The 128,079-nt window shown below is 40.8% G+C and overlaps 3 protein-coding genes and 1 long non-coding RNA gene across 5 annotated transcripts; 3 read left to right on the top strand and 1 right to left on the bottom strand.

Moving 5' to 3' along the window:
* Positions 1–458: 458 nt before the first annotated feature.
* On the top strand, positions 459–46,282 carry kcng2 (potassium voltage-gated channel, subfamily G, member 2). Its single transcript, XM_085446183.1, has 3 exons — positions 459–959; positions 14,154–15,051; positions 44,999–46,282. The coding sequence occupies exons 2-3, from the start codon at positions 14,266–14,268 to the stop codon at positions 45,824–45,826; spliced, it is 1,614 nt and encodes a 537-aa protein (XP_085302309.1). The 5' UTR covers positions 459–959; positions 14,154–14,265; the 3' UTR covers positions 45,827–46,282.
* Positions 46,283–54,148: 7,866 nt separating this feature from the next.
* On the top strand, positions 54,149–55,619 carry LOC146683639 (uncharacterized). The gene is made up of 3 exons (XR_014917502.1): positions 54,149–54,274; positions 54,869–54,998; positions 55,449–55,619. It is a non-coding gene; the product is annotated as an uncharacterized LOC146683639 (long non-coding RNA).
* A 7-nt stretch (positions 55,620–55,626) lies between these two features.
* On the bottom strand, positions 55,627–91,860 carry slc66a2 (solute carrier family 66 member 2). Of its 2 annotated transcripts, XM_085446082.1 has the most exons (5): positions 91,137–91,860; positions 89,267–89,400; positions 86,221–86,271; positions 75,126–75,342; positions 55,627–59,806 (listed from the first exon to the last, which is right to left on the bottom strand). In XM_085446082.1, the coding sequence occupies exons 1-5, from the start codon at positions 91,337–91,339 to the stop codon at positions 59,596–59,598; spliced, it is 816 nt and encodes a 271-aa protein (XP_085302208.1). In that variant the 5' UTR covers positions 91,340–91,860; the 3' UTR covers positions 55,627–59,595. The 2 variants fall into 2 exon arrangements, with proteins under 2 accessions (XP_085302208.1, XP_085302209.1); XM_085446083.1 differs by lacking the exon at positions 86,221–86,271.
* A 3,638-nt stretch (positions 91,861–95,498) lies between these two features.
* On the top strand, positions 95,499–101,103 carry hsbp1l1 (heat shock factor binding protein 1 like 1). Its single transcript, XM_085446604.1, has 3 exons — positions 95,499–95,564; positions 95,663–95,729; positions 98,939–101,103. The coding sequence occupies exons 1-3, from the start codon at positions 95,520–95,522 to the stop codon at positions 99,031–99,033; spliced, it is 207 nt and encodes a 68-aa protein (XP_085302730.1). The 5' UTR covers positions 95,499–95,519; the 3' UTR covers positions 99,034–101,103.
* Positions 101,104–128,079: the final 26,976 nt, after the last annotated feature.

Genomic DNA, 128,079 nt, shown 5'->3' on the forward strand with positions numbered 1-128,079 from the left:
GCACTCAGCTGTTGACAGAACGTACTGGTGTTGTTAAAGGCTGTCTTTCAGCTCCGCAAAGCCACACCCACTGAATCAGCTGGGTGCGTCTGCCTCTCGAAGGGCCAAAGCGCAAAGACGTTGAACTTTATTCACTTTATTGGCTACTTCTTTCAGTTTTCCGCTGCATTGGGAAGCTTTTTTAATTCATATCAGACAACAAAGATGAGAATCAGAGGTCCTAAAATACATAAATAAATAAATACATTTTGATCAATACCTAAATGTTAAAGAAAAGATTCTAAATTAAGGCATTAGATGTGCTGGGATCCTAAAAACAAACCAAAGAAAATTGAATTCTTATTTCAAATGTAAACTAAAACATTCCCATGGAAAGAAAAGAAATGATGAGAGTTTAATCTTATCACAAGCGAAGGGGAAGGGGAAAAGATACCAAACACTCCCCCCTGACGCTGTGAGAAGCGGTCCTGCTCTCCCAGACGCGCAGTTAGTCAGAGCGCACCGCGGAGCGCGCAGATCCGGACGCACCTGAGCAGACGGAGCGCAGCGGCGTGGCCATCGGAGAGCTGCACACAGCTCTTCACCTGTTCTGAGCCACACGCACACAAACACACACACGCACACGCTTCTCCGCAACATCTGCCACGTCGCCTCTGATGATGAAGAGACGGGGACAGCCCGGACAGAGTCTTCGCGGGTGTGGAGCATTTCTGCGTCCCCTGGCGTCTCCGCTGGACCACATGATTGAATTTTAACGCAGATCGTTTTCGATCGTTCAAACCGGTGACTTTGAGAAGCCTTGAAACGCCGGTGCGGGCTGTGTGTGAAGCTCGGTGCTTCGTTCTCACTACAATGTCCCAGACCATCTGCGTGGGAAACTTACAGGCATGCTGCACGCGGAGGGGCGCGTACGTGCGAGCGGGCTGAAACAGATGGACGCAAGCCCAGCGACACACCGGGTAAGTCTGACAACTGCAAAACATCACATTACAGGTTGTTTTTTTGTTTTGTTTTTATTTGTTGCCTCGGTAGAGACAGCATAGTCAGTCTTAGACATGCAAGCGCTCAAATATTGACTGAAGAATAAGAGAGGCACTGCCGGCTTTTCCTCTTTTAAACTCACAAATATGACAAACTTCCTCCATTTCACTGGACTATCCCATTAATTATTCTATAGCGAGCAGTAAAGTGGCTACAGAGGATACTAGGTCCAACGAATACATTCATAATATCCTCCAATTTTTTTTCTCCATTAGATTATAATTTCTGTAATGTTCCTGAAGGGACTTCCAGAAGTGTCGTTAAGGTGCTTAGTTGCATCTCTTCCTGTTATGCTATTATTAGGTAATTCCTTTAGGCAGCACGAGGAGTACTACGGCCTGCTTTCTTTAATTTAAATATGTTTTCATGCATATTAAATAGTCACCTTGCCTTTAAGGAGCCTCTTCCCAGCAGCCTCCTGCTTTAAATGTGCTCTAGAGCAGAGTTAACGAGCACCAAACCTTGACCTGTCATCTCAAGAGGAAGACTATTTGATTTTTCTGTCAATATTTGAGCAATGGAGTTGCACCGTGACTAGAAGAGAAGCTTCAAAAAAAGAGGCACCCCCATTCTTTTTTTTCTTGTTTTTCCTGTGTGGATTGCCTGTATAAACATGCCAGCACCTCCTCCTGCTGGGATCATTAACCTGCTATAAAGGGATGCAAATGTTTCTTTCCCCTGAAATGTAAATCTGTGTTAAAGCACGCCCCACCCTTCCTGTGCGGTGGGGAACATGGCTATTGTCTTGCCTATTAAAAATATGTTGGTTTATCAAGTTCACCCTGAAAGCAAACAGTTCCACCAACTTATTTCCCTCATTAGCCTTCCTCCTCCTCCTCCTCCAGCTGAAGGTTGAGCTAACAGAAGGAGCAGAGAAGCCTGCAGATTCTTGGGACATGATAGATGGAAGGTAGAAAGCTGCTGCTCTGCTTGTGTTCTTTGTTAAGGAACATAATGGGAATATTCATTATGTGGAACTAGGCAGCTTCTTCTCCCCCCCCCCGATGTTTGTTCCCTAAACTCCATCTCCATCCTAACTGGCCCCACCATCAAATAGATACTTTCCATTGCAGCAATTTATTCAACCCATTATCTTCCCCTCCCTATCTCATGCTTTGAGAAATCCAGTCCTTTGAATTAGCTGATTGACACGGAGTGTTGGGCTCAAAGGGAAGGTTTCATTTTCAAATTGAAACGGTCACGTACTTATTAAACTTCTATAAAAAGTAGTAATGATGTAAAATTTGAGAGGATTTGGACGGACTTGTATGAAAGCAACTGGAGCAACTTTTTTTAAAAGAGAAAAACAGGCCCATGATTGATTCCATTATAAATAACGCATAAGTAAAAAGCACAGAGCAAAACACGCTGCTCAAAAAAGACACTTTTAAGTCTGCTGTGTTGCTATTAGATGCCTCCTGACAGAGAATACACAGAATAAAGCTAAAAGTTAGATCCAAAACCTCAGCACTGATACAGTGTGGCTAACACTCTACAGATGCACAAAAGACAACACAATCAAAATGTTGCATGAAAAGGAGAATTTACTGCATCACAGTTTGTTTCAGCTGTTGGCCCTGCAGCCTGAAATCTTGACCACCACTTGTTTGGTGTTCAGTTGCCCCAGTGTGTGAGCGTTTGTCATTTTTTACATGAAAAAGATTAAAAATAAATAAATAAAAGAGCTCCCTAAAATTTGGCTGTGCAGGTGGTTCATCAATTACTAATAATTTGAGCAGAAGAATGGAAGGCTGCTGGCTGTAGCAAGCAGCTAGGCTGACCACATTGTGTGCTTGTGAGTCAAAATAATTGAGTGCAGTCAATGGACACAACTGTGTTTTTTTCCCCTCTTAAGCTGCTGAGGTGTAAGTGTCCCTAATCTAAACTCTGTGCCTGCACATACGCAATTTCTGGCTTCTGAAAATTGTTTTTCCAAGTCATGGCAATCAAAAGATCCAAAATAATTACAAGGTAATGATTTAATGTGCATGAAAGCATCTCTAAATGAAAGAATGCACCCTGTAGTACTGCCACTAAGCACCTCAAGGACACTTATAGAAGCCCCCTCAGGAACATCACAGGAATGATGATGCAATGAGCTGAAAAAATACTGGCGGCCAGAGATACCCCTCAGTCTCCCAGTCTCCACCTATAATATGAATTTCAAAATTCTCAAGTGATCACATTCACGAGATTTTCAGAAAACTTGACCTCTGACCCGAGGTCAAAGTTGACATGACATGTTTACTGTATGTTGACAATCGCACCACACTTGTAAGGCTAACAATATAAAACTTTTTGTCAGTTTTCAACAAATAAATCATGAATCATGTTGACCTTGAAGACCTTGATGTAAGGCAACTTTTTATGGACTGTGAACATGACCCCACAAAGTTTTATTGGTATTCAAAACCTTTTAACCTATCGTGTTTACAGGTAGAACAACAGCCACACAAACACTGCCAAATAATTGATTAATTGTTGTTGAAGTTGGACAGCTCCGTACATTCATCTTTGAGCTCTAGTAGTAGAGCTCAAAGAGTAGCTTTGCACTATTCTCAGTTTAAATGTAACCCTTTTTAAGCCATACTGGGCTTTGATGCTACCCTTTGGGTTCTTCCATTGCCAGAAAAAATCATTTTAGTTTCCTTCCCTCTCACTTTAAACCAGCTTTCTTCTGATTGGCTGGATCTGGCAACAGAGAGTTCTACATAAATCCAAGGAGCTGAAATGGAGCGTCTAGAATTGTCAGCAGCCTGAGCTTCTGGCTCACAGGGGTTTCTTTTGCATACATATACCTCATTATTTGACGCTTTTCCCATGTTTAATATGATCCTGTGCCACTGTAACAGTATAAAGAAGAGTATTATAGATTCAGTTGAATCACAATCATCAGTTGCTGCAGCCTTAGTGTTTTTCTTTTAGCTACAAAATGTACTTTGATCAAACTTACAGTGAGTGCAGTGTAGGTGGGTCAGTGCTGCAAGGCTCATTTCTGCCTTTGCATCTCTTTCCCGGTCTGATCTGCAAAGCTGGATCTCCAAAATATTCCGGTTCAAAATGAACAGTCGCGCAAGTGCATTTTTTAAGCTTTCAAAGCAGTGTACATAAATAATAGGCTTTGGGTTACGGAAAGCCAACCCATTTAGCCCATTTATAATTCACAGTGTGGAAAGCATCCCATACTGGTTTGCCAGTTTCAATTATGAACATTAGGTATTGAATCCATAACAAAGGATCTGTTATTAAGTGAGACAAAACCTGGCTGGACAAAACCATCAGCTTCCATGAGTCATAATCTAATAGGTACTCTGTGCTGCTTCCCCTGAGTGGTACATATGTGATTATGCCGTGAGAAGCACTCTTTCTGTGATTATTGCAGTTTGCGTCATTCTAGATTATGAAATAATTTTCTCAGAGATGATTGCTGCACCTATACTGCTGGCAAGAAACTCAACGGTGCTCATAATTTCGAGCAGGGCTTTCAGCGGCCAAAAAGTCATCCAGAGGGTAACCATCAGTGATTTAGCAGCCGGTCAGGTGAAGGTTCGGTGTCAGTCAAAACAGACGTCTGCTTCAGGCCTTTAACAAAGACGGAGGCTGAGTGGATGTGGGAAGGCAAATGCATCAGTGATGCGAGGATGGCATATTTATGCAAAGACTCATGTAAATTGTATTTTCATGAGCAGTTGGAGGTAAAAGAGCAATTCACATTTCAAGAGTTCTCTGTCTTCTTCACTTATTATTTCTGAAGAGGGACAGAGAGAAAGGTGACTCTTTTACTTTTGATTGCACAGATCCAATATTTGGGGTTGAAGGTCACCTGGTGTGACAAAAGCCTTTTTTTATTAAAAATAAAAGGCTGTAACTGTAACTTGAGCTGTGATACCTCAACCTATTGGGGATGTTGGATGTCCTGTTTTATTAAATTAGAATTGCTCTGGAATTGAGAACTACTGGATCAATGTGCTAAAGCCAGAGCATCCTCATCCCATCCCATAACATACCGACGATTTATCACGTCCCGACGCGCCTCACAGTAACGCTCGCGGCGGTAACACATGCTACAGCCATCTATTCCAGCCCTAACCCTAACCATGACCCTATCAGATGGTGTTTTCCAAAGTGATTTATGATCAGCGCATAAAACACATTAACATGTATAGATTCAGTCCAAATGGCTCTCATGCCTCCGAATGTGCAACATACCGGCGGTATGTGACGACCTGGGATGAGAACGAGTTGGCTAAAGTTAAAAATTAGACTAAGTGTCCAAAATCATTCATTTCACTACCTCCTGCCCCGTATACATGTTTAGGGTGTTCTGTGTGGTGGATTATAGGGAGCACATCTGATAAATTTAAAACCACTTAGATCCATAGATAATGTATAAAAGATAAAAGAAAATGGAGCCTGTGTTTTCTCTAATGGTCAACAGGGGCCAGCTCCTCTGGATCCACAGAGAGTAAAAGGCAGCTTGGCTTTCTTGATCCATTCCCTAAATCAGCACTATCCTGATGAGTTTTCTGTCCTAAATCAATGGTTTCTAGTCTTACTGAATACAAGATGATATGCATTTTAGAAATGCTAGCCCTATTAGTGTTGAAAGGATGATTTAAAAAAAAGGATTCACTTAAGTCTGGAGCAAACTTTTCGCCAGTGCACGATTGAGTATGCAGAGTCCATACATCTGTTTTCAAAAAGCTGAGATGACAGCGGCCAAATGCTCTGTTCAAAGTTTAACATCCATATTATGCTACATCCATTTTAAATGGCCAAGTACGTTAATATCAACATGCAGCGAATATATATTTACTGCATGGTTTGTTATGTCCATCTGGGATGTTTCTACGATGACGGTGTACATCGATAATGCAGCGGCCGTTATGTTTAGTGTGGTATTGTGAGCACTGCCATAAGAATGATGGTGCCAAAAAACAAAGTGAGGCTTATAATAAAAACCCCTAAATTAAATAAAGATAGCTATAAGGAGATATTTTGTTTTAGATATGAACCTCTGCTCTGGCTTGGGGAAATGCCAGGAGGGCCATCAGTATCCACATGAGTGTACGAACAAAAAGTCACAGCATACAAGGAAAAAATAAATAAATAAATAAATAAATACATTAATTAATTAAAAAAAAAAAATATATATATATACAGGACTCACTACACTATATACGTTTTAATCGATATTAATGTTCTTTTTCCAATAAAGGAATGAATAACTTCCTCATCTAGTTTTTTCTCAAACATCTAAAGCTACAAGACTTTAAACAGATGTTTTGAGTTTTGAAGATCCTACACCTTAAAAAGAAACAGGTTTTATTTGTGTCTTTTTGTGTCTAATTAGAATTGGGACTGAACTAACTCTTGTTGAGTTTTATTGGAAGGACTAGTTACAGCTTTTCATTTTTAAGGGGATAAAGAGACTGAAAAACTAAGCTGGATGTGTACAGGGTCGTTCTAAAAGAACAACTAAGCTTAGCAGAGTACCCCGCAATGCTCGGCAAGCTTGCTTTTCTACATTCATAGCTGATCACAAGAACAACCCACACACTTTTCTCTACTATCAGCTGCCTTCTTACCCTAAAGCTAAACCTATTTAACCTCACTTCAAGATGTGAGGGCTCTGCAGTCTCTTTCAGAGATATCATGAATACCATCAGACAGGATATTTGAACAAAAATGTTTTTGTGTACATGATACGAGAAGACGCTCTGCCCTTCTTCTCAGCGATGAAATATAATTGAAACTGTCAACAAAGCTCTGCTTGGAGATGTGGGCGGTGAGCGATCTTAAAACATGTGATCTTGACCCCAAGTTTGTGGCTGTCTTGAGTATGTTGAGCTAAAAACTGAAAAATCAGTCTTTGCTCACAGGCAGCTGCTTTACCTGCAGCTCTTTAACCCTGCCGTTATTAAACAGCTGCAAAAGGAAACTGATGTGAACCCTTTGAGTTTTCTGTGGTCTATGAGACAGACTTTACATTACACGAGTGTCCAGTGTTTATTTGAGAAATTCGAGTCTGTTCTGATTGCAGTAAAACTAGAGCTTAATGGACAGAGGATTTTTAAGACTGATACCAGTACTGATATTTGGTGAAATTGGCCATTATTTTTTTTCCTCAGAAACACTAAATTTAAATATTTGATATATTTAGATATTTCTGAGTCCTTACTAAGATAATATGCCACTACCATTTAAAATATTAAGATGTTGGTTTATTTTAATACCAATACTGTATTTCGGCAGATAGACAAAAACTAATATGTATGCAGGACTGATATAATAGGCAGAGAAGCTTAACTTTATTTGGGAGGGGGTTATTATGATAATTATGATCACTGCTCATGCAGTTGTGCTCATAAGTTTACATACCCTGGCAGAATTTATGACGTCTCAACCATTTTTCAGAGAATATGAATCATAACACAAAAACTTTAATGTCACTCATGGTTAGTGGTTGGCTCAAGCCATTTATTGTCAAACAACTGTGTTTACTCGTTTTAAATAGTAATCACTACACAAACTACCCAAATGACCCTGATCAATGGTTACACAGCCTGGTGATTTGGTCTAATAACATGCACACGACTTGAAACAAAAAGGTAAGAATGGCTATTAAAGATAAACATCTTCACCTGTGATCTGTTTGCTTGTAATTGGTGGGTGTGTATAAAAGGTCAGTGACTTTCTGGACTCCTGACAGACTCCAGTGCTGCTGTACTGATGTTTTTTGGATTCAAAGTCGTGGGTAAAGCAAATGAATTGTCAAAGAATCTGCGGGAAAAGGTAGCTGAACTCTATAGAACAGGAAAGGGGTATAAGAAAATGTCAAAACAATCAGCAGTGTTCAAACTCTAATTGCAAAGTAGAAAATTAGGGGTTCTGTTGAAACCAATGCATGGTCAGGTGGACCAACTAAAATTTCAGCCACAACTGTCAGAAAAACTGTTCAGGATACAAAGAAAAACCCAGAAATAACTTCAGGTGAAATACAGGACTCTCTGAAAAAAATGTGGTGTGGCTGTTTCAAGAAGAAAGAAAGTGTACTTTATTGGTCCCCGTGGGGAAAATCCCTCTCTGCATTTAACCCATTCACTCAGTGAAGCAGTGGGCAGCCATTGGAGCAGTGTGTAGGGACGGTACCTTGCTCAGGGGTACCTCAGGGTAGCTGTTCAGGGGAATCGAACCCCTGACCTTCCAATCATGGGGCCACCACTCTACCTACTGAGCTATCCCTGCCCTTGATGCACAATAAACACAATAAACAACATTTTGTAAGTGTTCCACTTACAAAATGCCAAACAGCACAGAGACGAGCATCAAACCTTCTGGAACAAAGTCATTTGGAGTGATGAGACGAAAATGGAACTTTTTGGCCAAAACCATAAACACTACATTTGGAGAGGATTTAACAAGGCCTGTAATGAAAGGTACACCACTCCTACTGTGAAACTTGTTGGTGGATCACTAATGTTTCAGGGATGTGTGAGCTACATAGGCACAGGGAATTTGGTCAGAAGTGATGGCGATATGAGTGCAGTAAGTTATCAAAAAAAATAAATACTGGAGAAAAATTTGCACTCATCAGCTCGGAAGCTGTGCATTGCAACATGTGAATGATCCAAAACAGAAGGCCAAGTCGACCTCTGATTGGCTACAGCAAAATGAAGCGAATGTTCTGGAGTGGCCATCTCATTATCACTGAACCAATCTGAGTTCATGCAAGACAGCCCAAGAATTTATAGGAACTGGAAGCTTTTTACCAGGAAGAATGGGAAGCTTTACCATCTGAGAAGATAAAAAAGCAGCATTCACAACTACCAGAAAAGACTTAAAGATGTGATTGATGTTAAAGGGGGCAAAACACAGTATTAAGAACTGAGGTATGTAAGCTTTTGATCAGAGTCATTTGGGTAGTTTGTGTAGTGATTATGATTTAAAAAGAGTAAACACAGTTATTTGACAATAAATGGCTTCAGCCAACAACTAACCATGAGTGAAATTAAAGTTTTTTTCGTTGTTATGATTTATATGCTCTGAAAAATGGTTAAGAAATCATGAATTCTGGCAGTGTATGTAAACTTATGAGCAAAATATTATATTTAGAATTTTTAGATAATCGGGGAGGGGCCTCATCAGATTCAGCAAAACAGTGAACATCAAAAAACATCGTTAATGAAGACTACACATCAGCAAATGCAGTCTGGTGGCCAAACTCTTGCTGCAAATGCTTTAATGTTTCATTTACTTGGCTAGAAATGTCGGATTTTCACGACTAAATAAATCCTTATTTGACATGTTATTCGTTCGTGGTTTGCCATCTTCCTATATAGCTTGAATTTATTCTCTCTGTACTTTTTTAGCCACCCTGGGGTGCAGTGTCATGCTCAATAAACTGCTCCTGTCAGAACCACTTTTTTGAGTTGCTGTAGAGGTGACGCTCTCTGAACCCCACCCCGGGAGAAAACGACCTGTTTCAGACTGATTGGCCCCACAAATAGAAGAGGAAACTGAGGATAGCTGGAGGGGTCCAACTCTTAATTTGTTGTGACGATATTCCGAGTCTCTCTACATCAGCTCCACTGCCTTGGGTCCAGTCCAGTCATTCTCAGCAAACAGGATCACAGGCCTTTGCTATACATATCTGGTTTATGTGTGCAAATACCCATGTTACGTAAATCAAAGGGTTATGAACTGAACACAAATCAAATCAAATCACTTTTTATTGTCACATCACATGTGCAGGCACACTGGCACAGCACATGCGAGTGAAATTCTTGTGTGCGAGCCCCACAAGCAACAGAGATGTGCAAACACAACAACACAAACGAGCAAAATACAAGAATGGCCAACCTGAAACTAATAAATATATGTACAATATATAATAGTGTATGCATTTCTGGATGTGTATACTAAATATTTTCCTACGTGTGTGTGTGTGTGTGTGTGTGTGTGTGTGTGTGTGTGTGTGTGTGTGTGTGTGTGTGTGTGTGTGTGTGTGTGTGTGTGTATACACATTTTTACAAATTAAATAGTAAAAAAAAAAAAAAATAATAATAATAATAAAATATATAAAATATACAGAGTTGAATATGTGCAAAACAAGTGGCATTTATATACAGTGTGGAGTGCATAATGTTGAAGTTCCAGTAGTGAAGCTGAGGTGTCTATGAAGTGTTCAGCAGTCTGATGGCCTGATGGAAAAAGCTGTCTCTCAGTCTGCTGGTACGGGACCGGATGCTGCAGAACCTCCTTCCTGATGGAAGCAGTCTGAACAGTTTATGGCTGGGGTGACTGGAGTCCTTGATGATCCTCCCCGCTTTCCTCAGGCACCGCTTCCTGTAGATGTCTTGGAGGGAGGGAAGCTCACCTCCAATTATCCGTTCAGAGCACCGCACTACTCGCTGGAGAGCTTTGCAGTTGTAGGCGGTGCTGTTGCCATACCAGGTGGTGATGCATCCAGTGAGGATGCTCTCAATGGCACAGCGATAGAAGGTCCTGAGGATGCGGGGGCTCATGCCGAATCTTTTCAGTCTCCTGAGAAAGAAGAGGCGCTGCTGCGCCTTCTTCACTGTTTTGTTTGTGTGTACTGACAAATATGTAATTAGAGTCAAAGAGTTTCTGAAGATGAGAAAAGATGTGCAAAGAAGCAACGAAGAAGCAACACGTTTGTCTGTGTGATCAGCGAGTGATGACACAAGTCTGATTCAGCAACAACAGCAGGCATTCAGGCATCACTGCAAAACTCAATCAGAAATGTGAAAAAGCAAGACTTCTTGCTTCAACAGCACTGATTTGTAGGTAGATTGTTTTTACAAACAAACAAACAATTTTGCTGTTATTTTCAGAAGATGATCTTTGGAGAGATACTGAACCCCAAGTAGTCCTATCAAGAATTCATCCCAGTGTGAATGTTACATAGAAAGCACTTAGGCATAGAAAAAAGTGTTTGTTTGAATAGGTCTGAGTAGGTGAATGAGGCATGCTTATAAATGCTTCGAGTGCTCCAGTAGTGTAGAAAAACACACAGTTCATTTGCCATTTATAAGAAAAAAGGTAATGCTTCCTCATCAAATGTGCTTGGACAGTAGAAAAACTAATTGTTATCAATATGTGGTATCGCTGTTATGTTAAACATGGCTCTGGAACTGGCATTAAATGCATCTGAAGGAAATCAGCTTAGCTCAGTGCCAACTCAGCTGATACCTTTCTGTACAATACTCACATTAGGATTTACCAAGGATCTGCAATCCCCTTTGCTACCCACCTTCCCCCCTGCTCATCCTTTGCTGTTTCTGATGTCACTGATCTCTGTTCTGGGTCTTGATGACACTCCCACCATGCATGGCTTTCCATGAAAGGACACAGAACTGTTAGAATGGAGCCTTGCCACCATGTGTGACAATGGAAATGAGATATTTCTTTTGACTACAGGAGTCCTGCCTGAAGTAACCATTCCTATATGACTTGTCTCTGGGACCTTTCTTAAGTTAATCTTTTAGGATAGTAGAGACCCTCGGCAAACGTATAATACTTACAATGACTGTTTTCATCTTTAGTGATTACAGTTGGAGAAAAAGAAATTGCCATCCATCCGCTACTGCTTATCCTTTTCAGGGTCGCCTATCCCAGCTGTCTTATGGGGAGAGGCAGGGTACACCCTGGACAGGTTGCGAATCTGTCACAGGGCTAACACATGGACAAAGACAACCAATCACACTCACACCTATGGGCAATTCAGTGTTTCCAATTAACCTATCCCCACTAACTGCATGTCTTTAGGCTGTGGGAGGAAGCTGGAGTACCTGGAGTGAACACACAAACACGGGGAGAACATGCAAACTCCAGACAGAAAGACCTTGGCCTGTTGGGTGTAATTGAACTCAGGACCTTCTTCCTGTGAGGCACTGTGCCACTGTGCTGCCTAGAATGAATGGAGAGACAAAATACCAATCAAAAGTCCTGCATATCCTTGAGTGAAATAAGCATTTGATCCCCTATAACCCAGCCTGAATTCTGGCTCCCAAAGATCGGCTATGCGGCCATGAGTCATGCAGATTACAAACAATCAGCATATCATAATTACAGATACGCCTGATCGAATTTCATTATGTGGATAAATCAAACGTGTCCACAGAATCAATTCCTTCCATTCCAACCTCTCCAGCACCATGGGCAAGAACAAAGAGCTGTCAAAGAATGCCAGGGACAAGACTGTAGAACTTCACACGACTGTAATGGGCTACAAGAACATCAGCAAGAGGCTTAGTGAGAAGGTGACAAAGGTTGATGTGATTAATCTGAAATAGAAGAAATATAAAATGAGCATCAATTGCCCTCGGTCTGGAACCATGCAATGTGGTCGAATGAAACCGAAATCAAATAAACTGGCATCAATTTGACCTGCCATGTTTAGAGGAAGACAAATGGTAAGTATGAGCCAAAGACTACTATCCCCGCTGTCAAGCACAGCTTTGCAGCTGTTTTTCTGCTGAGGCTACATGGTAACATTCATTCATTCATGGAGGTACCAGTGGATGGAGCCATGCCCTGTAAAGTCTTGGAGGAGAACCTCTTTCCCTCAGCCAGAACACTGAAGATGGGCCTTACATGGGCCTTCTAGCGTGACAGTGACCCAAAACATACCCTCAAGCCAACAAAATGGCTAAAAAATAAGCACATTAAAGTCATGGAGCCAGTCTCCCGATCTCAGTCCTACAGGAAATCTGTGGAGGGAGCTGAAACTGATATGTGCAAACCTGGCGATCAACTACGAGAAACGCTTCCATCGAGGGTTTCTCCAACAAATTCTAAGAAATATTTTGTTTAAGGATCAAAGACTTATTTCACTCACATGGAAATCAATTCATTAATTTGAGGTAAAACAGTAAAAAAAAAACACTTTGATGAAGATAAAATATTGAACAGTATTTTAATGTCATGTGTTGTAGGTAGATCCTCTCCTGTGTTCATGTTCGTCTCAGCGTGCTGCGATTGGACCTGTGTGATGTTCTACATTTCCTACAGGATAATAAAGCGAACTTTTCACAGCCTGCTGATGCAGTGAATAGAAAAACATTATTCATTTATCTGCTTTGATTTCAAACCTCAGCATGAACTCTAGTTGCTTTTCTCTGAGCTTACGCTGCTGTTTGACTCCACATCATTTTATACAGCTATGGAAAAAATCTGACTCTTGACTGAGGTGTTTTTTTTCTTAAAAACTTTTCATCTATGTGTTCCATCTTCAGGCCAGCCAGAAAAGGAGTTAAAAGCCATGATTGCAGCTATTACTTGGTTTACTCTTGCAGCTTAAAATATACTTGGCTAGCCTGATGATATAAGTCACAAGTACAGAGAGGTCAGCTTGAAGAAAGTGAGTTACCAGTTTCATAATGCCAGGAAGTTTTCCAAAGACTGGGAACTTTCTGAAGCACTAATAGTTCCCCAGACACATTAGTTTCCACTACTGCTCAGTGGGTAGGTCTGGATCTCCTGTGTGGAGTTTGCATGTTCTCTTTATGCCTGTTTCCTTTTGAAAAACATACTCATTCATGCCACTTCTCTAGGCCTCTCCCAGGATTTCATAAAAGCCCCTTAAATAGGTAAATTAGTTTGCTGATGCTTCTAAGTGGGTCATCTGTTTTTACATAATTTTTGTGTAGGATAGTGGAAAACGGGTAGACATGCGAGACAACGAAAAAAAAAACCACTTCCCGTACACACATGCATCTACCAGCATTTCTGTGCAATCAAATGCAATAAGTAATGTCAGTCACTTCTGTAATCCTCTGTCTTCCTCTTTTACATAATTCAAAGCAGAGTACTCTCTGAGCACCTAGCACCACCTAATAGGCTTCATTAGCTTCCTCCATCTTTGAATCTACAGCTTCTCATTCACCTTTGAGTAAATCTACTAATTGCTGCTGTTACGTTCAGATGAACTGATACATTTTAGTGCTGTGTGCAAATAAAAAGTGATGACGGTGCGAAGAATGAAATCAAAGTTGCTGTCTGACCTTCACAAACCTGTCTAACTGCTCTGCATTGGCCACGAGCATGTACCTGATGTCACTTAGATATTTGTCTTTTCTGTCATATAGAGACGCGCTGTGCTGCTGAATGGGTGACGAGCTGCGACTCACGTCACCAGCCCTGTGAAACCACCTCCCATCGCATCGTGCGGGATAGGATTCCCCCAGCAGAGCTGCAGGGATGTACCAGGAGGTGGCCTTCCTGGCAGGGAGCACTGATCACCAGTTCACCACATTCCAGTTTAAACGCTTGGAGAACCCACAAGAGGTCACATCCAAGAAGGGGTTGTTCTATAAGCGCGCTCAGCTCCTGCTTCAGCCTCAGTCTCACCGAGAGGATGGAGGTGAGATTGACCTGGCGGATGGGGCAGCCATCATCAATGTGGGTGGCATTAAGTACCACATACCCTGGTCCACGCTGGATGAGTTCCCTCTGACGCGACTGGGGAAGCTACGGGCTTGTAGCAACGAAGCAGAGATCATGGACGTGTGCGATGATTACGACGGCAGCTGCAACGAGTACTTTTTCGACCGAAACCCGTCAGCTTTCCGCATCATCGTGACTTTCCTGGCAGCGGGAAAACTGAGGCTCCTGAGGGAGATGTGTGCATTGTCCTTCCAGGAGGAGCTGCTGTACTGGGGGGTGGAGGAGAACAACCTGGACTGGTGCTGCCTCAGGAAGCTGCGATTAAGGCAGGAGGAGTACAAAGAGCAGCAGAGGCTGGAGGAGGAGGAGGGGGCCGAGCTCAACTCACCGCAGTCCTGCGAGGAGACCCAGCAGCCTGTGGAAGGACCAGAGGAGACCTTTTCAGGAGGCTGCATGCGGAGGCTGAGGGACATGGTGGAGAACCCCCACTCGGGCCTTCCAGGGAAGATCTTCGCCTGCCTCTCGGTCTTATTTGTAGCCATCACTGCTGTGACCCTGTGTGTCAGCACCATGCCCGACCTCAGAGAGGAGGAGGAGAGAGTGAGTTCTCTTCAGAAATAACTTTTTTTTTCAAAATACAGTGAGGTCAATAAGTATTGTGTGATTTTGCAAGTTATCTTACTTAGAGATCATGGAGGGGTCTACAATTTTCAGCAGAGGTGCATTTCCACTGTGAGAGACAGAATCTAAAAAGAAAAATCCGGAAATCACATTGTATGATTTTTGAACAATTAATTTGTGAATTACTGTGTCAAATAAGTAGTTGATCACTTGTTTATTGGCCAGATTTCTGACCCTCAAAGATCTGTTATTTTGCTTTCAAATAGTCCAGCTACACTCTGCTCATGATTCTAAATTTGTAGCACCTGTTTGAGATCGTTAGCTGTCATAAAGACACCTGTGCACCCCACATTCAGCCAAAGTCTAAGTAGCAACATGGGCAAAACCAAAGAGCTGTCAAAAGACACAAGAAACAAAATTGTAGACCTTCACAAAGCTGGAAAGGGCTACAATTGCCAAGCAGCTTGGTGAAAAAAGAACAACTGTTGGAGCAACTGCCAGAAAATGGAAGAGGCTAATGATGACTGTCAATGTCCCTCGGACTGGGGCCCCACGGAAGATCTCTCCTCGTGGGGTTTCAATGATGCTAAGAATGGTGAAGAATCAGCCCAGAACTACACGGGAGGAGCTGGTCAATGCCGTGAAGACAGCTGGGACCATCGTTTCCAAGGCTACTGTCAGTAATACACTAAGACGTCATGGTTTAAAATTGCATTGCATGGAAGGTTCCCCTGCTTAAGTCAGCCCATGCCCAGGTCCGTCTGAAGTTTGCCAGGGACCATCTGGATGATCCAGAGGAGTCATGGGAGAAAGTCCTATGGTCAGATGAGACCAAAGTAGAACATTTTGGTCTTAACTCCATTCGCCATTTTGGAGGAAGAAGAATGATGAGTATCATCCCAATAATACCATACCTACTGTGAAGCATGGGGCTGGAAGCATCATGCTCTGGGGGTGTTTTCCTGCTCAGGGGACAGGACGACCGCACTGTATTAAGGAGAGAATGAATGGGGCCATGTATTGTGACATATTGGGGAAAAAACTCCTTCCCTCAGTCAGAGCATTAAAGATGGGTCGTGGCTGGGTCTTCCAACATGACAATGACCCAAAGCACGCAGCCAGGAAAACCAAGGAGTGGCTCCTAAGAAGCATATCAAGGTTCTGGAGTGGCCTAGCCAGTCTCTAGACCTAAATCCAATAGAAAATCTTTGGAGGGAGCTGAAACTCCATGTTGCTCAGCGACAGCCCCGAAACCTAACAGATCTAGAGAAGATCTGTATGGAGGAGTGGGACAAAATCCCTCCCTGAACTACAGGAACCGTTTGACCTCTGTAATTGTTAACAAAGGCTTCTGTATCAATATCTAACATTTTTTGACTTAAGTGATCAAATATTTATTTGACACAGTAATTCACAAATAAATTGTTCAAAAATCATACAATGTGATTTCTGGATTTTTCTTTTTAGATTCTGTGTCTCACAGTGGAAATGTACCTCTGCTGAAAATATTAGACCCCTCCATGATTTCTAAGTAAGAGAACTTGCAAATCTTTCCAGATCCACAGATTTTAATTGAAATTATTCAAAAATTCCTAACTGGTTTCCAGAATGAAGCCTTTTTGAGTTACTGCTTTGCTTTTATTCAGTAAAAACTGCAGCGCTGGGCACCAGAATATCTATTATTAGAAATCATGACTAAATCCAAAGGTGGCATCTCTGAACTTTAGAAGATAAGACAGGATTTCCTCACTAAGTTTAGACAAACAGATAGCAGTCATGGATTCTGGCTCCCACTCAGCGCTGATCCAGTATAGCAGCAGATTCTTTATAAGGAACACCACAGTTATGGCTTTACACACAAAAACAATCTTTAAGTCTGATGGGAAGGGAACCCTGTCCTAGGAATTCTCTTTGTTTCAGTATAGCCTCAGGCTGTATGTGCTGTACAGCTGCTTCAGTAAAATTCAGATTATGTTGATGTAGCAGCCCACATACTGAGGCGAAGGCTCAGGCGCAACAGCTCAGGCTTCGTCTCCCCTCACTCGAATACCAGATTATTGAGAGACTCCCTTCACATATGTTGCATATGTTATTACACAGCAACACATGATATATGTTCTCTCCTATATGGAATAAGTGACAGCAAGCGCCTTACAAGGACGATAACGAGGCTCTGTATTCATCTTTAAAAGAATAAATGGATTTTAATTTTTCATTAGCAGAATCCCACTGAATGTCTCTCCATGTGGCTGATTTTATTTGACCTGCTTCAAAAAATGAATATGAATTAAGCTCATTATTGTTATATAACACCGTGACATGCTAATCTGTACAGTTAGCAGCTGTATACTTTAAACCACGGATTGCCCCGTGCGTGGGGCTGCACGGCGTCAACGTGTTAGCGCGGTTAGCTTGTTACCGCATTAGCACCGTGCAGCCCCACGCACGGGGCAATCCGCGTTAACTAGCTAACAGAGATTTGCCGCATTAATGCGGTTATGCATTAACATCATTTTAACGAGATTAACGCTGACAGCACTAATATTAATATTATGAAACATTCTAATAAATTAGAGAAAACTGCTCACTTCTAAGTACTCAGTGATACTTTACATTGTAAGGAAAATAAATTAGAGAAATCTGGCAATTTCTCTTCTGCCAGCACTTCTTGACTGTCACAGTAACTCATTCTTCAGCATGACTTTTATCCATCTTTGTAAAAAATCTAAAGAAGCATGTGCACTATTTTAGAACAGGATATCAAAATGTCTGCAATTTGAACAAATATTCGCAACAGAATAGTTTGCAAGCACAGAAAAAGATGCTGAAGAAACTGCAGCAGCAGGGAAACTTACATCATCACCTCAGTTTCTCTGACATCCATAAATGTTGCCATAACTTAGCACTGACATGTGTGAGCTACTGCAGCGCTTTGCTTAGTACTTTTAATAGCTGGTAAAAGTACCCTAAGTGAATATACTTTAACGACTTTTAACTTTTTATATATATTTTTTAAACTGATCTACATTTCAGCCTTACTCTTGGAATTGCTGATCTCGATTTGGGCGGTTTGTGTTTCCAGCTGGCACTCAGGCCTCACTTCACTGTGTTGTATGTTCAGTCAACCGATCACTAAATATGCAGCGTTCCCTTGCAGTGAATCACAGCTACAGCAGCACTTCAGTCTGTACTTTCCTCCCGTATGGGCAAGGCAAACATTTTAAGGATGTGTTTACATCTGTTAGCACGATGTTTGCGTAACTTGGAGTGTGTGGGCTACCGTGTGAGGAATTAGGCCATTAATTATCTTTTGCTACATATAATTAGTGTGGAGAAAAGAATGGCCTCAAAATGTCCTTTGAAAGAATGGCAACTCTAACTCCATCCACTCCATCCAACCACAACAATCAAAACCTTTTTTATGGTTCTGTTTGTGTATATCTTTCACTAAAAGGGGTTCACTACTAGTCAAAAAAAGAGCCTTGGAAATCTTGGAAGCCCAATTCTGTAATGAGCCTTGGTTTTTGTCAACATGGTGAACCTTGAACTTCAGTTTGTTTTCTTTTTGTTTTTGGAGAAAAAGACGCGCCCTGGCTTTAAACAGAATTGACCCTTGGGCATGAATTCATAATTCACAACCTCATGAGTGTCAAAGAAAATGATGAGCTTGGTCTTGGTTTTGCTGCTGACCCTCTTCAGTCTTGCCAACTGCTCTTTAACTATGAAGACTGATGTGAAGTCTGGTTATCGGGTCATAGCTGCACATCCAACCACACACCTCTGGTAATTCTGGACCTGAAGGTCCAGAGAGGCTTTCCCTAGGATCCCGTAGGATGACCTGACCTTCAGGAGATGCAACAAAATCCATTGTGGCCCCCCCACACCCTCTAGCAGATTATTACATGAAGGAACCTTTTAAAAAACAAAAAACAAGCGCGTCCATGCTCACAGGTGTACACACGGGTGATCACACCCACAAACTACACCCTTTTTGGCTCCTACCTCAAAGCACACTGTGTTCTGTTGATCTTATGTGCTGCACAATAATGTTTAACATTTAGTATTTACTGTCATAAACCCATATATCATTGTGATGTTGTTTATTCTATTACTCTTGTTCTCTTCTGCTTGCTTTCTTTTTTCTTTCTCAGCAGGTGATCCAGGTGATTGATATATGCATTTTTTTTTCTCTGCCCGTTCTGTTGGTTTTTGTCTTTTGCCCTTCTCCCCCGTCCCTCTTCTCAGCTGTTTCTCTTTCCCTCTTTCTTTCTCCCCTTCTTTCCCCCAGTCAAGTCTGTCCCGTATTCAGTAAGTGAAAATAAAATAAACAATAAAAGGTGAATCAAATGGACCATTACGGCAAGGCTGGGATGGTCAGTTTGGTAAAGTAAATCCGTTGGGCATCTTTCTTTGCCTTTAGACAACAATTCTGATGGCAAAAGAGCCAAACGGGACAGGCAAAAAAACAAAAAAACAAAAAAACAAAATCCATTTTCAAAATTGATTTCCTGAACTAGGGCGAGAATGTTAGCAGTTTCCCTGATGGTTATCCTCACTGCTTCACTTTCATGGGCTTTGGGGAGGATTTCAAAAGTCGCGGTTGCGGTCGATTCTCCAGATTTCAAAGAGAATTTGATGTCTGCTTTCTGCCAGAGTTTGAGATCAGCACTAAAACTGTAAATCTGCACCTGCAAAAGGTCACAAAAATGGAAATACTAGATGTCCAAATGTGAAATCACAACATCATGATGTATAAAGGAGGTCATGAGAGAGGTACAGGAGAGAGTGTCTGGTTTGGAGTTGCATTTCGGTCAGTGGTGTTGATAGAATTATGAACACAGAAAAGGACCATCAGAGACAGTACAATATGGAAAGCATCTGACAGGCAACAGTTTCATTGTCAACATGACAATCATCACACACAAATAAACACACTGCCAATGCAATGAAAGCATACCTGGATAGAAAAACACAAGAACACACAACAGAACACATGCAGAGCCCGAATTTCAACACTATAGAAGCAGTGTGGGATCCTCTTGACAGAGAACAGATCAAAAGGCAGCCAACATCCAAAGAAGAGCTTTAAATGTCCTCCAGAAAGCCTGGAGAACTATTCCTGAAGACTGCTTAGACAATCTTCCTTGTAATGTTTTTAACAGAGTTCAGGCTGCGTTTGAAAAAAAAAAAAAAAAAAGGTGGTCATACCAAATATTGACTTACAAGCTTGTTAGAATTGTGCAAACTCCCTTTTTATCTTACATACTCTTTCTTTGCGTGTTTGCACATTTCAATAAATTGCTGCACCTAGTTCCTGTTTTTCTATCAAGATGTAAAGAAATGAGACTTTTTCACAGTACTTTAGTTCCTACTCACAGCTGACTAATTGTGCTTTTTCTTATTTTGTTCAATTATAATGGTGGTTGTTTATGTTAAATATGTCCAAACTTCTGAATAAGAAGGTAAATGTATGTACAAAAATTCCTTGTGAGTAATAAAGCTTCGGCTTGCAGCATCTGAGATAGATTTTTCCACTCTTGGCTCGATATGTTATCAGTGTAGAGCTAATAATTCTAATGTGGTCATCTCAGGCACACAACTGTGAGCATAGAGGTGCAAAGAAAACACCAGGATTCTCAAAAAAACAAGTATTTTACAACAATCCTGATATATATATATACAGTGGGGCAAAAAAGTATTTAGTCAGCCACCGATTGTGCAAGTTCCCCCACTTAAAATGATGACAGAGGTCAGTAATTTGCACCAGAGGTACACTTCAACTGTGAGAGGCAGAATGTGAAAAATAAATCCATGAATCCACATGGTAGGATTTGTAAAGAATTTATTCGTAAATTAGGGTGGAAAATAAGTATTTGGTCAATAACAAAAATACAACTCAATACTTTGTAACATAACCTTTGTTGGCAATAACAGAGGTCAAACTTTTACTATAGGTCTTTACCAGGTTTGCACACACAGTAGCTGGTATTTTGGCCCATTCCTCCATGCAGATCTTCTCGAGACCAGTGATGTTTTGGGGCTGTCGCCGAGCAACATGGACTTTCAACTCCCGCCACAGATTTTCTATGGGGTTGAGGTCTGGAGACTGGCTAGGCCACTCCAGGACTTTCAAATGCTTCTTACGGAGCCGCTCCTTTGTTGCCCGGGCGGTGTGTTTTGGATCATTGTCATGTTGGAAGACCCAGCCTCGTTTCATCTTCAAAGTTCTCACTGATGGAAGGAGGTTTTGGCTCAAAATCTCACGATACATGGCCCCATTCATTCTGTCCTTAACACGGATCAGTCGTCCTGTCCCCTTGGCAGAAAAACAGCCCCATAGCATGATGTTTCCACCCCCATGCTTTACAGTAGGTATGGTGTTCTTGGGATGCAACTCAGTATTCTTCTTCCTCCAAACACGACGAGTTGAGTTTATACCAAAAAGTTCTACTTTGGTTTCATCTGACCACATGACATTCTCCCAATCCTCTGCTGTATCATCCATGTGCTCTCTGGCAAACTTCAGACGGGCCTGGACATGCACTGGCTTCAGCAGCGGAACACGTCTGGCACTGCGGGATTTGATTCCCTGCCGTTGTAGTGTGTTACTGATGGTGACCTTTGTTACTTTGGTCCCAGCTCTCTGCAGGTCATTCACCAGGTCCCCCCGTGTGGTTCTGGGATCTTTGCTCACCGTTCTCATGATCATTTTGACCCCACGGGATGAGATCTTGCATGGAGCCCCAGATCGAGGGAGATTATCAGTGGTCTTGTATGTCTTCCATTTTCTGATGATTGCTCCCACAGTTGATTTTTTCACACCAAGCTGCTTGCCTATTGTAGATTCACTCTTCCCAGTCTGGTGCAGGTCTACAATACTTTTCCTGGTGTCCTTCGAAAGCTCTTTGGTCTTGGCCATGGCGGAGTTTGGAGTCTGACTGTTTGAGGCTGTGGACAGGTGTCTTTTATACAGATGATGAGTTCAAACAGGTGCCATTCATACAGGTAACGAGTGGGGGACAGAAAAGCTTCTTACAGAAGACGTTACAGGTCTGTGAGAGCCAGAGATTTTTCATGTTTGAGGTGACCAAATACTTATTTTCCACCCTAATTTACGAATAAATTCTTTACAAATCCTACCATGTGAATTCATGGATTTTTTTTTCACATTCTGTCTCTCACAGTTGAAGTGTACCTCTGGTGCAAATTACTGACCTCTGTCATCATTTTAAGTGGGGGAACTTGCACAATCGGTGGCTGACTAAATACTTTTTTGCCCCACTGTACAATAACTTTAGCAAAATAATTTTTTCCACTAAAGTGATCACAGATTTAAAAAAAAATGCAGAAACACTCCTTAACTAAGTGAAAGAAAAAATCCTCAAATGAATCATTCTAAGAATTTATAATGATCCCGAAAACAATTTAAAAATAGTTTTTCATTCAAGCCTTCAGGGCTTTCAGTGTGTAGTGCATGAATACACTTCCCTTGTAGCAAAGCTCTTTGTCAGTCAGCTCATCTTTTAGGAGGAGGCCTTGGAAATGAAGGAATTGGTATGATGGCCACTGAGCACACAAATAATATAATAAAGAATCCCAAAGATCATGACGTTTAGTCCTCTTTTAATTTAACCTAAGTATGCCAGCCCACAGGGACAGGTCAACAAATGGACCCCAAATTTGGTTTTACAAGAAATCCTGATTTTGGTTTTAAACTTCCTGCCAGTGTGGCGGTGCAAGAAATGACACTCTTTGATCATAACACAGTTTAGATGTGGGAAATGGCCACACAGTAAACTGGATACGGAAGATGAGGAAGGCTGAGGAGATTCACGCCAATCAGTCTAATGGGCACATTTGTTTGCAAAAAAATAGATATTCATACAGAAGTAAACTATGGAGGGGTCAAAAGATAAAACATGCCAGTGTTTACTAATAATACTTAAGACCACCACCTGTCGCAAGAGGGAGACATCATAGCAGCCACTACCAAATACCAAATGCAAAAAATAGACAAAGGAGGGGAGATTATGGTGTCTGGTTGTTTTCCACGAGTTGGGCTTGGCCCCTAAGTTCCAGTGAAAAGGAACTCTTAGTGCTTCAGAACACCAAGACATTTTGGAAATTTCACGCTCCCAATATTGTGGGAACATTTTGTGCACACCAGTACACAAAGCAAGGTCCATAAAGACATGGATGAGCGAGTTTGCTGTGGAGGAACTTGACTGGCCTACACAGTCCTGACCTCAGCCTGACAGAACATCTTTGGGATGAATTAGAGCGAAAACTGTGAGCCAGATTTTATCATCCAACCTCAGTGTCCGACCTGACAAAAGTACTTCTCAAACATTGGTCAGAAATTCCCATAAACACTCCTAAACCTCGTTTAAAGCCTTTCCAGAATGTTTGAAGGTGTTATAGCTGCAAAGGGTGGGCTGGGATTTTACTCAAGTCCATACGTGTGTGAGAAGGCAGACATGTAAATACATTTGACAATATAATTTATCTATACTGCATTTTCTTTTCACTCTTAATGCTTCATGGAAGACCCTTTATCAAACTCGGACGATGGTAACTGCTGTTGGTTTGTTGGTCTGTTCCAGTCTGTTTTCTATAAATGCATGCATCAAAGTTGGCCTAAGAGGAGATAATTCACACAATAGCTGATTTCAGACCTAGTATCAGATAAATGAGGATTATTTTAAACTATTGATTCTAATAGTCTAGTAGAGTTCAAGAATAAAAAATATAAAGTTGTTTGGTAGAAACCTCGCGATCATATGTGTATCCCAGATCATAGACCTAGCCCTTTAATGGCAGTATACCCTAGAGAAGATGTATGATTATTACAAACTGAGAGGAAATGCTGTACGTTCAAAACAATACAAAGCTTGAACCTGTAAAATTGTGAAATAACGCGATGATGCTCATAACTTGCAGTCTCTGAGCTCTAATTAGGTCTAAAAGTGCAAGGAGATTGGATTCACTTGTTGCTGCATTTAGCTTTCATCTTGCAGGAAGAAAAGCACTGCCACCCCAGGCCTTTTCTTTCCCCCCAGCTAACTAGACATGTTGTCACAGTCAATGACAAGTGGAGCAAAAAAGCATATTAAAGCTGCCGATGTCTCCCTCTGGTTCCTTTTCATGTTCGCCTTTGCGTGAGAGACTTTGAGATCAGGCTGAGGAGAGTGTTTGTGTCACACTAATTCACCTTTTGAATGATGTCAAAAGACCTCAGTGTGATTATAAAGGGGCCATATGGCAGTTTTCCTTTTCTTAAAAGATCCATCTTCATCAACACAGCCGGGTGTGTTTGCATGTACGTAAGCTTGAACGGGAAAATCAGCCAGAAACAGAAAACAAGGTGAACGCTGACTGAAGACATCTGTCATTCTAAATCAAATTATTTAATTATCCAAGTCAGAAGCGGACTGATCAAGAAAACAGTATGTCTTTGGACAGCTGAAAATTGTGTCATTGTGGCACTAATTAAACAACCGGGGCTTCCCTGGAATGTCTTGCAGATGGTGGTTCATTAGGACCGGGAAGCTGATTTGAAGCAGCTATAGGAGGCAACCCCCAAACCCAGAATTTTACGGTATAATGAGACAGCTGTGTCATTCTTGACAAACCTACCATGTTAAACTGAGACAAACCACAGTGTGCCACTCCCCCCAACGTATTTTTAAGTATCAGAAGTTAGAGACAGAGAATAAAATAAAAGAGTCACTTTTGTTTACAGCTTCTGGTAAGAAATGTTAATTGGGCAATGTGCACATGCTCATAAATGAAAAATGAGATGAAGAAAAGTTTCTCTCTCAGTGGTGCATAAAAAAATATAGGTGTGATCGAGCTGTTATGTTCCCAACAGTCGTGGTGTACACCATGCTGTCGGAGTAATTGGCAGAAGAGAGTCTCCTTTCCTCCGTCAGTGTTTGTAGAAGAGTTTGGTCTGGAGAACTGATCAGCCACAACATTAGAACTGCAGACAGGTGAAACGATTAACGCTGATCATGCATCATTAAATGCACTGCTCTGCTCAGGTGCTGGCATTTGTGTGGGTAGTATTATCACATGGGATGTGGTGACACCAAACCATCTTAATGAGCAGTTGAGCTGTTTAATGCTTCACCGGAACAAATGGACCAAAGTAAAACAGCATTTCAGGACTTTGTGTTGCTTTTCTCTGCTGACACTCTCTAGCATCTGGTTGTATTCTGCCCAGACTGTCGTGGACACTTCGTACCTTGCTGTCTGAGGAAGTGTTTCTTCTTCCTCTTTTTTTTTTATTATTATTATTATTATTATTATTATTATTATTATTATTATTATTATTATTATTATTATTATTATTATTAATAATGGAAACTGGCACTAAGTGTTTAAAATGTGCATTATAGATGAAGAATATCCCTCCATGTTCTTCTAACTATCTAATTCGGGGTTGTGGTGGGCGGTGAAATCTAATTGCAGGTTCAATGAAATGGGAAGCAGGTTACACCCTGGATAGGTTGCAGTACTAATACATAAAGACAGACAACCATTCACACTCACATTTAGGCTAATTTAGAATCACCAGTTAACCTAACCCTCTGCGTGTCTTTGGACTGCTGGGGGAAGCCAGTATTTTTGGAGAGAACTCCACACTGAAAGGTCCCAGGCTGGACCCAAACCCTGAAGCTTCTCGCAACAGTGCCACCCACCTCTCTAAAACTTTGGCTTTTTAGGAGCTTATAAAAACAAACTAACATCATGGTTAATAAAAAGTGGATGAAAAAAAATCCTAATTTCCAGGTCTGATCAGTCCTCAGGGTGGGGAACTCCAGGCCTCACGGGCCGGTGTCCTGCAGGTTTTAGATCTCACCCTGGGTCTACACACCTTAATCAAATGACTAGTTCATTACCAGGCCTCTGGAGAACTGTTGAGACATGTTGAGGAGGTAATTTATCCATTTAAATCAGCTGTGTTGGATCAAGGACACATCTAAAACCTGCAGAACACCGGCCCTTGAGGCCTGGAGCAACCTCAGTCCACAGAAGAATAAGCCAACGTATCTGGTCTTGGCATTTTCAGCAGCATAGCACACCTTCTTATGTACAGGTCAGAGTTTCTGGTGACATGAGAGGAATCCCTTCAGTGCTAGTCTGTTGGGTTTAATGTTTTGGCTCAGAAGTGAATCAGTTCTATGTGTAGACCCCTTCGTAGCACTAATGTCAGCATTTACCCAGCTAAACACTTTTCTTAGAATCTTCCAGTTGAATCTGCCCACTAACCCTCCTTCTCTATTACACTGCATCCTAATGGCTTTAATAGCCTGCCATTTAGATCTCAACAAATGTTCTGTACAAATTACACTAATGAAATGAAATGGCTTCTTAAATAGACAGGCTACCCAATTCAAGATTGTAATAATATATTGCAAAATTATTAGATAGAATGTTTATGATGCTTATGATGTGGCCCCAGTGTTGGCAATATAATTGATACTCTGCTTTATAAAACTAAACTTGGAATAACTTGTTGGCTGGTATATGATGCCACAATGTATCGTTTGATCAGCGCTGCTCCTTGAATAGAATTTTACTGACGTAAATGAAATGTACACTCTTCATTTAAAAGTGATACTGTGGCCACACGGGTCAAAGGTATGCTCTAAACACAACACGGACAAACTGATTTTGATTCCACAAGGTTGTAATGTACATTCAGTAAAGAGAGTTATTATAGGATTGGATTTAAAGGTCAAAACTAGATACAAACTGTTAGTCAGCTGTTTTGCTTTTAAATGCTGCACTGTGTCACTGGACACTTGCTAACTTGGAATAAAGTGGGCTTGCTCCAGGGTTTGACAACACGCTAAGAGTGGAAGAAGTGTCAGGAAACAATTACATAAATCAACATGATCATTTATTTGATCAGCTCAGCTGGCAACTGGCAAATCTGACATAGGGATATTTAAGCTACTTTAGCCTTCCCACAGTTGCTGCACTTCTTCATATCGCTTTCCATCACACTGACACCTCACTCTTCATTTAGTGTTGTATCTGACTTCATTAGTCTCACATCTGTTGACACTGATGAAAGCTCTGTTATGCGTTGGATCTTCTTGGCGCTCTCTCTGCTTCTGACGTGTGTGGGGAGGTGCCCGAATGTTGTATTTACTGTACTTAAACTACCGTACTATTCAAGTCTCATACCACCCCTCATTTCTTTATCGTTTACTTCCAAGGAGTCAGACCTGTAATTTAAAGTGGTTTCAAGCAGTACTGTTGTAGCTACATTAACAGAGAACCAGTTTAAAACTGTATCTTTAGGCATTTTGTTACTACCAGCCTGACACATTAGACATCATTTGTTTTCATTTCTGTAGATGAATCTTAGAAAAATCTCAAAGATGACAGTGTGACACACGAAGGTATTCCCAAATACAAACAAACAAACAAACAAACACAGGACCTGAGAGAGGAAAAACCTGCTCATACCAGGTACTTGTTAGATGGACAGAGAGGAGCAGCAGCTGGCACACATATTCAAATGCAGTTCTAGTTTGCCAGTAAATTAAATGACATTTCACTGTTAACCAAGGGAGCGTTGCAACCTAAGCCCAGGAAGCCACAATGCACTCAATCTCTTTAGCCGGAGGAAAGAGTTTGGCTGAAACCGGAAGTTTTTAAGGCGTCGTCTTAGATGGAAAGCACTTAGCCTGTCTGTCTAATCTAATGTGGCTCTTAGAGAAGCATTCAGTGGCTCTCGCCTTTTTCTCTCTCTCACACAAGCAATCTCCTCAGTGACTCTGCCCAATGCCTCACTGGCCCATACACTCCACTGTGATGTAAATGCCAGCCACTTTAAAGTATAGCCCTGCCACAGTCATATATCCTCACAGGGCAACAGGAGAGCAAGAGCTCAGACTGTGATCGCAAGGAAGAAAGATGTGCGCAAAAGCTTTAGGAAAGCCAGTAATTTTGTCTTAGTGTGTGCTGATGATTGGTGGTGATGATCCGCTTCATCATTTTTCTCAGTGGTGATGATTTGCTGCTCACTCTGAGTTTTGGTGAATAATTCTAGTTGAATTGTGATTCTCTTTGACTTTACAACAGTGGGAATATTGTTCATGTTTTATGCAAGAACTTTAGCAGACCTTCTCTACAATCAGTTTCAAAGTGTAATGTTCAGAGACATGATGAGCACTATTGTGTTTATATGGAAATATATCCACCCTTCCAGTTTCGTCCATTATCCAGAGTTGGGTCCTACAGCTTGTCTGGGGGAATGCCAAAGCATTCCCAGACCAGCCAAGAAATATAACCTCTCCAGTGTGTCCTGGGCCTGCCCCAGGGCCTCCGCCCAGTGGGACATGCCTGGACCATCTCAACCAGAAGTCACCCAGAAGGCATCCTTGTCAGATACCTGAACCACCTCAACTGGCTCCTTTTGAAGTGGAATAGTACTTTGAGCCCCTTCCGAACGGCCAAACTCCTCACCCTATCTTGAAGGGAGAGGCCCGCCACCCTCATTTCAAAGCTCATTTCTGCCACTTATATCAACAATCTTGTTCTTTCAGTCACTACCCAAAGCTCGTGACCTTAGGTGATTGCGGGGACGTAGACTGACCGGTAAATCGAGAGCTTCGCTTTTATGTTCAGCTCTCTTTTCACCACGATGCACCAATACAGCGTCTGCATCACCGCAGCTGCAGCATCAATCCGTCTGTTGATCTTCTGCTCCCCTCACCCAAGAACAAGACCCTGAGATACTTAAACTCCTCGTGCCACTGACCACTACGCCACCTCCTGCAGGTGGTGGGCCTATAGGAGGGTAGACCTAGGTCCCCTCTTCAGCTGTGCCCATGGACTGGGGCATGGTCTATTGGGCCGTGCCCTAGTTCAATACTTATATTTACTCGGGAATTTTTATTTATGATTAGTTCTTCCGAGTTGTGCTTCTGAGTTTATTCTTGGCTTTATGTATCAGGACATAAATAGAAATAATCTGGTCCTTTGCAGGTTTTAAAATTAGGAACGTACAACTTCAGATAAATAACAAAACATGACCTATTACTAGGGATGGGTACCGGTGTCCGGTGCCATGATGGCACCGGTTCTGACATAAACGGTAGTAATCAGACCGAAAAGCAGCGCACATTTCGGTGCTTTATTTCGGTGCTTTTTTTTTCCTGAGCTGTGATACACTTTTAGCCAATCGTTTTATGTTTCTGAGGATAGTAGGCGGGGCCAGGTACGTACGTTCTGTTAGCGCAGAGCTACAGATTAAAAATGTCCAAGGCGAAGCGGTTAAAAGTCTGGCTGTACTTCACAGCAAAATATGCAAACTCAGCAGCAACAAGTGCTTTAAGCTGATACTGTGATACTGTCAAAGGAGGTAACACCTCGAATCTCATGAAACACCTGGCGACGCATAGCGTTTTTTTAAAAGCCGAGAAATGCGCCGTATTTGATGGCAGCAGCAGCCGTTCTTCTCTGCGTGAGTAGCTTAATGTTGTTCTTGTGTGATTTACGTTGAGTAGGCTAACCACGTTATTACATTAATGCATGTAAGGTGAACTAGCAAACATCATCATAGCTACATGCGGCTGTCTTCTTGTTTGATGGCAGATACTCCCTTCACCCTGGCCAAAAAGGCTAAAATGACCAAAGAAAAAGTGGAAAACAGTTAAACATGAGAGGTTTTTGGACAAAGTTTGTGTTTTTTCCATTGTTTAAGCACTGCTTCCAGCCAAGAGTGATACCATATATGCCCCATAGCTGCAGAAAAGGCTAACATTGTTATCTTTTTACAAAAAAACAGCTGAACATGAGAGGTTTTTGGACCAATTTTGTGTTCTCCATTCTTTAAGCACCGGTTTGAGCACCGTTTGAGCACCGGCACCGTTTCAAAAGTACCGATTTGGCACCGGTATCGGATAAAACCTAAACGATACCCATCCCTACCTATTACACTGTGCCATTATTTATTTAACAACAATTAAACCAAGATTCAGAAACAGTGTGTGAAAATATAAGTACACCCTTATTCTACCATATGAATTAAGAGGGAAAGGTGGTGCTAATCAGATTAACTTGATTAACTGATCGTCAGCAGGTTTTGGCCGTTTGCTGGTTTGGAGCATTTAGTTTTGCCAATGAGGAATGATAACAGCATTGGTTCTATTATCTTGGAAGGGTTATAAAGCTGTTTCCAAACAAGTTGAAGTCCATCATTCTGCAGTAAGAAGAGTTACTCATAAGAAGATGGTCAACAAGACAGTTGCCAGTCTTACCTGAAGTGCACATCCTAGCAAACCCCAAAGTCTGACTGTGCACAACTCAGAGAGGCTGCAAAAGTCCTGAGAGTGACATCTCAGATTCTGCAGGTTTCAGTGTTAAATTTTAATGTTAAAAGTACAATTATAAAAAGACTGAACAAGTATGGCTTGTTTGGAAGGGTTGTCCTGAGACAACCTCTTTTCTTTAAAAAGAACATGGAAACACAGGCTAGGTTTGGAAAGTTGCATCTGAACAAACCACAAGATTTCTAAAATAATGTCCTCGAAGATAAAAAAAATTAAGATATTTGGCATCATTTGTTGAAAACTAAACACATCATATAAGCTGTCAAACATGGTAGTGGAAGGGTGATTGGGCGTGTTCTTGCAGCCACAGGACATGGGCACAATGACTGAACTCCTCTGTATACATGAAGTTTCTAGAGCCAGATGTGAGGCCACGTGTCCAACAGCCAAAGCTTTGCTGAAACTGGGTCATGCAACTGAACAGTAATCTTAAACACACCAGCAAATACACCACAACAGAATGGTAGGAAAAGAAAAGAATCAAGGTATTGCGATGGCCAGTCAAACTCCAAATGACTGATTACTGTGGTTGGAGAGCTATCCACAAACAAATGCCTGAAAGCCTCAATGAACAGAAGAAATGTTGTAGAGTGGGCCAAAATTCTTCCACAATGACCTGAGCGGCTGAACGAGTCATACAGAAAGCAGTTACTTTAAGTTATTGCTTCTGAATCTGGCTCTACAAGCTGGTGAATCATGGGCTGTACTGAGTTTTTCATATACTGCTTCTGCATTTAGGCTCAAGTTTTGTTAACGTGCTATGTTGCTCTTCATCTGAGGTTGTATTTACCTCATTTTAATATCTGATAAATACTACTTTTTATTGCCTTCATATATAAAACCTTAGAATTAATTTTTATTTGTTTATTTATTTTATCATGATTGATTTCAGCGCCAATTGTTTGTCTTTCAGAAAGATTCATTTACAAATCAGGACACTCCTAAGTTCCAAACATCAAAACAACAGCTATGGAAATTAAAGCCATTATTTCCACAGGTAGCTTACCTGCCCCATATAGTTACCCAGCTGGAATGTAGTCATTTGGATTCAGAATTAATTGAAAACAAACAAAAACTAAAAGGAAAGGAGGATAAGCAATGCACTTGTTTTACCTTTTGGTTGCTAAATGTAACAGAAAAGCTCCAACTGTGCTGGCTGTAATTTCCTCTCCCTGTGGAGCTGCAAGCACACCCAGCTGAACAACTTCTCCGCACATAAAGAAGGAACATCACTGGCTTTAGCGAGAAGCATTTGCATTAGCAAACATTTCCAGCCAGAGGAGTCTTATCTGCCAGCAACATTAATGGTCACCAGTGAATCCAAGTATGTTGAAAATATATTTTCCCAGTGTGACCACAAAAGAAGAACTCTACTGTGTGGAAAAGATGAGGAATATTGACTTATTCAGTGATAACTCTCAGGGGATATGAGGGTACAATTGTTCCAAAACCTAAAGAAAAATCTAATACAACATGGAAAGGATTTTCAGTGCCAGACGACGAGCTTTCAACTCGTCTAAATGTGCTGCTGAATGCAATGTCAGTCAGACAGAAATGTTTTTCTTTAAGGCAATCATTGTCAGCCCAATTGAAGTGCATTAGCCCTGCTCATAAATGTTAATGCAAATGAACCAGATCTGTGATGGGCTGAAAAAGTGCTGTTAGCGAAAAGTGAAAATCCTCCGTACCTGCTTCTAGATATAAAGAAACCCGTTTACCCGGTCACGTTGACTTATTTCACCGAGCTATCTTTGTTTTCACGATTTCCTGTTCATGAGTAATAGAGGTACATTTGACCATAGAAGTTAGATAGAGTGAGGGCATACACTTGTTAGGCAACAGCCATCAATACCGCTGCTACTTGAGGTAAGATTAGAGCAGATGAAACCATAATGGCCCCCATGGGGAATATGGCTTGTCACAGCAGAGAACAGGATATAAATAACAGTGTAAAGACACAGCCTTCTTTTTGTTACAAGTTAAAGTGGATGTAGAGGTGGAAAAATACATTCACGTGTCATAAAGTGCAAATACACACTAGCAGTGCGACTGCTGGTAACACTAGTGCGTAAATATTGATTAATGGCTTTTTCAAAGAGGAAAAAGTACGTATGAGTAAATTTATGTGGCTCTCAGACCGCACAAGCCACAAATCAACATGATTAAAATACTTCTGCGCAGCAAACACAAAACTTTTCTCCTTCCATCCCCAAACAGCCGAGTGTAATAAATGTGAACCCATGAGGTACAAAACTGCTTGGGTCGGTGTGGCGCGTGCGTGAGTTACAGCAGTGTTTTCACATTATTGAAAAAGAAATGTATTTCAGATGATTCAATAAATTTGATCAAGCTCAGCAGCGATGGTGGGTTAGAGATTTTCTCCCAGGCAGAGTCAGTGAATATGATTATTATTGTTTAAGTTCCTGGCAAAGTCATCATGATTATACCATTACTGACTCTTGGTTTGAGCTGAATAATTTACCTCCTAATTAAGATTCAACTCAGTAATTATACACAAACACAGAAGAACCGGGGAAATTAGTTAAACCATAAGCTATAACTGCCTGGTTTATGAGGAGAAGGCATGTGATTGATAAGGTATTAGTGTTTGGTTATTATGATAAATTATGACACACGCAGAAGGTCACCATTGGAATATTGGTCTATTTATAACAATTTGTGTAAAATACTTCTCTCTGCTCTGCCTGGTTTCTTTGTATCAGTGAGCACTTTCTGTATCCACTTTCTCAAGCATCCTGGTTACTTACAGTAATCTCAAAACCAGCTTTCAGTTTCACAGATTGCTGTTTGAAGCTTTCAGGAGACAAATCCAGATGAGTATTAAAAAAACAAAACAACAAAAATACTTGAGTGACAGCGTTTTGTATTAAAGGTGACAACCATGAAGCCTGGAGTTACTGGTGAAATGAAACAGGTTAAATCAGCACTAATGGTTATTAAATACTTCATTAAGTGAGTGCGGGTGGGGGCAGGTTGTTGTTTTTCCACAGTTAAAAATAGTTGTATGAATGCATTCACTGCCATGGGCTGTTTAGTTTCCAGTTCACCTAATCTGTACCCAGCTCACAAACGTTTTTAAATTTAGTTTTAGTCGTAGTCAGAAGATCAGAAGATTATAGCAGACTAAACCTAAAGTTGATTAAGTTAACTAAAATGTAAGGTGGAAAAATTTGTTGTGGTTTTACTCGTGAGAGCTGCTCCGCATGTTTCACAAAGCATCATATCTTTATTGACATCAAATGCTAAATGTGTCCGTATGTCACAGGCACAAAGGAGATTACTTCTGACTTGATTACTCCCAAATTCGTCCCAACTCAGTTGTGATTGAATCAGGTCTCTCCAGAATATTTTTGTTTGTTGACAAAAGTGTCAGTCAGTGTCAGTGTCACTGTCTATCATAGTTTTTGACCTTTAGTTTTTATTTAGTTATCGTCTTTGTTATTGCCAGACAAAAAAAAAGCTGGTTGATGAAAACTGACAATAATGATTAATGCTTACATGGAAACTCCAGAAAGGAGACCACTGTTACACTTCCATCAGTGAATGTAAATGCTAGTTTTTTAGCTATACTAGGTTCCAAAGTATTCAATTCAATTCAATTCAGTTGTATTTATACAGCACCAAATCACAACAACAGTTGCCTCAAGGCACTTTATACAGGGAGTGCAGAATTATTAGGCAAATGAGTATTTTGTCCACATCATCCTCTTCATGCATGTTGTCTTACTCCAAGCTGTATAGGCTCGAAAGCCTACTACCAATTAAGCATATTAGGTGATGTGCATCTCTGTAATGAGAAGGGGTGTGGTCTAATGACATCAACACCCTATATCAGGTGTGCATAATTATTAGGCAACGTCCTTTCCTTTGGCAAAATGGGTCAAAAGAAGGACTTGACAGGCTCAGAAAAGTCAAAAATAGTGAGATATCTTGCAGAGGGATGCAGCAGTCTCAAAATTGCAAAGCTTCTGAAGCGTGATCATCGAACAATCAAGCGTTTCATTCAAAATAGTCAACAGGGTCGCAAGAAGCGTGTGGAAAAACCAAGGCGCAAAATAACTGCCCATGAACTGAGAAAAGTCAAGCGTGCAGCTGCCAAGATGCCACTTGCCACCAGTTTGGCCATATTTCAGAGCTGCAACATCACTGGAGTGCCCAAAAGCACAAGGTGTGCAATACTCAGAGACATGGCCAAGGTAAGAAAGGCTGAAAGACGACCACCACTGAACAAGACACACAAGCTGAAACGTCAAGACTGGGCCAAGAAATATCTCAAGACTGGTTTTTCTAAGGTTTTATGGACTGATGAAATGAGAGTGAGTCTTGATGGGCCAGATGGATGGGCCCGTGGCTGGATTGGTAAAGGGCAGAGAGCTCCAGTCCGACTCAGACACCAGCAAGGTGGAGGTGGAGTACTGGTTTGGGCTGGTATCATCAAAGATGAGCTTGTGGGGCCTTTTCGGGTTGAGGATGGAGTCAAGCTCAACTCCCAGTCCTATTGCCAGTTTATGGAAGACACCTTCTTCAAGCAGTGGTACAGGAAGAAGTCTGCATCCTTCAAGAAAAACATGATTTTCATGCAGGACAATGCTCCATCACACGCGTCCAAGTACTCCACAGCGTGGCTGGCAAGAAAGGGTATAAAAGAAGAAAAACTAATGACATGGCCTCCTTGTTCACCTGATCTGAACCCCATTGAGAACCTGTGGTCCATCATCAAATGTGAGATTTACAAGGAGGGAAAACAGTACACCTCTCTGAACAGTGTCTGGGAGGCTGTGGTTGCTGCTGCACGCAATGTTGATGGTGAACAGATCAAAACACTGACAGAATCCATGGATGGCAGGCTTTTGAGTGTCCTTGCAAAGAAAGGTGGCTATATTGGTCGCTGATTTGTTTTTGTTTTGTTTTTGAATGTCAGAAATGTACATTTGTGAATGTGGAGATATTACACTCAACAAAAATATAAACGCAACACCTTTGTTACTGCTCCCATTCCCCATGGGATGGACGTAGAGACCTAAAATTCATTCCAGATACACAATATAACCATCCCTCCCAAACAGTGGTCACAAATCAGTCCAAATGTGTGGTAGTGGGCACATCTGCTATATTGAGATAATCCATCCCACCTCACAGGTGTGCCACATCAGGATGCTGATCTGACATCATGAGTAGTGCACAGGTGTACCTCAGACTGCCCACAACAAAAGGCCACCCTGGAATGTGCAGTTTTGTCTCACAGCAAAATGCCACAGATGCCACAAGCAATGAGGGAGCGTGCAATTGGCATGCTGACAGCAGGAATGTCAACCAGATCTGTCGCCCGTGCATTGAATGTTCATTTCTCAACCAGAGAATATGGCAGCACATCCAACCGGCCTCACAACCACAGACCTCGTGTAACCACACCAGCCCAGGACCTCCACATCCAGCAGGTTCACCTCCAAGATCGTCTGAGACCAGCCACCCAGACAGCTGCTGGAACAATTGGTTTGCACAACCAAACAATTTCTGCACAAACTGTCAGAAACAGTCTCAGGGACGCTCAACTGCATGCCCGTCGTCCTCATCGGGGTCTTGACCTGACTCCAGCTCGTCGCCGTAACAGACTTGTGTGGGCAAATGCTCACATTCGATGGCGTCTGGCACGTTGGAGAGGTGTGCGCTTCACGGATGAATCATGGTTCACATTGTTCAGGGCAGATGGCAGCTGAGAATGTCCCAGTTCTTGCATGGCCAGCATACTCACCGGACATGTCACCCATTGAGCATGTTCGGGATGTGCTTGACCGGCGTATACGACAGCGTGTACCAGTTCCCACGAATATCCAACAACCTCGCACAGCCATTGAAGTGGAGTGGACCAACATTCCACAGGCCACAATTGACAATCTGATAGACTCCATGCGACGATGTGTTGCACTGCATGAGGCAAATGGTGGTCACACCAGATACTGACCGGTTCTGGGTCCCCAGACCCCCAATAGCGCAAAAAACTGCACATTCCAGGGTGGCCTTTTGTTGTGGGCAGTCTGAGGTACACCTGTGCACTACTCATGATGTCAGATCAGCATCCTGATGTGGCACACCTGTGAGGTGGGATGGATTATCTCAATATAGCAGATGTGCCCACTACCACACATTTGGACTGATTTGTGACCACTGTTTGGGAGGGATGGTTATATTGTGTATCTGGAATGAATTTTAGGTCTCTACGTCCATCCCATGGGGAATGGGAGCAGTAACAAAGGTGTTGCGTTTATATTTTTGTTGAGTGTATATTGGTTTCACTAGTAAAAATAAATAATTGAAATGGGTATATATTTGTTTTTTGTTAAGTTGCCTAATAATTATGCACAGTAATAGTCACCTGCACACACAGATATCCCCCTAAAATAGCTAAAACTAAAAACAAACTAAAAACTACTTCCAAAAACATTCAGCTTTGATATTAATGAGTTTTTTTGGGTTCATTGAGAACATGGTTGTTGTCCGTCAATAATTCTGCACTCCCTGTATTGTAAGGTAGACCCAACAATAATACATACAGAGGAAAAACCCAACAATCATATGACCCCCTATGAGCAAGGACTTTGGCGACAGTGGGGAGGAAAAAAGTGTGATTCAATGCAGAGAGGTCTATTAATACATAATGAGTGAGAAAGGTGACTGAAGAAGAAATACTCGGTGCATCATGGGAATCCCCCGGCAGCCTACGTCTATTGCAGCATAACTAAGAGAGGATTCAGGGTCACCTGGTCCAGCCCTAACTATATGCTTTAGCAAAAAGGAAAGTCTTAAGCCTAATCTTAAAAGTAGAGATAGTGTCTGTGTCCCGAATCCAAACTGGAAGCCTGAAAACTGAAGGCTCTAAAACATAGGTGTCAAACTCTGGCCAATGACCTATTAACTGTTGGACCAGTTCTTAAATGAAGTTTCAGCATTTGCCTTACACATAACCACTTGACTAAGGTTGATGAACTTTGGTTCAGTAGTTTTTGTGTTACTGACATGATCACATGTCAGTTTTACCTTGATGGAGGCATAACCTAAAAACTCTAAATGAAAATGAATTATATTATTCTTGGACCTTGAGGATAACCTCATTCTCCTCAGTTCCAACGATTCTTTCAGTTTGGTGCAAATGTGTCACTTTAAATTAAAAACATATAGTAAAAGACTAACAGCTGTATGGTCGACAGAGGCTGTGGATTGTGAATGAAATTCAGTAGTTTGAAGACAAGAGAGGCGCTAACTGTTTTCAGTTACCTCAGCTAAATCAAGCAATGGCAGCAACTACCAGTGGGAATCAAATATACCACTGAGGTGCACTGGAGCAGTGGCACCAAGCACCACCAAACTGTGAGGTGTAACTTGTAGAAGTAGACAGAGTAGTAAAACTGGGGCATATTGTTTTGAAATTGCAGGTTTTCTTTAAATGACTCTGGTGGTTGATTGTCTCTTTGCAAATCATCACTCATTAAATTAGAAAAATAATAATCAAGAAATCATAGCTTCTGTGGTGTCAGATTTGTAAGGGAGTAGGGTTAATTGAGCCTTTCACTTGAACTTTTATTTGCAGCTTTTTTGCATTTTCTTGAACCTAAAGAAAGGAAACCTTTTGGAGGCATGTTGTTTTACGCAGTGGTTTTATATAATCTGGCCCAATTAAGCTCCAGTTGAGTCTGACACCCTTACACTAGAGGGCAACTGACACAAAGTCCATTATAGCAATCAACCATCAGCAAAGGGATTGCTTTGTAGCTGATGGAGTATAAATAGGATGGAAACCTCCTAAAATAAAGCTGGTGATTGCCTTTTAATTTTTTCACAGCTTGCAAACAGCTGTGGTGACCAACCGGTCCCCCAGACACTGAGCATTCAAGACCATTAACCTCTGGGTGACCACTTTCGACTGTGATTACACAGGTTGTCTGGTGGTGGACAGCCAGACAGTTTACTCGCTCTCTGCTGACTGGATCACTCTCAGGCAGTTTTTGCATTAGCGAACTCGAATCAACTGGTTGGCAACTGGCTGTATTCTGATTTTATTCCTGTATAAAAGCAAGGCTCTGAATGTAAGTAGTCAATGTGAACTTCGTCATCTTTATCAGACAGAAACAGATTTGTGATTTCCATTGATTTATGACAGTTAATTACTGTATTATCACAGACAGATTGCATGTAGTTGTAAAATGGACTCATTCAGTTGCAAGCTGATAGCAGACTGACTCCATCTTATTTCCATTTTATCATCATCTTGATACACCAAAGTCACTCTGAACGTGGTAACTGACAGTGCCACTCACTGCAGCCTTGTCCCTGTCTTTAAAACAGTTTATTCATTTTTTCACATGGTTGCAATAACTTTGGCACCGCAGTCTCCAATCATTATTTTTCCTAGTGCAACTGTAGCATTAAATATATCTAACCAATGCAATGAGTTTTCATAAATTTAGTGTTTTATTTATTTTTTGTTAGCCCAGGTCAGACCCTAACCCTGTGATGGGATAGACAAGACTAAAATAAGCTCTGACTTCCTTGAATTTCCACTCCCTGTTTCGTATCTACAGTGTGTTAGACAGCCCCAGACTCTTTCCACTAATATTTGCAGGGAAACAGCTGTGCACTATTTCCTGACCAAACTGTTTGTTCTCATCCTTGAAGCTCTTTTTTTTTCAATAGAAACAAACCTTGCAGTTCAAAGACACTTCTGACAGAGCACAGCCATACAAGAGAGATCTCTCTTGTATGGCTGTGTGAGATGGTCTTATTGCTGCTCCTTGTCGATGATGCGGTGGGTGATGGGGGGACGACGACGCAGTAGAGCACTTCTGAACAATTCAATCTACTCACTGGCCACAGAGTGCAGCAAAAGACCAACAAGAATGAGGCAAAGACGATGCAGCACAAGGCAACTGTCAGCATGCTCAGTGTTTTCCACACGACAGCTCCTCTGTGTTAGTGTTTGTGATTTGTGTAACAGTTATTGTGTACATCTCTGTGAGAGTTGCCATTGCTTTCAGACGCCGTAGTGGACACTTTGCACCAACAGTGGGCACATAATAGAAGAAGAAAGGAGAAAAATAAAGCTGCATGTCAAACCTTTCATAGTGGCTGAATGTTGCCATTGTACAGGTGTCCCTCAATTCTTTTTTGTAATTTTTAAAACCTGGTTCTTTGATTGTCATGCTAGTTTGCCCCCATAGGCATTCCTCTCAGTGATGGTTGGATTTTCACTCCTTATTGCTTTTTGGCCATTCAGAAAAGCTGTGGCTGCACAACATTTCAGTAAATCTAGACTGAGTTAGGAGTTTTTGTGCAAAGAGGAAACATAAGGCAGATGCAACTTTGTCTTAATATGCTTTTACAGGTAAGTCATTGAAACTGTTGGTGACAGTCTCTCTCCTCTTGTATCTTAGCTTGTTTCTGAGTTTTCCAGGAGAGCGCTGTCACTGCAACCATGGTAGCAGGAAGCATGGAAGTGCATTTACACCATGGGACTGATAATGTTTTCACATATTTACAGGGCATATTTAAGATTTGGTCAGGTGTTTCAATAACATATAATGAGTTTAATTCAGCTGGTGATCAACAACAAAAGTTTCCAAGCCAGAACCACTGACTGGTAATAAAGCCATAACCATCTTACCAGACAAATAATTACAATGCTGTTTTCCAGTCATGCTGGCATTTTGTAATGTAAAAACTGCTCCTTGAAAAAGCTGACCTAATCTCAAATGTTGTGTGTTGAGGTGGAACTTGCTGTCTTGCAGACAAAGATGTGGGAATCTGCCAACAACCAAATCATCAATGCAAGGTTTTTGGTGTAGCACATTCTTTGCAAATGAGCTTAGAAAGAAAAGCATCTGGACTTCTTTAAGTAGCTTGAAGACGTTTCACCTCTCGTTCAAGACGTTTCTTCAGTTCTAAGGTCAAATGGTGGAGATTTAAGATTTAATAGATTTAAGCCCTATCAGAGTATCCCACAAGAGGGACATGGACCCCCTACCTCTTCTTAATCACACGAGCCAAGGTGTGAAAACGGGTGTAGGTCACAATCAGCCAAGGTTTCGGTGGTGAACCCACCATTCTTTGCAAATGATTGTCACCAAGTGAAAGGGCATCGACCGTCTGCAACCACTGGCACCAGGTGGTTATACCATGTCCAATGTGGCCGACAGATCACAAGTAGTGTGTGCAAGACGTGTCCTGAGGAACCTCAATAGCTGCTGCTCCTTCATGTTGGAAGGAGCTGATTGAGGTTACTCAGGCATCAGATCCCCATGGCTCTTGAAATCTTCCAAGTGGTGAGAGATTTTTCAATTAGGGCCCAAACATGCTGGAGAAATGATCATACCTGGCCAGGTAGTGCCAGGTGTTGCTGAGACAATGCCACAACCTGACTCCAGGTGTTGGAACGATTTGTTTTGATTTGTTGATTTGACATGAAGATGATTTAAAAAGACAGAATCCATCTATGAAAGGCATTCTCTTAAATTCCCCAACTTGTCTGAAATTCCTTTGTGAACAGGTAAATTGCTGTGCGGAAGAAAAGACCGGAGTTTATCTGGGTGGGAATTACACACACAGACACTCGCTGCACATGGTAAAGCCCAGTGAAGTGAACAAATGAGAATAGTAAATTGATCCATTAAAATCTTGGGTGTGCCAAAGACAGGAGCAGCTCAGTACTTGAAGTGTGCCTGTTCGTTATACGGAGCCCACTCCAACTTACTGTGCATATCAAAGGTTAGCCGTCGCTTCCTGCATTGTTTGGTTTACATGCTTGTCTTCAGCTGTGACGGGGTCAGAGTCCCCTGACTGCTGAGATGAATAATTGCATGCTTTTAATTTGATCCTCAGCGGTACATCTATGTACATCAGAGGCTTTTCAGAGTAGAGAAGGAGCAGAAGGGAGTGGAGAATGCACTCAGCCAGAAAGCCTCTGACAGAGAACAATACATATACACTGGTCAGATTCAAACGAAGGGATGGCATCATCAATTGCAAATGTGTCACAAACAGACAGATTCCCCCGTGGACACGGAAGAGCAGAAAAACAAAGGAAGTGCGAAGCATGCTGGTTGCCATGTGAAAATGAGCGTGTTCCTTAAGGATTTGGATAGTAGCACACTTATTTGTTTTGGCTTCAGACTCATTACTTTGGATGTGAAATGACAGCATGTGGTTAGAGGGTGGATTTTAGCTCAAATTTGAATGGCCGTGCTGCAATAACACATGAAGCTTCAAAATTGCCATGTGATGGTTTGCCACGGGAGCATGAGGACTAAAAGATGGATTCCCGACAGAGGGAGAGTTTTAGGCACACACACTTACAGATTTCTATTTTTATTTAATATTTAAAAAAGCTAACTTTACTGACACGACTCACATAGCTGTGGGTAGTACACCAAAGGGGATCAAATGATTGCTTTTTCCAAATATGTAGCACATAAACTGTAAATGGGTATGCACTTATTTTTTCAGAGAATACAGTTATATTTAGCACAGTATTATAGTTTCTGCAAGCTGTCCAAATCTTCCTTAAAAGAGAGAACAAAGCGGTCGAAATTGGCTGATAATTCTCCCAAAAATGAAGCTGATGGTATTCTTTTAATCTAACAGTTATTGTGTTATTTCATATTTCTCAATTGGAGTGTGAAGCCTAACCTTTTTATCTACTGTCAACTGTTTTATGGAGATTATCTTGTGATGGGAGTCATATCCACTTTTGAAATGTATGGGATGCTGTCTCTGACTTCTTATAAGTTTGCTTCCAGACCAAAAAGTTACATGACACAATTTTATAATTTTCTTAATACCACCTTGGGACTTGCACCCAAAGCATATGTTAGTCTCTGCACTACATCCCACCCAAGAGGTAACGACACGAAGTGGGAATCTTGGCCTGTCAGTCCAAACTGGAAAAACTGATAGAGCTCAGAAAGGCTTAGTTGTTCCTGTCCACATGCTTCTATGTCCTCGAACTCCAGCTTGCCCTTGATGGTATTTTTGCTCTTGTGCCGCCTGGAAATTTATATTTTTGCTTTTATGATAAACAGCTCTTGATTGAATTGTCATGAGCTTTGATGAAAGAGGATAGATTGTAATGATTAGTGACCTCCTGACACCAAGAGGTTTAAAGTTTCAATCAAGATTCACATTTGTGGTGTTAGGAAAAATATTACAAATTGTAAGATTGTCATCCTCAGAACTAATTAAAAAAAATGATTTCAGTATCACAGAAAAGTTAAACAAAAAGCGATTATCTGAGCCAGAGAGAAAGTCTGTGTGATGCTTGTGCCTCCTATTTGTACTATGACAAACTTATAATTGTGACACTAACAATTGTTCAATTGTTGTTAGTTTTAGATGCATCACACACACACACACACACACACACACACACACACACACACACACACACACACACACACACACACACACACACACACACACACACACAATGATGAATAATTCATTCATTTTGTTCACTGCTTTCATTTGCGCTTGGCTAACACTGCACTGCAGTCATTGGATTAACTGAATCATTGAAAACCATGAAAACAATCCGGAGCAGTGTTGTCAGTGTTGTTCTCCAGTATAAAAGCAGTAAATATGCACCTATCCTGCACACTGAAAAAGAGTAAAGGTGTACTGTATGTATTAGAGTGTAGTTCCTGCATATGAAACACGCTGTCATCACATCAGTATATGACAACTAGGAAATAAGAACAGATTGTTATTTCAGAAACCCACTGCCTCAGCCATGACTAGCAAACATGGCTGTATACTAAAAATGTTTCAAGGATTAGTCAGTTTCAAGCATCCCATCATTTCATCACCCCGACCTGTCGCAGCAGATGGCCCCGCCCCTCCCTGAGCCTGGTTCTGCTGGAGGTGTCTTCCTGTTAAAGGAGAGTTTTTCTTTCGCACTCTCTCCAAAGTGCTTGCTCAAGGGGGGATCATATGATTGTTGGGTTTTTCTCTGATGTATTATTGTGGGGTCTACCTTACAATATAAAGCAGCTTGAGGTGACTGTTGTTGTGATTTGGTGCTGTATAAATACAATTGAATTTAATTCATTCTTAGTTTTAAGATTCAGTTAAACTGATGACAAATGGACTGGTTCTTAGCACTTTTCTACTCTTTCTGAGCACTCAGGGTGGTTTATGGCACCCCCCAACTCCATTCCTTGTAACTGTGTACTTCATGCCTAAAGAGGAAGGTGATGGTTAGCTGTAAAGCCACTTATTACTGCCTGCAGTGTGGAGTTCTGGCTGTTAGCCTGCAGATTTCTTGCTAGCTGAGTGATGTACAGTAAAAACTCCATGTCTAGTGAAATATGTATGTGGGTAAGTTTGATGTCAAGCTACAATTTTGCATTCAGTTGCATTCAGACTGGACTCTTCCATGACATGTTTCCTGTTCAGCAAGACTGAATAAACTGCTTAGTTTTCATGTTACATTCTTTTAGAAATCCTAATATTCAGCATGATTGCTGTTTACTCTCATTTAATATGTGACCTCACTTTTACTTTAGTGGGTTATTGCTTCTGCTGCTGTTTTTACTGGGTGAAAAATTGCAACTCCAGCTTTGCCTATCAGTCATTTACATGGTCCTTAATGGGCTTAGCGAGTTTGATGTCTCAAGGGCAAAAAACCCTGCTATTTGCAAAGCAAAGTTTATACTCTTAAAAATGGATGAGGCTGACTGAGCAAATGCAAAGGCAAATGCAAAGGCTTACATATTCACCCTTGTGCACATTCCGACACAAATTCAACACCCCAGTGCTTGTAGATGGTGGCTCTAATGGGCTGCTGAAGTTGCCATATGTTTGCTGTATTTTGTCTCTGTTTTGTATCTCCTCATATTTGAATGTAAAACCACAGAAACTGCAAAGCAAAGAATATTTCTCGGCCATTAATCACACTGAGTCATGTCAGAAAAATGTAAAGTATACTCACACACTTTATGTTTTCAGTTTGCTCCAGGGGTAACTTTGACTTAATCAAATAAAGTCATCTCTTATAATTATATTTTTAAATATTCATGAACTCTATTTCATCAGGCTTGGAAAAATAGATGATTTTACAGTAGATTATTATGAAAAGAGGTGTTTCATCTTAAAAATCCAGCATAGCCTCATTTGTCGGGGACTCTTCACGTTAACACTATCTTCACATTGTACACCTCTTAAAGCCTTTTGTTTAGTGCGGTTTGATGCGTGACTCAGTGAGGTTGCCTAAATCAGATAATCAAAGCGTGTACTTATAAGCTTCATGAATCTTTCAGCACCTTCTCTGCTGTGTTTTGTTCTGTGAGAGGACAGACACATTTTTGTTGTCAGAGCTTAAGTGGCAACCTTGGCTGTCAATAACAAACCCTGTAGATGAAATAACAAGCCTTAAAATACCTTCTTAATGACTGGCTCCATGCTGTGTCCTAACCTCACCTTCATCTAAAACACTTTTGGATTTGTTTCTCTCGCTGAAGGTTGTAACACTTGTCTTTGTGTTGTTGTTGTTTCCCCCTCCTCTGCAGGGTGAGTGCTCCCAGAGATGCTATAACATCTTTGTTCTGGAGACAGTGTGCGTCGCCTGGTTCTCCCTGGAGTTCCTGCTGCGCTTCATTCAGACTCAGAGCAAGTGTATGTTCCTGCGTACGCCTCTAAACGTCATCGATGTGGTAGCCATTCTTCCCTACTACATCACCCTCATCGTGGACTCTCTGTCGGTGGGTGGGAAACCTGCAGGCTCAGGGAACAACTACCTGGAGAAGGTGGGGTTAGTTCTCCGAGTTCTCCGAGCACTACGGATCTTTTACGTCATGAGGTTGGCCCGCCACTCCTTAGGCTTGCAGACCCTCGGCCTAACAGTGAGGAGGTGCACGCGTGAGTTTGGCCTGTTGCTGTTGTTCCTGTGCGTGGCCATGGCTCTTTTCTCACCACTCGTTTTCCTAGCTGAGAGCGAAATGGGCGCAAAGCAGGAATTCACCAGCATCCCTGGTAGCTACTGGTGGGCGGTCATCTCCATGACTACAGTCGGTTACGGGGACATGGTGCCCAGAAGCATCCCTGGCCAGGTGGTGGCGCTTAGCAGCATCCTGAGCGGTATCCTCCTCATGGCCTTTCCTGTCACGTCCATCTTTCACACCTTCTCCCGCTCCTATGTTGAGCTGAAGGAGGAGCAGAGCCGGGCGCTCAGGCAGAAGCCAGACTCGCAGGACAGCACCAAGTCGCAGAACAGCGAGGACTCCCAGGAGACGGACAGCTACCATGGCATTACAGAGGCCACGGCTTCAGCCATACAGCGGAGAAAGTCCATGGCTGCTCAGAGGGCAGCTGAGATCAGAGCGTCCATGAAGACTTAGCCTCTCTGTCAGCCTGTCTTTTTTCAAGCGGGAGCCACAGAGGCTGATACCCAGCACTGGGACTTCAAAAATGACAAGCTGCGGCACTGTGAACAGGGATGAGGTTTTCTCTGTTGAGCTCGGGGTTTCCGCTTTGAACGTGTGAAGCGCTTGTGCACCAGAGTGTGTCTGAATTTCGCAGGTTTTACAGGAGAGCCGCAGACGAGGTCTTTTTCGTTTTTTACAAATCTGATTTTAAAATATAGGAAACAACACAATATTCACACTTAAATATCTTTAAAAAAACAAAAACAAACCTAATGGACCGTACTCTCACTGACTGTGACTCAGTTTAGTCTCTGAAAAGAAAATCTGCTACTAAAACACACGTGTTCTTGTTTAGACCTCAGAATAATAGTTTATGTTCCTCATGTAGCTGCATTGAGTGGATTGTGTGAAATAAAGGTGTTTGCTGAGATTTTAAACATGCAGTTTATTATTAAGATCTCAATTCAGTATTTAATTATGTGTTGTATGATCTCAGTGCATTCATTTCCAGTGGAACACAGCTATTTACTCTCAACATAATGATATAACACTCATTCATCCGTCAGAGGGCTTTTCAGTCTGCTGGGATGTTTTGTTGTTTTAATTGGCAACTGACAGGAAGATTGTTCCCACATTGGCATCTCCATTAAAAGGCTTTGCCTGATGCACAGGGAGATGCTTCAGTAGCATAGTCTGATAGTTCATGCGTATATGCTTATGACTGATACCAGGCTCATGTGTTGCCAAAAAGCAAACTAGAATAAACATTAGCTTAGCTTAGCATAAAGACTGGAAATGGGGTGAATACAGGCACGATCTGATGCGATGTGTTGGTGCTGTTCCTGGATCATCAAAACTATTGTTCAACATTGCAAGTGATCATTTGCATAGTCGTGATGTAACCATTTTGTTTTGTGTAAACACCACACACCAAACCTTAACCCTCACCTCATAACCATAAAGACAACCCTAATTATAACCTGATCACCTAACCCTGACACTTAACTGCCCCCTTTTCAGGATGTTTTCTTGAGTGAACATCAGCAGATTTTTCCATGTCGTAAAACTATGACATCATAACAATGTGATTGGTCACTTCTAAACTGGACCGACATTGACTATGATGATTCTGGTACAACACCAACACTGGGATTAGGTACAGCTGAATACAGGGCTGGGTTAAGCCTGCTATGTTAGTGTGCACAGCAAGAAAAAAATAATAATCCTGAGCTAGTGTTGTGGTGGTCAACAGCTGAACACAAAAGGGAACCAGCTGAAAGTTGGAATCTAGACAAATATACATTCTAATCATATATCTGAAAGATCTGGAAAAAAAACTCGAGACTTTTTATTATCCTTCAAAGGTTTTTTTGGTTGTTGCTAGCTGAGTATAGTTCCCTGTGTATTTGTTTATTAAAGATACTAATGTTTAGCTCAGATTATAATAGCTGCCGTTATAGTAAAAAAGAAAGAAACAAAAACAAACAACTTTTGGACACAATTTTTTGTCCATATGAAGGATAGTTTTTCAATCAACTTACTCTAACACTGACACATGAAGATGTCCACCCAGGGTCTCCCAATCTATCCACAAAAGCATTCACGTGAAGAAGGTCTTGTTGACCTGTGACAAACATGGACAGGTCTACTGGCAGCAAAGTGGCTTTCAAAGAAGCAATGTGTGTGTGCGTGTGTGTGCGTGTGTGTGTGTAGTAGGAAGAGAACTGAAATATAAATATAAAAATGTGTGAACATAACTCACAGCGGGAGAAACACACATAGGGAGAAAAGCTGGCTGGAAAAGGGGCGACTGGGTCAGTCAATGGGCTTACCAGTATCACGAACTCATCATTACAGCACAGCAAGATCTCAGATTAACCTCCTAAGACCTGAACTCTTCCACAGCATGCATTTTTAATTTCTCTTGATATTTGGGCATATTGGGACCCGATGAATATAAAAATAAAGAATTACCAGATTTTTTTTTTTTACCTGATTGAGAGCCACATGTGAGGATATTCGTTTAAAATTTCGATAGAACAGTAGCAGTATAACATCCTCGTAAGTGGATATCACTTGGTCTAAATAACCCAAAATGTGATGTCCACATATGTGGACGCCAGGTCCTAGGAAGTTAATTATAACTGCATATTTCATTAAAGCTTACATTTTCAATTCTAAATTAATTTGCTCCCTAGATGAAGGTTGTATCCTTTCAGATGCTACCATTATCACCCCCCCCCCACCCCCCCCTCCGATCTGTTGTAGCAGATGCCTGCCCCTCCCTGAGCCTGGATCTGACGGAGGTTTCTTCCTTTTAAAAGGGAGTTTTTCCTCCCCACTGTCACCAAGTGTTTGCTCATAGGGGGTGGTCTGATTTGGGGTTTCTCTGTATTATTGTAGGGTCTTTACCTTACAACATAAAGCGCCTCACAACTGTTGGTGTGATTTCGTGCTATAGAAATATAGTTGAATTCAAATGAATTAATATTGCTATTTTGAGCCTAACTCAATTCAATTCAATTCAATTCAATTTTATTTATATAGCGCCAAATCACAACAAAAGTCGCCTCAAGGCGCTTCATAGATACAGAGAAAAACCCAACAATCATATGACCCCTATGAGCAAGCACTTTGGCAACAATGGGAAGGAAAAACTCCCTTTTAACAGGAAGAAACCTCCGGCAGAACCAGGCTCAGGGAGGGGCGGGGCCATCTGCTGCGACCGGTTGGGGTGAGAGAAGGAAGACAGGATAAAGAAATGCTGTGGAAGAGAGACAGAGGTTAATAGCAGATATGATTCAATGCAGAGAGGTCTATTAATACATAGTGAGTAAGAAAGGTGACTGGAAAGGAAAAACTCAATGCATCATGGGAATCCCCCAGCAGCCTACGTCTATTGCAGCATAACTAAGGGAGGATTCAGGGTCACCTGGTCCAGCCCTAACTATATGCTTTAGCAAAAAGGAAAGTTTTAAGCCTAATCTTAAAAGTAGAGATAGTGTCTGTCTCCCGAATCCAAACTGGAAGCTGGTTCCACAGAAGAGGGGCCTGAAAACTGAAGGCTCTCCCTCCCATTCTACTTTTAAATACTCTAGGAACAACAAGTAGGCCTGCAGAGTGAGAGCGAAGTGCTCTAATAGGGTGATATGGTACTACAAGGTCATTAAGATAAGATGGGGCCTGATTATTTAAGACCTTGTATGTGAGGAGCAGGATTTTGAATTCAATTCTGGATTTAACAGGAAGCCAATGAAGGGAAGCCAAAACAGGAGAAATATGCTCTCTCTTTCTAGTCCCTGTCAGGACTCTTGCTGCAGCATTTTGGATTAGCTGAAGACTTTTCAGTGAGTTTTTTGGACATCCTGATAATAATGAATTACAGTAGTCCAGCCTGGAAGTAATAAATGCATGAACTAGTTTTTCAGCGTCACTCTGAGACAGGATATTTCTAATTTTAGAGATGTTGCGCAAATGGAAGAAAGCAGTCTTACATATTTGTTTAATATGTGCGTTGAAGGACATGTCCTGGTCAAAAATGACTCCAAGGTTCCTCACAGTGTTACTGGAGCCCAAGGTAATGCCATCCAGGGTAAGAATCTGGTGAGATACCATATTTCTAAGCTTTTCAGGGCCGAGTACAATAACCTCAGTTTTATCTGAATTAAGAAGCAGAAAGTTAGTGGCCATCCAGGTCTTTATGTCTTTAAGACATTCCTGCAGTTTAACTAATTGGTGTGTGTTATCTGGCTTCATGGACAGATAGAGCTGGGTGTCATCAGCATAGCAGTGAAAATGTATGCTATGTCTTCTAATGATACTGCCTAAGGGAAGCATGTATAATGTAAACAGAATTGGTCCTAGCACTGAACCCTGTGGAACTCCATAATTAACCTCAGTGTGTGAAGAGGACTCTCCATTTACATGCACAAACTGGAGTCTATTAGATAGATATGATACAAACCACTGCAGTGCAGTACCTGTAATACCTACAGCATGTTCTAATCGCTCTAATAGGATATTATGGTCGACAGTATCGAATGCTGCACTAAGGTCTAGCAGGACAAGCACAGAGATGAGTCCACTGTCAGAGGCCATAAGAAGATCATTTGTAACCTTCAATAAAGCTGTTTCTGTGCTGTGATGAGCTCTGAAACCTGACTGAAACTCTTCAAATAAACCATTCCTCTGCAGATGATCTGTTAGCTGTTTGACAACAACTCAATTTAATTTCTTTAAATGTATTAAATATTATAAATTAATCCACCAATGAACATCACACAAACATAATAAAGTAAAAATATTTTTATTTGTGCAACTGTACTATGTGCCGATCTGTGCTTTTCTATGTGAGACTTGAAGACGACGTCTTTTACAAATGGCGATGCTTCTTTCCCACAAAAATGATTGGTTAGTAGGCGACATTAATCTGTTAACCGATGCATGCAAGGTGTGAAGCAGAAGTTGCCATGGCAGTGGATCCCAGTAAGAGGTTATAGCTATTAAGTTTTTAGCCACCTTTCTCACAACTGACCACCCAGAGTTGAACCTGAAATTATGTGAGGCTGATAATACAGGCCTCTGATTATGAACCAAAGATTGGTGTTTTTTCAAGAGAAGAAGTGACAAAATGTATCACCAGTGATACCTGTATTTATAAGTACATGAAGTTTGTTAGAGAGCAAGCACTCCCCAAAAGAAATTCTAGTTTTCTTCTCTTCAAAGAGGCTGACTAACTCTGACAAGTATTAAACATCCACCTTCAGGCAGTTAAACAACAGATCCCGGGAAAGCTTCATTCAAAAAGCAGTAACAGCTATTGTAAATAATTTCTACACCCTCACATAATTTCATGTAATTCCACAAACAATGCTTCATTTTCTTCATTTTCTCCCACTCGAGTGCCTGGTACTTTGAAGCGATACAACAGCAAACCATTTTCCCAAACTGTTGTCAAGCCGGAGGCGTCCAAGCGTGCTTGAAAGTGCAAATTAGGTTCAGGTATTTGCAAAAGGCCGTACAGGTTGCAAGGACGTGCTTGCCCTGGATTGCAGTCACTGGATTAAAAAATGTCATTAAAAAGTGTGAAAATACTACAGAGGGAACACTCTTAAAACTACTACATAATATTTCAATGGAAATAGAGTTTTGATGAGGAGCAGATGGTGTGTTTGAGTTTAAAAGGGTTTGTGCTTTGAGTCATAAATCCATAGCCTGAGGAAGTCTCTGACAAAAATGTGATAAAAATGATAATGAACACAGTCCCGTGTGAAAGGCTTAAACAATTTATTACACAAATGCTTCCTCAAACTTGCAGAGCTGTATGTGATATACTCACGAGGTACGTGAATCAGGACTGGTTTGATTGTGGTTTGACTTCTTGTTTTCATTTCAGGTCTGTCACTGATAATAAATTCATTCAGTTTTCATCTATTGTTGATTTAGGCACTCTGTTTGGAATTTTAGCTCCAGTCCAGCTGGATTCCATCTCTCAAACCAGGTATGAGGATAAGTCTTGTGGCAAAAAAGAGGGTTAGATGTCTTTGGGAAAACCAACGTGGTGCTCTGTGACAGGGGTGTCAAATGTAAGGCCCGTGGGCCAGATTCAGTCTGAGAAAGACTCCAATCTGGCCCACCTGAATGCTTTGAAAAATGTGAAGGAAGATATAAAGTTTTGACTTTTAACTAGATTTTCTATAGTGTAATTAGAAACTTTCAGTTTTATGATCACGGGTGTGGACAACGAGCTACCAGGACTTTTTCTGTACACGTTTATTCCTTGCAAATTGAACCCAGAGTCCAGATTTATTTCATGTACTACAGCAGCATTTCTATATCGTGTAGAAAAATTACATACTGTTATAATTGTTTTCCTTTTATTAAGATTTTGGCAGGATTAAATGTGCAGATAAACTTCTGTTCTGCTCTGTTTACCGTGTGATTTACAAGTCATTAGCCTGTGAATGTGCAGTCTCCCTTGGTTTCTCACTCAGATCCACCCCTCGCATGTCATCTCTGCTTTGAAAACACCACGAAAGCAACAGAAAACACTCAGCTTGACGCTTCACAATGGGACCTCGCTGACCACTGTGTGAGGCCATAGTGCAGTAACAAGCAGCTCCTGTCTGTCTTCCTTCTGATTGGCTGCCACTCACCTGGCTGGTGGGCGCCGCTGCTTCTAAACACGGTTGATATTGTATATATTGCAATTAGCCCAGAATTTTTTCAGAACTCACTGACCTGGATACTGGAGGTAGGGACGTGATCAATTCAATTCAATTCAATTCAATTCAATTCAATTCAATTCAATTTTATTTATATAGCGCCAAATCACAACAAAAGTCGCCTCAAGGCGCTTCATAGATACAGAGAAAAACCCAACAATCATATGACCCCCTATGAGCAAGCACTTTGGCAACAGTGGGAAGGAAAAACTCCCTTTTAACAGGAAGAAACCTCCAGTAGAACCAGGCTCAGGGAGGGGCGGGGCCATCTGCTGCGACCGGTTGGGGTGAGAGAAGGAAGACAGGATAAAAGACATGCTGTGGAAGAGAGACAGAGGTTAATAACAGATATGATTCAGTGCAGAGAGGTCTGTTAATACATAGTGAGTGAGAAAGGTGACTGGAAAGGAAAAACTCAATGCATCATGGGAATCCCCCGGCAGCCTACGTCTATTGCAGCATAACTAAGGGAGGATTCAGGGTCACCTGGTCCAGCCCTAACTATATGCTTTAGCAAAAAGGAAAGTTTTAAGCCTAATCTTAAAAGTAGAGATAGTGTCTGTCTCCCGAATCCAAACTGGAAGCTGGTTCCACAGAAGAGGGGCCTGAAAACTGAAGGCTCTCCCTCCCATTCTACTTTTAAATACTCTAGGAACAACAAGTAGGCCTGCAGAGCGAGAGCGAAGTGCTCTAATAGGGTGATATGGTACTACAAGGTCATTAAGATAAGATGGGGCCTGATTATTTAAGACCTTGTATGTGAGGAGCAGGATTTTGAATTCATTTTAACAGGAAGCCAATGAAGGGAAGCCAAAACAGGAGAAATATGCTCTCTCTTTCTAGTCCCTGTCTGGACTCTTGCTGCAGCATTTTGGATTAGCTGAAGGCTTTTCAGTGAGTTTTTTGGACATCCTGATAATAATGAATTACAGTAGTCCAGCCTGGAAGTAATAAATGCATGAACTAGTTTTTCAGCGTCACTCTGAGACAGGATATTTCTAACTTTAGAGATGTTGCGCAAATGGAAGAAAGCAATCTTGCATATTTGTTTAATATGTGCGTTGAAGGAAATATCCTGGTCAAAAGTCAACACGTCTCAAGGATCGCTCTAATCAAAGTTGCACACAATAATCACCCAATGGGTCGTCACTCATAGTGTGCTCACGGTCAATGGCGAGGTCATGTTCATCATTTTCAATGGATTTATTCGTCTTACAGTGCAGCCAGTTGGTGATTCTAGAATCTGTTGGGGCAGGGGCAAAAATTTACAAAAGGCCCCCCCACCCAGCGCTGGAGGGGCCTCTTGTGAGGGCTGAAGGCTCTGCCTCCCATTTTACTTTTAAATACTCTAGGAACCACAAGTAAGCCTGTGGTGTGAGGTGCAAAGTCCTCTATTGGGGTGATACAGTACTATGAGCTCTTTAAGATTTTTTTAATTTAGGACAATGATTTTAAAGTTGTTTCTGGATTTAACAGGTGGCCAGCAAAGAGGAGCCAATATGTGCAAAATATACTCTTTCTTGTCCCTGTCTGTACTCACTGTAAGATTCTGGATCAGCTGAAGGCTTTTTAGGGAATTTTGGGACAGCCTGATAATAATAAATTACAGTAGTCCAGCAAGACGTTATAAATGCACTAGTTTTATGGGATCATTCTGAAACAGGATGTGTCTACTTTTAGAGATATTGTGTAAATTGAAGAAAGCAGTCCTACATAGTTTGATATGCACATTAAAAATGGTTCCAATATTTCTCACAGTGTTACTGGAGGCCAAGGTAATAAGATAAGATAAGATGAGACTTTATTGATCCCACGACAGGGAAATTTTTGCGTTACCTCAGCTCAGGTACAGATATCAGAAGGAAAATACAAAAAAATAAAAATAAAATACATACATATATAATATAAGTAAGATAATACACTATATACAATGGTAGCATACACAGTATGTGATTATGGATATGGTTGTGTTTATATGCAAGACATAAACTATAAAGCTTAACATAATATCCTCAGGTTTGTCTGAAATTAGAAGTAGGAAATTAGAGGTCAATCAGGGGTTTATGTCTCATAAACATTCCTGTAGTTTAACCAGTTGGTTGTAATAACCTGTGAATTGAGAGCGATTGCGGACGAGCTACTACATCACCGATTGTCTTGTTAACTGACCATCCCAGAAATTTGGGCTTCAGTTTTAGTGAGTAAAATTCTCATGTTTTATTAGCCTGGTGCTTTCTGTGTGCTGCACTGATACCGTTCAAGAATACAGCTTGCTAACAAGCTAGCTAACATTAACTGATAAATTAGCATTCCACCTTTCATCAGTCCAAAAAAATTTGACATGACTGTGGTCAAAACACTAAAGTAGAAGCTTCAAAACTAATGGGTGATGTCACAGTGATGTCCAATCCATATTTTAGATCTATAAAAACTATAATCTATAGCTAATAGTCTAATAGAACAGAAAAGGTTGGAAACAGTGCCTTTAAAGCAGTCTGACAGTTGAGATTGCAGCTAATATGGACAACTTGTCAGTAGGCAAACCTCATTATTTGTCATTTTGTTTGAAATGAGTATCTACCACTGTAACAGTATAGGAAACCATAATTGGCCCACTTTATATCCTATTACTGCTCTATAGGCATTCTAATACCTGGGCCAATTGTTATCTCCAGCACTGAACAATAGCCATGCTGCTTGTGAACACCACCACTCACATTCAAAAAGCTCTTGAGTGGCTCTCTGTGAAGCAGCGCAGTCACTTTATTTAAAATATATTCATTCCATGCAGATAAACTGAATCTTAGAGGAGTACCCTGGTAAGAAGCCACCTGTCTGTGGCGGTTTGACGCAGCGGTGCACTTGTGAAGAGGTTTGATGCGACAACGTTCACAACACAAGGCCCTAGAGGAGTTTCAAAAGTGAGTGCCTCGTATGTTTTCAGTATTTATCACAAAGGGAAGCCTCTTTCTCTCACATTCACTCAAATTCCAGAGGCACTGAAAACAAAGAATTTTATTTCCAGGCCTGTGTGTATGAGGTCCTGACCTTTGAGTTTAAATTAGATAAGTTTCAAACACATTTCTGTCAGTTATGGTCCATGTGTCATTTCAGTTTATATATACAGTACATATGTGTGTGTGCATGAATCAGGCCTAATCTATGAGAGACATATGTGGTGCAGTGAAAGGCATAAATAGGAACACATTTTGAATGTGAATCTGGATTAGAAAACATTTTTTCAAATCCATCTTTTTGATCCTTTTTTGTTTGGTGACTCTTATCTTTGTTGTGCCTCCTCTCTGTGCCTGCAGAGAGCTCCGTGTGGAAAGCCAAGCACATTACGATTTATGTTTTTATTATTGCTTCAGATGGCATGTGCCCAAAGCCCAAAGAAGGACCACGGCTGGTGGGCTTACACCTCCTTTGACAACTGATGCCTGCCAGAGCGACACTGTTGATCAGAGCAACGACGGATGTTGTCACAAGTCCCAAAAACATCTCCATCAAAAGGAAAAAAAAACAATAAGTAAAGACATGGCGCAAGAGTTTGTCTGAGTCCTTTTTATTGGGGGACAACGCCACATTAAATGCTTGACAATACTGGGTGGGTTTAAACAGCCTCAGGAACTACAGGTGTGTGGCCAGTTTAAAAGGAAAATGGATAAAAAAAATAGAGACATAAATCGCTGTACTAGGGTAAAAAAAACAAAAACACATAATAAACATACTTACAGAATGATATTTTTGGTATAGTAACAAACAAAAACATGAAAACACGTTCACATGACAAATGAGCAAAAAGATACAAAACACGGAGCAAACAAAGATAAATCATCACGTGCAGTGAAACAGTCACAGAAGTGGAACTCCGAGGTCAGTTTAATCTTGTTTCGCACAACAGGACCCTGTCAGGTATCTCACATTAACTCACACAACACACTCGGGCTCAGCACTGTCGGGACAGAGAACAGGCAATCTTACACTGGCACCTGAAGAGTTAATATAAAAAAGGACAAAATAAATACGTAAGCTAAAAAGATGTAAACATAAAAAAATACCCCCACCGATCCCTCAGTACCCGATTCTCACCCAACGTGTTTATAAAAAGAAGAAGCAGAGAATAGTCGTTTCTCGGCAGAACACAAAGATTTATTTTTGTTGCAGTTTTGTTCTTTTTGAAGACGAGGACAGGTCTGCTGTGGTACACAGGTCACTGAAGGGCTGACAGTCGTGCACCTTATGGTCTGGCATTCCTCCTCAGAGAGAAATGACAAAACAACAACAGTAACACAAAGAAAAAAAAATCATATGGCTGCCTCTGCGTTTAACAGGAAATGAATTTCATATGACAAAACGATGAGTAGAACCTGCCCTCACAGAGGACCTCACAATGATGTGGGGTCATGAGCAGGGGGGATATTAAAGGATGTTATTGGATTTGTCATAAATGATAAACTGGCCAGTCAGTGCTTTCTGCAGCCAATATGAGGAAGAGGTACGATCTTAGCTGAGCAAATTCTGAACTGTGAGTCTGTGAAGTTCATCTCTTTAAGGCATAATTCCAGTTTATTACAGCTTGGGCTTTGTGAACAACATCGCTCACAGAACATATCGACTTGGTCCTGCATAAAAACCTTTTCATAAAATGTATTTAACGTTATTATTGCTGTAAGGAGCGAAATGATGTTTGTGCACTTACACTTACTGGTCAATCCCGAACATTTAAAAAAGAAAAAATTCTAATAACACTGAGAACTCCCATTCATGGGAGCTCTGGTTTCATAGGGACTACTTGTGAAATAATTTAGAATGAATGGGGCTCTATGAAGCTCTATGTCATTGTTGGTTTATTTCAGAATGGCTTAAAATCATCCCACATAGCAGACAGGTCTGGGCCAGATCTGGTGTCAAGCCGGCACTGCTGGCTGACTTCTGGCATAGTAAGTGGTATGTCATTCAGATATGGGCCAGGCCTGGTGTAGATGGCACTATTTATGTGATGGCATGCCACATCTGGCCCGATTGTGGTTTGGTGTATGTGGCCCAGGCTCATAGAAAACAGGTCTTCCCTGGATCCGGCATCAAGCTGGCACTTCTGACTAACTGGTGTCATGGCAGAGTGAATGCGTCATGTTGTATAGAGCACTATGAGTAATCCGGGAAAGTAGAAAAGCTCTATATCAGAATTAGTCCATTCACTGTATGAACAGAGTTTTTTCATATTTCTTTTCATGCTACCATGTTCCAGCACATGTTGTTATTACATGGCTTGACAGTGTGTCTGCAACTGGCCTGTGGCTGCACACAACTTACACATGGCCAACATAGCGCAAAGAATGACGGCCCTTTGGCACAGGACCACCAGTGTGTCTGCAACTGGCCTTGTGCTGGCCCATGTGTGCCACCTCTGGCAAACCAAAGGGCCGTCATTCTCTGCGGTATGTGGGCCATGTGTAAGCCCATTGTGTGGGCCAGATCTGGGCCATACCAATTTTGCTATGTGGGATTGATGTAGCTCAGTTTTTAGATATGTTATGGATTATGATTGTACAATTAGGAGTGGCACAGCATCACGAGCCACTTTAGGGCATCCATGATTCTGATTTCAGGAAGGAACCAAGCAGCAGCAGAGCATTTCTAGCAGCAGCCTCCTGATAGTGGTCATCATCAAACTCAACAAAGTTTGTCTTTTTTATACAATCACAGTCTAGCGCAGATCGATGGATCTCAATGCCACAGCAAGATAGACGATATGGACAAAAGTAACGTTTGAATTCGAGTGTGTTCAGTGCCATTACCACAGGTGTATAAAATCAAACACCTATCCACGCCGTGTGCTTTTACACATGTTTGTAAAAGAATGGATCGGTCTAAAGAGCTTGATGAATTTGAACGTGGTGCTGTAAGAGGATGTGCCCGCTCCAGATTCCAGTTTCTTGAAACCATATCATACTTTATCACATAAAAAGACATGGAGAAAGCTGTATAACGCACATATTTCTTTCACTATAACACCTCACAACAATGCCGTAACAGGCTGACGTCAGCATATTGTAATAAAAACATTTTAGCCCTTGCTCTTCGGAGGGAGCTGCGCTTTCTGAGTGCTCTTGTTTGTTTTTTGTCACACAAGTCTCAGTGAAATATTGGCATCAAGCTGCAAGCAAATGTAAAAATAATATAATTTGAAAAAGCTTTAGAGCGCTCAGCTTCTGGCCGTCAGTTGGCGAGACTTGCTTGCAACACAACAGAAACAGAAAATCTAGTCTATTGTGGTGAATGCAAAGCTGTCACGAGGCCTTAGAATAAAACATGATCCAATTCAGGACAGAAAAACAGCTTCTTGTTATCCTGCAGTTATAGCATGAATGTAGGATGATGTTCAAAATGAAACAGAAGCCGCAAACATCACTAAATTAAGCCCATGATGCGACTTTAAATGCGGTCGTCATCATAAAGATGAGTTCAGACTGAACGCGAAGCTAAACTAGCGCCTCGAGCTATGATTCAGCTGCTAGTCCCACACATAGAAAATTGGCTGCATCATGCTGGCAGCTTAAATTATTCCTTTACCTTTATGAAGCGCAGTTGTAGGCTCGCAGGATAAGTTTAATGATGTTAACACATCTTTGAGCATTTATTTAGGACGTTTTGGAAATGATGGAAATATATATAAAATGTCGTCAAGGGCTTTAGTATAAAAGTCTTGGCATTTGCTTACAAAGGCTAAGTCGCTCAACTTTTTGCTAGTCTCAAGGCCACTCACATTCATGACCAAACGTGAGGAGTTTTCTTCATTTGGTGACTTTGCTTTTCTGTATTTTTGTCGTGCAAGATTGAGTATGACAGCATATGTCGCCCAACAAGCAGGAGACTGACTGGCATTCCTCCACTGTGTTGGGAAAAAACAACAACAAATGTACATTCAGCAATGCTGTATATTAACATTTCTTTTTTTTTGTTTTGATTGATTTGTAACACATTACTGGCAATGCTGGCAATCCATGTTGAAAATGTGGGTGCTTTAAGGCAGAAGTTCCAAGCAACATTCATCTTGAGGACGACACAAGCTGGTCCACTTTTCCTTGAGCACTGATTTCAGTGCGTGCATCTGCAGTTTGCATACGCTGGATGTTCATGTGCTGTGTGTGCATAATATTCTCCACATGCACAGGATGACTCAAGGTGTATTCTCAGAGACGTTTGCATTCCTATTAGCATGCATTGGGCCGCTTTGATAAGTCAAGAGGACAATAAATAAAACAGGCTGACGTTGTGTGTAACAAGTGTCCTTCGGGTATCACTGGAGACATTGCCACCACCTGGTGTCTGTGTATCTTTGCCTTATTTATGAGTGCGTTGGAGTCTTCATTTATACTAGGAGGTGAGGGGGAGCAGCAGCCTACATCATCTCAAGATGCTTTGGTGCGTGTGTGTTTATACATTTCCACAGTGCCTCGATAAGGCCTTCCTCGCTGCTGCTTTGTAGTGTCCTCAGAGATTATGCCGATGTTCTCAGAGGGCTTTGGCACTGGTGGTGTGAGAAACTGTGTGTGACACTGGTTTCTGCGGGTAGCGGCTGTAGTAGTAAACCTGGAAGAGGATGGTGATGTCCACGAAGACCTGCAGCAGGCCGCAAATCCAGAACTGCACCGGAGCCTGGGTGAGGAGGAAGTACCCCGTTTTAAAGGTGTCACCACTGGTCCACATCAGAACCATCTTGATGCTTGATGGAAACAAGAAGAGAAGAAGAGAAAACAATGTTAATATTGTAGCCCATTACTGTAGCTCTACCATTCTGTATCATTCTTTTGTTACCAGATTTACTGGAGTTAATTTTCTTTAAATTATTTTCAATGTTATTTTTCTAACAAGCACTTCTGACAACATGACAACAGTGTTGTAGAGCTTTGTCGTGCCTTCACCAGCCTTTGTCCAGTTTTTCTTTTTAGTATAAGTTGGTTAATACATTACTTCCTATTTAAAACATGATTAATAGACTTTAAAAGTCGTGTTGCGGTAATTCTCAATAAAAGCAAAGCGATTAGTAACAGGCTAGGTGTCTAGGGGTGCTGCATCAGAAATGCTGTTAGTGACTATTCTCTTAAGAAAGGGAAACAGAAAATGCTGAGGTATGCCAAACTACACAAGAACTGCACTGAAAATCGGTGGGAGCAGGTATGTACAGAGGATATCAGGAGGGAGGTATAACAGTGCCTAAAGACATCTGTAGAGCACGGTAGAGGCTCTGTCATGGTTTGGGCTGTTTTTCTGCCAATAGTGTTGACAATCTTATCAGAATTGATGGAATTGAAATGCATAAAAGTACTACCAGAGTTTGATCCACCAATTAATATCATCTGGAAAGTATCTGATTAGCAAAGGCTTTGGTTTTTAAGCATGACAATGATCCCAAACATACTGCCAGTGCAGTAAAAACATACCCGGATATAATAACTCAAAATTAAACACTATCGGTCATGGACTCTCATCCCCCAGAGCCTGGACCCCAATAGCAGTGTGGGATCATCTTGACAGAGATTGGAATAATCTACATCCGAAGGAAAACTTTCAATGTATTTCAAAAAGCCTGGAGAACTATTCCAGAAGACTACGTAAATTAATAAAACAGTTCAGTCTGTGTTGAGGAATGAAGAAGGTCATACCAAATATTGACGTTTAGGCTCATTAGAATTGTATAAACTCTTTTTGCCTTCTATGCGGTATTTCCATATATCGTTGCACATATTTCAGTAAATAGCTGCACCCATTTCCCATCATCCAAAGAAAGAATAAAGAAATGAGAGACTTTTTTTCCATAATACTGTTATTGCATCAACATGGTTGTTGCAAAAACAACAATGGCAAAAAATGTCATTAGGAAATAAAAATAGAATCCTGAAGAATATGTGCAAAATGAAACTGTTTAGTATTAATGAGTTGTAGACTGCTGTTACAGAGGAAACCAAATTACTGATGGAATAATTTGTTCTCATATTGAACACTTAGGGCCTGTCCGCACATCAACTTCCACATTAGCATTTTGACCAGACCTTTAATGCATCCTGGCTTCATTTCTATTTGGACTGATTTTTTTTTTTACTCCATTTGGTCACCAAAACCACATGTTAATGACAGCAGGACATGAGGTCTGAGAGATGCAGGCAGCAAAGAAATAGGAAATATGACACAATAAGTACCAGGGTAAATTGAAGTAATGAATCTCTTCAGGTTGCATGCTTCTTATTAACTTTGCATCCTGTGGCACATTTCTAACTATAAAATTCTGCTTCCGGTTCATACCGAGCTGTTCACAGAGTGCACGTGAGACAATCCAGACATGAATTATGCAGTTATCGCTCTACAAGTGACTGGAGATGAGCGCCCACATGACTTGAAAGAGCCAAAGTTCCTCTAAGCATAATCATCATCCTCTCACTGGCACTGGAAAGCACTGTGAACTCAACTAATGAGATGGAAAGGGAAGCCAAACAAGAGTCAGCGAAAAAAGAACAAAGGCCTGGGGTCTGAAAACACACTTTCTCATACATGTTATCCTCTCCCAAGATAGAAAAACACAATGTACAGCTGCGTATCAAGTAATGCGAGGACATCAGTTCAAAATTGCTTGTAAAGCTCTCTGAAAAGTTTGGCTTGGTGGTTATGGGTGTTTCCCGCTCTCTTTTATGACAGCATCAACAAATCCATCGCCTTCTGCAGAGCTCAGGTACACTCGAATCTGTTTTTAGTTTGCTTGTTGCATTTTTTTTAATTATTTGTTTGAGGCAGAAATACACACAGGCAATGCAGACAAAGAAAGGACTGAACCAGCAGTGTGCCCACAATCCACTCATAGACGTACAGAAGGAGGTCTTGTCAGATGAGCCTCCTAAAGCTACCAGCCTACAACAATGTGAACACATGCTGCGATATCTGAAATCCTTTCACTCAAGCGTGTTAGCTTGGTTGGTCAGCACTATTTGAATGAGCTTTGCAGATATCTTTTTTTCTGCCACTGAGGCAACTGCTACCCTGAATTTGAAGGGCTGGTATATATCCAGTGGTATCTGACTCTGTGAGATACTGCTGGATATGAGTTTTATTGCCCGGGTCTGGAGATATGTTTATCTGAGATTTAAAAACTGTGAAAAAGTAGAAGAAAGCATTTCCTTTTGTGGTATTTTGTGGTATTAGCCTTGTATTTGATCTGTAGTGCACTACCTTTTTGCTTTTCACATTTCTGCCCTCATCTGGGTAGTGACCAAAATAATGTTTGGACATCAGACTAGAAAGCCTCTAGGTGACTGTCCTGGATCGCTCTCTACCAGAAGTGGCTCCGGGACACACAGAGCACATGCTGGACAGATAACGCTCTTTTTCCTTCTTTCTTGGGCAGCTTGTGTCCCTCTTGGAGGACCGGTTAGGCAGAGGGACTAAGGATGCTCCCGCTTAGACTGCTTCCCTGCGATCCAGACCCAGTTAAGCATCAGGATGGATTGATGGCTGGAACTCAGTTCCTGACTGTGACTCATTAGGCTGCTTGCCTTTACTTTTATCAACTTGTAAAAGCTAATCAGGTTTTCTTCTTCCCTGACACTGCTAGGCAATGAATGTGATTACCAATGAGCATTCAATCAATGTCACCTACTGAGCTGAATCAGACAGAGCCAAACTGGCCTTCAGTGTGTAATGCCAGGACACAGCGTGTTTCCATCAATGTTAAAAAAATTCTGTGACATCGTTCCCCTAGAATCAGCGTTCACATATTCTAGAACTGAGAACCATTAAACTTAAGTGTTGACCAGCTTTTATTTTTGTTAATCAAATAATAGCTATAATTCTGAAAAACTTCTTATTGATATTCTGGAAAGCAGACACTAAATCTATGTCTTTGTTGTCCTGTATGGGATTCATATATTTAACCATTTCAAAGGTTTACAGAGAGTGGTCTGAAAAAGACAAAATATCCAGTGAGGGCATTTCTCTGGGTGAAAATGGGCAGAATAGATAACTCATTACAAAAAAGGTATGTACAAGATGTCAAACCTTGAAGTAGCTTTGATGTGTTGTACACTAAACTGGTTACACCTTTCCACAGTCCAGGGAAAACAACTCTGTCTTAGTCGTCTGTGATCTCAACAAAACACTTTCACCGCATTAGTCTTACTGAATTCAACACGATGCTGATTTTATAAAATACGGTCTCCATTAGGTTACACAACAGCAATAAAGTGCAGTGTGCTTACTGTGAACGTTATGAAAAAACCCAGAAACATTTGACCTGTGGCTGATGTTCAGGGCATATTTCACCGTCTGATATGAATGTTCCACTAAGAAAGTAAAGTACATTTAGTTGCAGTTCCCAGTGCCCCGCGGATCCTCTGATAGAGCATCCTGATTAAACATGTCGCAGTGTGATGCTTTGATTACTGCAGCAGGTGAATCATGGTGATATGAAGATAAAGAAGAAACAATGAATCGTTGTGTTAGCAGATTTCCTGCCTTTCTATAAGCCGCTTAACAAATGTAAAAGGGAATGGGGTGGAGGAGTGGCTTGTCACCCCAACTGTGTGCACTTTAGCCACACTGCCCAAAAAGCTTTGGAGCCAAATCCCTTCTTGCATTATTTATATCGCCAACCTCACCTTAGACTTATGTATTTTTAAGACGATTTTTTTTGTTGGGTTTTTTTGTTGCAGATTTTGTCATTTTTCTTACACTCCTTTCTAACATTTCTCCAGCTCCTTCCCTGAATCTTTTCAAAATGTTTGCACTGGCATCGTTTTCTCCATTTTTTTAAGCATGTCTCTCTCCTCATCCATTCAGCCTCCCATCAACTCTCTATACCCGTTTGTATTTGCATTCCCTATACCTGCTGTCCTCACACCGCTCTTTCTCCACGAGGAGCTTGTTAGCACTGTGAAAACAACCCCCTCCAAACATCCCCCAAAAAACCCCACCACCCACACCTCCCTCAGTGGCTGCTGTCTTAGTTATGGTGCTGAATCTGGATGTAAAGATAAGAGAGGGAGGATTCTTGTTTGACCAGTTCCTTTGGTGGTTCTCTAAAAAGATGTGGCAAAGGCAGGGCTGTGGGGAGAGGGTGTCTGGCTACTTATCTGTCACCTTCTCTGAGACAAATGAGGGGCGGAGAGTGCCAACTGAGCTCTGGGCTCAAATGGCAGCAGTGGAGAAGTATAAGCTGCACTGACCACACAGTTTCTACACTGGGTTGCAGATGCATGGTATGGTAACACTGGCTAAGTACAAACTGTCTGTTTATTTGTATCCATTTTCAACATGGTGCACCAATAAAACCAGCAAAGACTGTAAACAGAGTAGTTATAAGCTGTAGAAAAGCATCAAGTTTTTCTACAGCTTATTTTTTCTCAGAATTCTGAGAAAAAATAATTCTGAGGAAAAAGTCATTATTCTGAGATTAAAGTCATAATTCTGACTTTTCTCAGAATTTTTTTTACTGTTTTATTTGTTTATACTGAGAGTCACATTTAAGACAAACTTCCACTGCCTTCCAATGGACAAAACTTGATTTATCTTTCCTTGTCAATGAAAGTGTGTTTTTCTAAAACGCAGTTTTACAATGCTAGCAGTTCTGTGCCAATGCATTCATCTTTGTTTAAAAAGCCTATAAATAAATCAGGCACACGCTTCAACCTCAGCTGTGCTATTTGCCATTTCTTGGGACAAAGCACAAACCCAGCACATGCAGAGGCCAGGGTAGAAACTGTCTGGTTCAGCGCCACAGTAGTTCTCCACTTCTGCCATTTCAGCCCAGAGCACAGCGTGCTGACATCAACAGCTAATCAGAAAAGCATATTTCAGTTCCACAATATGATGTATACAGTAAACTAGTATAAAGTTATAAGGTTTATGTTAAAACAGAGGATCTGTTGTCCATCTATTTTTAGTTGGTTTTTTAGCACATTTCTTTTTTGTGCTTCACTCACACAATGTAATTTCAATTCACTGTCTGGCACAAATTTGTAAAAAGCATAAGGCAAGGATATGAAACTGTGGAAACCTGGAGGCAAAAAACCATTAACAAATTGACTATGATGAACAGAGTAGCAGTGACAACAGAGCTGTAGCATTACAGGAGGAGCTTTTCCGATGGCGGGTTGCCAAGTGGCTTACAGATGTACAGCTAGGCCTATGAGATTTTTCATTTGGATTCTATATTGACTCACTCTTACAAAGTTATACTGTCAAAGCCCAGTACTTCTCTCAGCTGAACTTAGAACTTTTGCATTTTTACAAGACAAAACAAAAACAGTGGGGTCATTCCATCAAGTTTTAATCCAAACATTAAGAAAATACTATTTCTATTCAACTTAAATGCTGAGTCGAGCAAATATGCCAAGTTCTATCACAGGGCAGCTGTGGCTACAACTGTAGCTGCCTCCACCAGTGTGTGAATGTGAGAGTGAATGAATAGCAGAATTGTAAAGTGCTTTGAGGGTCTTGAAAAGCGCTATATAAATGCAATCCATTATTATTATTAAAAGCAAAGATTAGACTATCTGCTGATATTTAAGTGCCATTAAAGACAAAATTCAATCAGAAGATGGTTTATGAAGGCCCGCATACCATTTTACACAACTAACTACTAATTTACTAATTTTCTTTAAATAACGATGCTCAAGATTGTATCATTTTGCTGTTCTTTGTGGTCTTCGCTGTCTGGTTGTTCATTCATACATTTATTTACAAAAATATGACTTTAGATCAACAGTTCATTCTCAAAAGAGCTGTAACCCTGAAGGATTGAAAAGAAACAATCCCATTATCATTTAATCATCCAAGAAAGAGAAAGCAGGACCCCGAGTGATGGATCAGATGGAGAGATTTCGTGTTGGACGAATGATCTGAGGATCCTCCAGCTGCGGTGATCCGAAGCTCTGCCTGACAGCCCTGCTACACACAAGTGGTGCCATGCACCAGACCACAGGTGATGGCCTGGCTGCATCAGCAGTCAGTTCAGATCTACCCAAGGCACGTGGCAGTGTGTGCAGACAGCAGCCTGCAGGCTAAATATGGCTCTGGCACCGTTATCTAGCATACTGGGATGCAGCTCAAAATCACAAACCTTATAAGGCTGCAGTTGGCTGTCTGGATGTCCCATTTCTGTGTTTTGTGTTTGTGTTAGCCTGTATGTGTTGTTGTGTTTTATTTGTTTAATGGTGGGCTGGTCAGCATCAGTATGTACCATCTAATAATAGCAGCAGCTTGAAAACTGTTACCACAGCCCCCCTCAAAACACAGGATACACATGCCACAAACACCCCTTTAATCCAGCCTAATGTCCTCCTTAAAGTATCTGCCTTCACAAATATTTATTGTAGACTGGCTGAGATAGTTTCACTTGGTTCCAAGACCAGTGGCACCCACATGATTCAAGAAAACATCTAAATGATCTATTAAGCAGCACTTAAACTCGTATTAACATATCTTCTGTCACTTTCTAGAATTAAATGTCAGAAAATGGATTAAAAAGCCAATTATGTATATTATGTAAGCAAATACTCCACTTTCCGAGAACACTAATAAGAACTGAACACTGTGTTTTATATTATAAATAAAAAAAATAAATGGTTATAAATTCTAGAGTACAATGAATAAAAGAATAACCATCCAGCCATTCTCTTCCGCTTATCCTTTTCAGGGTCCTGGACCCTGGAGAGGTCGCCAGTCTGCTGCAGGGCTAACACATACAGACAGACAACCATTTGCACTCACACCTACGGGAAATTTAGAGTTTCCAATTAACCTATCCCCACTAACTGGATGTCTTTGGACTGTGGCAGGAAGCCGGAGTACCCAGAGAAAACCAACGCAAACACGGGGAGAACATGCAAACTCCACACAGAAAGACTTCTTGCTGTGCAGCAGCAGTGCTAACCACCGTGCTGCCTAAAAGAATAACATAGGAGAAAATTAGCTCCAGATTCAGACTGTTTTAAATTTATGCATGTCTTAATTCATGATTTTATTAATTTTTGATTAATTAGGATTTCATAATTAACAATAAAAAACTGAATTAAAATTAAATATTAATCATAATGTCATTTATTAAAATGAGGTTTTGTTTAGAATAAATTTATGCAACCCCACCCCCCAAAAAACACTTATATCTCAAAAATTAAAACTTGCTTTCTTTTACGCAGACCTGTTGTGATTAATGTTGTGTTAGCCCCTAAAAAGCCCCCCCCCAAAACAAACAAACAAAACAAACAAACAAAAAAACCCAGTCAGAGTGAAATTTTCAGTTTTAGCAAATAGCAGCTGGCTGCAGGAGGGAATAAGAAGTATAAACATTCGCTGATAAAAGACGAGGCTGACGAAGATGATGGGGAGCATTCACTTTATCCTTATGATAAAAAAAAAAAAAATCATAACTACTGGAGGCTGCCAATGACAAATTTGGTTTAGCATTCGAATTAAAAGAATGACATTTAACTTAAAGTTATGTATACTGGGAAACATACGATTATGATTGATGAGGTTAATATAACACCTGAGGGTAAATAAACAGATAACTAACATGGTTTCAGATCTGTCTTCATGGACGGACATGAGCCATGTCTTCCCGAGTTCCCTTCATGATTAAAAACAACAACAACAACAACAACAACGATAACAAAACAGCTTTGCTACCTCCTGTCTGGTGCAGCGATGGTGTATGTCTACACGCTGAGTACATCTGAAATGATTCATAGCAATATCTACCCCGCTTCAACTCCACCCACTGCCTACTGGGGAGTGTGGAGACGTGCACTACTGTGAGTCTGAATATATAAATACTAGAAAGTGGTGTAACTTAAAATATACCTACAGTCAGAGTGGGAGCTTGCTGCCTGGGCCATTAATTGAGAGGAAGTCAGCATTATCCTTTACCATGTGGACATGTTTTTTTTTCCTTTTTAGTTCCAGGCACTTACAGAAAGTAGCTCTCTTGTTTACACGTGTGCATTTCTTACTTCCTCTTAACTACACATACCCCGAACACAAGAACAAACCTGATAGTAACACTGCAGCCGAGTTCTAACCTTGAAAATTGTAAATTGAAACACAACATCCTTCCCTTTATAGATTTTCGCTTCATATCTCTCTCACACACACACACACACACACACACACACACACACACACACACACACACACACACACACACACACACACACACACCTTGATTGTTGGCTGAGGTAAGTAACCTAGCAACAGCCTGCCAGACTCAACAGGTTGTGCTCACGGGAAGGAGAGGACAAACAATAAACAGGACTGGAAATGACAATGTCCTCCTTTTGAGGAAGATTTAGCTTCAGACTGTGCAGTAGGGTAACAAAAGAAAAAGCAGAACTAACAGGAAGCTTCATGTTCTCACAGACTGGGGGCTGGAGTTCTTTTGGCTATATTTGAACTAACTCTATGGATAACAGAGATACAGGGACTACACTGTGTTTATCATTTGAGAACTAATGAGACTGTATCACTGACAATTTCCCCCTGCTTCATATAGCTTAATCTATATGATCTCAATTTATTAGCAGGTTTATATTTTATACTAATAATTGAATTCTGCTAAATAGTGGAAAAAGCTTTAATATAACCATTGGTCCCACACAAACAAGCAATTAGTTATACTGATTTCTGGTGTTAGTAAAACTTTCAAATAAATAGATTCTTTTAACAGAGTAAGAATCATATATGGCCATATGGCCTGGTCTAAAAGCAGAGACCTTTCATATCCTATAATCTGGTTTCCCACATAGTTATATAACCTTGAAAGTTTACCAAAATGCACTTTTTGAAGTTTTCTCTAGTGAGAACAACATCCTGGGCACCAGTGCTTTTTGTTTACTCTACATCACTGATGTTAAATACTGCCAGCGTTGTTACTGAAACTATGATACACTCCATGATCTCGATGGTCAAAATGAGATTTCGTTTCTTATGATGCTTGGAATTGTATTGTTGTAGCATCTATACCAGTATAAAGTGCCTGCAGGAGATCATTGTTGTGATTTTGTGCTATATAAATATAATGTAATTGAATGGGTTAACAGATATGGTTGGAGTTTGAGCTTCATGGAGAAAAAAATATTTGTCTGCATATATCTTTAATAGATTTCTTTAAATTTAAACACATAAACTGACATTATTATTAGAAGTTGGCACTGTCTTCCATGTAAACTTGGTTCTTGAAGGATTGCTCCAACTATTATAGAGCAATCCTTCCAACTATTATAAATAGCAGACCACACGTGGTCTGCTATTTACTAGGGGTGCAACGATACTCGTATCAATATTGAACCGTTCGATACAGTGCTTTTGGTTCGGTACGCATATGTATCGAACAATACAACATTTTTAATTTATTTTATCAATTTTCCTTCTGACGATGCTGTCTGTGTTGAGAGCTCAGTGGATCTGCGCTCGACTACTCCGCCTAGGCAGCACTGTCGAGCGCAGATCCACTGAGCGCAGCGCAAGCTAGCAAGACAGAAGCTAAGCTCCTTGCAACATAGCACATTGAACCCCCCCCACCCTCATTCAGATGTGGCGTTTGGAACTATCTTGGTTTTCATGTGACGTATGACCCTGAAGGTAAGTGTGTCATGGACAAAAGTAAAACAGTATGTCGGATGTGCCACGCAATGCTCAATTACATGGGTGGGAACTACTGCGTTAGCGCAGTTTGCTCGTTAACGTGTTGACCCATCCAGCCCCACGCACGGGGTGATCCGCGGTAGCTCGTTAACGGAGATTTGCCGTGTTGTGGCGTTAACGTCATTTCAGATTAACGCTGACAGCACTAGTGGGAACACAACGAATATGACTGCACATTTACTCCGACATCATCCTAGTGCAAAGACAAGTGGAAGGAGACAAAAACAACAAGCACGCATGCTACAAACTTTACCCGAGTCATTTAGACAGCCGTTAGCACATGATTCTCCTTATGGGGACCTGATATGTTTAATATGCTGCTGAGAATATAGCCCAGAAGAAGCGTATACTGTAGTATAGCTTTTATTTTGGAAAGAGCCATTTCTCTGTAATAAACTCTCTTTTCCAAAGATGAGTGATTTCTCGATCAGATAGAATTATTTTTTTTTATTACTACTTGTTTCAGCAACATTAAATTTAAAAACTGTACGTTTGAGTTAAAATATATATTTATAATTTTAATAAATGACAAATTAAAAAAGCATGAACATTTTTTTGTATCGAAAAAATATCGAACCATGACACCAAAGTATCGAACCGAACTGTGAATTTTATGTATCGTTGCACCCCTACTATTTACCTTAATCGGTTAATTATTCAATAACTTGTGATCCCATGAAAACATAGTGGTGGTTAGTTAGATGTAGATGCAGCGACAAAGATCCTATACGATTACTCACTGAACTGACTGTACACAGCAGAAAATAAAAAGGAATCTGTTGTCATGGCAAGGTAATATGGTTAAAGTGAAAAACTTTAAACTAATGAAACTGATGTTTAATTCAGTTCCATTTTACTAATCTCAAAGTAAGAGTCGTCATTCCCTATGTACAGGCACTTTATAGGGAATCGTGACAGTGGGAAAGAATAACTCTCTTTTAACAGGAAGAAACCTGGAGCAAAACTAGGGCAAAGGGAAAGGCAGCCATCTGCTGCAATGAGGGGGGGGAGACTTTGGTTAGTTTTACTGGAAAGCATTAATCTACAATATAAGACAACAAAATTTACTTTATCTCAGAAGTCTAGCTAGCTACACTATTCCGGCTTACAGTAGTGTTTACAGTACCTCTGTAGTTAGGCTTTCTTTCTACCGACAACATCTGAACTGGTCACTTGTTTGACAGCTCATACCTGATATCTAACAAGGTATAAACCTAAAATTTAACATGCTAAGATATAGCACTTGTTTTTTTGGGGTTTTTTTTTCCTCTGATGTGATCTTGAAGTCATTTTGCTTGGATAACCACTCCTGGTGAGATTGTAGCATTGTGTTAACATGCATCTGCCCTCTTAATTCCTAAGGAAGTAGTAAGAGTGTACTTACTTCTTTGCTGGGCTGTACAGAGCTCAGAATAAATGTTCTTTGTCATGTGACTATGTGTGTTACGACTCCTGATGTAATGCTGTTTAATATGCAAATCTCAGTGTACAGGTACCTCTCCGTGATTGGTGGAACCAGAAGAAGGATCATACGGATTGGCTAACCAGCTGGAGATGGCTCATATGATGACACCGCCATGGACGGCCAGTCATTCATCCTCACCTCATTCCAACCAGCAGACCAGGAGTACAGGAGCATGTAGGGGTGGACTGCCTTTTTGTTTGATTATAGTTTTCTCCTGTTTTTCGTCGTTAGGGAGGCAAGTTGCTTTCATTTAGTTTGATTCTTTTGGTCAGTTAAGTTTGGTAAATCCTCGAGATAGGCTCCTTTTGTTTGTTGTTTTGGCGTTAGGTCCACCCCGAAGCTATAGCCAGCTAGTTCTTTTGTGTCAAATGACCTAATGAATCAACATATTGTAAATAAATCATTATTAAACTACTATTAATGCCACCAATTGTGTGATGTGGCTGCTCGGGGTCTGACGAGGATGGATCACCCTTATGTTGTGGTCTGGCCACCCCTAGACGGGCCATAACAGTGTGTAACATATAGGGCCGAGTTTAATTAAATGAATCAAGATGAGAAAGAAACTCCTAGAAATTCATAAGCAACACGGTGAGTCACAAAAATCAGCAACTGCAATGACAAGACTGCGTAAAAGAGAGTTCCCACTTCTTGCCATTGCAATCTTTTTGTAAATACAGATAGTGGAACACGTCGTAGAGCCCGATTAAATCTATGATTAAAACGGCTGTTGGCTATTTGCCTGTAATTCCATCATGATGTATTTTCCCACAAAATTTTTTTCCTCCTGTTTTGACAGCAGCATATATGGTTCTTCCTATCAACATCAATGACAAACATTTCTGTGTGCTGTCAGTACTTCAGAAGAATAAAATTCTTTTCTACAGGCCAGAACAAGAAACTCAGTCATAAAAGCAGCACAAAAACCAACATATTCCTTTAGAGCATCTAAAATATATTTTACAGAGTACAACTGAGAGCACAGACAGTCTCCAATGCACCATAGAGATACCATTATGCCTGCCCTGACCCAAAATAATGTTTACAACCTTTGCCTACAGGTTTGTCGAAATGCAGTGTAGAAAACAGCTAACTTTGTCAGGGGAAGAGGAACCTAGCAAACAAGTAAGAAACACTTTCTAATCACACAAAAATCACAAAATGCACCAGATTTAGCAATATAAGAACAACTGAGTGTGGGGTCCTTCAGCAATCACACAGTGTAGAGAGCTTAAAGGACAATGTTGGTGGTGGAGAGAGTGTCGGGTGGGCAGAAAATATAAGGAAATCAAAAATAAATAAGGCATTGGACAGAGAGGGTATGGAAAGGCCCAGCGTGGGAGCTGTCATGGCCGGTTAAGTGGACAGGCAGCCCTGCTGGAGCTCTGTTATCTGTCTGCCGCAGAAAGTCAACCAGCAGAGAGGAGGGTATATGAGTGTGCGTGTGTGGGGTTCTGCTCTAAGGCAGGACACACACTGTGAGAAAGCTTTTTATTGCATGTTCTGTGAACAATCTCAGATGAACAGGTCTTTTCATATGGACATCATCAGTTTAATCTTTCCAAGTACTTTTAGCAACTTAAACATCTCTATCTAAATCTAGTTTAATCATATGGATTCTCTGTGGGTTCTTTTTAAATCCATGCCTGCAATTACTGTAACAAAGTATACAATTCCAAAAAGCAGTTACCAGGGCTTGGCCACAGTTCAGAGAGCTGCTAGGGCCAATTCTGAAACTGTATATGCTTTCAAAAAATCAATATTATATCACAGTCTCTAATTACAGCCTGAGGCTTGATGCAGATCTTCATTAATGAGCCTAAATGACACATTAGCAACTGACGTGGGGAAACAGAATACTTCATTACCATACTGATTCTCAGGCAAAACTTCAGATAGCCAATTGTCAGGCTGAATTAACACATGGTTGCTGTGAGCCGTGCTCTTACTTCAGGTGCCAGAGATACTTAATAAGCATGTGTCAGTGTTAATGATCACATGTGCGACAATATCATCTGGAATCATTACGGTGTGCTGCTGTACAGCCACAGAGCTGTCTGTGATGGAAGCGGCACTCACAAAAGAAACATTATTTAACAGGGCAAAGACAGTATCATTAATCGAGGACAGGACTAAATCTGTTTTAATTTTCATTGGGCTGACTCTCGATAAATTACACTGAAGACCTAAGTAGTTGATGAAAATAAGAGCGTGTTGGCCAATAACCATTCTGCATTTAAAGTTGATTATAGTGGCAAACTTCTCTAAGAAGCCTGAAGACTGAGTCTATCCTTTTCTAAGTTTGGGTCTTATTATCTCCCATCTTCTGATTTTGGGGGGGGGTTGTAGTCTAACATTAATACAGTCTGATAAACAACTAAAATGAATAGGAATACAGTGTGTAAGGTTCCTTGTTTCCATTCTAAGATGAGAGATTTGAACCTTTACGTCATGTCAGAACTTTTGAAATTTTAGTGGTGAGAACATTTGGGTCAAATGTTTGTTATCCAGTTAAAATCCCAGGTCCCTGCAGGACACATCTGTCAACTGAATTTGGGGGCGTGGCTTAACTTTCACAGTGTCATACTGCATTTTTGGACAAAAGATTTCTTGGGACCCTCTAGCGGGAACTGCCAATTAGGGTGCTTTCCTGAGAACTGCATACCTTCTGGGATGTTTTTTCCATTTAGATTTGCACCACCAATAACAAGCTTAAAAAGCCGCCCGGATCAATGTGTCTTTCATGATGACAGTGTTGTTGAAAATTGCAGGCTTGCATACATAAATAGACCAGTGTCAGCTGAGCAACTGATGGGTTCAGTAGTTTTTAAGATTGATTCCTTTTTTCTATTTTTGAAGTACATTTGTTTTACAAACTCTTGCTGGCTGTTTTATATGTCTAAGCAACAAGTAATTAAACAACTGGCTAATTATATCATGAACAAGCTTAATGGTTGCAGCTTATTTGTAACAAAGATCTTTAAAAAACATAAATCGTCCCAAATTTGCACTGAACAAACTACAAGACATCTGGAAAAATGTTCCTTTTATAGACGAGATCAAAGTGGAGATGTCTGACCATAATGCACTGTAGCACGTTTGTCGAAAACCAAACACAGCACATCAGCGCAAACCCTAACCCTAACCCACTGTCAAGCACGGCGGTGGAAGTGTGATGATTTGGGCTATTTTGCAGCTCCTGAGTTACTCCTCTGTCTACCAAAGTATTCTAGAGTCAAATGTGGGGTCATCTCATGCAACAGGATAATCATCTCACACACAGCAGCAGATTTACAACAGAACGTCAGAAGAAGAAAAGAATAAGGGTGTTACAGTGGCTCAAAGTCACTGCCTGGTGTAATAATTTTTTGTTACAGTATTTCGAATGGTGAGCATTCATAAAACGAGCTGCAAGTATTGTAGCGGCTAAGGGTAAGGGTAAAAATGACTTCCAAGCCCTCCAAATGCTGTTAGCTACTCTTTGGTTTCTCCACAAACAAAGCTTTTTGCTCAGGAATTTGACCAAAAAACACATGGAGATACCTCAACTTGTCATCTGAGCTCAACGCCAAAACAGCAGAGCACATATGTATTGTCTAATAACTGTCTGCTTTGTGTTTTGGTAGGGCTCAGTCACTGGGATGTATATATGAGAATACCAATCTTAATAAAATCTTCACAAGCACTTTGACTGAGCTCTAGAAGGTCATTGCTGATACAATTGGGAAAAAGATCTAAGAGTTCAGTACTGCTTTCATCTGCCTTTCTTCTAATCCAAATATTCCCACAATGCTTGCTTTGAGTCTGCTTTCAAGATCCAAGTTTTTAATCCATTGCATCCCCTCATGACTGAATACATAAAGTGGATTCTTTATGAAAATGGCAGATGTACCTCATGCCTTCTGTGGATTTGTTCTGATAGTTGCAGTAGAGCTGCGGTGTACCCAGCATTGCTTCGGTGAAGACTGCCAGGAATCCCAAAGTCTCCACGAACAAAACCGAGTCCAGGAGGAGGTAGGTGATGTACGCTGCCACCAGAGTGAAGGCCAGCACGCACTGCACATAGTCCACAAAACGACTCCATGACCAGAAGTAGTTCCAGTCAAAATCTAAAGGTGCATAACATGAGAGACACAGAAATGAGTTTAAAAATCATTCTTCTAAAAAGATTCATTTAAAAAAATGGTTCCTAATGGTCTAATCCCAACTATGGAAGGCACTTTTATTTATATACTGCTTTTCCAATCTTAAGATGCATCCGTTAAAACCAGAGACTATAAAAAGTCAGTAAATTCATGTGATTACGATTTTAAAAAATTATGCTGGCAACCAATGAGCACACACGATACCAGTGACTGATATTTGACAGGCCAATAAAAACATTCGATGGTTTCCCAGATAACTGGCTCCTGGAATGTTCACTACTGACCAACCGTCAGGCTTCACAGTGATCTGTGATAAGCAATCCTCCATGTTTTGATGCAGCTTTACTGAATACTCAAAGTCCTTCAGACTATTGGCCACATTTAACTATGCATTGATGCAGTGCTTTATTCTGTACACTTCAAGCTCATTATTTATCTCACATCAACATATAGATTAATGCAAACTCCATGCAAAAGGCCCGAGTCGGTGATTTAACCAGGAAATGCTGTTCACCGCACCACCATGCCACCAATGGTCACCACTGGAACCACTGGGTTGATCCTAATTGCTAAGTGCCTAAGCCTAACCAGGTGAGTTAAAATACCTACACCTAATCAGATGGAGTTAAATTAGCCCCTGACCAGGAAGACATGGCCTTCTTTTACTGTGGAGACACTTTCATCTGATGTAATTAAATGAAATTTAAATACATGACCCTAATCAGGTGAATTCAGTTGGATTTACTCTGTTAGGATATTTTTATTGCCAAAATTCTGAAAACAGTACCCCAGAATACGTCATTAAATCGTTGCATTTGGGGTAAATGTTCTTGTAACTTGTAATTTAATTAAAAAAAAAGCTTCATCCTCAGTGGATGAGCTCTGCAAACCTTTTAGTAATCTGCACATTAAGTTGTAATATTTCTTGTGTAGAAGGTGTATTTTTCTTATAGGTAGGGCAGAATTTTAACATTCATAATTAAAATCCCAAATGCTTATTACCATTTGGAAATGATGTTCGATTCATCGTTTAATAGTCAAAGGCAATTTTGTGGTGCCAATTTCTTGTTTTCCAGCACTGGAGACAAGGGATCATCTACTAATCCTCTCTGTTTTTATTTATTTATTTATTGAAGCCTCAAGTTGATAAAATCAAACAAACTACTGCTGTTATTTTTTATTTAATTAAATAACTACAAAAATTAATATGTCACAATTCCCTTCTCATAATCAGAACACACACCATGTTACCATGCAACAAATATCTGAGCCGGTCCCCACTGGAATCAGTTCTCATTAAGATTCTTGTAAAACAGAAACATTTTACTTGTGGTCTTGATGAGTGGATGAGGGGGAGGAAGAGAGAATGTGGTGAAAAACTGTGAAAGGAGTGTGTGACGGTCAGCCGAGGTTGTGTTTCTTTTCCGTTGTAGTAATGGGATGAATGGGAATAGAGACACTGATGAATGATTTAAACCCTGTTATCAGTCCCAGTGCCTCTCATGTGCATTCTTGTGTATGTAATTATTAGGTAAAGAATCTGATCACAGCAGCACTGTCTTCCTGTAATAAGCAAACAAGCCAATACTAATCACACTGTTATGTCTCCCGGCTTCATCGCCCAAGACTCAACTTTAACTGAAGGAAACGGTGACATTAATTCAACTTTGCCTATAAAGTCTTTGATGACTAAACACATGCGATATATCGTTATTGTATTAAGGCAGTGAAACCACAACACAAGTAAAAAATTAGGAGAGTGAAAGCTTTAACCATGAAAGTCCAATCATGGCTGAACTCCCACTGCTGCATCGCAAATGCAATTTCTACAAGCAACAAATGTAATCGAGCTGATTTACTTAATCATGTCTAAATGAGGCTTTGCTTATCTAAATGGCACATCTAAGTGCTCCACGAAGGCCAACTGCATAGGCCTGTATAGGCCTCCTGAGAAAAGCCTATGAACTGCAGAAGAAAAACAGAAAACAATACCAAATGCCAACCATTGCTTAGCCAAATGCCTGAATTGGACAATCCCTTTCTTTTTTTTCTTTTTTTTTTTTTAAATTTCACACAGACTTGATAAAATCTGAAGTAAAAGAGTGGGAATGTTTATGACATTTGAGTTTAAGAGTGAATGGATGGTTGTTTCATTACAGAATTAATGGCAACCGATTCTGACATTTCGATGGCATTTCCACATATATTTACGAAACTGTGCCAGAAACCCAGCTCTTTAAAACTGAGCCAATTCAATTGTATCTCTTTGAAAGCAAAGCTAAACAAATACAACAAATGTAATTGAATTCTCAAAGAGCCATTTAAAGCAGGTCATAGCCTGCCAATCCAGCACACACTAAGATTTTACCATGGAAAAAAAAAATCAGTATCCAAGATGGTAACACAATATAGTATTGAACAAAAGGAAAGTGGAGCTTTCAGTGGTACGCTGGAGCATGTACTTACTCCTGTTCTGAGTTTAATTAAGAATACCCACAGACAGCTGTTATGTGTGCTCTAAAGCAGTGTTTATACTGCAGGCGTAGATATCTGGTGTGGTTGTGAAGCCCTGCTTGCAGCTGAGCCAAAGGACTATGAATCTGGGCCAGCCAGCACCAGGCTGGCACTCTGTGATAACAGCCAAATATAGTCAGAAGTGATGAAGGGCAATCAAACATCGTTCAACACCAACCTAGAGCTAAAGCCATCACACCAAGTACAAAACTGAATATATGGTAGGAACCACATGTGACTGCCGGTAATGAAAACAATGGGTGCCAGTATGGGCTCAAATTGTGGTCATAAATATTTTGTACTTGTAAATCAGGATTTGTATGTGTAAAAAGAATTTGTGTGTGTGTGTAAAAAAGATGTGTATGCGTAAAAAAGATTTGTGTGTGGACTTTGCCAAAAAATAAGTGTCAAACTCTGCACTCAAGTTTCAAGTTACAAGTACGAATTTTGACCCTATTTTTCTTCCTTTCATCTGATTGGATAGTTAAATTTGTGATTGACATGACATTGACCAATCAGGGAACAGATGGGTTTGGCTGTCGGAGGGGTGCTTTATGGAGCTTCAGGTCCTTGAAGGGTAATACAGTTTGAAGCTGGAGGAGGATCTCTATATAAATATCCGATAGAAGCTAGGTCACCTAACTTTCAGCAGCTGTTGAAAGGATAAAGTTGTGGTATGTCAGTGGTTAGAAAAACCATTATTACTTTAGGATTAGCTTAACACAAAGTCAGGGCTGACCCGGGACCATTGCTGTGAGTCACAGTGCGCAGCATATAGGTCCTTTCACATCAGACGCAGCATGTGCTGCTAATGCTAACGAAAAGCCAAAGATCCAGAATTTGTTGCACTGGCTGCTGGGCTCTGTGGGTTTTTGCAGCAGTTTAACCTGTACTAGATGCACCTGCTCCTTGTCGTAAAATTCTTCATTTAGGCAATTTCCATCATGCTTTTAACTGAATGAGATATATATATATATATATATATATATATATATATATATATATATATATATATATATATATATACATATATACATATATATATATATATATATATATATATATATACATATATATATATATATATATATATATATATATATATATATATATACATATATATATATATTAGGGGTGCAACGATACACAAAATTCACGGTTCGGTTCGGTACTTTGGTGTCACGGTTCAATATTTTTTCGATACAAAAAAATGTTCATGCCTTTTTAATTTGTCATTTATTAAAATTATAAATATATATTTTAACTCAAAAGTACAGTTTTTGAATTTAACCCTAACCCTTGTGCGTGTTTTTTATTTTGACAGCGAATGCGCACCTGCGGACCACTTATGTGCAGCCCTGGTTATTTAGCTCGTCATATTGCAGCCACAGAAATTCTTTTGTCCATGAAACCATAAAGCTGCACTTTCTTTTTGCCTTATAGTCTGATTTGTCATAACTTTTCCGTTTTGTGGTAAGCTTTTCTTTGGCTGTCTACCAAAATGCACCAGCTCTGCATATGCACTTCAAACAGACTTTAAGCAGACCTCAAAGAATTATGACAGGAATATTTACTTTTCAATGTTGTCTGTAACCAAGTATAATGTCCATGTTCAACTCAGATACATTCCTGTTGTGATAAGTTGCATTTATGGTTTGGAAATGGAACCATCAAGAGTATATGTCCCGATATACATCCTTTACCAGCAGGATGTATATCGGCATGTATTTGGAGAATCCTGACCTTTTATGAGGAAAACTGGCTTCCCTGCAAGATAATCTAAAGAACAAGGGTGGGGTTTTGTTTGATTCCAGATATATCAGGATATATCTTATTCAGGAAATTGAAAAATAAAAAGTGCTTAGTTTGCATGCTCTTCCTGTGTCAGAGTGGATTCTCTCCAGGTACTCTCGCCTCCCACAGTCCAAAGTCATACATGGGGTTAGACATATTGGTGATTCTAAATTGACCGTAGGTGCAAATGAGAAAATAATAATAATAAAAATAAAAACGTCAATAAATTCAGCTGCTGTAAGAAACAATTTTCCAAATACAGTATAAATAAAGTATTTTGCATTGCATCACATAACCATTAGTAATTCAAAATTAGCCACAGATGTGAACATGAGTGTGGATGCTCTCTGTTAGTCCTGTGAAAGACTGCATGATACACCAAGTTAAGAAAATGGATGTATAGATGTAATTAATAGGCAGTGGAATGCCTCTCCTATATCAGCTCTTCTGCTACTTAGTAGTAGTGCAGTGTGTAGCCTCACTGTTACCTATACAATCGAGTTAAAACCCCCCAAAAAGAAACCTGAAAGCTGCACTGTGTAAGGCTAATTAATAAAGGTAATTTCATACTGCACCCTAACCTTTTTGAGCCATAACATCATTTGTTCTCTTTCTCGATGTAAATGTGTGAGCACTAATGTATCGACAGGATTTCTTTTTCTTGACTTCTCTCCCAGTTTTCACTGATGTAATGAACCGGGGGCTGGAGAGGCTTTCATTTCATGCCTTAGCATGAAATGAAAGCTTCATTTTTTTTCCATCTTGCAACCTGACTGCATGATCACCGATTCTGCAACACCTTTCAAATGAAGACTGTTAACCTTCGCAAATAAAAGGCAAACACTGTGACCGGGACATGCATCTTAACTGTTGTGCAATTTCAGCTTCCTATTTCAGTAAATGCGCTCCTTCACGTCGGTGCTGCCTCGTAATCAGCTTTCAATCATGCATGTGCAATTTCTGGAGACTTATTTGCCTTCAGCACTGAAAAGTAGCAAACATTTTTTAAAAGTAGTCTGTCGGCCCACTTCACAGCGACCACAAATGGATGTTTATTACTGTAGTGTACCTTGGCCATTCCCTACCATACACCCTCTCTTGCTGTGCCACTTGCGTGCCCGGGGGAATTCTTGCCTTCCCCTTTAATCCCCATGCTGTGTGGCAGCCGTTGTGGCATTGTGTGGGAACAGACTGAAGCTGCACACAATAGACTCCCTGCGGTGGCCGAATGTCTCAGTTTGTAGTCCCGCAGGGTTGCGGTACATGTGTAGGAAGGCACGGGTCAGAGCTGGCGATTCCAATCGCTTGTTTACCGGCTGTTTCCTGCCAGCTTCAGTTAGGCCCCAGAAAAGTCCAAGGGGGTAGTTGAAATAATGGCTGTCACTCAAAAGCACCCGTGGGACAAGCGAGAACATTATTATAAAAGACGGTTATAACAACCTGGGAAATTGAACCTGGATCGCAGCGGGCTTCATTTTCTGAAATTTGGACAGGTAGCTTTTTCACGGTGACTAATAGGCTTTCACTGCCAAGTCACAGCAACTTCCTCCACATTCAGTCTAAAAGTTCAGCTCCTTCCTGCCTGTAGGGAATGGATAACTTCACCTACAGGATAAGGTGATATATTCTAAGCTGCCAAACCCAATGAAGCTATACAGGTGCAGACCCCCATGGGACCAAAATGAGCAATGAGCCATTCCCAGACAATAGAAAGAAATGGAAATCTTTTGTATTGCCATGTACCTCCATAACATCATTAGGCCAACATCTCTGTGATATGGGACCACTGAATCCTTGTGACATAATCACATAACATAACTGTAGTTATTAAATTCTTCACCACATCAGCACAGGGACGCTTTTCTTTTTGTGGGAAAAATGCTACAAAAAGAGACTCCTTTTTACATTTGGACTTTTACTAATTTTTTTTTTTTTTTTTTTACATCAAAGAAAATCTTAAATTAAAAAAAAGAATTTGGGATTGTATACCATCTGGGTGTAGCCACATGACTGAGAAGGAACATAAAGAACCCAGAACGGCTTGTGTTTCGCCGACTTCATAGAAATACTAAGATATATATTGTGTTTTGCCATGGAGTCTAAAATTGCCTAGTTAATATTACCAGTCCATTTTCTCCAACTCTATTCAGTCTGCAGCACTGTACAGGTGACAGTCATTTTGCAGCAACCTTGTCACTATTTGTGTAGGAATGTGTGGTTGTGACTGGACTCTGAATGAATTTGTGTTTATGTAGACCAGGGGTGTCCAACTCCAGGCCTCGAGGGCCGGTGTCCTGCAGGTTTTAGATGTGTCCTTGATCCAACACAGCTGATTTAAATGGCTAAATGACCTCCTCATGTCTTGTAGTTCTCCAGAGGCCTGATAATGAACTAATCACTTGAGGCCTGGAGTTGGACACCCCTGATGTAGACGTTCTAAAAGTCACCAACACTGATACCCAGCATTCCCTTTACACTGCCAGGTTTCCATTTTCCAGTGTAGTTCACAGTAGGATGTCAGGGAAGTGATCTGCTCATCGCTTTGTCATTAATGGCCAGTCGCTAGTGGACATTGTAGGCTTCTGTTGCCTTGGTACTCTTCTAATGTGTTTAGCATTCACTGATATGTCATATATCTTCTTAGCTCTCACTGGTTGGTGCTTCAGTGGCTTGTCTCAAAGCTCGACCCAGTTCATGTCATCAATGGTTATTCTGTTAGCAGTCATTTGAAGTCTCTTGGTGTTACTGACTTTCAGTGGTCTCTGGTTGCCATGTGACTGCTAGTTGCTTCATGTGTGGATGCGCCTTAAGAAGATGTGTCAGGAAGCAGAATGTTCTTCATCATCAAGTTAATCATGATGATGAGATTCCAAAAGAAAGGACAACACCATCAAAGTAAAGATGGGTTGAAGATAGATACTCAGCTTCTTCATAATAACACCCTGCATATGTAACTTTGTAGCTGATAGCCGAGTAAAAATCAGGAGTTAAAGTAAGTACAAGTACACTGACCCATCTGTTAAAACTGTTGCTAAAGCTTTCGGGTTTCCATACTAAACTAATTTCCCCTGCTCCAACCCTGGAGCTCTGTGTAGATGTGCTGACTGGAACAAATGCAAAAATGTCAGATATTTGCATTCACAGAAGTAATAAAAGGCCTAATATAAAAATCAAATGACTTAGATGACTGAATGGAGCTCAAAACAAATGAAAGTGTGGATGTGACGGAGAGAGCTGCACCCTTTAGGGAACCAACACAGTTCCTGTCATGGTGGAGTAGAGTTTCACATTTTGGTTTCCTTGTTGCCTCCTCTTATAGATCCTCTAAAAAGTTTGACTCAAAAACAAACTTTTGCACTGTCTTCCTGCTTTTTCCCCCCAAATCCTTTTACCTCCACCTGAGTGATTGCCAGCATTTCTGCTTCAGACACAGCCAAATGATCTGATCTTTTAATCTTCTTAAAGGATTGCAGCAGGCAGTCTTGCACATAAATCACACTGAGCTGCTATTACACCAGGACTTAACTTCTCTCTCAAAACTACACATGCCACAACAAAAGACTTACAGTCCAGCACTGACGCACACATATGTGAGTGAGTCTGAGGCACCTGTATATAGAAAGGTTGCAGCTTATCACATTTATTGCAGCTTCCTTTGGGCAGTCCTGGGAAGTTCTATTAAAAGTCACCTACATTTTGTCTGTCTAGGTGCAAATGTCCTGCTGTTTCATGAAGGTGCCTGGTGTGATAATGCTGCTGTGCTCTTATGAGAACAAATGAGGTATTATTGAGGCTCCGAGAACGCAAAGGGAACAAACTGGACAGTCAGACAAATGCACAGGTTGAGAAACTGTCCTGAGGACTAAACAGCACCACAGTGAGTCACTACAGAGCGACATGGTGTGAACCGAATATCTGCTCTCTCTAATGTGTTTGTTCTGTGCCGCAGTTTTGATCTAACAGTCTTTTCTCCCTGTGTATTTTCTCACTTTTTATCGACGGTGGACTACAGCATGCTTGCTCTTGATATTTTCAATAGTGAATCAATGAACAGCAGCAAGGCAGCAAAGCTGCGATCAAAGAACATGGCTTTCTGTCAGCAAGGGTCTAATGACACTTGGCAGAGCTCACTGATCGATGACCATTCAGAGCCCAGCGATGGCAGCTTCCACATGTGGTCAAAGTCACGCAGCAGCAACACACACAGGTCAGAACACACTGAATCAAAGCAGCAATGACGCTAATGAAAAACGATTCTGCGCTCTGACTTTTTCATGACAGGAAAACAGCAATTCTGTCCATGTTGTCTACTGTGCACTACAAACTAAACAGGGAAGTTTGTTCTGTATTCGGACACGCTGAACTAAAAGTGCATGCTGCCTTTTCAATTCGCACATCTATGGTTTCCTTCTGCCATCTAGTGTCCATCGCAAAAACAACAGCCCTCTCTTCATGCTGTGTCCCAATTGAACTGTGTATACCAATTGCAAGTATATACACATTTAAACATATGTATATGACTGTGTACAAATCTTGATTACTTCTCATTTATTAGTATTTTAATTAGAAGGAGCCAGAATTTCTTGTCTTTATAGAAAAGCGGACTTGAGCAATAGTTCTCCAGGCTTTCTGAAGTTTTTCTTTGAACATTGGCTGCTTATTCCACTCACTTTCTGATCATTTTCAGAGGACTGCTTTTGTTTGCTAGGCCACTTAACATTGACCTATCAATCATTCAAACACAGAAAAGGCACCTAACTAAAATGTGAACTGGTGTTGTGTCTACAGATACCCTAAAGAGAACAAATTGTATCTTTAGGCACTTTGATACCAACATGCTGTTTCCAGAGAAAATAATTTGTTCCCATTTCTTTTATTGAATCTATGAAAAATAAATTTCCATATGTGTTTGCACATTTTGATATATCATAATTTCCATTTTCCTATCAAAATATAAAGAAATGAAGGGTGGCTAAAGTTTTTTAGGCAGGACTCTATATGCCACAGTCGTTTAGACTATTACAAAAGAAGGGCAATTTCTCTCATTAAATGAAAATATCTGGTGATCTTGAAACAAATAGCAATAAGCAGAGCAAATACTGTGGATTAGCTGGAATCCTAAATTACACAGGAATGTAACAAAATTAATCTTCCTGAAGTCCAACTGGTCTCATCAGTTCCCATGCTTTTTTGGACTGTTGTTAAAAGGAGATGCTACACAGTGGTAAACTGGTAAATGGGGGTTTGTATCTCCTCCTTGGATTCAACCAGACATTTTTCACTTGTTAGACAAATATGTAAATAACCTAAACTATGAAAGCATATATTTTACTTTTTTTTTCTTAAACATTTCACATGGTTTATTTTTTAAATAAAATATATGGGTTCAGTTCGGACTGCGTGTCATTTACCTTTATATTAGATTAGCAAAACTGTGACACAAAGAGTGCAGTGGGTCGCCGAGTTGACGATCCACACCATGTCAGAAAAACAAGTATGGAGTAATTCTTTGGTCAACAGAAAAATAAAGAAGTACAAAATATACTTTAAATGTATTAGATAGCGGATACGAGTCTCACCATTTTAATTTAATCCCAAGTAATACGCTGGGATTCGTCAATTCAAATGAGAATATTTGAGTTTACTTTAAATGCAGCTTGACTTGTAAGTTCAGCAACATAAGTCCTGAGTCCTCTTTAAATGTGTCGAGTTCTGTTTGGGTTTACACTGTACTGAAAGTATTGAAGTCAGCCAGTAGGAAGACAGCATTAATTCAAAATCATTAATTAAGCATTAATTAAAAGTCATTAGTGTTTGATTTTGCAGCCTTTCAACAATGTGCTTTACATTACTGTATTAGTCCAGAATAAAAATCAACATGCCGCAGCTGAAAGGTTATTATTCATACACAAAAGTTAATTTTGCTTGTATGCTGGCCCTGAAGTGCGAAACACAAAGACAAATCAGAAAACACGACATTTCAGAAAAAGAAAACAAAATCACAACAACAAAACAAACACAACAACATTTTGTGACTGTGTTTCATGATGCAGTGATTTTCCTTTTTGTCTTTTGCACTTCGTCAAGATCAATTATTGCTTTTCAAAATACATAAACATCACAGTAACATGAGTATATTTCATTGAGTTACTTCATACTGTAACTCAATGACATGAGTACAGTAACTACTGTAAACTAGTGGCAGTATGCAGGTCTAACAGGATTAGCTTCTTTTTCTTCCTACGTTGTTGTGCACTAAGGGCGTGCAGTGAAACATGCTGTAGAGCATCACAACAGTTTCTATAATCGACAAACAGTTAATGTGCTCGATCATTCAAAAACATGCGAGAGAAAGGGGCTCATGCTTCACGTCAACTCATTGGAAACTGTTAGTCGGTGTCAGTTAGTGAGACGGGTGGGCTGTGAATGAGAGCCAGGCAGGGTTATCACCATGCACAAGACACACGGGAGTGGAGATGGGAGAGGCAGATGAACTACGACTGATGTTTCATGACAGACACAGTAAGTACATACCCAGAAAGAGCCTCTTAGGGATTCTGACCTCCTCGTCCTTAATGTCTGTGGCTACAGACAAAAAAAACAAAAAATATATAGACAAAAAGAAAAAAATAGAGCTTGGTTTTCTTCAGCAAAGCTGGAGTTGATCTTTGTCAAATTACAGAACTCACTGATTCTGTGATTTGTTACACCAGTGATCTGTGAGGTTAGGAGTGTTCCCACCTGCTTAGCTTCCTCAGATGCATAACCTTTATAGCTAATAAACAATCAATAAAATTTTGAGTTCAGTAATGTAACTTAATTCAAGGTGTTTTAATCCACAAATCTGGTGACATCTGCAAAGTCCAAAGTTCTATTTTTCCAATCGTCTTACATTCCTTTTACTTTATTTGTTTTAGCATTTATTGCACTAAGCTTGCTCATCTTCACAGCTTCTGCTGCACAGTTTTTGTTCCATAGGAAGACATAAAATAGCCTTCGTCATGTTATTCTTTAAACGTAGCCGTTACTACCAAAGGATACATAAAAGCTCCATAAAAGCATATTTCACACACAAACCTATTAGCCAGACCTTGGAATGAGCCGACATCTGGCTTAGTGAGGACGATGTTTATCTGTAGTGTCACATGTACCTGACACGGGCTTAATATTTCAAGATGGTGTGATGCAGAGCTGTGACGCTTTCAAACTTTTCAGTTATATTTTCAATAACAAATATTTCTTTAGCTTCCCCACACAAAACAAAACACAAACAAACGCACACATACACACACATTTATAGGAACATGTGATGTTGGGAAAATTATTTTAAACATTGCTTTCACCTCTGAACCAGTTTGGATTCAGGAGACAGACACGCTCTTTGCTTTTAAGATTAAGCTAAAAATTAAAACTTTCCTTTTTTCAATATATAGTTGAGGCTGGATCAGGTGACCCTGAACCATCACTTAGTTGTGATGCAGTTGGCCTAGGCTGCTGGGAGCTTCCTGGTGTTTCTTCTTCACTCCCTTTCACTCTCTGTGTTTATACACCACTCTGCATTTAATCATTCGCATTAATCACTTCCACAATGGAAAACAGCCGCCCCCTCACCCCCCAACTGGTCGCAGCAAATGGCCGCCCCGCACTGACCCTGATTCTGCCAGAGGGTTCATCCTGTCAAAAGGAAGTTTTTCCATCCCACTGTCACCTAATGCTTGCTCCTAGGGTGTCGTCTGACCGTACTGTGTCTCAAAACTTCTAAAAAAAAAACAAAAAAGAGTTTACAGTACAGTCGATGGCCACGACCCAAGCATTGCAGACCAAAGATGAAAGAGAGCAGCACGATATAATCTACCAGAGTATTTGTGTCTTTTCATTTAAATGAATATGCTTGGCATGATGTGTATTTATTGATCAAGTTAACGTTGACTGGTAACATTTTAATTGCGTGACTACAATTATAAAGTTCACAATGCTGAGAAAATGAACCCTGTAGTCTCCAATGTATTTGTTCCTTCAATTTTGCAGATAAACTCACTATACAGTCCTCCGGGTTACAGGAAGCAGTGAATGATTGTGGATTAAATACACACATTTGTACAAAAACTGAAAAATAAAGCCTTTAGCCCTGACTTCAGTATTTAAGCTAAGCCTAACAATCTAATCTAACTCAGCAGTTAAATTTTTTTTTTTTTTTACTTTGTTTTTCACATCTTAGGTTTACTTCACTGGAAGTTTGGAATTTCTCTGACAGTTGCTGCTTGGTGTAGACACTTAAACATGAAGCTACACTGCCCTACTGAGGCAAAATGCACTAACTACACATTTGGCCAAAATACAAAAAAAACCTGGCACTAAACGGTCCCTCTGTCTCTCTCTGTGTGCTGTTCACTGAGTGAATGATCAGTGACTGACGGAGACCAGCTGTGGAAGAGAAGAGACAGACAAGAGACTTCCTGTTGTTTCAAACTTCCTCTGTGTGATCATTTTAGATGTCAGATAGCAGAATCACAGGACAGCTATTGTTTTTCTCGTGTTTTGCAATCAGACATGAGTCTGAAGCTTCAGTTAAAGTAACAAAGCTCAAAAATGTCATTACATTTAGTAAAATTAACAATCTATCCTAAAGGCTGATGGATAAAACTTGTTTTATTGCACTGCACTTTCTGACATATGCTCCAGTTATATTGACAGGCTGATGGTATTGGCCGGTATTAGCTTTTGCTAATTATCAGCATTTATAACAACTGAGAAATGAACCAAAAAAAAGTTGACAGGAGAAACATTGTGTTGATGTTGCACAGTTTGTCCACCAGAGGGCAACTGTCCTGTTAGCAACAGCATTTCAAATGCCACAACCAGCTGATCCTGTGCATTTAAACTGTACTGTTGTGCTGTTTTAGCACTGACTCATAAAGATAGAAGTACACAATACGAATTTTAAGCAAACCTGTCTATGTATATTCGCTGAAGTATCAGATTTTAGAGTCGCCAACTATTGTTATCGACTTAAAAAGAAATGTGTGAGGCTCTGATTATAAAACAGTGTCTCCATGTTTTCCTTTTACACTGGATTATATTTAATCCTGCCCACGCTAGTTTAACTGATACTCTCCCATTATCTGACATTGAGCCTCTTCATATTAGCAGCCAGGTTTAGTCAAATTTCCTCAAAGTAAGCAGGAACTTGTAGCATGCCCAGCACGGCGTATCAGACAACAAAGGGCAGCTGTTTGTGTTTGTTTACAAAGGGATAAATGTCACAAAACAGAATCAAGCGTTTCCCTGTGTGGGTTATGAATAACTTTATGACAAACATTACAAAATGTAATCACCTTAATGTCAGTAATCAGCCTGGAAAGTTTCATGGTTAGTAATATATTTTACCCCATCATCCTATATCACTTATTTGAACTAAGCGCAATATAAAACCAGCTTCAGAAAGCTTATTTTATATAGTTTTAGAAAGAAAAACCTGCACAGGAGATCACAGGCAACAATCACCAGCCTCTCACACACTCACACACACTAATCTGAGCCTTATCTGCACGGTAAAGTGGTACCGCCTGGGTGTTCTGACCTAAGAAGGAGCGCCTCTTCGTGCTGAGTTCAGTGGCCATGCGGACGTTGGTGCACAGGTTCAGCATGATGAGCATTGTGCAGATCATGATGATGCTCTGCCACAGCAGCAGCGTCTCAAAGTAGCGTCCAAATCTAAAGAAGAAGAAAACAATATGTGGATTTTAAGATTTCATATTTACCCTATGGTTCTCTCACCCATTTGCTGGTCACCAGACCTTCAAGGGGACCTATTACACTCATTCCTAAGTGCATATTACACCATATTCATTCAAATCATTGAATTCTAATCACATCTAAGGCCACAGGTGTATAAAATCAAGAGGCTAGATATGCCGAAGGAACGGGTCGTTCTTAGGAGCTCAGTGAACTCCAGTGTAGTACACTGATAGGATACCGCCTGTGTAACATGTCCAGCTGTAAAATTTTCCTGAGCTTTTAGTGGTTTTATAACAAAAAGGAAGCGAATGACAGCAACTCAGCCATGAAGTGGCAGGCAATGTAAAATCACAGAGCGGGGTCAGCAGATGCTGAGGGGCATAGTGTGTAGAGTCGTTACAGACCTCCAAAACTCATGTGGTCTTTGGATCAGCTCAAGAACATTTCATGGAGAGCTCCACAGAATGGGTTTCCATGGCCCAGCAGCTGCATCCAAGCCTTACATCAACAAGCACAATGCAAAGCCTTGGATGCAGTGGTGTAAAGGACACCACTGGATCCTAGAGCAGTAAGGTCTCTGGAGTGACAAATCACATTTGTCTTTCTGACAACCTGGTGGACGAGTCTGGGTTTGGCAGTTGCCAGCAGACCGATACTTGTCTGACTCCAGTGTACCAAATGTAAAGTTCAGTGGAGGAGGGATTATAGTGTGGGGTTGTTTTCCAGGAGTTGGGCTTGGGCCCTTAGCTCCAGCAAAAGGAACTCTTACTGCTTCAGCATACCAAGGATAAGCGGTGTGGAAAAGGTGTGGAAGAACTTGGCTGACCTCAACCTGACAGAATACCTCTGGGATGACTTAGACGGAGACTGTGGGCCAGGTTTTATTGTCCAACATCAGCATCTGCACTCAAAAATGTGGTTCTGGAAGGATGATCATAAACTTCTATAGACACACTCCTAAACCATGTGGAAAGCCTTCCTAGAAGAGTTGCTATTGGTGCAAAGAGTGGGCAAAATCATATTAAACTCTATGGATTAAGAATGGGGCGTCACTTACGTTTATATGCGTGTGAAGGCAGACGAGCAAATACTTTTGGCAATACAGTGTATTAATGCTTGGACTCTAATAGAGTAGCTTTGCATGATTAAAGCTACTTTTAGCTGCTCACTTATTCACACAGGGTTGCCACAGCGCTGCATACTTAACCTGTTGGATTTTTAAACCAGGTGCTCTTCCTGACACAACCGCCAAGGGATCTGTATCTCATCCTGGGACTGAACCAGGAAACTTTTGCTTGTTAGGCAAACATGCAAACTACTGCACTACAGAGCCACAATGCACGGCTCTTATCGTAAACTGTGTATTTTTGTGCCTCGGGTTATCCACATTATATGTACAAGTCTCTACATCATTATTTCTGTGGCCTCATTTAATATCCACCATTATAACCACTGTATAAAAAAATAAAAGGAAAAGCGAGTCTTGTCTGCTATAAGTTGAATACTGTTCAGAGGTAAACTACAGTTTGGTGTTTAACAGTAACCAGCAGACTGTTTGCAGTGCATTCAACCCAGCAGGCCGCTTTTCCTCTATGAGTCGGTTAACATGCAGTGTAAGAGGATCTCTTTTTTTAAAAAGCTGAATATAAGAGAATATCCGAAGCCCCCCATAACAACCTCACAAGCTCTCAAAGGATGTGAGAGTCTGTTACCTGAAGAGTATCCTCAGGATGTTTGCCACCAGCAGCACCAGGCATACGTAGGTGGAGAAGCCCTCTGCATTCTGGGTCAGGCGGATGTCTCTGTACTGGGGGATGTAGGGCACCACCCCACCGAACACCATGGCACCGGCAGCGACCCACGCCACCAGGTTGTTAAACACGGTGAGGATCTGGTCAAACAACTCATCTTCCATGCTGTTCGTCGGCGGAATAAGCGAAGAGACGTCAGCTGGCTGTCAGTGGCTCTAGAGACTATTTTTGGCTGTTGATCCTCCTCCGGTTCCTCGATGTGGCTTTGAGATCGGGAGAGAAGCATCCGTGTTTTCCACGCATGACTGAGAAACAGCAGCTAATGCCACGCCATCATAAACAGAGCAATGAAGCACAAACGACGTATCCGGGGCTGACGTTACAATAGCGGAAACAATGAGCAGTAAACAATGAGCTTCCGTACAAAAGCAGCGGTTGTGCAGTCACTGCAGTACGGTCATTTACTCTGCGTTTCCCATTTCCTTGACTCAACACTGCTGATGCTTGTGAGCGTTTTAGCACGGGCTGAACTTAAGTCGTTATAGGAAACACACGACTCTCCTGAAAATGTATAAAAAGCCCCTGAAATGAAACAGCATTTTTTGTTTGCGGTGTCCCTACATCACCATTGTTTCTTCTTCGCTGTCCTGCCCGTCTGTAATGTTTCCCAACACTTCCTGGAACGTCTCACGTCACGCGCTCAATCAAAGATTATCCAACTTGATCAAGAGAGTTCACACACAGGCAAACTGTATGTGGCTAGCTATCTAGCAGGTTAGCTAAAAAAATAATAGAAAGAATAAAAAAAAGAAAATAAATAAATAAATAAAAGAAAGAATTTTAACATATAGTTTGTGTCAGCTGTTTGGCAGAACGTGAATGTTATGGTAATTTTGGGCTCTGACTCTGTAGCTACGTAGAAATAAGCTTCAAAAGTAAGTAAGTAAGTAAAGTTTATTTATGTAGCACCTTTCACAGACATATGTCACAAAGTGCTTTACAAGGTAAAAACATAATACAGTTATAAAATACATCATAAATACCCTGGTCTAATTAAAAGCTTTTTGAAATAAAAATGTCTTTAGCTGCTTTTTGAAGGTCTCCACTGAGTCCAAACCCTGTAGAAATAGGGGAAGTGCATTCCAGAGTCTGGGTGCAACAGCTTGCAAAGATCGGTCCCCTCGGGTTTTAAAACGAGTGTGGGGGACCACTAAAAGGTTTTGGTTTGATGACCTCAGGTTACATAAGCCTCTGAAATTGAGGATTAAAAAAATTAGGCCCTCACTTCAACCTGGACTGCTCATAAAAAAACAGGTTAGCACCAGGAAAACCAACCAGTTTCAGTCTATTCTGCCACGAACACGACAGAATTATGCCAGAAACTTTTTGATGGCTACCAAAAACATCTGATTGAGGTGCAACATGAGGAACATGAGGTCAGGAGGAGACTGAGAGCCAGTGGTCAAACTCTGTGCAGACCAACTGCCAGGAATCCTCACCAGCCTGCTCAGCCTCTCCCTGACTCATGCCACTGTCCCCACTTGTCTGAAGGCCTCCACCATCATTCCCATCCCCAAAAAGACTGGAATAGAAAGCCTCAATGACCACAGACCTATACCTCTCACGTCTGTAGTCATGAAGTGTCTCAGCACATCAGAGACTACCTACCTCCCTCTCTTGACCCCCACAAGTTTGCTTACAGAGCAAATCGGTCCATGGAGGATGCCATCACCATCACCCTTCACAGAGCAGCGGGAAATCTGGAGAATGGGTAGAGCTACGTGAGGATGCTTTACGTGGATTACAGCTCAGCGTTCAACACCATAATACCAGACATCCTTACTACCAAACTAGACCACCTTCAGAACCCCCTGCTACTTGCTCCTGGATCAAAGACCTCCTCAAAAACCAGCCTCGGTCAGTCAGACGGATCTCTGATCAATCTCTGATGGAGATGAGACAGTGTAGAGGTAGAGATATTTCTCACTGGTGCTCAGAAAACAACCTGAAACTAAGCATCTTTAAAGCAACAGAACTTATTGTGAACTTCAGGAGGCACAGACAGGTTCTCTCCACTCTCATTATAAATGGTGAGTGTGTTTATTCTGTCTCTATCTTCAGGTTTCTGGGCACCTACATCTCTGGCGATCTCACCTGGGCAAAGGAAGAATAACCTGTACCAGAAGCGGCAGTGCACCGAGGAGCGATAGAAGGCCATTCTATCGCTCCTCGGTGCACTGCGTGCTCTCCTACTGCCTGGGTGTTTGGTACGCAGGGGGCACAAATGATAACATTACGTTATCATTAACGTTACAAAGCACTAACACATTCACATTCAGAAGAGATCCAGGGTCAGCGCTGGGCAGTCTGCCTCAGCTTTTTAGGGGGTGAACTAGGGGAAAGAGATGAAAGAAAAGGGGAGCAGAACAAAGAACAAAGATGCTCAATGAGCTTCACAGACACAAGCTGCAGTGGACAGTTTTAATTATTTCTATCACTTGCTAACAGCAGTAAGAAACATTTTCGCTTTCACAAATCTCTAACGCAGTTCTCAGTGTGCATCATACAGCTACAACTACAGCCCCCCACCCACAGTCTTTGCCCCGAGAACACTAAGCAGGTTAATCCGGCCCTGCTGCAGACAATGAATATTTTAGTCAATTGCAACTGAAGAGGCCTAAAACAAAGTGACACATCTGGTTCTGCCTGTTTTCTGCACTGACTGTAGAGCAACATCTTCTTCAATATTTCATGTAACCTGGTTTATGTTAGCTGACTTCTTCCTTTGTACAGTCCATCCCTTAATCACTGCAGTCCATTTTAACAAGCCTTTGTAATGATGTTATACAGTATAAATGTATTATATTCAGCAGGAGTGAAAGAGACACTGCCCGAAATAAAGAAAGATTTATAAAGGCTTAATGAAAGTTATGTAACCCTCATGGCAGACAGCTGTTTTCTCTCATCTCTCACAGTGAGCAGGATAATGTATTACATAAAAACCAAAGCCTCGTTCTGGGGGCGCAGCAACAAAACCCACAGCGACCTGACTGCCAGGATAAACCAGTTTACAAAGAGTTAAAAAAATGTTTGTCCCATGTGCTGCGCGCATACAAATCTCCGCCACTGTCACAGTTAAGGATGAGAAAGGCAGCTGTTACAACAACGGAAATGTAACAATATTCGCCTTCAAAATAAAAGGCGGAAATTGGGGAAAAAAAGTGGGTTTTCGTTTTTTGTTTTTTTGCTTTGCGCCTTTACCTGGATGAAATGCCTTGTGGACATTTATACTGTAGACATCCTGCCACAGCACAAGACTGAATTCAACAGAGTTTCTAGCTCACACGTGTGGCGTGGTGTGTTTTCTAATCTGTTTACTTGTGTGAAGAGTTTTACTTTTACAGATTTGCTGCTTAAATTCAAACTCACAGTTTGTCTTCATGGTCATTGTATCAATATTACCCCCCTGAATGCGATCTGCCTCATTATTAACAATTAAATTAAGTGGACTTTATTAGCATAAATTCCAATCTATCCATTTTTCCCACTTATTAAATTCAGGGTTGGGTTGGGTATATCCCAGCTGGCTTAGGGTGAGATAGGGTGTGAGAGGTAGGGTACACCGTGGGCAGATCACCAGCCTGTCTCAGGGCTAACAGAGAGAAACAACCTCAACCTCTCGCCCCTCTTAATCTTTCAGTCGTCTTAAACCCACGCTGGCTCTTCTGGACAACTTTAAGGATGAATCCACCCATTCTTAGAAATCTCTGGTGTTAGACGTGTTCCTATTCTATGTCTATTTTATCCAGAATGGTCACCAGTTAACACTGATGAGTGAATTATATCCAAATCAAAAAGACTAAATGATCCTACCCTCATGTCAAAGCTGTTGGCATTTACACCTTGGTAATATCACAGATTGGCACAAAGATTTAAGAGTCAAACCTTGCAATTATGAGCCAATTATGCAACTTACATATACCGTGTACATTTAGGCCATAGCTATTCACCCTTGTGCCAAATTTAAAAAAATAAAAAATCTTCTAGAAAAAAAAAATCATATTGAAATAAAATTGTCTGTAGCTGAAAAAAAATGTGGTGACTTGAAGGTTGATCCCCTGCGACGCTTTTATTTTGAAGGGACGAGCGCCACAAGCGGAAGTTTGTGTCAACTCGGCATACCGCAAAGTTAAGGGAGTCACCGCCAGCGTCACAGAAAGGAAACTCATTTGGGATTTTTTAACCTGGGTGTCACAGGCCGGTGCGGCAAAACAGTCCCAGGCAGGCGTGTGTGTGTTGTTTGAGTGCAGCTGAGCGGGTTGTGTGTGTGTGTCTGGAGACACCATGTCTAAAACAGAGTGCAAAGCAGCTGAAGACATGACCAAGGCGGTGAGTTTGTTTCATGTGACCTACGTGTCCTGTAAAAAGCACAACCCGGGCAGGCAAACATCTGTGTAAGAACGAGTTTCCTTCTCTCGTCCGTTTAGATGGAGGCAACCATGCAGCGACTTGAGAAAAGATTCCAGAGCATCTCTGAACAGCTGGAGTCCAAACATATCCTTTTTTCCAGCCGTGTTTTCTTCCATTTCAGGCGCGTTTTATCCACGCAGTCAGTCAGCTCAAAGTTCTGCTTGCTAAGACACACCTGAGAGCAATGAGCTCACTAATGAGACTTTCACTTTGACTCCTGTCAATGAACACGTGGCCACTAGAGGGCGACCGACCGCTACCGAGACTCTTGAACTGTTCAACTGTTGTACAAGTTTAGCGCCACTGCTACTGAAGGTAAAATAAGTCTTCTTTAAAAATCACGTCGTTTTTGGTTTTCATACAACAATCACTTAAAAGTGCAGTATGAAGAAAATCAAATGAGACAAACCTCTGTCAAATGTGACATTCTGCCTGTGACTTCTGCTACTGTATATGTTTAAATAATAATTATCTATTTAAGGCACATTGGCACCCAGTAATGAGATTTCTTCCTGTAAAAGAGTCAACAGTGAAATGTGTGTTAAAAGATGGGAATATACTCAGAAATTAAGCTTTGTCTACTAGAAAATGTGTCAGTGACGAGGGGTGATTTTGATATGTGGTTGGAGAAATCATTATTTGATCCTTTGTAAGTTTGCTCACTCACGAAGAAATGAGTGGTTATAAATGTGGTGCACACCTCAGTCAGTCAGTTACAGATACTCCTGGTCTCAGCTATTTCAGTGTATAACGCACACAAAATCAGTGTCCTCCATTCTAACCTCTCCGCCACCATTGGCAAGACCAGAGCTGTCCTGTCAAAGGACATCGATGACAAGTTTGTAGACCTGCCCAAGACCAACAGCAAGAAGTTTGGTGAGGAGGTGACAGCTGTTCACCCTGGGTCTGGAGCTGCATGTAAGATCTTGCATCATTGGATGAGGATTATCCTGAGGAGGGTATGGACCAGCATGTACACATGTACAGGCCTGTCTTAAGTTTACCACTGAACATCTAACCTGTGGTCAGATTAAACCAAAGTCGAGCTCTTTGTGTTTGGAGGAACAGAAATGCTGCATATGACCTGAAGAACACCATCCCCACAGTCAAGCACAGAGGTGGAGACATTATGCTTTGGGGGTGTTTTTCTGTTGAGGGCACAGGACGACTTTGAGATAGAGGGGCCAAAGGACAGAGCCATGTTCCACATATAAACCCCTTCTCTCAGCAAAAACACCGAAGAAGGGTCTTACAGCATGGCAGTGACCCAAAACTAAACACTCAAGCTGTTGCTGATGTAGTCAGAAAATACACACAGAAATAAAGATGCAGCTTCAAATTGCAGTAAATCATTTATTGAAAAGCAATTTCAATAAAATCGAAGCTCAGACAAAAATAAACAAAAGCGCCCTGAGAAGTTTGGATGTAAGTGCCCTGCTGCAATATGCGGGTCACTTGTGCTCTGAACACTCTGTATGCTGTGAGATGCATTAATTCTAAATGGGTAAAATCGCCAACAAGGGCTTCTCCACCGAGCACTGAGTCATATTATGTTTGAATTCAGTGACATGCAAATCATTTCTAACGTTTATTTAATGTGTTTTCCTGGATTTTTGATTGATATTATTTCATAAAAATAAAAGATTGTTCACTTACAACTAAATGAACAAACTTACAAATTTACAGCAGGGGATCAAATAGTTATTAAAAGCTAACAGAGCTGCAGCTATTGATTATTTTAGTAACGGAGTAATCTGTCAATTGTTCCATCGATTAATTGACTAATTGGATAGGATGATCTGATATCCTCGTGTTGGTGTTGTTCCCACATCATCAAAATAAATGTTGTTCCAGGTTCAACATTGCAAGTGACCAATCACATTGTTGTGACGTCATACTTTTGCAAACCAAGCGATTCATTCATTTATGAAATTCCAATGTTGCAAGAACGATATGTATAATGCTTACCGTTTATTAAAGAACAGTATCCTGAAATGCAACGAATTCAAATTGCTGGATTGGCGGACAGCGGTGGTTTCTCGCACGTTAAGAAGACGTTTTTTTCCAAAGTCACAAAAGTATGACGTCACAACAATGTGATTGCTCACTTGCAATGTTGAACCTGGAACAACATTTATTATTCTGATGATGTGGGAACAACACAGACACAAGGATATCAGATCGTGCAATTGGATAAGAAATACTGTTGAATATTTATAATCGCTAATTAATAAGACAAAAGAGAAAACATGGGTCTGTCACAATAAAATGCTCAGTGGTTTCTATTTTAGAAATTGCAGTGTTTTAAAGTTTAACTGCATACAACATCTGTCAAAAACCCCAAACAAGCCCTTTAATTGTATTTATGTGCCATGTTGAAATGTAATTTTAAAAGAAAATATTTTCTTAAATCCTATAAATATATATTAATCTCAAGTATTTAAACAACAGCATAAAAATGTACCTTTACTTCTTGGAAGACTTTCTGATGTTAACAGGAGCCAATGATGGTGTAGACATTATGTAATATTATTTATAATTCAGTGTCCAACCGAACAACCCTCAGGTCAGTGGCTCTCAGTTTAATGGCTCTTGTATGTTTTATTAGCTATGAAAAAAGCTTTTATTTTTATATTTTTAAATATTAACATGGTTTTAATTAACACAATATTTTATATTATTTCATTTTCAATCAGAAAAATGTTACAAAAGCCTTGAAATAAATATGGTCTAGTACACCCCATGCCCCCCTTTAGACTCACCCCTGTTTGCTTCAGCGAGCTGTATAATGAATGAATAAAGTGAAGAGTCCATTTGCAGGTTTTAACACAACTTCTGGAGCCTTACTGCAGATTTTTCTGAGTGTCAAACAATCAGCGAGGATGGGGCAGCTACAAAGTTTGCTCTTATTCATGTTGGAGTTTGCTGGTCAGGTGCTTTGATGACTGACGCTTGCTTTTTCCCTGTAAAGGTTTTAATGGCGATCACAGGAACAGCGCTGCTGTTTTAGGCACTAGAAGCAAGTTTTCTTTCACTCTACCTGAGCTCACAGTGTCAGTAACAGCGCTGCCTCTTTGCAGTGTGTAAACAGACTCTGTGCCAGCGTCATCATCACTGCTGCTGTTGCGTTATCAGTGTTTTTGTTCATAACTGGCAGTTTTGACAAATGTGTCCTCTGACCTCCGCTCCTGGTCTCAGAGGTGGTGTTATTCAAACGTCTGGGAAAAAATGAACATATTGTAGATGTAGTTAGCTTCATGAATGCAGACTTGTTTGTTTCTTAATGCTCACACTTGATCAGATGGGAACCCGCATCAACGACCTTGAGAGAAACGTCACTGAGCTCATGACGCAGGCTGGTATGGAGGCGCAGGCATCTTCAAAGTGACGCCAGGCTGACACCTCATCTGTCCAATGAGCTGTTTCCTGTTGTGACCTCACACTTCATCGGTCTTGAAGCGGGACTTCAGATGGTGAAGTCCCACCTGAAGTAGTGAATCTCATGTTAACATATCCTTATTTTTCCAGCTGCTATGATGTGCTGTTCAGATCATATCCAATCAGGGTTACCTCGGAGATTTATTGGAAGCAATGTCCTCCAATCAGACGGTTTTATTTTCCACTTTTCCAACTCATAAAATACAGCCTCTTACCACTTCATTAGGTACACCTGTACAATCTGGGCAATCAGTTCCAACAGTTCTGCCTCGTACTCCAGCATGACAAAGCTGACCTCTCTCATTGTGACTGGAAGCGTTCACAGAAGTCTTACTTCAGCTGTGTGCTTCTCCTCAGGACCGTCTGTGTTGGCTTTAAACATGTAATTAATGAAATACCTCTCTGAACCTCAGCCAGTTACAAGCAAGCCTGTCTTATTCAAGGCTGGGTTGATGGCTAAGCTGTTATGCAGAAATGCATCTACAGTGAAGTCTAATAAAGCAACAGCATGGTGCATTTATAAAGGCTTTATTAACGTCTTAAAACACCATTGTTTGCTTGTTTCGGTGGTTGTCTTTACTTTAACTGGCACATCACTACCCTTAATCTCTAACAACCTTCACCTCAGTAACGTCTGTGGATGTGAATTCTGGATCCTTGAGTTGTACTGATGTGGAGACCAGGAGTTCTCAAAGTTTTGATGTCTTAATGCTAATTGCAGGTTCTCCATATGACAAATGCACAAATTACACAGTTGTAGTGTTTGTAATGTGTAGGTGCACAATGTTTATGTTGGAATTTTTAATTTTTGTGCTGGTTCACTGGTTTCTAGAGATTTTGATTCTATTTGTAGCATCAGTTTGGGGTTACATGCACTCACACATGTGGCTGAACACCCAAATAGGAAAAAAACCCCCAAATCAGTTAATAGTGAGATTTCTAAGTTTCTCGTCTGTAAATGTTTTACTTTGGTACTGAGTACTTTATGAGAAAGTACTCAGTGAGCAATAAACCAGCTGCTCTTCAACAAGTGTCTCATCGTGTGGATGAAGAGGGCCACCTTCATGGACAGCACTGCTGACAGCAGTCTGCGTTCTGCTCTACAGTCTCTGACACTTAGCGGCACATGAACCAGCTGTTTACCTGCTGCGGTTCTGGTAGCTCTGAATGTTGCAGCAGATCTGCAGTCCAGCATGGTTGCAGTATGTCCACCTGACTGAAAAGATCCTCTCTCACAAAGCAGCTGAACATCGAGGCAGAGGAACATGGTGCTCTGCACTGAACTGCAACAGTGATGCACCTGGGCAGGTTCCCACCTATTAGTACGATGGCTGTTATATATCTGTGGCACTTATCAGAATTGGGCAGGTTTGGTCTGCTCTGATGGCTGTGTGTTGAACATTCTGACTGCTTTATCACAGTGTGACACAAATATCAGTGAATAGTCAGCAGTGCATTCAGTTCTGCTTGTCCACAACACACGTGCTCTTGCACAACAAGTGGTTGAGCTGGTTAAAAAGCTCAACCTGAGATAAAAACATCACAGCTAGAAAATATTTTTGTTTTATTGGTGGACTATAGTCCAGCTCCTGGCGAGTTACAAGGTGAATATACTTTAGTTATTGTTAAACTAACAATATTTACTCTATGCTTAAAATGACCAGGGAAACATTACTGCAGTGCTTACAGGCTGTTCAGTACATTCACACGTCAAATCAAGACGCGTGTCATCAGTGACAGTAGCTCATTGGGGAAAATAAGGAAAATGTTTTTCATTTATTTACTGCAAGTATTTATTTCCATTTTTTGTTGAAATATTGTGATTATAACATTGAGTCTAAATCCTGAAAGGCACTTGTTAACTTTGTATCTATGCATAAAATAAAAATGTAATTATCAGTTTAAATGTAACATTTCTGGGAGATGATGCTGTTTAATATCTATGCAGTTTTTTGTGACCTTTAATATCATTTAATGTGCAACATCAGCGTGTCCACCCTCATTAAATTTTTCTACATGTTCTCTTTGTCAGTGTAACTTTGTTTCACGTACAGCATCCAGTGTATTGAGGAAATTAGGAAAATAAAATGAATTAAACCTGTAGTAGTGAACAAGGGCCGGACTGCCCTGTGAGGAGGAGGGGCTTTAACTGAATGTGTAGCGCTAACACTTTCTACATTGCTTTGCAATATGTGGACTATAAAGGCAACAAGTTAGCAAGAAATGCAGGTAAAAATGTGAACTGTGGTGTGTTGTATTTGGAGAGTAGCTGTTTCTAAATATTAGCAAAGAAGACTCCAGATATTGGGTCTTTAAGAACTTTGACTGGTCCCTGGCTCCCACCAGGGACGGACCAGTGGATTTAAGGTCAAAACTGCCACAGAAACATGTCGACTGCTACCAATCCAAATTCCATAAACCTGTGTGGAGAGGTGGAACATGGGAAAAGAGAAAACCCCTTTAAATCTGCTCCGGATCTGACTCATATTCTTAAAAAAGTGCCCTCTAATTATTGAATGTGGTTTTCAGTTATGTTGTATGCTGTGAACAACAAGTTGATAGAAATCTTACCAGCATCCTGATCCTGCGAAGGAAGAAAAGGAAAAGCTTTTGTGATTATTTTAATCACATTATTGAATCCACTGACTGTGAGTATTAAAATTAGCTTGAGCTTAGAGGGTAAGAATGTGGAGACCACACACATTTAGGAGGTACTGTGCATTTCTTTGTTTATACCTAAATAGATGAATCACTTTTCTGGTAAAACACTGCCCCCTTGTGGAGATTAAACTTTTATTTTTAAGAGGATTAGAAATGACCAGGAAACTGGATGGGTTCAGATGGAACAAAGCACAGCTAAGAACGTATCCTTATTAACATTGCCCTTTATTAATTCAAAATTGATTAAAACCCTAAAAATAGAGAATGACTGGAGAAAACATACTCTGAAGATGTGGACAACAACAAGGAAAAAAAATGGGGGGCCCTTTGTCCATCTCGAGAGCCATGCTAGTGAGAGACAATATACAGGGTGGGCCATTTATATGGATACACCGTAATAAAATGGGAATGGTTGGTGATATTAAAGTCCTGTTTGTGGCACATTAGTATATGTGAGGGGGCAAACTCCTCAAGATGGGTGGTGACCATGGTGGCCATTTAGAAGTCGGCCATCTGGGATACAACTTTTGTTTTTTCAATAGGAAGAGAGCCATGTGACACATCAAACTTATTGGTAATGTCACAAGAAAAACAATGGTGTGCTTGGTTTCAACCTAACTTTATTCTTTCATAAGTTATTTACAAGTTTCTGACCACTTATAAAATGTGTTCAATGTGCTGCCCATTGTGTTGGATTGTCAATGCAACCCTACTTCTCCCACTCTTCACACACTGATAGCAACACCGCAGGAGAAATGCCAGCACATGCATTTTATTGTTTTGTTTTTCTTTTTTGTTTTTCTCTTAAATGGTCTTATGTCAGAGAATGTTGATATGTTGCTTGTTTGGTTGTTTATTACCAAAAAAAGTACTAAATAAAAAGTCCCCCCTCCCCCAAAAAGAGGAAGTTTCCATATTGGATGTTTAAAATTTAAACTAGGATAAAAAATGGACAGACTAAGACTTTTTCGTGCAGCTTTCACTTGCACATTGCTACACACGTTTTGTTTTTGGTTTTTTGGTAAGGTGTCTACTGCCACTCCATGCTTAATCGCAGTCACAGTGCTCTCATGCACTTGATGGTTTGACATTGGGAAAGCCTCAGAGGGGGTCAGTTTGTGAATGGGACTGGGCCCAGTTTCTTGTGTCCCTTGTGTTGCTGTATCCCAAGTGTGGGATTAAAAAGTCTAAATGCTCCTAAAATGAACTCACACTCCCCTCTAGTGGTCACATGTGCTCATTGCAGTGCATTTTCTTGTTGCTGACTGTGGTGCTGAAAGTGTCCAGCAGCATGTGCCTGCATTAGGGCTGAACGATTATGGAAAATAATCTAATTGCGATTTTTTGCCCCAATATTGCGATTGCGATGCGATTATTTTTTAAGGTATTTGTCTTCTGTATTATTAAACAAAGACAAGCAATACATCATATAGTATGGCCAATACTATATTACATTAATTTTAAACTGTTCTTTCCTGGAAGACAGACCTCTGTTATGATGACATGAGGTGATGCATGAATTGATGACTGACATTTTTATTTAACTTCTTCAATCACAACAGTATATTTGAACATACACAATAGTTTATTTTTAGCTTACAAACATCTGAGCATAAAGTGCTGACAAGGAACCCTGGTGTAAACATTAAAATGAAAGTCAGTACAATGTGCAGATTGCAGAAATATACATAAAAAAAATCAGTGGCTTTACCACACTCAGTTTTTCGACATCTGTGAACTACTAGACAGTCATTCAATTAAAAAATAATATTAAATAAATAAAACTAATAAATAAAAAATACACACATCTTACTGATCTCTGCAGTCAGTAACATTACACATAAAGTGCAAACATAATAGCAATTGTATAAACACACACACAAACACGCCTTTAAAGTTTAAAGGCGTGAAATTGGACGGTCTAGCCTTCTGATTAGCTAATCAGAAGGCTAGTTCTGATTAGCGTCACCGCTGTCTCGGTGGAGTTTAATAAACTCGGCCGTCTGCTTCTTGCTATCTAAAATATAACCAGACACTGGTGTAAATTCTCGACTGTCTCATACTTCTGTTTAATAAGTTTTCTGTTTGACGTTTAGTCAGCTGTGTGAAAACCAAGGAGGAACCCACCCGGGGGATTAATAAAGTTTTATTTTATCTAATCTAATAACTTTAATCTCAGCCAAACCGATTTACTCACGAACAAACAAAACACTGAAAAAAGCCCAACAATAACATTTTTAGGTTGTCTAAGTGACTTATATATTACGTTTAACCCGAGCAGCGAAACTCCGCGGTGATCTGAAAATGATGTGCCGGGAGTTGTGCCGTTCTCGGCCGCATCAGTAACCCTCGAGCTCCCGGCTAGCTGTCGAGCTGGTGGGTAGCAGACGCCTCTGAAAACGTCGAAGCACTTTTGCAAATATGGGATATCTTGATAAACCGAGCAGATATTTGATGTTTACACAACTACTTTCTCGCCTGAAAATATGTTAAAAGTTTATTTTGTGACCCAGAAAGATTAGTATGAGTAATTTTAAAACTTAGTAGCGGCCACCATTGCTGGAAACTGGAGTTTGGCTGGGCCGCGCTATGAATTCTGGGATATGGTAGTAATTTGGACAGCCTTCGGCGCGTCGCTGTGACGTAATCGGTCTACAAATGCGGCCTCAGGAGGATGCAGCCCATGAATTGTATAATATAATCGCAGTATAATCGCAGCCTTTGCGGTTAGAAAATTGCACTTGATCATGTCGCGATATTATCGCAAATGCGATATATCGTTCAGCCCTAGCCTGCATAGTAATGAAATTTGAAAAACATCAATTGTTAGATCAGACTCAGAAATCTTCTGGCAGCATCATGTGATGATGTTATTGGAATTTGCTGTTTTGTTCCTTTTGCTGTTTTACCACAATCCTGCACACAGAGCAAAAACAAACAGTTTTTATGATTTGTTTTGGAAGCTTTTTTAGCAAGAACTGGAACACAGACAGCGTGCCAGGTGTTACTCTGACCATCAGTGCAGTGCATTATTTTTTTAATGCATTAGTTTTCCTGCTGATATTTGAGATAATTCATAGAAACAGACTAAAACTCTGATCAGATGTGCTTTCTTAAACAGTATTGTGGTGTTTGTGCTTTTGTAGTTTTCCATGATAGTTGTCAGCTGTTCAACCCAATGGCACAACAGTACATTTGGACATTTTAATCATGCATGATCAAAAAGTAAGCATAACAGACACAGAGTAAGCTTTGCCTTTCTATTTTTCCATGCGAATCCAAAAAACAGCAAACCACAAAGCTGCATTTGCAGTGTTTCACCTGTAGATGGCAGTGGTATAAATCCCTTTTATTTTGCATGACTTTTCTCTCCTCCTCTTGAGACAGACACCAAATCCCCTTTGAGACCAGCAGAAATATTACACAGAAATCAAACAACACTGGCTGCATGTGTGTGTGTGTGTGTGTGTGTGTAGAGGTGGGTACATGTGTGCCTGTGCGTGAGTGCGCCTCGAATGCCGCCAGGCCTCGTTGTGATGCTCACCGAAGCCAAAGAGCAAGAACGCTGCTGACCGTGTTGCTATGGCTGCCTGTGCTAAAGCAGACATTTGCCAGCCTATGTAAGTGTATTTGTGTGCGTGTGTGTTTACCCATGCGCATGGCTATGTGTACTTGGGAAACAGCCAAAGGCAGGGGAGAGGGGAGGGTGTCACGCTGATGGATTCTGCTCCCGGCACATTGTGAGCATGAGACACTTTGAGCATTGCATGATACTACTTTAGCAGTTGGGGCAGTAAATGGAGTTCACACACTTTTCTCCTCAGCGGTGGAGTGGTGAGTGGGTGTGTGGAGAGCGGTGACTGGCAGCGATTGGAGGCTGAGAGGTTCAGCCCTGTGGCCCACGCTGGGCGGGTGGGCGGTAGGGGAGGGGGGCTTTAATGGCTGTACATGGTTAGCACTCAGGTTAGGGTAAGGCACTTCAGAGAGTGTGTGTACAATTGCTCGCCCTATTTCTCCCTCTCCGTAATGCCACTTTTGCACACTTCACTTAATATGTGAGAAACAAGGTAAATGTCAATAATCCAAAGTGGTTTCCTCTCTTTTCTCTTAACGTCTTTCCATCCAGGACAAATGCCCACGTGTGCCTGAGGTTTTCCTCCCTCTGATTTCCTCATGCAGTGGAGCAGAAGCTACGATCCAGCTGTTTATCTCTCCATCACTACGAACCCAGTCACCTTTTTCAGCCCCGTCTTCCTGATGTTGCCCTTAACCCCTTCATGCATGAATTATGACAACCTCAATCAGGATTCTTTCTTAAGTATTTTTATTCATCTTTAGACATGAAAAAAGATTTTTGAACTTCATTTTTTTAAACATGTACTTTTAAAAGAGTTTTTTTACGTGTCCACTTAGGTGGACAGCATACTTTTTAACTTATGAATTTGACAAATGAATAAATAATTTACACTGTGTTGTGTTTATGTGCAAGTATACATCAACGCTGACACAAATACAAGAAAACAGCCTTTGAATAGCTGTCCACTGTAGTGACCACTATGCATGAAAGGGTTAAGTAGCAGTAGTGCTCACTCTGACCTGATGGGAGTAGCAGCCCTTTAGAGCAGGGGTGTCAAACATAAGGCTCGGGGGCTAGAATTGGCCCGGCAAGGAGTCCAATCCGGCAAACTGGATTTTAAAATGTGGAGGGCTTAAATTGTGGAGTTTGTATTTTCATGGATTTTACAGTTGATTAAGATCTCCCCCATGGCCTCTCATACTACACCAAAGTCATTATAAGAGAGAAACAGTTAAAAGGGAGAAAAGTTCCTGTTTTTTCACCATTTACTATAGAAATTGCATGCTTTTGTTTTTTACAGTATCTCCACAGTAAGCCAGCACACAATAAATAGTAAGTGTGTTTATATTCATCTGGTCTTCTTGCACTTTTATCTAACATACAGACAGTTCGTGTTTTAGCATTAGGTACTTGATAACTTGCACTGAGCTGTTTGTTGAGTTGAAATTAGATACAGAAGTGTTGTAATTTCCACTCTGACCTCATCACAGCAGTGCTGCAGACACAATGATAGAGAAATGCGCCTGTTTGGGTTATTGTAACAGTAACTTGGCAGATTTAGTTTATTGTGCAGTGACCATGCAGCATGAATCTAAATGTAATAAATCATTTCCCTCTGTAAGAAGTATACAGCTGTGTGTCTGTAAGCTAACAGTATAAACGTGACATATCAATATTAACATCCCTTTGTGTTTTGTTTGTTTCTGATTGTTTTGTCACTTTATACAATCAAGTGGAAATGTCTCCTTTGACAGTTTTTGTGCTATTAATTTGTCCCCTTAGTTAAAAGATATCGATAAATTAATTACCACAATGGTTATATTATAATTGGTCATATTAAGAAAGCCCCAAAATATTATGGTCAGCCCTGATTTTGGGAAGTTTAAGCTTGTTAAACTTCCCAAAATCCAACAAGTTGGCAGAACCAGAACAAATTTCTAATGAGTTTTTACCGTGCCATCTGCTCTGTGTAAATGCATTAGTATAATGTTAAAAAACGTTGAGCAGCAGGATATTCTTTTTACTTTTTGTGCAAAAAGCACTAGTTCACATGTCAGTGCCAGGATTGCACGTGGGCAGCTTCAGTTCCGACACCTTGTTCTTCGTGTTATACTGTTTTAGTCTGTACTGATACCACTTGGATAACACGAGAGCACTGAGCGCCCCTGTGGCGTTGTGGCACTGCTGTCTGTCAGATCACCACAAAATGGAAGGTACTCAACCAACAGCCGTAATCCCTCGGATGACCAAAATCTCCCTTGCAGTTGTGGAAAATGGAACAGTTTCATAAAGGATGCTTGAATGTTGCTTCACCTGTGAATATCCACAGAGGATCACCTCTGCTCTCCTCTCCTGAAAGTCTTAAATTTCACAGGAAAACAAAGAGTGCATGAACCAAGAGAGGTTGTTCTAAGATCGGAGGTAAATAATAGGACGGGTCCCTCTTCTACGACACGACAAACAAGCTTACACACATGCATACGGAAGACACCTGTGTGTTGCCGGTCGCCTGAGGCTCTTTGATTCCTGCCGTGCTTTAATCTGTGCTGTGCTCTTGCCTGCCTTTGAAGTGAAAATCCCTGTCACCTTCGCCTCTGGCTCGGCCACATTCGCCCTCATTCTCTGCACACACACATGCAAACAAACCACAAATGACCACCTGTTATCTTTGTCATTGTAATTTCAGAGTCGCAGCTCATTTAGGAGCCTAACTCACAGTCACATATGTTGGCCCATGTATGTTCTGTTCTACTGTGCCAACAGTGAGCTAAATTTACCCCGGCAGTTATTTTAGGGTCTTTATAACATACATCACTCCCTGTCTGCCGTAATACATTTCTATCCACAGGAATAGAAACAGACTTCCAACTTTGTTCTGGGACAAAAGTCAATTCATGGCTGGAACAAAGAAGGGGCAGTGGATGGCGTAAAGAGCACCAGAAAGCGGAAAGGGCTTCAGTACAGAAGGGGAGAAAACTTCTATATGCTGGATAGGAAATTAAAATGATCTTCTTGCACGTTTCCACATTTTTTTTCCATAGAAGTGTTTGAAATAATAGATACAGTTTAATTTAGGATTTTTAAATCACATGATTCTATTGTAATAAAATACCTTCCTGCATCGTGATCCCCTTTAAGGCATCCAACATTTTGATTCTAGCCGTAGCCCGGTAGCCTCCTGATAGCAGTCACCTTTAGCCACCACAACTTGCTGCTTCTTACACACACAGTGGAGTTTCTGCCATGGTTTAATTACACTGCTAATGATCAGTTATTTGTATTGTCAATGATGCTGTTAAAGGAATGTAAAACATAGAGCACTAAAGCTCTTTAAAGTAATAATGTGTGCTAGAGATTTAAGTTTGTCAGCAGAGAACTGTGGGGGGTTTTCTTCTGCAAGGTTAGCTAAAAAGCTAGCTAGTTGAGCTAATGGTGCTGTAACATTAGTTCAGGAACTGAAAAAAAAAGCATTTTTTAATATTTCTAGCTTTTGTTACAAGAAAGGCCATTAATGGTTCTAAAGAAGCAGTCTAACATACAAATACAATCATTGTAGGTGTTAATAGTCTATTTCTATCAAAAAGTACATCTCTCTGTTTGGATGTTAAAGTTTACCTTATCAAAAGGTAAGAGTCAGAGGTTTATTTTGTACATTTACCACTCTGAGGCAAGTGTGAAAAGCAGAGAACTGGTGACAGTGTGAGTTACCATTGTTGGACTGCAACATTAGCGGTAGCAGTGGTGTTTCCCTATCACCTGCTGCTCTTTCAGTCCAACAGTGCAGCTCATTTCAATAGTAATTTACAAATAGCCAGCTTGTGAGGCATCCAGGGAACATCAGTAAATTGTAGCGTGCCCCAGTAGTCTGCATGTTTGACATTTAGCCACGTGATTGACCTCAACATTACAACCAGCTTGCTAATACTGCGTAGGTCGCCCCTGTGCTCTTACCTGTTGCGACACAGATGTGGGTCCTGTTGTGTCTGGCACTAGGATGTTGTAGGTTTTGGGATGGGGCCTCAGTGGAGCGAGCTAATCTCAGCGCATCTTGCGAAAGCTTGATTGGATTGGGATTTGGGGAGTTTGGAGGTTGGGTCAGTGCCTTTGGCTCCCTGTTGTGTTCTTCAAGTCTTTTCTAAGCTGTTTGGATGTGTGGAGGTGTACTCTGTCTTTTCGGAAGATGCTGCCGTCACCGGGGATTACTCCTGCAATGGAGGTGTGCTTGGCCTGCTGCAGTGTTTCGGTGGGTGGTACTCATCACACTAATGAAATTTGGGCACAGAGATACAAAGAATGCTTCTCAAGTATGACTCTGTTCTCTTCATTTGCATCAAAGAAGCATTAAAAAGACTTGGATTGCTGGGGAATTATCATCATCAGCACTAATCAGAAATCAGAAAGGGTTTTATTGCCAAATGTTGAGCAGGTTAACAACATTAGGAAATTGCTGCGGTGCTTCAGTGCAAACATACTGTCATAAATTGCGCTTAAATAGGCATGAAAAAAATAGAAGTAAGAATAAGAATTAAAAGTGCTACGTAGAAAGATATATGCATGAGATATACATGAGATATATACATGAGAATAAGAATTAAAGTGCTACGTAGAAAGATATATACATGGGTGCAGGTGGTGATCAGTGCCAAACATGGAATGATGCAGTGACACAGCATAGGGTCATGTGTTAGTGGTGGGAACAGTCGTACGTTTATTGTTCATGTGTCCAACAGCAGAGGGGAAGAAACTGTTCTTATGGCGAGAGGTTCTGGTGCGAATGGACCGGAGCCTCCTGCCTCCTGCCTCCTGCCTAATGGATAAAACAGTGTTGTAGATGAACAAGATTTGGTTGATGAACCAGATTGTTCTCTGGACTCTGGAGAAGCGCTTATGAAAGAGCTGTTACAATGTACTTGTGCTTTTTGATTGTTATTGCAATAACAGAATCAATGCTTAAAAGACAGCAAGTTCAGGGTGCGATCAAGTTTTTTCTTTTTTATTGGTGCACACCCTCACCGTTTGATCCCACAAATTTATCTATTTTACTCTAAGTAATATTTAAGATATAATTTAAAATAGAAACATCAAAATGTATCAAATGAGTTTGGAACTAGCATTTAAGATCATTAACCATTGGGAAAGTATTTAATGAGGTCCTAAAGCCATTAAGTAAATTGGGTAATTATCGTGTATACACTCACTGGACACTTTGTTAGGTACAACAACACAACTGCCTTCATTCTTCATGGCCCAGTTTTCACAGTGTGCTTGAAAAATTCATCAGATATTTTGGTCACGAACTGAGATCTGGTGCCTGTGGAGAACGTTTGACTGCAGTGACCTCACAGGAAACCAGTTTAAGGTGGTTTGAGCTTTGTGAAGTGACCATTATCATCAGAAGATGGTACACCATAGCTATTAAAGGATGGACATGGTCAACAATAATACTCAAAGTCAACTGGTACTAAGAGGTCCAAAGTGTGCCAAGAAAATATCCCCCACTCTATTACACCACCACCAGCAGACTGAACTGTTGACACGATACTGAGTTAAAAGTCAGGCTGAATTTTAGTGTTCAAAGAAAAAGCTGATGATCATTAATAAAGATGTGCTACTATTACTAATAAAATTAATAACTGTTAATAATAATAACTAGTATGTTTTAACACATTTAACAACTTCAAGCAAAAAACGTGCATGTGTACACACACCTGTTCACATGTGTGCTTTTCATCTCCTGGGCCTGTCTATTCCCAGAATCCCCCCAACTTGCACAGTCATGTCACTGAATTGGAGACACACACACACACACACACACACACACGCACACACACACACACACACACACACACACACACACACACGCACGCACGCACGCACGCACGCACGCACGCACGCACGCACACACACACACACATCCACACCTGTTGCAGGGAAACACACTGCTGCTTCAATGCCATGGCTACCGAGAAATTGACCCAGTTTCCATGGTGACAGAGATGGGGTCGGTTGCCAGCTGCCAATCCCTGGACACACCCATGTCTCACTGACACAAAGAGATAGAGAGGGATGAAGCGATTGGAAATAAGATGGGAACATGTGGAGAGAAGATGGAAAAACGAAACGACAAAAGAATCAGAGAAAGGTGTGGCGATCAAAGCTGACTAGATGGAGAATTGAGGGAAATTGAGAGTGGAGACACTTGAAAAGCAATTTGAAAAACAGGCTGAGTGTGTTCTAAGTTGAACATATGGGAAAAAATCAATCAATCAATCAATCAAAATTTATTTATATAGCACATTTTTAAGACCGAAGTACACCAAAGTGCTTTCCAGTAAAATCGCAGTACAAATAAAATCACACTAAAATATAAATTACAAATATATAAAATATAAGATAATTACATAATCTAAATACAGAGCCAGATGTAAATTTCCCTAATTCGCCTTAAATGCCAGATCAAACAAATACGTTTTTAAACGTGATTTAAAAGATTGAATGGAATCTGACGCGCGAATATGAAGAGGGAGAGTATTCCGTAGCCTGGGTGCAGCAACGGCAAAGGCACGGTCTCCTCTGCATTCAGGAGATTTGAAATTGAGGTATAAAAACAGGTAAGAACACAGGTTATGACAGAAAAAAAGAATATACATTTGATATACAGTGGGGCAAAAAGTATTTAGTCAGCCACCGATTGTGCAAGTTCCCCCATTTAAAATGATGACAGAGGTCAGTAATTTGCACCAGAGGTACACTTCAACTGTGAGAGACAGAATCTGAAAAAAAACATAACCTTTGTTGGCAATAACAGAGGTCAAACGTTTACTATAGGTCTTTACCAGGTTTGCACACACAGTAGCTGGTATTTTGGCCCATTCCTCCATGCAGATCTTCTCGAGAGCAGTGATGTTTTGGGGCTGTCGCCGAGCAACACGGACTTTCAACTCCCGCCACAGATTTTCTATGGGGTTGAGGTCTGGAGACTGGCTAGGCCACTCCAGGACTTTCAAATGCTTCTTACGGAGCCACTCCTTTGTTGCCCGGGCGGTGTGTTTTGGATCATTGTCATGTTGGAAGACCCAGCCTCGTTTCATCTTCAAAGTTCTCACTGATGGAAGGAGGTTTTGGCTCAAAATCTCACGATACATGGCCCCATTCATTCTGTCCTTAACACGGATCAGTCGTCCTGTCCCCTTGGCAGAAAAACAGCCCCATAGCATGATGTTTCCACCCCCATGCTTCACAGTAGGTATGGTGTTCTTGGGATGCAACTCAGTATTCGTCTTCCTCCAAACATGACGAGTTGAGTTTATACCAAAAAGTTCTACTTTGGTTTCATCTGACCACATGACATTCTCCCAATCCTCTGCTGTATCATCCATGTGCTCTCTGGCAAACTTCAGACGGGCCTGGACATGCACTGGCTTCAGCAGCGGAACACGTCTGGCACTGCGGGATTTGATTCCCTGCCGTTGTAGTGTGTTACTGATGGTGACCTTTGTTACTTTGGTCCCAGCTCTCTGCAGGTCATTCACCAGGTCTCCCCGTGTGGTTCTGGGATCTTTGCTCACCGTTCTCATGATCATTTTGACCCCACGGGATGAGATCTTGCGTGGAGCCCCAGATCGAGGGAGATTATCAGTGGTCTTGTATGTCTTCCATTTTCTGATGATTGCTCCCACAGTTGATTTTTTCACACCAAGCTGCTTGCCTATTGTAGATTCACTCTTCCCAGTCTGGTGCAGGTCTACAATACTTGTCCTGGTGTCCTTCGAAAGCTCTTTGGTCTTGGCCATGGCGGAGTTTGGAGTCTGACTGTTTGAGGCTGTGGACAGGTGTCTTTTATACAGATGATGAGTTCAAACAGGTGCCATTCATACAGGTAACGAGTGGGGGACAGAAAAGCTTCTTACAGAAGACGTTACAGGTCTGTGAGAGCCAGAGATTTTCCTTGTTTGAGGTGACCAAATACTTATTTTCCACCCTAATTTACGAATAAATTCTTTACAAATCCTACCATGTGGATTCATGGATTTTTTTTTTTCACATTCTGTCTCTCACAGTTGAAGTGTACCTCTGGTGCAAATTACTGACCTCTGTCATCATTTTAAGTGGGGGAACTTGCACAATCGGTGGCTGACAATACTTTTTTGCCCCACTGTAGTAGGAAAAAAAAGTATTTTTTATGTGTGAGGAACACTGCGTGCTCATTAGTGAATGAGTTATTAGCCAATGAACACAGCCTGGTCAATCCTCATTTATGACTCTATGACTATTATATTATATTATATTATATATATATATTATATTATATTATATTATATTATATTATATTATATTATATTATATTATATTATATTATTATTATTATTATTATATTATCATCTATGACTCTAAAAATTTATCTTCACGTGGTGTTCAAACAGACTTGAAACTAATGACTTGAGCCCATAAACTTACCAGAGAAGTGTCAGCCATGTTAATGTCAGCTGTAAAAATATGCAGGTTTAAGGGCGCCTGCATTGGGTTTAATTCTTGGGCCGGGAAGCTACGCCCGTCTTTTACTTATAGTTCATGAGTGTAATTGTAAATAACGTTAACAAGCACTAGAAACAGATAATTGACAACAGTGTGATTGCCAGTGAAGATGGCCCCAATCCCAGCCTTGTCCCCAGTGGACTAACTGATGGGAAACCTGGACCCTGGCATTCATGTGAACGTTACTTTGGCTGTGTTCAAACAGTCAACTTAGAAAATTTGTAATGCCCTATAGTGTGTCAGTCACTGTGAAGTGCTGTTTGAAATCTGTACTGTAAATCTGAACCAGTCCATAGTGCATGTCAAAGTCACCATAGCGTATATTATTCATTACACAAATCTGTTATCAGAAGAAAAAAAAGAGTCAGGAGTTAAGGATGGCCTGGTTAGTGTTTCTCCTCAGACCTCTCAGTGGCTCATCTCCTTCTCTGTTCAAGCAGTTCAATTATGTTTTATTTATATAGTGCAAAATCACAACAGTAGTCACAACAAGGTGCTTTATGTTGTAAGGTAGAGACCCTACAATACTACAGAGAAAATCCCAATAATGGCAATTTAAGAAAGCACTTGGCGACAGTGGGAAGGAAAAACTCAATTTTAATAGGAAGAAGCTTCTGGGAGAACCAGGCTCAGGGAGGGACAGCCATCTGCTACAAGTGGTTGAAGCAACAGGATAAAAGTTTACCTGCTAAGTCTAAACTGTAACTACGTTACGTAGGAGTTGCGTCAGTGCCTGACGTTTGGGACGGTGACATTAGCTAGTTTTATCGTCATAATGACAAACAATTACCAGAGCCAGTCTGGGAAAATCTCTATGCTGAAAAATCCTTGGGCAAACTACCGAAACCTATCCAGTTTTAAGTGATGACGTGATGAATCCTGCTTCCGGGCCCAAACTACTTTGCGTTTAATAAGGCTGTTGTGTTTTTATAATAATAATGGATTGGATTTATATAGCGCTTTTCAAGGCACCCAAAGCGCTTTACAATGCCACTATTCATTCACTTCCCTTCGGGAACCCTCACGTTAACTTTTATTGACTGGAAAAAGGTTAGCGCTCATTCTCCAGATTCACTGTTTTAATTATGCTAATATAGCTGTGTCGCTAGCGATCACGTAGCACATCATTATATACCAGCTAGCCAAACTTCAGTAACCCTACAAACGTCACTGCTGTTTAGTTTCCTGTCTACATTTATGTCGGAAGTGATAGCAGAGCTGTACGTTTTAATTTGTTTCGGAAATCCCTCAGTCAGAACACGGTATATTATATTTAGATGGAAACTAGTGACCTAACTCCCTGCTAACTTCTGACTCCGTTAAATTACATAAATTCTGTTTTCATGGATGCCTGGATGTTAAACTTAATTGTTACACCTGGTAGAGCAGAACGCTGATCATTTTATTACAGATGAAAGAATTTAGACAGTTTTTAACTCTCAGTGATGCCGTGCGGCATCATTTGATTTAGGGACCTGCAGCGGAGTTTGGGCCCAGAATTGGCTAATGACATCAGACTTAAAGACCAGATAAAGTCCCCAGTGCATCGGCTTGAAGTAGTACTAAAAGGCATAGAATAAAGTGCTGTAATACTGTCTAGGAGTGCATGAATGCTCCTTTTAAGTACCACTCTATTTACCATTTTCATGCTAGCTGCCTGTTAGTAACTTTTTCCACATACAACCGTGGACAGTGTATAGGATGTGGTGAAGCCAATGCAGTAGTGCCTTAAACCTGCATTCTTTGTAAAGTGAGCTCACTAAACACTTTTCTGAAGAGGTTATGGGGACAGTGATCACCTTCAGGTCATTTTGTACTTTATTATTTATCATTTTGAGATTCAGAAAGCATGTGCTCACGGCTTGTGACTCACTTGACCTCCAGATTCCCCCGAGTTTCACATTACGAAGCTTCTGTAAGCAAACAACACAGTCAGAGGTCTTGTAGAGTCCATGCCCCTACAAGTCAGAGCTTTTCAGGTGGCATAATGCAAACCTGCACCTTACCTAGCTACGCAATATTAAGCATGTAGTTTTAATGTCATGTCTGATCAGTGATAACGCTACTTCCTCCCTCCTTCCCTCTTCTTTTTTCCTCCCCTGCTCCATCCCACAGCTAATTAAGGATCTGTCAGACTACCTTCTGCTCTCTTCCTTCTTTTTTTTTCTCTGATCATGCCTTTTTCCTCTTTCCATGTTAAGTCACTGGAGTGGAGTCATTGTCCAATCATCACCCACCCACCCCCATGGCCACGCGTTCTCCCCTCATTCATCTCTCTCTGTCTGCTCCCTTTTTGTCCCCTCATGATTAACGATTGAGTGCCCAAGGTGGTACATCCATTGGTCGGCTTAAAGACAGAGTCATTAACAACAGAGAGAGGTCTTGAGAGGTGAGAGTCGTTAGCTTTCTGTTAAAAAAGAGAGCCAAGATGAAAGTTTCAGTGAAAGAACTGAATGTGGACTTTAAGACCAGTGCTAGTACATATTTTTAAGGAATCTTACTATAATACACTCATGGATACATTTAATTTTCATGCAGGCAATAACTTTGCCAACAGGGGACACAAAAGATGTCCTTGGTAGCCTTTTTTCCTACTTCAGGGAAAACAGTGGTTGCAAACTGTTGCAGTGAATTTGCAATCTTGTTGCCTCTGAAACGGTTATTTCGAGGGTTGGGACCCAGTCTGCAACCACTCACAGCCAGCTGCCATCTTCACAGCAACTTTGATGCATCAAGATGGCAATAAAATGGCAAAAACAGCAACAAGATGGAGTCAGTCTGTGATTGAATGAGGCCAAGTTGACAATTGAATGCAATCTGTTTGAGATAATATGTCAGTTTACTATGATAACATCACAAATCTGTTGCTGTCTATTTACGCAGAAATTACTTTAACTTCTTGTATTCAGATTTGAAACAAAAATTCAGAATTTCCTCCACAAACAGCGATGTCATTGCTGCAGGACTGCAGTATATGTAACATAGTTACCTGGCAACCTTGCTTCATATAGGAATATAACCTGAATGCAAGCAGCTGGCAGCCGGTTCAGTCAAGCCCCTGTTGTAAAGAGACACATCACAGATGAGTTGTGCTCTTCGGCACAGACTGATTGCAGCATGTTCTTAACCTGTCTGCATAAATTTGGATGGCAATTAATTGCTCAACCTCTGGGTCACCAACTGGCTGCTCCAACTACTTGAAATCAGTCTCCAACAGCAAAAAAGGTAATGCAATCACTGATTTTTCCTCGTCAGAAGGAGGTTGGCATCCAGTCTTTACAGTATGATGATTTTTAACCTTGGTGCCAAAATTTCAAGTCTTGTTGAATATACATGATTGTTTTTTGACACTATGGCCCCCATTAGAGTTTAAACACAACTAAATCAGGGTATGCCTTATTAGGTGATTGAGCCACTAGCCTATGACCGTGCAGCGTCCCTCTCTGTGACATTAACCCACCGCTTGTCTCATCTGGTTTCAAAACAAAAACACGGTGATGCCAGAAACACTTTGCTTGATGCTTTAGGTCCTTTGCATACCAGTTGGTCCCATCATGGTGGCTTTGTCCGTGTTTTATATACACTCTGTGATTGTAACCTGCAAAAGAGGCAGTAGCAATTCCAGCTTTATACAATCTTAGTCAAGCTTGCTAGTGTTAGCTTAAAACTTAGCACCACCCCGTAAAAATGCAAACATGGTGATGGCCAAAACTAGGGTTGCCAACCGTCCCTTAAAATACGGAATCGTCCCGTATTTCGAAACAAAAGCACACGTCCCGTATTGAGCTAATAAGGGACGCACTTTGTCCCGTAATACAGTGAGAATCAAAAGTAGTCTATAAATGTTTATGGAATTAACACTTTGTTTGAAAACATAATTCCCAGCCCCTCTCCTGCTTTGTGACCAATGAGCTGACAGCACACTTATGACAATTCGAGTATGACAATTCAGATTACCGCTCATCTCATTGGTCGAGGAAAGGTCGCTTTCGGAGAAAATACCGGAAGACAACAGGTGACCACAACAAGAAGCATGGCCAACAGGGGAACAAACGCCGACTCTGCGGTGCAAGTCTCGGATGACAGTACACCTAAAGCTGGGCAGACACTGTGCGATTTTCAAACTGCACGATTGACTCGCAGGGGTTAGAAGTTCGTATGTCACGATGTACTCTCACACTATACCGCCCGATGCTCTGATGCGACCTGAGTGCTCACACTGTGCCTCCATAACATGAAGGTTATAACAGAAAATCTGTCGCTCTCTCTCTCTGTCTTTCACTCACACAGACACACCACTACCATCAACTTTGCTAAATTGCTAATGAAAAACATGATCAGGCAGCTGTGATTGAGCAGCAATGTAAATCCAACTATTTTCACGGTTGTTGTGGTCGTGATAATTTTGTGATGCCACATCGAAAAGGCTCGGATGAGCTTTCCAAAGTTCTACAAGTTGTGCCTCCATCGCTTGTGTCCAGATCACACGCTGCACAGCCGTGCTGCGCCGTCTTTTTCACCAACGTTTACGTTTGCGCGTGAGCAGTGTGAGCGCCTGTGGTGACACCCTCACGAGCGATTGATGATCGGGAGCTGGTCGTGAGGTGTTAATCACTTCTCGTTACCCCACGTATACTACACGACGCACGATGAAGGCCAAAATCGGTCCGATCACTCAAAAATCGGCTCAAAATGGGCCAAAAATCGCACAGTGTGAGCCCAGCATTAGAGCAGCAATGTTTGTTCCCCTCAGAGAAAGGGACGAATGGGAAAAGGAAAACACCTGGCTGGAAAACGTTAATATGGGCATGTGCAGTGAATATCAGCGCTATGTGGCCAGAAGTGTGATAATATAATTTATTTTGTGTAATAAACAACTGCAAGGATAGATGATTACAACAAATTGATGACTAATACATAAAAGTAATACATAGATGAATAATGATGATGAGTTAAGATGCGTAATCATGGGAACAAGCAGGTTTACAAACAGGAGCAGCTGATTAGCATTAGAAAAGCTGAAATAATATTTCAACTGAAGCCAATTGTACTAAATGCACTAAATGTGCACTGTTACAAGAATATTTTTCTTTCTATTGTTTTCTATTATTTTAAGTTAAGCAGGACAGAGTGCTTTTAAAGAAAGATTTACTTATATTCTCAAAAGTTAAGCATGACAGGCTTCTGTTTAAGAAAGAGACCTGTTTTACTGTGTTAATGTTGTCATTTTGAGCTAAAAATAAATGGCTAAATGATCATTTGTTTCACATGTGTTCATATCACAAAGAATAGAATATGCATCTACTTAAATCAACTTCAAGTCAAATAGTTAAAAAAATAATTTCACACACAAAAAAAGAGCTAGAAAATTCACCACACTGGGAAGGGTGAAGACAACTGGGTCGCCCGGCCCTGGCCACGAGGTGTCCCTTATTTATTTTTCAGGGAGTTGGCAACCCTAGCCAAAACCCTAAAATTGAGACTTGGTAATGTGGTGCGCCAAATCAGTGGGTGATGTCATGGTGGCTATGTCCACCATTTATACAGTCTTTGTGAGATTTTATTGAGACCATAAACTGATCAGGACAGTCACAGATTACAGAAGCACATAGACGTTAGCTTTGCTTATTATACCTGGAAACTATGGCGATCTTTTATATGCAGCCAGTGGTTTTAGCATATCAGAGGAATATGCTGGATTAGCAGATCAGACGTTCAGGTTTTACTGTGGGCTGAATGAATATACTTCCACGATGAGACGATTTGTCTCATTATCTATCTCTAGCTTTCCTCTCAGTCAGCTCATTTTAAAAAAACTCCGACACACTTCATGACTATCTGGAATGTTAAGGCTGAACTAAGATAAATAAATAAAAATAAGTAGTAATAATAATAATGTTTTATTTACATACCCCCTTTTCTGTAGATGTTGTGCATTTCTGCACACAGAGTGCATTTTTATTGGTCTGAAGTCATTTTGCCTGCGGCAGACAGTTTCTGTCTAAAGAGCCAAATGAAATGGCAGAAGTTGACCTGCGATGGAGAGGCCATCTCAAGACATTTTCCGTAATCTCTTTACATCGCCACAGGCGGGAGAGGAGAAGCAAAAACAAAAAAGGAAGGAGGAGAACAAGGAGCAAAAAACCGAGGGTCGTCTAAAGAGGAGACGAGAGAAATCTGATTTCTCTCGTCTCAGTGGAGCCTGTTGCAGACACAGCGGTAGGTTTGAATCATGAAAAAGTGACAGTAAAAGTTGTCGAGCGCTGTGTGAAGTACAATGACTTTGCCCCGTCAGTCCATAAAAAACTGAAACACACATACACACGCTCGCACACACCAAGTGTTCAAGGCTGTGTTTAATCATCAGTGCTGGTAATTAGCTGCTATGTCTCCTAGACACTCATCATCTCCCTCTCGCACACCCTCATTGTCACCCTTGAGAGTTTGTAAGAAGGGGATTAAAAAGAAGAAGGAGGAAAGAAGGAAAGGCAATGAGAGAGGATGAATAAGAAATATGGATCTTATGCAGAAAAACCAAAGTTATAATGTCATCTACAATTACTATTTTGTCATATGTTACTCAGTGGTTAAGTGTAGACTTGAATAGATCAGTGACGCGACATCTCTTACAAGTATTTGAGACTGAAATGTGACTGAGCCAACTGACATGGATTCTCTCCATATGGTAAAAAGCTGCGACGCATCATTCAAGTGAAAGTGTGCAGAAATAGCCTCAACAGGGCCTGTCCCCAGTGACGACGCAAGTTGACATTGAAATTAGTCGTTATTCTCTCTGGACTGAGACCCAGGGAGGAAAAGCTCCAGTGAATTTATTATGTAACAACAGACAGACAGCAACAAGCTATTAGCATGATGTGATTTCTGAGTCAGTTTAATCACACAGATCAGCCTGAGCACTGATCTCTGTCATGGAAGCAGCCATCGTGACAGTTTCTTTTTGAGCCCCCATGGATGAGAGGCTGGGGTGCTAAATTATTAGCTAATGCTCACAAACTTAGTAAGCAAGTTGCATTCATCAACTCTATAGGAGCATCTCACAGACACAGGCACTAATTTAGCAATAAAGGACTTTCAACGAAAATGATCGAATTTTATTTAACAAAACTGGAGCTCGGACTTCTTAGATAGCCTGCCAGGACAAACGCTGCACGGCATTTGGAAGTGGCAGACGCCAGCTATTGACACGTCTGTTGGTATCAGTTTGTCCATCGAAGCTGTCACACTGTGAATTTTAAGCTTTAATAAGTTAAAAGTTTCAGTCTGTGTGCTTTAAAGAATCTGGTCCATTAACTTAAATTAGCTATTAAACTAAAAACGTTGCTTTTGGAGCTAACCTCATGTCTGTATTTGGAAGAGTGTAATTTTTGGTACTTGGGACGAATCTGTGTGTTTGGGTTAGTTTCAAGAAATTTAAAAAGTTCTTACTGCTTGATCAAATCACTCCATGTGTTTACCAAACCTCTCTGAATAAAAGTATTAATAAAAGAAAAATGAAGTATATCAGTGAGCCACACTTTATTACAAAGACATGCTTTCTATAGCTTTTTTACATTTTTGAATAGAAAAGAAAGACTGCTGTCTTTATTCGTCACATACACAATCATACAGAGAACAACATGCAGTGAAATGCTTGTGTCCGAGGCTGCAGACGTGACCATCTCAGGGCTTGGTTTTAGCATGGGGGTCTATCCAGGATCCTTACTGGATACTGCTGCCGGGCATGTATTGAACTTGCGTCTCCTGCTCCAAAGGTGTGCAGTCTTACAACTACCCACCATGTGTAGGGGATAGATAGTAACCAAAATATTAGTTTTTATCTTTGTGAGGACACAGATTGACATGAATTCCCCAAGTTTAACCACCACAAACTCATATTCTAAACCCTGACTTAATACTTAACCCTAAAAAAAATCAAAGCTGGTGGAAAATTTTATCCCTCTGATCGACTAAAACTCGAATGTTTTCTTTGCAAAGATGGCTGGATGTACTTTTGTTTTTCAGCGACAAACATCTTTAGTAGTCACTCATCATTTGATGAGCGCTTCAGAAGCTTTAATAAACTATAAAGACTTCAAACATAATTTAGTGTAGGGCAGCACAGTGTTGTGGTGGTTAGTCGTGTCACCTCACAGCAGGTAGGTTCTGGGTTTGAATCCAGACTGGCCCCTTTCTGTGAGGAGCTTGCATGTTCTTCAGCTACTCTGACTTCTTCCCACAGTCTAAAGACATGCATAGGGTTAGCTTAATTTGTGATTCTAAATTGGCCCTAATTGTGAATGGTTATCTGTTTCTATGTGTTATCCCTGCAACACATTGGTGACCTGCTGTACCCTCCATCTTGCTCTATGACAGCTGGGATAGGGATAATGCCTAAGCTGAAAAAGACGGATGGAAAATTATTTCTAAAGTACAAGACCTCCAGTTGTGATTCTCCTCACAAAACAATGAGTGATTGAATGACAGAAGACAACAGCAGGGAAAAGGAGAAGGGAGGGAATGGCAGGCAGGAGGTGCATGGGGTGGGGGGCGTCCTTTGTGGAGTGTGGAAAGGTCAATTAGACAGTTTACAGGACATTTCTTCACCTCACACACAGACAACCTCAAACTTGCCCATCAGTTAGCATGATTTTGAATCCATCAGTTCTTGCTGAATTAGGGAGGGGCCTGTATCACAGCTACCTGTGGTTATTTACATGTAATATATCTTTCAGGTCTTTGATTATTATTATAATAGCACACTGCTCTCTCTCTCTCTCTCTCTCTCTCTCTCTCTCTCTCTCTATATATATATATATATATATCAAATTTTGTCATAGTTAAAATGACTTTATTTCTGAAGTGTCAACAGAATAAACGGGGAAAGAAGGAATTGAGCAAACACTGAACGGTGCCAAAGTGAGGAGATCAGTGGTGACAGAGGACAGGAGAGATGAAAGGGAGCAGAGAGGGATGAGAGGCTGAGGACAGGCTGGATGGGTTGTCTCCCATGGCAACTCTCTGTTGCTGATGGATGTGTTCACTCATGAATATTCATAGAGGTAAGAGGGGAGGGAGGGAGGTTCATACTAAATTCATGCCATTTTCAATTAAGCATATTTCAATTAGAGGGCAAGAGATTCATTTCATATCAATTAATGTGGTTTCAATAATACATACTTGAATTACAGGGAGGAGAAGAAAGAGGAAGACAGAAAGACGAATTGGAAAAATAAGGATGGGATTTTGTTAAAATACTTAGTGAAAAATGATTGAAGGACCTGAGACTTAGCGTTGAGGTCAGTGCTGGGGGACATTTTGGGGAATGTGTGCCTTCTTGCTGAGAGCTGAAAAAAGGAATATCACTCTCCTGCTGGTACATTAACAATAAAGCTACAGCCAAGTGCCAACAAGTTAAGTTTAATGGTACTTGATTATGAAGCCTGGTCTCTGAACACAATGAAGCTGATTGGTTGGTGTTTCAGGCAAGCCAATGTGGACTTTCGTACTTACACTTCCTATCTTTGAGGTTAGTCTTAGTGCTGTTGTGAATGCAGGAGTGTAAAAACTGCAGATCCTGGATCAGGTTCCTAAAAATGACCAAGGGCAAAAGTCTTTTTGTAACATCTCGTTTTCAAGCCTTGGGATGAACGTTTCTGCTGTAGGCTTTTAAACTGCACACTAAATGGTTAAAGACGGGTGACTGACGAGTTCACAGCCAATTAGCATGAAATAATCCTCCACTTTGAAATGTGGTATGAAGGAGGTTTACAAACCAAACTTATAGTTTAATTCAAAAGCCTTCAGTTAATCCAAAATGCTGCAGCAAGAGTCCTGACAGGGACTAGAAAGAGAGAGCAGATTTCTCCTGTTTTGGCTTCCCTTCATTGGCTTCCTGTTAAATCCAGAATTGAATTCAAAATCCTGCTCCTCACATACAAGGTCTTAAATAATCAGGCCCCATCTTATCTTAATGACCTTGTAGTACCATATCACCCTATTAGAGCACTTCGCTCTCGCTCTGCAGGCCTACTTGTTGTTCCTAGAGTATTTAAAAGTAGAATGGGAGGGAGAGCCTTCAGTTTTCAGGCCCCTCTTCTGTGGAACCAGCTTCCAGTTTGGATTCGGGAGACAGACACTATCTCTACTTTTAAGATTAGGCTTAAAACTTTCCTTTTTGCTAAAGCATATAGTTAGGGCTGGACCAGGTGACCCTGAATCCTCCCTTAGTTATGCTGCAATAGACGTAGGCTGCCGGGGGATTCCCATGATGCATTGAGTTTTTCCTTTCTTGTCACCTTTCTCACTCACTGTGTTTATAGACCTCTCTGCATTGAATCATATCTGTTATTAACCTCTGTCTCTCTTCCACAGCATGCCTTTTATCCTGTCTTCCTTCTCTCACCCCAACCGGTCGCAGCAGATGGCCCCGCCCCTCCCTGAGCCTGGTTCTGCCGGAGGTTTCTTCCTGTTAAAAGGGAGTTTTTCCTTCCCACTGTCACCAAAGTGCTTGCTCATAGGGGTCATATGATTGTTGGGTTTTTCTCTGTATCTATGAAGCGCCTTGAGGCGACTTTTGTTGTGATTTGGCGCTATATAAATAAAATTGAATTGAATTGAATTGAATTGAATTGAATTGAATATGATTCAAAATTGGTGACTGAGCCCATAAACTCAACAAGTTCTGACAAGTCAAGTCAGAAAGCTGTTTTTTCCACCAGAACTCTTTTTGTAGCTGTTACCTTTGGTTGGCCTTCAGACAGAATGCAGGTTTAAGGCACTCATGCATTTGGCTTTATTTTATAATCTGGAAGCTCTAAAGCTCTAAATGTTTTATACTATAAAAGACAACTTTGTATAAATCATGGCCTTGTACTGTACCATCAAAACTGTATGGTTGGTGATTTAAAAAAAATTGATGTGCTTGGGTAATGGTAATAAGGGGGTAAAGTTAAGGACTTGGCGGTAGTGACTAATTTGGACTCCTCAACTGTGTGGTGCTAGTGCCTTCTGAAACATTTTTCATGGGATTATATACTTTACTTGTAAAAGCTAATCAAGGATTATGTCTACCTAAAATATAGTCACTTTTGGCAACAAAAAACAAAACAATGACCCCCCTCAAAATACCATACAGTCCAAAAAACCCAAAAGGGCTGTTGTTGTTGTTTTTTATTTTTTTTAATGCAGTGTATGACTATTCAGGTTTTGCAGTCATGTGACCGTTAACCATGTGACTACTAACCACCATTAACTTGACAGGAATTTTGGACATGTGATGCTGTAGGTCAAGTTAATAAGGTCGCAGCCACACAGACCTAGAGAACACTCAGTGACTGTCTGGTAACCACTATTTGCAAGGAAATGAAATGTATATTGTGTTGGGGAGGAGTGGTTGCAGGAGGTTAATGACTGTGAAATCAACTGCAAAATCTCCAGTCACATAGGCCTGAAGACTGGTCTGAAGGTGAAACGTTCTCTATTTCCTGTTTGCGCCACACTTTTTGAAGTTTTACTACCGCTCAGCTCACAGTTAGCAAAGTGTTTGCAATTTTCTGATTCTGCCCTCTTGGAACCACTTGGCAGCTGGTTGGGTGCTACATGTTTTTTTCTGGTTGTCAGATGACTGTCAATTATTAATTAAGTATAATAATTAATCATGAACAAATGCTTACCAACATCACCTCTAACATTCAGAGCATAATCTACTGTAAGCTTTAGGCTCCTATTTTTATATATTATGGTATTATAATTTAACACTGAAATCCAGCATCATCCTCTATTTAAATCTGCAAGAAAGAGATAAAAAGATCTTTCTTTCTGCTCAATCTCACATGAGAAACCTGAACAGCCATGGATGAGCACAGTTTAGCATAACACTTATACAATTATATGATTGCATTAATACGATTAATGCAGCGGTGCAATGCAATGCAATGCAATTAGATTTTCCAGGAGTTCAACATTTCACAATTAAGTCTAAACACGTTGTTTTGTCCTGTTCTTTTTCACAGTTTTTCAGAACTTACCTTGTAGTGAAGGACACACAACACTCACGCCACAGAAAAGAAGAAGTGTGTGTTGCAGTGCTCCTGCAGAGATATGGAGGTTAACCTTGTGCTGAAGGTTATGTTATTCTCAAATGAGAGGCTGTGGCTCACCTTGGCTAATCACGCTGTGACATTTTATTTGTTAGAATTTGTTTTTTCACCTACAATATTAAATGTATTTTCATGTATTAGGAAAATAATAAAAAGGTAAAAAAATAAAAAGGTTACCTGTTAATACAAGTTCTGTTTTGCTCACTGACATTGATTTCTAATCAAACACTCGGTCTGGATTCTCTTTGTAACAACAACACTGCATTAGAGTATTGGCATGATAGAAATCAATACATGTGTTAACTATTATGTAACTATCTGGGACAAGATTTGAGGCATTAGTGTACAGTGACAGGGTTGCAATAACAATAAGAAGCTTAAAGACTCTCACCCATGACCCATGACTGTCTTGTATATAGATTGAATAAAAATTATGAAGAGGTGCCGTCACCAACTGGTTTCCACAGGAGCTGCTTATAGATGAGCTAATTTTCCATTTGGAGGTGTTCTAACTGGACAGTGCAGTGTGTTGCCATTTATGCTTTGCGGGAATTTAGCCAAGAATAATTGTTAGTATAGTTCCATATATTACAATATATAAACTAAAAATGTATTAATAAAATGTAAAATGAATATACTAGTGCTGTCAGCGTTAATCTCGTTAAAATGGCTTTAATACCAATAACCGTGCGTGGGCCTGCATCAATACGTTAGCGCGGTTAGCGGGCACGGGGCAATCCATGCTAACCTGCTAACGGATTTGCCGCGTTAATGCAGTTATGACGTTAACGTCATTTTAATGAGATTAATGCTGACAGCACTAGTATATACACTGTGTAATACTGCAACACATTTTAAACTCAATTAAAGAGATAAAATCTGACACTGTTTGCTTGCTAGTTAGCGCTAGCATTTCCATCATAGCTGACAACCGTAAACTACGTATGTAATAGGCCTAGCCACTGTGACCTTAATTATTGGATACTGAACCTCTGGTAGGAAACTTTGAGCTGATTGTTTTTACAGTCACCATCTTGGTGTTTTGAAACTGGGTGTGATGAGCCTGAATTTAAAGACGTGACATACTCAACGGGACTGTAACTATAGCTGTAAATCAATGAGCCCACCCTTCATAATATTCTGTATTAATGATCACAATTTACAAAATAAACTTTTATGTTCATTATGGCTTTACAATAATGATTGGGTCTATAAATCATGTTTACTAGGATCACAGAGCAAGTGAGCCAAAAGCTATTTTCTTATCGATTTCTATTCATATCTTTCTGCAAACAAAAGTGTTTGCTGGTCATTAAAAAGAAAGCAGGTTAAGACAATTCCATGTTATCTTCACTTCACAGTCAACCCCGTTCTCACTCCCAAAGCGTAACATTTTACGCTAGGTGACAAATCGTCACCATATTACGTTTTCGGCTACCCACCACGTTCCTAAATGACGACCTCGGCTCAAAGAGGACATATGAGAACCGTCTGGACTGAATCTACACATGTTCGCTCTTTTTCTTCACATCGCTTAGAAACACGCTATTTAACATCATTAAAGTCCTGGTTAAGGTCAGGAATAAGGTTATGGTTATAGGGCTAGGGATAAGGTTAGGTTTAGGGCTGGAATACAGGGCTGGAACGTCTATTACCGCGGGAGCGTCATTCAGTGGATTCCAGCCATAACCCGCCGCGTACCATAAGAACGCCGAAGGTCTCCTTTCGCGTTCCTCAGGAACGCCGCGGGACGTGACAAAACGTCGAAATGTTACGCCTCGGGAGTGAGAACGCTCTGTCACAGTCCCACAAACGACATCTGACTTTTATACAGTCTATTCTGACATGGTATAGGCTATGTTTCCTCCTGGCGAAGCCAAGATTGCAACAAATAAGGATGAGAAGTGTACAAATAACTTTTGACCCTTACACCATTGTCACCACCATCAATCACCAGCCACATGGAAATCCTGAAAACCACATGTAACGTTCTTTAACAACGAAACAATTTCCACGGTGACAGTGATTGATCTCATTCAAGGTGCCTGTCATGAGTGTTACACTTAAGAGTTCTGTAGTTTTGCTATTTTGTCTGGTGTCTAATTCTTTGTGACCTTATGGGCCC

This window comes from Copadichromis virginalis, linkage group LG22 (assembly GCF_057382275.1).
Source record: "Copadichromis virginalis isolate Kocher_CV1m ecotype Utaka linkage group LG22, C_Virginalis_male_GT1.1, whole genome shotgun sequence".
NCBI lineage: Eukaryota > Metazoa > Chordata > Actinopteri > Cichliformes > Cichlidae > Copadichromis > Copadichromis virginalis.

Bases quoted from the DNA above. Each gene is read 5' to 3' on its own strand.
- kcng2 (XM_085446183.1), top strand. From the start codon at position 14,266: ATGTACCAGGAGGTGGCCTTCCTGGCAGGGAGCACTGATCACCAGTTC. The intron at 15,052-44,998 runs GTGAGTTCTCTT...CCTCCTCTGCAG, and splicing joins TCAGAGAGGAGGAGGAGAGA to GGTGAGTGCTCCCAGAGATG.
- slc66a2 (XM_085446082.1), bottom strand. From the start codon at position 91,339: ATGGAAGATGAGTTGTTTGACCAGATCCTCACCGTGTTTAACAACCTG. The intron at 89,401-91,136 runs GTAACAGACTCT...CTTCTTCTTTAG, and splicing joins ATCCTGAGGATACTCTTCAG to ATTTGGACGCTACTTTGAGA. The intron at 86,272-89,266 runs GTCAGAACACCC...TTTTGTCTGTAG, and splicing joins GAAGAGGCGCTCCTTCTTAG to CCACAGACATTAAGGACGAG.
- hsbp1l1 (XM_085446604.1), top strand. From the start codon at position 95,520: ATGTCTAAAACAGAGTGCAAAGCAGCTGAAGACATGACCAAGGCG. The intron at 95,565-95,662 runs GTGAGTTTGTTT...TCGTCCGTTTAG, and splicing joins CTGAAGACATGACCAAGGCG to ATGGAGGCAACCATGCAGCG. The intron at 95,730-98,938 runs ATATCCTTTTTT...TAATGCTCACAC, and splicing joins TGAACAGCTGGAGTCCAAAC to TTGATCAGATGGGAACCCGC.